The following is a 144,179-nucleotide window of genomic DNA, read 5'->3' as shown; positions in this document are numbered from 1 at the left end:
GGGAACAAAGAAAGTGATTCGTATGTTTCAGAGCTCAGCTGAGATGAAAGGGTACATCATAAAAATTACAGAATGCCTTTTTATCCGGTGAAATAAATTTTTATTATCTATTCCTTCTGTGCCAGATTCTGTGCTACACAGCATCCACTGAGTATCTGATGTCAAGCTAATGAATGAGATAAATGTGCTCTCTTAACTCAGCAAGACTCACCAGCATCCTGGATTTCCCTGTTCTTTGACTTTCCGTCAGACTGGGAAATTGTAACTCTGGTTTTTGCCATTCTTTATCTTGGACTGTTAGTAGCAATTGACTCATTCCACTACCGATGCTTGCTTTCTAGCTTCAGTGCTATTCCAAGGTTATTATGATACCCTCGATTAATTTCTCACAGAGGTTCCAAATCTTTCCCACACTTTGATGCCTTAGGCCTCTATCATGTGGCATGTGAATTTGTTGTCTCCCTTCCTGAGATCAAGATCAAAAAGTTGGATGGAATTCCAGCTAGCATTCTCTCTTCTACGTTCAATTTTCTCTGGTTCATCATGGTCATTTTCTCTTGCCCTCTTGTCTTGAATTAGGAAATATGTTTTCTCCCTTCTGAGGCTACATCATTTTTTCATGATTGCTTCCTCTTTTAACTTGCTTTTTTACTCATTACTCATCAGATGTGAGTTTTCCTTCTGTTTTCTGACTCCTCTTCAACATACATATGTGCTTAAATCATAAGTATACTTGAGAGGGAAAAAAAGACATAGTCGGATTGCACCAATTAGAATTCCCACACTGTTTTTCCTTTCTTCGCTTCCTCTCCCCCTTTCTTATCTCCCATCCATTTCTCAACCTTCTGCAGTCTGGGATTTGCTATTAGACTAAAATGCTCTCTCCAGGGATACCAATAAACTGCTTATAAAATGCCTTGCCCTCTCAGAAGTTCTCATCCTTTTCAGCCTCTTTGCATCATTTGGGAATGTCAGAATGATCCTCTTTCGACTCCTCTCACATTATGTATGCTGATTCTTTTTGTCCTACTGTCACAGGGCCACTTACCTCCTATTGTCGGTTCCTCTCCTTTGCCTGGTTCTCTACCTTCCTCAAGTCTCACTCTGAACCTGGTCCATGCTTAGGGCTTCAGATACAGCTCTATCAGTAACTCCCAAATCTGTATCTCCATCTTACATCTCTCCCCCAGAGTTTTCTGTTCATGTTTCCAAACAACTAATGAATAGGCTCATGTGGAAAAAAAACAAAAGATCATCAAATTAGTGAGTCCAGAATTCATCAAAAATCATCATCCAAAATTCATTATCACCTTCTGCAAGACCTGTCACTGCATCCTCCCTGCTAGATGTACCTGTATCATTCTTTACCCTTTTCTCTTTCCCACATTCAAGAATTTAATGCATGTTAGCTTCATTGGTAGAACTTTCAATCAACAATGGCAGAATATCCACTCAAATTAGATTAAATAAGAAAGGATATTGGCCCATGGAACCAGACCATAGAAAGGAAGCTTCCACATAAATGGTGGCAGATTTCTCTCATCTCAGTTTTTTGGTTTTATTTGGCCTCATCTCATCCTTTTAGGCTACATGTGGTAGGGACCAGGTCCACTAGCCACTCAGAAAGCATGTCCCAATAACAGTAATGCAGAAAGACACTTAATATATTCCAGGTACAGTTCTAGGTACTTCAGAGCCCAAGAGGCAAGAAAAAGAAGAAAAAATTTTTCACTTCAAATTTAAATCCATAAATGAAATCTCAGTGGAGTCATCATGGGTCCTGTTCTCACTGCCAGAACAAACATGAGTCTAAAATCTTGAAGTAGATGGAGGACCTGGCCGGGCTATGTCATGTGCCCACCTGGGTGTTTCAAGTAAGAGGGTCCCAGTAATCAGAGCAGGTGAGAAAGTGTGCCAAGTTAGACTTCAGGGCAAGAAACTAAAATGCAGAAGCTCGGTGGTTCTAATTAAGATTCAGAGGTCCCTACCTTATCTTCTTCTTTCTCATAGAACTTTGGAAGGATTTCTAGCTGGAAAACTTTCATAAGGAATGCTGAAATTGTGCACCAAAGTCATAAAAATCTTAGTAACACACCAGTACAATGTCTGTTTTTATGCAATTTAACTTACCAGTGTCTCTGTTTCAGATAAATAGTTGCAAGTTATGGCATTATTTAATTGCACAAGTGAATTTGATGTTTGTCATCATTTTCTTGGTTTTGGGTTTTTGGTGGTTTTTTTTTGTTTGTTTGTTTGTTTGTTTTTTGGTACTGGGGAGTGAATCCACTGAGTCATATCCGCAGCCTTTTTTTGTATTTTATTTAGAGACAGGGTCTCACTGAGTTACTTACGGCTTCACTAAGTTGCTGAGGCTGACTTTGAACTCACAATCCTCCTGCCTCAGTCCCCCAAGAGACTGGGATTACAGGCCTGTGCCACCACGCCCAGCTTGTCATTTTTGGCTCTGGAATACTGTGCAGACGATCTGGCATTTGTCATGGGTAGTGTACTTGTTTTTCTTGTTTACATCTACAGTTCTTCTGATGGTTTATTGACTTTGCATTCATCGGAAGAAATTTCTAAACATAAGGAAGCCTAAATGCACACACACACACTTGCGCATGAATTCCATGGTGTGTGTAAATTAAGCCTCTTGCCACAACCTGTGGAGGAGATATTTCTCCCAGAGCTGAATGCTGCCAACCGCCAGGTGTGTGATGAGATGCTATTTTGGTCTCTAGTGGTTTCCGATGTGTGTGTTTGAGGGGGAGGGTTGCCCCAAGTCATTGTTGTGAGAATCATTATCCTACATCATGCTCCATTGAGCTGAAGAATGAATAAGAACCAATGTTCAAGAATGCAGTCTCCACTTTAAGCTATTTCATCTGTTTTCTTTTCCTCTCACACTTATGTGTGATCAAAAGATCTTCCAAAATGGAATGCAGTCTTGTACGAAATTGAATTAATCTCCTATTTGTATTTTTCTAGAGAATATTTATCCTGAGTATTATTAGGCTGTAAAGCTTTCTATTTGTTAAAAAAAAAAAAAAGGCGAGAAAGAGGAAAAGTCATTTGAGTAGAACATTAAAAAGAGAAGACCATACAGTGTCTCCTATGTTTGAAATTCTACACGCTGTCAATCAACTGAATTCTTCCTGTGAGGGACATGGGTCTTCTTTTGCCGGATATCTCCACCTCACTCTTCACTTTTAATCTGCCCAGTCCGTTGTGTACAAAGTCCAAAGCTTTCTAAAAAAATGTCCTGCCTGAGCCAGAATCAAAAGGAAATGGAATCCCAGCAGCCCAACTCCTTTTGATCATGTTTTCCACGCCACATTATGTTTTTACTGTTAGCACTGTTCACATGTCATCCACAAAGCCACCTGCTATCAAATACAAATGAAGGCACGGTCTTTGTGTGTTTGCATGCTTGTGTGCTTGCATGTGCCTGTGTATGTCTGTCTTGGAGCTGGGGTAGCAATTTGTGCATTGCCATGTAGGAGTCATTTATATGCCCGTACTTGTATGGTATTGCACTCAACAGGCAGGAATTACCCCCACCCCAGACTGCTAAATCCCAAATGGACATGACAGGAAGTGACGTGTCAGTCACCTCTTCATAGGAAGGGTCAAAATCATGCCAAAAAGGCACTCATGCTAAGAGACATCTGGCTTCACAGAGAGACCATTGGCCTGGGGGTCAGGGAACCCTTGTCTTTCTTAGCTGTGAAAATTGGGGTACATGGGCTGTGGTTGTGGCCCACTGGTAGAGCTCTTCTTGCCTGGCACATTTAAGGCACTGGGTTCAATCCTCAGCACCAATAAAAATAAATAAATAAAATAACAGTAAAAAAAAAAAAAAAGAAAATTGGGGCACATCACATAACTGGTGAGAGCTGCAATTTTCTCATCTGAAAAATGTTTAGACTAAGTCAGGAGGTCTCCACCTTGAATACTTATTTCAACTTACTTGATTTTTTAAAAAATGGGAATTCAAGAGCCTTACCCCAGACCAGTAAAATTAAATCCAAGGTTTGAATGGGTAGAGCTCAGACATGGGTATTTTTTTTTAACTCACAGGTGAGCCTAGATATGGCCAGGGTGGAAAACCACCAGACTAGGTACGGCCAATATCTCTACAGCACTAACAATGTGGGATTTGCCCTTGAGCTGACAGGTGCCCATTGGCTCAGTCATACCTCCTCTGCTGTCCACGTTGCCCAATCATACTCTAATGGAACATCCCTGTGTCTAAGTCATTAGCAGGATAGCTCCAACAGAATGGGCTGCAACAATCAATATAATTAGTTGAACTACCCAAACAAATGGATGAGGAGTTTGAGGACCGGAAGCCAAGATGCTATTGTTAAAAGAACCATCATGACTCCTAAGCAAACTGCAGAATGGCAGCAAGACCAGCTCTTTTCTGTCTCAGAACTCTGCACAGCTAGCTCATTTGCCTGCTTCCACTCAGCTAAGATTCCTCTTCTGCAGCTCAATTCTGTGCTGCAGAGATAAACTAATTTAATCAATAGCAAGAGCTGCATTTTGATCTTGCAATCATGTCACATAATTTCCTTTTCCAGGGCAGCGCCACACTCTGCCACACATCCTCTCATCTCTCAGAGCTTTATTTCTCCTCCTTCTTTTCAGCCTACCCATCCCCACGAGTCGTTCCGCTGCCCACAGATCTGCCCCCCCACTCTGTGCTCCGACCCCCCTCCACAGGGTCTTCTTTTGTGATTTTCCTTTCTCCCCCTCCCCTTTTGTACACTCTCCCCTTCTTCCCACCTCTGCATTTCCCAGACAATATTGTGCGGACACTGATGATTGTGAGGAAGTGAAAATATGAGACACGGGCTTGAATAATAAATCGGGAGAGTCAGACTGAAGCCAGCAGAACTGAGAACAGTATTTCAAAAATGTAGCCAAATCATTGAGCAAGAGGCAATATCAAGTTACTGCAACCCATGGAAGTCCTAGACACACTGTTAATTATGAGAATACCACTCTGACTAAGGAAGAATGCATGGTCTCCTGGAGGTGAGCTGAGGTTTCATCCCCTCCTGTGAGCTGAAGCTGGGGGCTTGCCCACTCCCATTGCACTGACTGGCTGGATGACTTGCTAGCTCATTCCAGGAATAACATTGCCGAACTTGGGGAAAAGGGGCAGGTTTCAGCTGGAGGGGAATGGTTGTGGGGCTGGAACTGGAAACTCCACATAGCAACCAGGTCAGGAAGCAGGGAGGAAAGAGCAATCCAGATCCTGAGATTGTCAGAGGAGAAATAAACCAAGAGGTCTGAAAGCCAAAGACAGTGGCCCTGATGCTCTTAGAAGTCGCTAGAAGTCAATCTAGGTATGAGATCTCAGCTCAGATAGGTTAGGTTAGATAGGTATGATCATAGACTGTCCGGTCTGATCTGAAGCCTCTGACGGACCTCCATTTATAAGCAAGATTTGGTGAATGGGTCTGTGTAGGCCTTAGTCTTATCTGGGGACTTGCCGGAGCTGTTTTGTGAGTGAGGAGACTTCAGGACAATCTTAGCCAGTACTCTCACTGCCCCTTTTCACCCCCCAAATGCCCCAAATGCCTTTGTAAATTATAAATCCAGCTCTACCCTATCTTGCCAAAAACCAGTCTGTAGCTCTCCATCATCTACAGAATAGAGGCTAAATCCTTCTGTGACTTGGCCCACACTTAACGCCACATCCAACTTCATCTCTCTGCATCTGCAACTTTACGTGACCAGCCAACAGTGCTGAATGCTTTGGCCTCTGTGCACACCTGCTGCTCCTCACCTTCATACCTTTCTCAGGTTGTGTCCTTGGCCAGAAATTTCTTCCCTACCTGTCTCACCTGGTATAATGAGCTCCCATTTAACCTCTAAGATTGAGGAGTTCTCTTTTCTAGAAATTGCTCCAGAGCCTTCCAGTTGTCCTAACTCTCCTCTCCTCTTGCTCCCACCCTGCCTGGGAAGGACTTCCCTGGGAACCTGGAATAGACATGATGCGTGCAGGGACCACATCTCATTCACGTGCTAATGATCCCAGCATACAGTGCCTGGATTGTATAGTACACAAGACACATGTTTGTCTGGAGAATCCTAGCTGGAAAAGAATAGTGACATATGATGACAGTATTCCAGTTTCACAGGCATAGAAATAACCACAGTCCTTGTATTGCATGAAGTCCAGCAATCTGAGCTATAATTCCCTTCCATGTCCCCAATGATAGAGAGCTCCCTAGCACATCCCCCATCTTAAGGAGCTACCACTGTGACCTCATGATGTCAGCTGCTCCCAGTTCCCCAGGCTCTTCTCATCTTGGTTGGGTCTTGGCAGGCAATGGGGACACGCCCTGATGACTCTTAGGTTGCCAGTGGTGAACTAAATCTTTCAAGCCAAAACTTACTTCATTTTCCCCGAATGAAGGCAATGTCTGAGTCAGAGAGGAAACAGGTAGAACAGGTATGAATCTCCATCTGCAAATTTAGATCTGCAAAAGAAATAAATGTACCTTGATGTTTTTGTAAAGTTTTTTGTAATTTCTATTTCGGTCTTATTTGTTTTTAGAGTCACTGTTCCTTTCTGTCCCTTTTCCAGGCATCTGAGCCCCAGGAGGTTTATGAGGTGAGGGTTTATCGAGGTGAGGGTGCACAACTTGTTTTCATCCTCCATGTCATCTGTCATTCACTCTGTCCCCACTGGGAAGGCCAGTCTTCCCATCACTGTCCTCCCAGGTGGCTGCCATGGGGGCCTGGTTCCCATCTTCTGTCTGCCATTCTTGAGGGATTTTTTTAATCAACTTTTTTTGCTGCTGTGACTAAAAGACCTGGGAAGAATAATTTTAGAGGAGGAAAAGTTTCTTTGGGGGCTCATGGTTTCAGAAGGCTCAGTCCATAGACAGCTGGCTCCATTCCTTGGAGCTGGAGGTGAGGCAGAACATCATGATGGAAGAGTGTGGTGGAGGGAAGCAGCTCACATGATGATCAGGAAGCAGTTCAGCTCACCAAATATATACCCCAAAGGCATGCCCCCCATACTCACATCTTTTAGCCACACCCTACCTGCTCTCTGTTATCAGTTAATCCCTATCAGGTGATTAATTCACTGATTGACTTAAGGCTCTCATAACCCAATCATTTCTCCTCTAAACTTTCTTGCATTGTCTTACATGTGAGTTTTTGGGGTACATCTCACATCCAAACCGTAATAGGGGTCAAGAAACCAAGCTGGTGCCATTATAGGACCTGGGCAATTCTGTAGGCTGACTATGGCCACATCTGCCAAGCCACACTAGACAATCATTGCCAGTTCCCAAGAACCTTAAAGACATAGGACGTATGTTCACTCAATTCTCAGATCCTATGAACTTATGTGTATGGGGGTTTTGTTGTTGTTGTTTGTTTTTGGTTGGTTGATTAGTTGGTCTTTGTCTCCGTCATCCCTAACATTTGCCACAGGAACAGGGGCTCATGAGCCTTTTCCTCAGGGAACCGCCAGAACCCGCGCTCTCACAGAGCCCCCATGGAATCCGCTCTCCTCTAGTGTACGGCATCCTATGGTAGCCTGTGTATGTGGAGAAGGGCAGAGTGTCTTCCTACACCCGCCTAATATTCTACCTCTCCGTTTTCTCTGTCCTGTTTCCATATCCTCAGAGCCTATCGTTTGAAAATCAAAATCAAAAAATTCAAAAGAAGACATTTCTCTTTCTTCTGATCTTTGTGGCCACATCCCTTCCTTGTGTCAACAATCAAAAACTACAGTCCATTATTGACTGGAGAGAAGGGGCAACATGTAGAAAGACATTCAAAGGGGGAAATAGTTAAGGACATAAGCAAACACTGGCATAGCTTTTATAATGAATCAAGTAACACTCTAAGATTCTAAGGATATTAACTCATTAAATCACAGCAGCCTAATGAGGCAGATACCATTATTATCCCCATTTTACTGATAAGGAAACTGAGGTTAAGCAGTGACTAAGTGGAGGAGCTGGAACTTTAGTGCAGGCAATCTGGCTCCAAAGTCTGTACCCTCAGGCACTAAAATGACAGCTTCTCACAAACCGATATCCTGCCCCACATGTTCTTATTGTAGATTCTTCTTTGACGATGTGTAGGAGAAGAAATGTTTAAAATATTATGATGGAATCTTTCTTTTTCTACTCAAAGTGCTTATGCTGGGAATTAATCTTAATCAGTCATCTATCAGTCATCTGTGTGCCTGTCCAAATAGAAAGAAAGAAAGAAAGAAAGAAAGAAAGAAAGAAAGAAAGAAAAAAAGAAAGAAAGAAAGAAGTCCTTACAAATGGAATTCTCCACCATCACCAATGCCACTGCCTTAGTCTGCCTGCAGGTGTTTCATTAAACCCTTCAGCAGTGGGGAAAGAGCTACTGGGCCTGACCTCTGAAAATATCTACTAATTTCATATACCTCACTTTGCATGCCCTTGATGACACTGCGAATTCTAAGAACTATCATCCCTCTTGAAGGAAAAGGTGCCCAAGAACACTTGTGGGCTTCTAATTTCTCTAGAACAAACATTTTCCAACACTTTTTGTATCTCAGAACTTTTGCAATCTGTGAAGTACCTCTCCAAGAAAAATAATTGCATAGATCCAAATGCACATACCATTTGTCATAAAATGCTAAGCAAATTGCTAAGTTCTGTACATGCAAATTCTTCCCAGAAGGGAAGTCACTTGACTCATTTCTGTGTTTTTAATACCTAGCAAAGATTAAACTAATTGAGTTAGATGCATTGTGTTCCCACTCCAGCCCCTAGCCTATCAATAATGTCTCTCTGTGGTACCATAAGAGAAAGAAACTCTTCCCCTATTCTTCATCCATCCTGGATTCTCTGCAAATTCCTGGTGCTAATAAAGGACTGTTCTTTGTGCATTGTATGCCTGTACATTTACTTCTGAGGCCCAAGCACTGACTGTTTACAGGCGCTGATAAGAAGAGACCACTTTGGTTTCTGCACAATTTGGGGTTTGCACATAAAGCTCTGTTTGTCCCATGGGAGCCAGGTCAGAAGGCACTGAGGTTCTTGTCCTCTTTATAAGCCCTTGGAGGACTCCTTCCTACCCCATTACTGCAGGATAGGCAATCCTCTGACTTTCCCCTCTCAGAAGGGACTTTAACACCTCAAATTTTAGAACACCTTCTCAAAGAAAACAAGACTCCCTGAACCCTGGAAGTGCATTTAACTCAACTTTTTCCTTCTCTAGTCAGAATGTTTGGGTTAAGACCGAACATTATTCTCCCGTTGAAGGAAACACAGAGATGGTTCAGGATAAACTTAGGCAACTCAGGGACCTCTGTAAGAAATCATTGTATCAGCAAGTGCAAACATGTACATGGTTATCACTTGTGGTTAGTTGAGTTCATGCCATTTTTAAGAATAAATGGGGAAAACAAGGCAGAGGCCATTAAAAAGATGTTGGGAAATAATAAGAATGGCTTCTCCATTATTTTTCCTTTTTCCTTACTTCTGGTGTTGGGGTGGCACGGTTTATCCTTTTTGTTCATTCCTATCAACATTCTCTATTTCTTTGGTGATTGCTTTCTTGGGATCTATTCCTGTCATTAAGGTTTAGGATCTTAACTATATTCATAAATTTTTATATGTACCATGGAAAAGAGCATCTTTGTTTCTTACAGTGGTCTCTGATCCTTTATGATTACACATCCATCAGTAACTTCTCCCCAAGCCCACTGCAGTGCTAGGGATCAAACCCAGGGCCTTGTATATGCTAGGCAAGTGCTCTATCTCTGAGCCACATTACCAGACTCAGTAATTGTTCTTGATATATGTATCTTGATTATGTAAATTGTAAAACTGTATTATAAAATACCACAAAAATAAGTTATAAAAGGATTAAATGAAACCATTATAAATAGAGCTCCAAATTTTTATCCTTTCTCCTAATAGCCTATAAATGCCCTCTAAGGGTTTAAACATCATGCTTTGGAAAACAGAGCTCTGTACCATCAAGCAGGTAAGCAGCAGAGGACAACCTTCAAAAAGTATAAAACTGGCTGTCACTGCCTCAGCTATGCTGTGTAACACTCCCTATCACCTTCCATTCCTAGAGGTGAATTCATCAGAAATGACCAGAAAACCCAACCAACTATTCCTTTACTCGTAACTCTGTAAACATATATAATTCTTTCCTCTAAAATTCTACAAACTCTACAAAGTTTGTTATCAGATACTGATTTTATGGTCAGCTTTGAAGAGAATATTTAAATACACACATGTTATATTTATTTTGTTGGTAAATGAATGCTTTTGTTTATAGACTTTAGAGGAAAGGAATAATCTAGGGAGTTTATAGAGTTTCAGAAGTGTGCAGGCTTTCCCACTGTGCTGTGTGGTAATTGCTCCCATATCGTGATTTCAGCATATGTCTCTGGGAGGCAAGAATTGAAGTGGCTATGGGAAATAGTTAAAAACTGGAGCTCTGCTCTTGAAAATTTTATGAGCTGCTGTTTCTTGACATGATTCTGAGGAGATAGCCTAATCTGTTCTTCCACTGAAAACAACAAAAACAGATGCTGGTTTTGTTTATTTAACTTCTAAAAAATAAACCTCTTTCTAAATGAAGTTGTCAACAAAAAGAGAGAGGAAAAATTATTGGAGAGTAAAAGTTAATTAAAGGGAGGAATACATGTAGGTAACAAAGCTCCAAATTTGGCTTTTGTTGTGGGAATATGTTAAACCATGATTACTTCGAAGTTCTGTTTTCAACAAATGTGTGAAGTGTGGGAGACATGAGACAAGTCCTTGAACACAACTGAGGAGGACAGTTTGAAAGGAAAAACTAAAAGGAATCTGGGAAAATCAGACAAAGCTAAGAACCCACAGACTATCATAAAGCACTTTTTCTCAACATTTGGAGATAGGATGAAAAGAGAAATATCTCTGCTGAGAATTCTTAACCATAATCCAGTTTTCATGGGAACTTTCAACCCAAATTCACACTACAGACCTAGAATTGATTTTAAAATATCCACTGGCTGGAAGTCCCCTCCTGGTACCAAGTATAAGTAAATGCAACTTCCTTCTGATAGAACTTTTCAAACAAGACCTCAAAAATTATTAAAGAAAAAAACCCCAAGGAACATGTATTCCTGGTCAATAGTCATAATAAACATATAAATGTAAGGTGATATGAATGACAGATTATAAAAATCAACAAAGAAGATTCAAAATGAATCCAAAATAACATTTAAAGTACATAGTAATTGCAATCAACCCCAATACTCATGTTACATAGCAAATACAGCTTGACTAATTTAAAGAAATAAAAACTAGTCTTGCAGAAATTACCGAGAATTCAACACAGTGAACATAATGTAGAACAAAATTTAAAGGCATTAAGAAACTTTTAGTTAAGTTAGTTTAGTTAAGAATCTGTTAAGCTTGGCATGGTGGCACACCCATATAATCCCAGCAGCTTGGGAAGCTCAGGCAGGAGAGGAGAGTTCAAAGCCAGCCTCAGTAAAAGCAAGGCACTAAGCAACTCAGTGAAACCCTGTCTCTAAATAAAATACAAAATAGGGCTGGGGATGGGGCTCAGTGGCCAAGTACCACTGAGTTAAATCCTTAGCAACCCCCCCCCCCCAAAAGAACCTTTCAGAATCACAGAATCACAGTGTTGCAGAAGAAAATAGTAGAATGAGGAAGAGGCAATACTCAAATTGGAATGGCTAAGGATTTTCTGTTGCTGTGAAAGATTCCAATTTTAATACTTAAAGATGAACACATTCAAAGAAGATTAAAATTTTAGGAATCTACAACTATGCACAGCACAATCATATTGCAGGATGACAGTAATGAGAAATTTACAAGCAGAAAATAAAAAGTATCATCTACAAAGGAGTGACTATTGGCAGCAGACTTCTTAATTACTATAATGGAAGTCAGATGGTAGTGGAATGAGATTTTTCAATATGTCGAGAGGAAAAAAAATCTCAAAAACTAGAATTTAATACCCACAAATTTGTTATTTAAATATGAGGATTAAATGAAGAAATTTGAAGACAAATAAAAACTAGTAATGATTCCAAAAACAGACCTCCCTATAAGGATTTCTAATAAGTATTCACTCCAGAAAGAAACAAACCCCAGACATAAGGTTTGAGATTAAAGAAGGAAAAGAAATTTTGAGAAAAGAAATCAGTAAAATTGTGGGTATACATAAATGAATTTTAGTGTACAAAAGAGTATTATCTTTCTGAGTCAAAAAAGATAGAACTAAATACATGATGTCATAGAAAGAAGAAATTACAATTAAAGTGTTATAAGGTAGATTGTTTGGGACAATGGTAAGTATATTGATTAGTTTTAGATTTTAAGTTTGCATTCATATCAAAAATTGACAAGATGTTGGGTATGGTAGCACATATCTATAATCCCAGCTATATGGGAGGTCAAACAAGAGGATCACAAGTTTGAGGCCAACCTGGGTGGCTTAGCAAGACCCTGTTTTGAAACAAAAAGGTCTCTGGGATGTAGTTCAGTGGTAAATTCAATCCCCAGTACCACCAAAAAATAAAACCAAAAACATGCCAAGCTAACCATTATAAAAGGAACATAAGACACATATCTGACAATTCTACTAGGAATTTATAATAGAAACAAACTAGAAACATTATAAATGACTACTAACAGGGAATTGGTTAAAATAATTGTGGTATGACACTAAGATATTATTTTAAAATGTGATTTATATTATTTTTAAAAATGTGATTTCTTTGAAACAGATTGAGAAATACAGAATATCATGTGCACTATCTTTTTTTTTTAAAGGACCAAAATAGAGACTGTATGCATACACACATTCCTACATTTTGACAGGATATTACTGAAAGATTCACTGGATGCTGACAACCGTAATTGCCTCCAGGTTAACTTTTGAATTTACTAGTGCATATGTTACAAAAGGATGGAATTTTCCCTTTAAAAACTTATCAGACAGACAGCAATAAAAACAGGAGACAATATACAGAAACAAATACCCAGAGACATGCATATATGCAAACACACATGGATAAAAATACATAAAGGAACTTATGGCAAAATTTGTTATCCTTAGTGTACCTTTATGGGGGAAAATGGCTAAAAGAAGCCCTCAGACTGCCTTCTCTCCTATATGATGACAAAGCTCTCTAATCCTCGAATTTTCTATAATATCTACTTTGAGCATTACCCTGTCTCTCCTCTGTACCCCCTCTGATTGCACATTTCTTAAAGTCCTGACTCAAGTCTATGATTTCCTTTCTAAATCTCACAGAACACATAGTAGGGAGCTTTGTTTATAGAAGATGCTTAATAAGTAATGAATACGTGTGAGTTAGGATGTGCTCTACTTTCTGAGTTTGAGATTTTAATTTACTGATGTATCTGAATCTTATTGAGTTTTTTATAATGTATGAAATCCAACTGCACAACATATGAATTTTGGATTGCTTCAATATTTGAAAATTCTTTTTTGTTTTGTTTTGTTTTGGTTTTTGGTGGAGGGAGGTACTGGGGATTGAACCCAGGGTACCTAACCACTGAGCTTTATCCCCAGCCCTTTTTGTTTTTTATTTTGAGACAAGTTCTGGCTACATTACTGAGCTTGCAATCCTCCTGCCTCAGCCTCTTGATTTCACTGGGTTTATAGGCATGTGTCACCATGCGCAGTTGAAAACCATAAATCTTCTAGATTGCTTGCTACATTTGGCACAATAAGAAAGCCTTACTTCAGGAATTTAGGAAAGCAAACATATACACATGCACATGTGCACACATGCATGCTACAAAATTGTCTCATAAGTATCATATTAGCATGTTTTAGTGTGTTCATCCTGTGTGACTTAAAAGTTGGCATATGCAACACATTCTGTGGTCATATTTGTGTATGTCATATTCTTAAACTTTGTCAGAAATGAAGTACTCAGGATGCAAGCCAGAACTGAGCAGTGCTTGAGTGGCAGGGTCTTGGGTGTGCAACTGAGAGTAGAGCCTTAATCCCAGATACCCTAGCCAACACTCATGAGAGTCTTCAGAAACCACTGAGTTGACAAATCAGTTGCAGCTGCAAGAACTGTGTCCTAGGCTCTGATGATGTAAGTGAATATCTTGTCCTGAAGTAATTGGGACAAAATTGCTTTCTTGTACATTTCATTTGTATCTTAAGCTGCAAGATGTCATCATTGAAGATAAGCATGTGTACACTGGAAGTTGACTCTAAGTTTTTTGTTTTCTTGCTACAGAAGCATTTCTTTAAATGAAAGCCTAGAAAGGAAACTAATGGGGGGGTGGGGTGACAGCCAAGAACCCCAATTTCCAACTCCTAGCCTGGTGTCCCTCAGTCAGCAGTGGTCTCAAACTTTAGTGGATATAAGAATCACTTGGAAGTCCATAAAAATGAAGTTGTTGGATCTAACCCCTGGAGAGTCTGATCAGAAAGGTTGAGTGGGGCTCTGGCAGTCTAAACTTTTTTTCTTCTTCTTTAGGTGCTGGGGATCAAACCCAGGGCCTTATATATGCTAGGTGAGTTCTCTACCATTGAGAGTTACATCCCAGGCCTTCACAGCCTAAATTTTTTTAAAAATTTTTACAGACTGCATTTTGATTCATTGTACACAAATGGGGTACAACTTTTCATTTCTATGGTTGTACACAATGTAGATTCACACCATTCATGTAATCATTTATATACATAGGGTAATACTGTCTGTTTCATTCTACTATCTTTCCGTCCCCCACCCCCTCCCACCCTATTTTCCTCTACATCATCCAATTTTGACAAATCCCCCAGGAGAGATGTGAGCTGGTGGCTAGAGGCTCACACTCTCATCCTCTGCAGAGCCCAGTGTGAAAATATAAAATTACCACGCAGGGGATCTCATATCAGGCTCACTCTTTGAGTTACTAATGAAATGATGGAGACCTGCAATTCTCAACTAACTTTAGTCCATTTTCCCATAAATTCTCTATACCTCCAAACCTGATGAGGCAACTTGATTTAATCAAATCAGTAGAAAAAATTCTGTGAACTTACTGAGAGCAGTGTCATACACAGTTGTGATCTCCATGACATGGGAGGCTTAGACAGGAGGATTGCAAGCTCAAGATCAGCCTGGGAAACTTAGCAAGACCCTGTCTCAAATTTTAAAAAATAAAAAATAAAAAGCCAGGGATGGATCTCAGTGGTAGAGCACCCTGGGTTTAATCCCCAGTACCAAAAAAAAAAAAAAAAAAAAAAAAAAAAAGAGAGAGAGAGAGAATTCTAAGAACTTGTTTGTCATGAAGCAGCACCAGGGATGGATAAAATTCTATCCACCACTCATCTCCCAAATTACCTCAATAGAAGAACCAAGTAGGATTGGTAGGGACACCAGCTGAACCCCTAAAAATAACTACATCATGCCCTAGGCCCAATCAGAGAATTCCTTCCTGACATTTGGCTTCAATGGATTTCCATGCATGCACAGCTGCTGGGGAAATGTAATGAAACAAAGAGCTTTATATTTTAGAAATAATGGTCATTAGTGACCCCACATGTGACTTGGCTACTTACTTGCCCAAGAACTTGAGAATTGACAGAACCTCTATGTCCAGAATGGGGGAGTTCTGCAGGGTAGCAGATGCATTGCTATCTTCATTTTGAGTGTGACAATGCATTCTTTTCCGTGCCCAGCCCATCTTTCAGGCTAGAAGTGGAGATGCTATATACTGGAACCAGCAGACATGGCTTTCTTTACCCAGATTATATCAGAGTTTTTTTTGATGGTATCAGAAAATTTCAAATGATTCCATTTGGGCAAGAAAGTCCTGGGGAGATGGTTCTGAGGTTCATTTTTTTTTTCCAGGAGATATCATGTTGATAGAGGTTGCAGGATTGTAGTTAAAAAAAAAAAAAAAAATCATTAAAACTATGCATTAGCCAATTGTCTTAGTCAGCTTTTTCACTGCTGTTACTAAATGACCCAACCAACACAACTGTAGAGGAGGAAAGGTTTATTTGAGTATTCACAGTTTTAGAGGTCTTAGCCCATAGAAGGCTAGTTTCATTCCTTGGGGCTCCAGGTGAGACAGAACGTCATGGTGGAACAGCATGGCAGAGGGAAGCAACTTGCATCATCAGGAAGCAGAGAGAGAGAGAGAGAGAGAGAGCAAGCCTCCACTCTCCAGATACAAAATATATACTCCAGAGCTACGCCCCAATTCCAATCTCCTCCAGTCACACCCTACCACTTCAATTAATCCCATCAGGGATTAATTCACTGATTGGGTTAAGACTCTCACAACTCAATCATTTCTCCTCTGAACCTTCCTGCATTATCTCACGTGAGCTTTGGGGGGACACCTCATATCCAAACCATAATTCCAATAAACCAACAACTCAACCATGGTATTTACATTTGGTCTTTCTCTAGAACCTGAAATTTCAGAATTCCTGAGACCCTAATAAAAAGACAGTATATAGCTTACTCTTTTCATAGGGATTGTGGAAATGTTTTAGTCTAAAATCCTCAAAGCCCTTCAACTTGGGAAATAATTGGATAGGAAAGACATGATCAGCAGGTATTAGTCTAAAGTTTAAATGAATATAGTAAGACTCTAGTACTAAAATGAGTATTAACCTTCTAAACAGTCACACTCTAATAGCCATGGAGCCACATGCCTGTAATCCCAGTGTTTTGGAAAGCTGAAACAGAAGGATCACAAGTTCAAGGTCAGCCTCAGCAACTTAGCAAGACCCTCACAAACTTAATGAGACCCTGTCCCAAAATAAAACATAAGAAAGGACTAGGGATGTAGCTCAGTAGTAAAGCACCCATGGGTTCAATCCCTAGTACAAAAAAAAAGAAAAAGAAAAAGAAAAAGAAAAGAGAAGAATAGTCATCCTCTGTCATCCTGTAAGTCTTATTTCAATGCAGTTGTCATTTTTAAATATATTTGTAGACTCCTATTTTGTGAATTACCTTTAAAGACAAGTTGGGAGCCACTCAAGAAAAACATTCTTGTTACAGTATATGTTAACCTTTTCTTAAGTTCTTAAGTTCACATATTTTTTGAGATATTAAGGGAAAAAATAAAACCCTCAGTCATTCTCTATCCCAAACCTATATCACTTGTCATATGTTCTAAGAAAACTAAAAGTTGAAATTTATTTGAATTGTTCAATGAAAACAAGACTTTTTTTTCATTTTTCAACTATGAATACATTTTCAAACTACACCACAGAATACATAACATCCCCAGAATTGTCACTTACCAAGAATCATAGCCTAACAATTTAGTCAAAGCTTGTTTTTAACCAAAAATAAAAATTTCTCAGCTTGATTATTCACTTTACTCAACAGCTTGCCTGTAAATGGAGCCTTTTTCAAAACTCAAATCCATGTTGAACAAGAATTTGCTATGATAAACTAAGAGATGGCACGGACTCTGGAAGGCAGTTCAGACAGCGCCTTAAAGATTTCCTATGTTCTTATATCAGAAAAGGACAATACCTATTTATGTGCTCAAAATCTAACAGACTGATTTTTAAAAAATCAATCTTAATAGCTCCTTTCATTAGTTATAGTTATTAAACATAGATGTTCTTAAAATACAGGTCACTGGAATGAGATCCCCCCCTGTGTGTTTAAAGAGTCACATCCCTAGTTTATTAACCATCTGAGATCTGGAGAGACAGGCAACAGGAGAAAGCATTGTATTTATAAAACAAATCCATAAGCAAGAGTGAAGTGCATTTATAGAACTTGTGTCTGCGTGTGTGTGTGTGTGTGTGTGTGTGTGTGTGTGTGTTTGTTTTCAGAGTCCAGGGAATGGAGTGAATCAGGAAAAGAATATATTCAAACTTACTTCAAAGACATTTTTAAAAGCTGACCACTTCTAAATAAACAAGAAGAATTTGAGTGATCAAAGAGAAGAGTTTGTTCACAACCTCTGCCATTAATGCATCTTAGATATTTGTTTTTGCTCCCTGGAAGTCTGAATCCTGTCAAAGTCATGGTGAAACAGTTAAGTTTGAACAGGCATGGGCTAATTGTGGGAAATACCATTTTACTGAAAAAACAAACAAACAAACAAAAAACCATCCTTGTGATAGTCACATGAGGAAGAGAAAGCTACATCTGTCCTATAATAAGAAAGCCTGATAATGATGACGACGACGATGCTAATGATACTCACGGTGAGGACAATGATGATGTTGATGGTGGTAGAATATTTAGGGGGACTGAGACTTCAGATTGTGTGGTCCTTTCTCTCAGGTGCCTCCCCCAAAATTGAAAATGTGATTTCCTGAAGTTTCAAATTCCCTCAGAAGCAAAACTAAATCACTTATGTTTTGAAAGATTGGAAGAAAATGAATCAAAGTAAGAGACCGTGTACCTTATTAGAAGTAGCCCTTGGACTCCATTGTGAACCTGAGTCCAGAGCCTTCGTTTCCAGACATGCCACCCCAGTCACATAAATTCACAGTGACATGCCATGGTTTACTTAAGCTTTGTCTTTCTTTGGTCCAAAAATACACATTTTGAAGTGTTGCTGTGAGTTCCTCTTGAAATACGGTTCTAATTAGCACCAGGACTAATACAAACCTTCCAGAAGTTGATCAGTATTTTTTAAGAGTGAGCAGCATAGTATTATAGGATAAAGGGAACTGGGTTCAAATTCCAGCTCTCCCATAGTCACATTGTTTGAAGTTAAGCAAGTTAACTTTCCTGAGGCTCAGTTTCCCCATCTGTGAAATAAGGGTTAGAATCAACATGCCATTTGGTAGTTAAGAGGTCCATCTGTCACTTGTTGGCAAACACAGGGGACCCAGGGAGTGCTCCTTTGGTGGCAATTACCTTATCTTTCCTCTTACTACGAGCACACAGCAACCACTTCCTTTGCCAATCTCTGAGCCAGGCATCCTGAGGGATGAAGCAGAAAACAAATAAGAGATAGGTTACAGTCCACCAAACACCTGGGCAGAGTCACATGGGCCTTCTAAGGGGTTAATTCTCTACCACCAAAGAAATTTAGTCGGCAGAGTGGCTGGGCATTCATTGTTTATGTCAAGTAACAGAGCGTCTGGAACGCCAATGATTAGCTTACTTCTACCCAGAGTTTCGAGACTCACTTCAGTATTTGTTTAGAGATCAAGACCTGTGATACCAAAAAAGGAAATGGAACACAGTTGTCACTTGTGCTAAATCTAGAGAGCTTGTCGGAGCTGCTAATGTCTGCCTCGTCTTTTGCGATGAACCATTGTCTATGCCTTTACTTGAAACTAAAATAAAATAAAGAAGAAAGAAACCTATGGAACCACACTGGCAGGAACCTGTTATTCAGATGGGATCAAACATTGAAGCACTGTATGAATGATTCAGAACTCCACAAGTGTATGGCAAGCTTCCACCTTCACATTTTATTACCTTTGTTGTTTTAGTGTGGGCTATGAGAACACAAGTCCTCCACCTGCATGCAGGATGTTTGAGAGAGAAGACTGTGTGTGTGTGTGCACAAATAAACATACACTGGGACCCACGTGAAGAGGACCAAGGGGAGGCATTATTCCCAAGGGTTGCCATTAGTTTAAAATGTTTGAAATAGTGTTCTATTTTTAATATGCTAGGGCTTTTTTTCCCCCTCCAAATTATGTACTGAACTTGTTTTGTTTTTTTGTTTTTTTTTTTTTTTTCAGTGCTGGAGATTGAACTCAGGGCCTTGTGCTTGCAAGGCAAGCACTCTGCCAACTGAGCTATCTCCCCAGCCCCTCTGAACTTGTTTCTGATGAACAATGTCATGGCTTTCTTGGTAGAAAATGCATAGAACAGTATTAAGGGGCTGAAAAAAAACTAAGTGCGACCTTTGCATCCCTGACATTCCCCAACTGTGACCTTCAACTAGAATTGCATGTCTTTGCACCCCCAAGACACAAATACATCAGCGTTCCCCAGTGGCCATAATGGATGTTCTCTGGGACAAGTTTGGGGCTTGCTTATTTTATATTTCTTGCTGCACTCCAGGTCCATATACATCTGTCATCATAAGCACAGTTGTCTCAGCCTCCAGAAGCAACACGGTCATCTCAACTCCCCATAGTACATCCACACATAGTACATAAGCCACCCAACATCAGGTTCTTAATAGAATTTTTTTGTTTGTATGCTAAGTGTTGCTTTTGGATTTGTACACTCAGAATTTCAGGCTCTGACCCAACCTCTGCACTCTAGGTTCCATAGGTGTCCCCAGGGTAGGGCCTTCCCAGTGCATCTCAGAGTCTAAGCCCAACTCAGTCTTCAAGGAAAGGGAAGAAGCTTTGCTTCCTGGTGCAAAACCCAACTCATTTCCTCTCCTAAAACAACTGATCGCTCTTCCTTCTCTTTCAGTGCCCTAGTCAGACCCCAGATTTAAGGCATGGCAATTACAGAAGCCACAAGAATGACCCAATATCTGGTTGCCACCATTACTGGCTCACACGGGCAGTGGCCGCAGTCTGGGTGGTGTGACTCCGCCAGTCATTTCTCCTCTCCTCATTTTCTTCCTTCCAGCCTGCAGGGAAGAGAAGTTCAGGGAAACACATCCTTCCTCCCTGTGCTAGGGTAGGCTCCCAATTTTTTGAAAGTAACTGTTTGGACAGTAAAGTACACATGCCTCCCACGAACAAAAATCATATTCTGAAAAGTTTTGGGGGAAAACATTTTTCTAGCTCATCAGACGTAGAGTGCGATTACTATTTCTAATCAACATTGTCAGGCACCTAATAACATCTCATCCTGAAGCTCTAGGATTCTTTTTTTGGGTTCCAAGTTTCCTATAAACAAGGGGCAGTTGTTTAACTTATAATTAACATACTCAAAGATCCTACCAAACAGTCCCTCCTACCACAAGGGGAGGCTCCACCAGAGAGATACTGTGTACCACCCCCAGGGATGGCAGTGTTTACACATCAAAGGAGAGCGCAGGGTCAACTGAGCATCCTATTTCATAAACGTTAAGAGTTTAAGTAAATTGTTCTTAAACTTTCCAGTTCAATCATACAATCCCATAATAATGTTCCTGTCTTGTCTTCAATCCACCTGCCATGGCAGCTGTGGAAATAGTTCTCATCCAAGACCACTTCAAGTCACTGTAAGGTTTGTGGTCATCCTGTGAATTAGGCAAGATAAAGGTGGAAGGATTTACAAAGCATCTGTGTCCTTTAGGAAGAGCATCTGTTAATGTACTAGTACCAGCAAACCCATTCCTCCTCCTACTCCCAAACTGCCTTCCCTTCCTTCACTGCAGAATTTTACACATTCCCTGTTTAGATAATGTGGTTGGTGCAACAAATAAACCCATAAAAACCAATCTGGCAGGTCACTTGCAACTGTAGACTGGTTTAATTGTTGTTTTCAGCAATCCCAGAGTGACAAAGGGGATTATAATTTAAATTGTGTGATGGCATTTGTATTAGACAAAAGCTAACACTGACTTTAGTACTTATTATTCTCCTCTGCAATATATATATATATATATATATATATATATGTATATTATTTTTTTAAGAGCCAAAGAGCAGTAGAAGAAAACAAACTCTACCCTTATGCAAATGTTAGTCTCCAAATAGATTATTTTTGCAAATTCTGGAACAATGAAGAGAGGTTTGGTTACACAGATCTAAGGAATCCTAGAATCTTAAGAGATGTGGCTGTAAATATCACAATCCAGTTTTCTTAGTCAGTGCTTTTAAAACTGGGGTGCCTTTGCCCTGCTTATGCAAGCAGTAACAGGAACTAGAAACTGTGAGATAAAGCCCCACAGACTGACACTGTTCTAGGCACTTGGGAAATATCTGTCGAATAGATGAATCCTCCTGATTTGTTAGTTATACTGAATGATAAGTAATTTAAAATGTTATTTTCCTGCTAAAATAAACCTGAACAAAGAATAAACCTTAATGTATGCAAATTTTAAAAACATCAGTTAGTGATTCAGGCTAAGGTTTTTTGACTATGACCCCCAATGCACAGGTAATAACAGTAAAAACTGTCTATTGGAATTACTTCAAAACAAAAAGCTTGATGGGGACAGTGGCACATGCCTGTAATCCCAGTGACTCAGGAGCCTGAGGAAGGAGGATCATGAGTTCAAAACCAGCCTCAGCAACTTAGTGAGGCCCTAGGCAACTCAGTAAGACCCTGTCTCTAAATAAACTACAAAAAAGGGATAGGGATGTAACTCAGTGGTAAAGTTCCCCTGGGTTTAATCCCTGGTACCAAAAGTCAAAAAACAAACAAAAAAGAAAGGAAATAATCCATAGAGTGAAGAGACAGCCTACAGAGTGGGAGAAATATTTATAAGCTATTCATTCAACAAAGAATTAACATCCTGAAAATATAAAAAACTCACCAATAAAATAATTAAAAGGATAATATCAATCCAATTGAAAAATGGGCAAATGACTTGAATACACATTTCTCAGAAGAAGACATATAAATGGCTAACAAGTATATTAAAAAATGCCCAATAGCAGTAAGCATCAGGGAAATGCAAATCAAAACCATAATGGGGTATCATCTTACTCTAGTGAGAATGGCCATAATCAAAAAGACAAAAATTATATATACCAGAAAGGATGTGAGCAAAGACAAACTCTCATATACCCTTTATGGGAATGTAAATTAGTGCAGCCATTATGAAAAGGAATATGGAAACTCCTCGATAAACTAGAACTATAACTGCCATATGGTCCAGCATCTCACTACTGGGAATATGTCCAAAGGAAATGAATCAGATATCAAACAAATATCTACACTCCCATGTTTGTTGAAGCACTATTATAAGCATGATGTAGAATCAACCTCGGTGGCATCAGTAGACGAATGGTTAAAAAAAATATGGTATATATACACACAATGGAATACTATTCAGCCATAAAAAGAACAAACTTCTGTCATTTGCAGCAACATGGATGGAACTGCAGGGTGTTGTGTTAAATGAAATATTTTGGGTACAAAAAAATAAAAACCACAAGTTCATGAGGAAACTGAAAATTTGATCTCTTAACAGTTACCAGAGTCTGGAAAGGGTGTGGGGGAGAGAGAATGGAGAGAGGATGGCTAATGGTACAGGGATACCGTTGGATAGGAGAAATAACTTCTTAACACAATAGGATAACTAAGGTTTACAACAATTAATTGCACATTTCAAAATAGCTAGAAGAGAGGGTTTTGAATGTTACCAACAAAAAGAAATGATAAATATCTGATGTGTTTGATATGCTAATTTCTATAATCTGTCATTACACATTCATACATGTATTAAAATGTCATACTGTGTACAATTTCTAAAAATATATGTTAAAAATCATTTAGGAGGGGCTGGGGTTGTGGCTTGGTGGTAGAGCACTTACCTAGCATGTATGGGGCACTGAGTTCAATTCTTAGCAGCCTATACAAATTAATGAATAAAATAAAGATCTGTCAAAAACTAAATATATATATATATATATATATATATGTAATTTTTAAAGAGAGATTGGGAGATTGCCAGGATGAAATGTAGAAAGCAACAGAACAATCTAACTGTAAGGGCTGGAACAACCTTATAGAGAGGGTGGAGGATGTGCTGACCTTCGTAACTTTGGAAACTAGTGGAGACTGTAAGACTAAAAGACTGTGAGTCTAAAGCTCTCTGTACACAAGCCTTGTGCTCTAGCTGATAAGGTAGTTTCCCTTGGGAGTGTAGGGTAACGATTCGGGTATTGCTGTACATACATACTAAAAATGAATAGTTAAATAAATGGGTGGCAGATGGTGGGGTTCAAACTTCTCAGTTGGAAAAGAGTTAACAGATAAGCAAAGAGAAGTTAGAAGGATCCGTGTATCAGTGGATTTAAATTGGAAACTATGTGAATTTATGTTTATTGTAATATAGATACAAAGGTGTCTGGAATACTTTGGGTACATGTAGAAATATTTATAGATCCATTTCCTTGGTTAGCTAAGAGGAGCTAGAATAAAGAATACCTCACACAGTTTCTAATCCTCTTCTCCAGTACGAGGAAACAGGAATTCTTTGAGAAATGACCTGGGGTCAGAAATACATACACAAGGGCCAGAAAGGAAGGACACGCTTTAAAAAGCCTTTGAAATCCCACAAAAATAGGTAGGTCAAAGGGATACAGTAGGCAACTGAAAGAGCTCCTAATGGCCAAAATTCGAACAATATGAGCAACAGAGTAAATAAAGTAGAATTGGATCATAACTTAAAGTGTAAAATAAGTATTCATAAGTCTATCCTAACATAAATGATGAAATGAATAAAGAAACGAGACAAATCTGTGCAGAAAAGTTCCAAATACTTGATGTACTCCTCCCTCAAGAGGTGACTATGCTTCCTCACTTGTTGAACTTGGGCCCAGTGATTTCCTTCCAATGAGCACAGTATAGAAAGGAGAGGAAGGAAACTTCACCGGAAAGCAAACTGAGAAGCACTCTCTCAGTCAGGCGACCAAGGTCAGCATCAAGTGGTCAGTTGCACTGACAGTAGGTCCTCTTGGTAAAGTTATACTTCAACTGAGGTCTCCCTCCTAGAACCTGCAACCCCCGTCTAATCTTGAGAAAGACAGAAGGTAAATCCCAACTGACATTCTTTTTTTTTTTTTTCCTATATTTTTATTGGTGCTTTTTAATTATACATAATAGTGGGATTCCATGTTATGTATTCATACATGAGGCACACACACAAAAGAATACTAGGTAAAAACTAAGGAAATCTGAATCAACTAGGGTCTTTAGTTAATAATAATGAGTCAACATTGATCCACTAATTATAACACCTAAATCATACTAATATACAATGCTAATAATAGAGGTAACCAGATACAGGGTGTATGGGAACTTCTGTACTATGGTCAATTTTTTTGTAAATCTAAAACCTCTCTAAAATAAAAAAAAAAAAATTATTTTAAAAAACTCTGGACATGGCAAAAAGGTCAAAATATATGAATCTTTAAATAAGTGTGTTGAATGCAGGCTGATTAAGAACCACCAAAGAAAGTCAGGGTGTGTTTGACTCTTCTATGCAGCTGGACTAAGGTATTCTAGTGGCGAGGTTTACAGTTTATGAAACACTATCTTCAACTTTGGACTTTACCTAAGACAACTCCAAGGAAACTTCAAGGATTTATGATCTTTTTGTTGTTTAAGGAGTGGAACAAAAAGAAAGACTTAGAGGCCTCTAATAATTAACCAACATGTTTACATTATCTAGACTAGAAAAAAAAAAAACACTTCATTTACAGAGAGTTAAATCAACCGCTTATCAGTAAGACTTAATAAAATATTTTGTTTTTATAACATGTAAAGACGATAAGCATAGTTGTTTTATTTTAGCAATATTTCCTTATTTGGTTTTACAATCCTGGGAAAGTTTATAGCTATTCAAATAATTCACTCAAACTCATTTCAGTAATTTCCCTCTTTTACTCTATACATAGCTAATATCCCAGGTAATTCTAGTGAATAAAAAACTTACCAGTTAATTTATATTTAATTTTTCAAGTCTTTTAAAATGTATTGCACTTATTTTTTTATTACATATGGCCCATAGTAACTATTAAATCCTTAAAAAAATCATATTTGGTTATAAAACTAATACTTTTCTCTTTTTTTTACTTGCTTTTTGTGGTGCTGGGGAAGGAACCCAGGGTCACCCATGCTAGCAAGCACTCTACCACTGAGCTACACCCCCAACCCCCTGCCCTGTTTTCTTTCTAAAATGCTTATTGAACATCTACCCTGGTCAGGGTTTTGGAAAATAACATATGGTTGATATGGAGGAGCTCAAGTCTAGTGAGAGAAGCAGATACAAAAGCAGATAATGAAACCTCCTTGCAACCACCAGGGTTAGGCTAGAAGTGCAGAAGATGCTCACGATGAAACACAGGACAGAAGGTTGCTTTAGCAAGGCAGGTTCCTTCCTCCCCTTAACCAAAACTTAACTATCACCTCCAGAAAATTCCCTCTTCTGTCCTGAGACGCATCTGAAACCTGATCACTTCAATCAATTGTCAAACGCATCAAATGTAATGGTCTCAGTCAAGCCTGCCTTTTATCATGTCTTCACATCTTTTTGTAAGGTGTTTGCAAAAAATCCTTCAAAGAACTGTGAAATTCTTTCTGTCCACTGGCCCTCGCCATATTAAATACATAAAACAGAAGGAGTTTAGGAAAGTGATCAGATTTAACTGCTTCATGTATTATTTATGCTAATATTTGAGTAGAAAGCCAGATTTTTTTTTTAAGGAATGAGAAAACTACTGAAATAATTTTTAAAATTTTTCTTCTTAGATAACATTTTGTCCTTTTTGAGGTGTGGATGATTAGGGTTGCCTGGTTTTTACATCAACCAAAGTGATAAATAACTATCAAACTATAATCTGATAGTGCTGAACTCAATGACTGTCTTGGAAAAAAAAGAATGTCCCCTTTGTAATACTGCAAGGGTCAAAGTGAAAGCCTGTCCAAAGGGTCTTAGTGTCACACTTTTGCTCCAAAATGTGCTGAATATCATGGACTCGTGTGACACTACTGTGTAAGGCAGTGCCTGTATCAGTACACAAAACCATATTATGTGGAGCAGATAAGAGCCATCAGCAAATATTAATGGTGACACGAACTCCAAGCCCATCAATCAGCTCAGTCTTTCGACCATGAAACTTGGCAGTGCACTTTCTAAGATTTTTATGCAAGGAGTCGGCTATTAAAATTCTTATTTATTATTTAATAAAGGAAAGACATTTAAATTTTTTCAACATCAGAGAAGAAAAATTATTTACATATAAATTCTAATAGCCCCGCTGTACTTTATGGCATAAATTGTATCCTGCAGAGAGCTTTCTAATGGTGACTCTTAATTGAAGATACTTAGGAAACCACCAGGGTGTCATCGCAACTCTCCGTTGTGGGAGCCAACAATTTCTGGAAGGAAAGAAGCTATCAAACGCAAGGAGCTTTGTATATGACCTGGCCTGAGTAAACCAGGGGTGTGAGTCTGGGTGCAGTTTTGATTTGTCAATAATAGTTTTGCTAAATAAGGAAGGTCCTCAAAGTCTTTCTTCGGTCTAAACAGCCTCCCTGGCAGATCAAGCTGCAGCTCCAGTGCAGACCAAGAGTGTTTGGGGGGCAGAGCTAACACGGACACCACCCCCGTGACAGACCCTTGCAGGCTTATGGAGGAAAAGGCTTATTCCTACCTAATAAGCCCCTGTTACAAGAGGAAGAAACAGGCAGGAATGAGGGCTTAGAGAGGTTCACAGATCCACAGAAGATATTTCCTCACCCACAGGTCTGGGCTTCCCTCTCCCCCTTCCCCGCATTATCTGCAGAATGGCTGTGGGCAACAGTCAGAGGCAGGAATTCCATCCAGGGAAAGTCCATCCAGAAGCAGTGGCCAAATGGCTGCCCCAGAGTCCTGAGTACCTGGCACCCTCCTGCCTGAAATCTTCCCACCCCTTCCTGCCTTTCTCCTTCACTTTGTTAGGAATAACCATTACTCATCTTTTAAGATTCTAATCAGACACCACCTTCACCAAGAAATAGTTCTTGTTCCGGGACAACTTAGATGTCCCTGGGTTTCCACCACACCTCGCAGCAGGTCCCACCCTCAGGGCAGGTGAGCACCCCCTGAATCCTCCTATGGTATCATTATGCTGTCTGCGCATGACTATCCCAGTCACCACTTGAACATTTGTCCAGGCAACTGCTTTAAAGAGAAGTGAGAAGGGTGATGTGGAAGGGGGTTGGGAAGTTCCTGGGGAGGAGGAAGACTTGCAGGACCAATCAACCTCCTCTGAAGTCACCAGCGTGGGCTTCAGCACAAGAGGGAAAACGCCAGGGTAAACGTGGTCACTCTCACGGGGGAGGAGAAAAAGAAGAGTGGGGTGAAGATAGAGCTGGAGGAGATACATCAAAGTAATCTCACAGGGAACACATTGACATGCCTGAAATGTGTGTGTGCGTACCTACATACACATTGAATATACGTCGCTTTGTCAACCAATGGGCCAGCACCCTGGGCACATTTCCCTTTGCCTCTTAGGGGAATTTTCTTGGCTTGCCATGAGTGGCATTAATTCAAATGAGATAATGCCTACAGAATTGCTTACCTTGTCACTCCAAAACCCAGAAATGTTCCAAGTTTTAAAATAATTGTTTCTGTCTTTCTCTCAAAGGTGATGAGGTCACACTACTCATTCCCAGTCTAATAAAAAATGAGATCCTTGAGAAGTTTGCTACTCATGATATTGACCCTTTCCATCAGTTTAGAAGATCTCTACTCCGAAAGACCAAAGGATGACTAATCTCTGTTCAAACACCAGAAACTGAGCCACCGAGACCTGGCAAGATTGTCAGATGTCTCTAAAGTTCTTTCAATAGAATACAAGGAGGCCAACTTCAAGATAAATAAGTAACAATGTGGTTTCTTATTATCCCGTCTAATTACTTGGGAAGTATTATTGTTACATTCTCCCCAGTCACAGGTCAAAGGTCAGCAAACTTTTCTAGAAAGGGCCAGATAGTAGAGACCGTCAACTCTGCAGGTCATACTGTTTCTGTCACAGCTCTGCCATGGGAGTATGAAAAAAATAAACTAGAAAATATGTAAACAAATGGGCATGGCTATGTTTCAATGAAACTTGAGAAGCATTTAGGTTTCTAACTCGTTGGAGTTTTTAATGCCTGTTCTGTTCAGTTTTGGTTTGTTTGTTTGTTTCTGTTATAATAATATACCTCTAGGGTGAAGAATTTTATTCTGGATCAGATCTGGATTTGAATGTTTGTTCTGCCCCTAATTAGCTATGCAACAATGTGTCATTTAAATTCCTAAACCTTGATTTCTTTATCAATAAAACAAGCCAACGATGGTACTGATTCATTGAGTTGCTGTGAGGGTTAAATAAAATAATAGATGTCAAGCATGATAACTGCATAATGGTGCTTATCACACTCATTTACATTATCCTCGAATATCCACAAAAATATCCTGTTCCTCGCCAAGGAAGCCAAGTGCTGCCTCACCAGCTCATGAACTCTGCATGATCTTGACCTTCACAGGTGGTCCCGGTTAGTATAAAGTGCAACTCCCTGAAAGTTCTGTGCACTGGCCCAACTAATGATCACTTTTAAGGACACTTTTAATTGCCCTTAAGTAAATTGGCATAGGAAAAGGACCTGGGATCTTTTTGCGTTTTTTAAAACCAATTTAATGTTGTCATTTAGTTGCTCGTGATCACAGTTTTGTGTTCTCCTCCCTCTTCTCCTGGGAACAAGGAATATTTTTCTTTGATCTTCAAATAATTAGCACAGTGCCTATCATATAGTAATAATTTAATAAATGTCTTTCAAAGGAATGTTGGTAACAGGATGGAATGGAGAAAAGCAACCAGTGCAAGAGAAAGTACCTGCCTGTGAGTCCTAGGGTGTTTCCTTGGGACCATGATTTCCTAACCTGTATTCAGACTCTTCCAGGAATAGGACTGTCTTCAAAGCAAAGATTCATTTTCTCTAGATTCTTTCTGGTGATGGACAAAAACAGACCTGGAACTCATTCTGTACACTCAGTTGGGCATGAAATATTTCTAGATTTTTACTGTAAACTCAACTAAAATTATGTCTCTTGTCCCCATTCTAAAAAGGCAACCCAGTTCATTCCAGTTTCCCTTTCTTGCTCCATTTGTCTAAGGTCTGGTGGGATCCAGTGTTCAACTAGTCCTCAGACATTACCTATCCAAGCTGCATCCCTGATAGACCCATTGTCCTGTCTACCCCTGGTCATCATGCATAAAGGGTGGAGTATGCCACCCCTCATGGCCATTGGGACAATTCTTCAAGGCAGTGCTCTTTCTGTTCTGTCCCTTCCAGAAGTGACAGAATTGACTCTCTGTGTTCTGCTTGTTTCCCATCCCTGGGCAGGAAGCCTGAATGTCCTAGGTGCTTTACAGAGAAGGTCAAGGATACATGGAAATGTGGTGGACACAAACACACAAAGAAAACTGGTTAATAGTTTGGAATTATTCTGCCACATACCTCATTCAAATGAAGATGAATTGAACAAGAGGAACGTATACCTGTGTGCAAATACCCTGCATGACTCCCAGGTACAGAATTGGTCTAATGGGGTAGAAGACATTGGGAGATAGCTTGGACTATATAAAACAAACAAAAGGAGACACTCAGAACTGTCCAAAAGTAAAAGTAGCTGTTTTGGTGGCTGCTGGGTTACTTGATGGAAAATATTTAGCTGAGGTCTCATGCTTGCTTAGGCAGATGCTAGGGAAAATATGTCTGGACAAAGGAGAATTAATTGTCTTTAATTTTTTTTCAAATGTGATTCTTTAGAAGGAAAGAGTGAGTGTGTGTGTGTGTGTGTGTGTGTGTGTGTTTGTGTGTGTGTGTTTACAGCGAGCAAAAAAGGAAGAAAGAGGATTTGCCATATGGTGGGGTCTTGGTAACTCTAGAATCTGCAGTGCAGGTCAGTAGGCTGGAGACCCAGGAAAGAGCTATAGTTCAAGGCCAAAAGTCACTACTGGCAGAACTCCCTCTTGCTCAGGGGAGATCAATCTTTGATTTAAGGTCTTCGACTTATTCCCGACCCACATTAGGGAGCATAATCTACTTTACTAGAAGTTCATCAATTTAAATGTTTATCTTATCCAAAAAACTTAAATAAACCTTCACAGAAACATCTGGAATAATGTTTGACACATATCTGGGCACCCCATGGTCCAGCCAAATTGACACATAAAATTAATCACCACACTGTGGTTCTCCACAGAAACTCATTCCAGATCCTTCTTGGTTTCCCACGTCCTGGCAATCATGTAACATCAAGTGAGTCTGATTTTGAAAACAACTTTTAAGATTCTAAGATAAAAGCTGTTGTATAATTACCCAGGTTTACTACTTCTTCCTCCTCCACTCCCTCCTCCCTTTCTCTCTTCTGCGTCTTTTCCTCCAACCCCTTGTTCTGGAAAGAGGAAGAGGTTGGAGAAAGAAAAGAAAGAAGTTTTAACAGCAGTACTTTTACAGTGTGATACCACAGCATGTTGCAACACCATGATGCCCCAGGCAATGCATCTAAAAGACAAATTTCCTTTTGGGGTCCACGTGCTATATAAGAAGTCAACACTTAACAGATCTAAACACTTTGATGTCTTTATAAGTATTTTTCTTCTTACTTAGTCAGGTAATTTTCAAAATGATACAGTTTGAACTATTAAAGTTTGGTTTCCAATTTTCATGGGAAAAGTTTAAAAATCATTTGCACCTGATTATTTACCTATTAGCTTTATTGCCATTGGGACTGCTGGATCCCAGGATGTGGCTGCTCTCTTCTGAGCCTCCTCAACTAGCAGTCCCTCTGCAGATTCTGAAGTGGACAAGAAGCAGTGCTCTCTTCTACATTTGGAAAGTCACAGGCCTAGAATGACAAGTGCGGAAGGAAGGGCACCTATTGGGACATCTATGTTCCATCTAAGTTGGAACACAAATTGCCCAGACCAGCCTACCTTGGCTATGGTCACACTTCAGAACAAATACTCCAGTGGAAAGTGCAAAAGACAGTTTAATTTCACACCAAACTAAAAATGATTGCTAATTCCTGCATAAGTAAGTTCTAAGTTGCACTTAAAAAAAAATTAACTTACCAAAACAAACAAACAAACTTTCAAATGAATTTTTATTCAAAATCACCAATCTCTAAAACATCCAAAATGTCCATCTACTGGTGAGTGAAGAAAGAAATTGTAATACATTCCTATGGTGGAATACTAGTTAGCAAAGAAAAAGAATAACTATGAATATATAAACCACAGCACTGTCCAAGCTTGCTCAGTAGAAATGTTAAGCTACATGGTACAACTGGATAGAACTCAGAAGTATTATGCTAACTTCCAGAAGCCAGACTCAAAATGTTATACACTATCTAATCCTACTTAAATGACTTTGGGGAAAAGGCAAAACTGTAGGGACTAAAATCAGATCAGCAACTGCCATGGTGTGGGGTGGCAGGAGGAGTCCACAACAAAGAACACATGGGAACTTTGGAAGTTGAAGGAAGCACACGTTTTCTATCTTGAATGTGACTTCATCAGTTTGCAGTTTTAGAAATGAAACACCTAACAAGCATGAATTTACTGTCTGTAAATCATAGAACCACAGCACCGAAAAAGAGTTTACCATACATAAATCAGGCCTCAAGGAACGTGACCTCTGAAAAATGACGTATGGTGATGTCATCCTGGAAAAGGGTTTCTGAGGAAAAAGGAAGGCAATTCCCCAGCCCGGCCTAGGGGAACTAGCCTCAACCAACCACAATATTCTGCCTCACCCCAACTCGTTCTCCCCCAAATAACAACCAGAGGAAGAGAAAAATGTGCCATTTACTGATGCCAGCCTTGCAGGTGTCCAAACCGAGTGGAATGGGGCTGGGTCGGCAATCCCTGGGGGCCTGGCGAGGAGGCGGTACAAGCCTTGCTCTCCCAGAATGCCAGGCAGCAATGGGGAGCCCGAACCTCTGGTGTGCAAGGGAGGTGGAAGTGCAATAGCAGAGTTCTCCACACCATTCTAGACTCTTCTGCTGAGAGAGCTTGGAATGTGCTGTGGTTTCCATATCCAACGCTTTCCCTACCTCTTGGAAGGTTAAAAACACACAAGTCGAGTTTAAATTTCTTTGTGCCTCCAGAGGATGCCCAGGTGGTCCCTGAGAAGAGGAGCTGTTCCAGTTCCTGCACTTCCTGCATGAGTGGACCAAATGGACTCTCACCTGGTGAGTCCCGCTCCCTGTTTCTCTTTCTGGACTGCATCTAATATAGATTGAACTGGTTTGTTCCCTTTAAGAGGGTGGAAATTTAATTAACTGTGGTGTTTAGAGGTGAGGCCTCTGGGAGCTGATTAGGATTATTAATAACCTGATAAGGTTATTAGAGTGGAGCTTCCATGATCAAATCCTGGTGGCTTTATAAGAAGAGAGAGACCCCCTCTACCTATCTCTTGTCATGGGCTGTCCTCGATTCCCTTTGGACTCTGCCAACAAGAAGGTCATCACCAGATGTGAGCCAAAATAGACATCTTTTCTTTATAATGAGTTCAGCTTGTGGTATTGTGCTATTAAAATAGAAAATGGGTAAATACAGCACAGTGGCCTGGTGTACCAGGAAAACTGAAAAGACAAGTTTTTTATTTGCCTTGAAGAACGGAAAAAATGGAGAGTTGCCAGAAGAAGTTAGCCAAGGACTTTCAGGCGCAGTGATGTTTGGGACACAGAACCCCAGATTGTTATCAGAAGCAGAATAATTGAACTCTAATTATCATAAGAAGGGGAGAGGTAGTGAAATAGGAGTCTTGACAGGGGTAGGAAGAGGGATTTGAAAGATAAGCAAATCTAGGTTTCCTACAGATTGAAATGAACATCTCAAATTACATCCAACAGTGACTTGAACTACAGAGCTATCTCCAGAGTATAATTTAAATCTCTTCTTTCCCAGTGCCAACTAGACCCCTAATTTGCTGATTTTAGACTTTATTTCTCTGCAAAATAGGGTTATTAGTAAACTCTTTGTATTTTCCCCACAGGAGAATGTGGTAAAGTCATTTTTGCAACCCTGATAAATTGCTGACTTGCACTGGGATTGCAATCTGTACTTGAGATCTGCAAAAAAAGCACATCATTTTTTCTAGACTAGTTGGTCACCTCAGACTTGCATTGTGTATAAAGCTGCCTTTTCCAACCAGTGTGTGTGTGTGTGTGTGTGTGTGTGTTTGTGTGTGTGTTCCCTTTCCACACTTGAGACCACTCATTGGACTCACCTGAATGAATCAGGAGCCAGTATTTGACAATTTTGCTAAGAGCTTCAGGAGAGGTGAAAAGGCTAGCAGAGCTCATTACAGAGAATAACCTTATCCAAGAAATCAATTGGACTCCATGAAACTGCTGCTGTTATTAGTAAGTCTGGTTTCCAAGGTATATTCTGTTTGTCTTGCCTTTCTCCTGACATTGGTCATCTTTTCATCACTATAATAAAATACCTGATATAACCTATAAAGACAAAAGGTTGATTTTGGTTCCAAGTTTTGGAGGTTCAAGTTCAAGATCAGTTGGTTACATTGTTTAGGTCCTGTAGGGAGGTAGGACACCATGGTAGGAATGTAGGGTGGAGTAAAACCAATTACTTGGTGGACAGGAAGCAAAAGAAAAAGGGTTCCACAATCTCCTTCATTGTATATCTATCATGACCTAAGACCATCCCCCTGGACTCCAACTGCAGCACCTCTTAGTAGTGTCACACTGGAGATCAAGCCTTTGATGCATGGGCCTTTGGGGGACATTTTTGCAAACCATAACACCTCTCCTCTGGTGCTTCTCTATAATTAGGCTCTTCAGAGATGCCTCTTGACCCCCCACCCGCAAACTTCAGAGTAGAGAAGTATAAGAATGAATCTATATCCTTTATCATAACTAAAACTTCCTTTCTTTATTCATGCTGGGTGCTTCCCATGTACTACTTAATTTACTGCTAAAAACAGTGCTACAAAGAAGGAAGTATTAGCACTTCCTTTTTCCAGATAAGAGCCTAGAAACCTAGAGAAGTTAATGAACTTGCTGGAGGGCATTCGGGTCCTTAGAGGGTGGAGATGGTAGTTGGCCAGTACGACACCAAAGCTGGAGTTCTTGCCCTCCAAGCAAAGACTATTTCATCTTTGTAAACTCATTTCTCCCAAAAGTAATGGGCATCTCTGTGCTGGGCATGGTGAAGCATGCCTCAGCAACTTGGGAGATAGAAGTAGGAAGATCCCAAGTTCAAGGCCAGCCTCAGCAACTTAGAAAGACCCTGTCTCAAAAAATGAAAAGAAGAGGGAATGTAGCTCAGTGTTAAAGTACCCCTTGGTTTAGTCCTCAGTACAAAAAAAGCAAAACAAACAAACAAAGAGTAATGAGCATCTCTAAACATTGCTTCCCATCTTTCAAAATATGAAGGAAATATAGTTAGGAGCCATAGGATCCTGTTAAAGGGGCTACGGCATCAGGTAGGTTTCGATTCAAATCTGGACTGGGTAATTTAATGATCATGTGAACGTAAATAAGTTGTTTGCTCTTCCCAATTCTATAAATGGTTAAGTTAGAATAAAAGTGCTTGTCTCATTGAATTATTTTAATAAATAATCCAATGTAATCAAATAGTGTGTGTGACATTATCTCAAAAAATGGTACATTTTCTTCAAAAAATAAGTCCCCCAACATCAAATAATTGGGTACTTTTTTTTTTTTTTTGTAGTACTGGGGATGGAACCCAGGGCCTTACGCATGCTAGGCATCTGCTGTGCCACTGAGCTACATCCCCAGCCTGGGAACTTATAAATTGACATAAAAGAAAAAGAAAGCTGGACATACATAAAGAAACCAGTGTTTTTCAGTCTTTGGAAGGTTGTAGAATGCCTAAAATAATCCTGGGGTCAGCATTCAATTGTGTACTGGATGTAAAGGAGGGAAGGAAATTAGTTTTGCTTTTTGCATGGCTCCTGTCTTTTCAAGAAAGATCTCCTAATATGAAGACATCAAGACCGATTTAGGATGAACCTTTTCCTTTCCCATATACACAACCCCCCCCAAAAAAATCCTGCCTTTGTATAAAATCTTGTTTCATTCATTAATTTGAAGCTACAATTCTGTTTATGATGCTATATCTCCTAAAAGACGTAAGTGGATTGGAAAACATCACAGATTTGAAAAACCTTGGAACACAATTGATTTCTGTGTACCATGGGGAGCAATCAATTTTTAGTTCTGCACAGTATAAGAATCTCTTCTATAAAATCTGGATTAATTATCTAAACACAATCTTTCTATCTTACTAATATTAGGAGCTCACTCACCATGTTACAAAGAGCTCCTTCAATTTTTAAAGTGGTAAACCTCCCTCACTGGTCCTAGCTTTCATAAAATGAAGTCCCACCTCCACATGACCTTCTAACATATGTAGACAAAAATGTGATCCTGCTACTCCCTCCCTGTCCTGGAATTCTTAGTCAATGCCTCCAGGCCTTGCAGAGTGATCCTGCATGATCTCCGTCCACCAGCATTATAGTTCACTAAATCCTCTTCCCTGGTGATAACAGCTTCCAGTCTGTTACTGTTTCTGACCAATAGTGTCTTGGCTATGTTAGACCTTCAACTCTGCCATTATCCCATCTATCAGTCCCACATCCAACATTGTGATGAGCCCAAGTTTTGTATGGAATTTTTTTGGTAACTGATCACTTTGTTCTTGGCTTACCACTGAACTTGTGATGATACAAATTGCACAAGGAAAAGTGGTGAGCCCCCGACTCTGCACAGTGGTGGCACAAGCCCAGTGTATATGGTATGTTGGACAGGGACAGAAGACCCAGATTCTATCAGCACCCTGAAGGTCAGTCATGCTGTTCATGGCATGAGGAGCCCTTGAGATTGACAAAACATAAAACCCAGAAAGTTAGTAGATTGATTTACACTGAACAATCATTGGTTGCTTTGGGGTTCAGAAATGACTCAGATTTGACACAAAAATTTCCTCTTCTTTCATACAAAAATGTCATGGAATTCTTAGTCAATGCCTGCAGGCATTGCAGATCGATACTATATGACCTTCATCCGCCATTATGAGAGTCCACTAAATCACCTTCCTCCTTCTTTTTATAGAAATAATTGGCCTCCACAGTTACTTCGGGTATCCTCTGGCACATAATAGAGATCCAGGGGGGAATAAACTTGATCTAACAAGACCAAGTTAGACCAAACATCTCTTTGACAAAGAATGGCAGGGAGCCCCAAAAGTCTCTAGAACACAACATATGGTTAAGTTCACCCCTACAGGTTAAGATCACATAAAATGAGGAAAATTGGGATTTCTGATCTTTGGGGTTTCTGTTGTTGAGACAAGAACAAGAGAGAAATCTGTAAAATGCTTAAAAGCAATAAAAAAAAGCATGCAAATAAGTCATTGATATAAATGGTACAGGATTTTAAAATGGATTCAATTAAGAGGGTAAGACATGGGGGTCAAGGCATATGACCTAAGATGAACTTTGAAAAATGAATAGCATTAAGTGGGGGAGGGGGAATGAGAAAAAAAAAGATCACTCTAGGTAAAACTGATTAAAATAGAAAATATGGAAGAAAACCCCATTGGTAGGGTCAATGATGACAGATTTAAGGAAGCATTGTCTGGGGTGAACTTATATGCTGAAGCTTAGGGAAGACCAACCAAGAGGGATTGGAAGAAAACCTGCAGAAGTGATAAAAGAATGTAAACTCTTTCCCTGGACCCCAAAGGGGAAGTAGAATTATCCTCTAAAAGTAGATAATGACAAAAGTTGGTGTGAGTAAGATAAAGTATTCCTTTACAAAGTAATTGGAAACATTATAGAACTTATTTTTTGGGGGAAGGCAGGTACCAGGGATTGAACCCAGGGGCACTTGACCACTGAGCCACATCCCCAGCCCTATTTTGTATTTTATTTAGAGACAGGGTCTCACTGAGTTGCTTAGCACCTCACTTTTGCTGAGGCTGGCTTTGAACTCACAATTATCCTGCCTCAGCCTCCGGAGTCCCTGGGATTATAGGCATACACCACAGTGCCTGACCATAGGACTTTCTTAGTCTTAAAAGATAGAAACTAATTTTGTTTCAAAAGGCATGAATATAAATTTGTAGTTTATACACATGCAATGAGTAACTAAGAGAAGCCAAGGGTGTGTCGGTCCCTTGACTGGTATTAGCATCTCAAAGAACAGCAACATCTTTTCTTAAATCATTCCTGGAGGTTACTATCCCATGATAAGACCCAGTGAAGCCAATCTCCAGTTGCATGTCTTAAAGGGATTCCATGGAACACAGATTGCATTTTGGAACAGGAACATTTTTTAACAGCCTGGTTCCCCACAAAGAATACCTGATCCTTTAAAAGTGTCCCGTTTTCTTTGAAGCAGTTTGTATTAGGGACCTCACTTTATCAATTACCTTGTAAATCCACTGTACTTTCTGTGCTGTACATTTCTAGATATTCCACTAGCACTTCAAAAGTATTAAATAACAGATTTTGAGGTAAGCTTAAGAATATCCTTCTGTTTTATGGTATGTTGGTTAAAATGAAGCTCCCTATTAATATGCTGTTAGGATAGATGATTTATTTTTGTATCACGTAGCCCATCTTGGTATCTCAATTTTAGTTACTTGCTTTCTCTTTCAGCACCACTGAGAGCTTAAAAGCTGTGTTTCACTATCACTCCTGTTTCTATTCCACCAAAAGAGAAGTTTCTACTTTTTAAATTATTTATTTTATAAAGTTAGGGGACTTTTACTGGAGAGAGAATATGTTTCTTACAACTTTTATGTTAAAAATATTTAAATTACATTAGACTTACAAAACTCAATTTTTATTCCTTTCTTCTAGTAGAGAAACAATGAAAACCCTAGGGTCCCTAATATTATATTTAACTGGCCATGCATTTAAATTCTCTACAAAAGTGCAAACAGGTAGCTTTGTGCATATGGCTGAGGCTGGCAGGGAAGTACATTGGCACAATGTCTTTGGTCTCTGTGGCTTAGGGATTAAGGAAATGCCAAAAAGGCTTTCAGGAAAAGCATATTTGTCTTTATACCTGGCATAGCCAAAATGTTTGGTACAAGGGATAAAATAGCCTTGAGATCCTAATTTCAGATGGGTGGTTTAATGAGCTGTGTGTCCTTAACACATAGTAAATTGTGCTGTATGTTGTCCCTGATTTTTTACTCATAGGTTCAAAATGGTATCAGGGAAGTAGCTGAAGGAATAGGGCTCAGTAAAAAGTGTCCAGCTTGGCTGCTTTGGGAGCTATGAGGATGTTGCAGCTAGTGGTTCTGAATGGTTTTGAACCCTCAGAGGGGTTCATGTCTCTGGGCTGCCCTGCCCTTGGCACAAATAATCGAGTGCTGGCTAAAATAGTCATTATGATAATATGATGGAGAAGCCCCATGTCTCTCTTAGTGAGTGCCCCTAAAGTGCAATGGAGACAGAACATGCAATTGGTGATGGTGCTGAAGTGGATTTTAATGTTCTAGAAATAACTAAATTGAGCATATTCCAAAGTTGAAAACTTATAGCAGAATTTAAGATTTTTTTTTTCTTTTTGCTTTATCTTTTCTCTTTCTTTCCTTTAAATCTTATTTCATCTTTTTTTTCCTTTCCTTTCTTTTTTCTTTTTTCAGTGTTGGGGAGACATGATGGGGATCCCAAATAAATTGTACTTTAGACTTATAAGGAAACTAGTAGATATTTTTTCAAACCCTTCCTTTCCATAGACCACTATGTGGTACAGTCAAGAGACCCGGAATAAACAGGCCTACATTTAAACTAAATTCCACCACAACTAGGTGTACACCCTGGGTGAATGCACAACCCTTTGGAACCCCAGTGTTCTCCTGAGCAGGGGTAGAATTCAGCTCCTGCTTCTCAGTGCAGGGCTCCTTGTATTTGCGGGAGTATCCTATTGGCATAGCATCTTCCTGTTTGCATACATAATCCTGCCCCCGGTGTTTCCCTGCAGACCACCTGACCTTCTCTCTGGCATTGTCTGTGTCCCTGTGATGCCAAAGGATAGCAACTCAAATCCCCAAAAGAACACTGAAGTTTAGTTCTTCCCAGTGCACACCAATTAATATTCTGATCCCCCAAGAGTATGAAATGAAATGACAGCAGACCAGGTACCCTTTTCTGCATCCCATCCTCCAAGTGACCTACATCTTTCAATCTTGATTCCAAAGTCCACAGGTAGGGATTCCCAGCTTCCTTGACTCCCTGGACGACAGAGTTCCCTAGCTCTATAGTCTTGTAAGGCACAGTTCCTTCACAGCATTTGTCCCAATTTGCCATCAGTAACTCGTGATCCCACTTGGCTGTGTCTTTACTGTCCCACTGTCCCTTATACTGTCCCACTGGAGGTTTATTCTGTTGGTTCATCACTCCATCAGTCTGGCTTCTCTTGGGGCCTAGCTCAGGGTGAGTCCTCAATCTAAGGGTGCTGCTGGTGAAGGATTGTCTTAAAGTTCTTTTGGGTATATTTACTGTGGAAACCAGAAGGAAAAATGAATTTCACCTTCTGATGAATGCTCAAAAACATCCAACCTTTGTCGAGAGCATAGTATATGCCAGATTCTGAGCTAGGCCCAGTACCTAACTTAGATTACTTATCGTCTAAAACAACTTCCTGAAGAAGGTATATGTCTCATTTCATAGGCAAGGAAATGGAAGCCAATGAAAGCTCCAAGAAGTTATATGTATATATGTATATAGTATGTATATATAATATATATTATATCCCTACTGAGACTGACAAGTTGCCAGATAAGGTCAACAATTAAATTTGGTTTTAAGCAGGAATTGGAAGGAATTAAGCAAGGTGCCATCCCACATTATCCCACTCAGCCTCTTTGAAAAATATATAATATATATATTATATCCCTACATATATATGTGTATATATTATTATATTATATCCCTACATATGTATGTGTGTGTATATATGTATATGTGTGTGTGTATATATATATATATATATGTGTGTGTGTATGTATATATATATAATGTATAAATTGATATTTACCAAAACTCTACTAACTGTGGGAAATATCAACAAATGAGATAGCCACCTGGGGTTAAGTTGATTGCCCATAGAAAGTTTTGGGTTTTTTTTTTTTTTCTCTTTGCTCTTCCACCTCCATCCCACCCAAACATAGCTCCTTGGAAAATAAGAACTGAGCCCTTCCTGCTCCTGTGAGATCCTGATGCCAATCTGCCAAAACACAGGTTTAGCTGTATTTCACCCTAAAAAGCAATGGGTCTCCTGATGACCTCTGGCAACACAATAGCATTGTAATGCCTGTTCTTTCGCTGGATGACAAACAAAGCAGCACTATGCTCTGATATGAAAGTCACATTTATTTTCCTGCTGGATACTAGCTCTGTGGGATCTTGCAAGCGAACGTTGCTGTCATCCCGACTCAGACTTAGTCAGCTGAGTTGGAAGAGATTTTGTGTTTGTTTTATTTTTTAAAAAGAATACACGTCTGTTTGAAAGAGAATTCCTTTTTTGATCAAAACACCAGCTCCAAGGCCTGGCCCTGAGTCCTCTCTCATGCATCTTGTGATGTTGACCTATGGGTGAGAATATAGATAATGGAAGATTTATTTAAAGGAGAGTCAGAGATAAAACTCCACAATTCCCTCATCTCGCAAATGCACATTTTCCTTGTGCTTTTATATTCTTTGGCTACATCTTTTTGGAAGCTGTTTTCTCATTCAAACAACCCCCACTGGGCAAGCCTGTCTGGCAGCGCTGCAGGTGTCCCTCAGTCACTGCTCACAAAGCCTACTTGTTAATCAGCCCATCACGTGTCTTCTGACCCCCTTCCTACCCAGCTTTCTCCACATCTCTCCCAGCCAACCACCACTACTACTTCTAAAAGGGAAAAAACTGAACAGCCAGTCAAAAGAGCTATTATCTTAAAGACTCCTTAACAAGGCCTGGACTTTCCAGTAAATTAGTCCACGCTTTGGCTCCCCTCCCCCTTTCCAGACACCCCCCCACCCCCATTTGTAGGTCACTGCAAAGCTTATTGACACTGCTATGTTCTGTGGCCACTGGACATTCTACCCAGTGTCCCTCTGGAAGCCTCTCAGACACCATTACTGTATGTCTTCCCCTTCAGAACCATTAGGAATGTAAATCCACAAGCATACCATCCTCTGACTAACCAGAGTGCAGCAACCATGATTTGTACAGATGCTATTGGAGAGTTTAAACAGGGAACCTGGAAGACAGATCTCTTTTCTTGAATCTTCTATGCTTAATTACTCAGTGGTCTGGCTATGTAAGTCCTTCCCCTTTGCTTTACTAAGAAGCAAAATGAGAATATTAATTCCATGTATTACGACTCAGGGAGAGATCATTTGCTAATGAGAGCCAGTGTTTGTAGAGACTCTGGAGTTGGCATAGCTAGGTTATAGATGACCTACATCAATTACGTACTGTGTACCTGAAAATGGAGGAAGATTGCCAGGATCTGTCGGTCCTGTGGGGGAGGTTTTATTTTTTCCCATGTTTCACCTTATCCCACTCCCACCCCACCCCATGCAGACATCAAGTGACATCTTTCTCCTGAATGAATTCATGCCCTCAGCAACACAAAAGAAGAGAGAACATTCAAGTCTTTTTTGTTTTGCTTTGTTTGGGTGCGTTGTGTGCCCTGGATAGAAATAGAAAATTTCTTTGGGGTTCCTTGTGCTTTATCAAAATGGAACTTCCTCAGTGCTGATTATTAGTAAAATGCTCGAAGAGTCCAAAGGATTGTCTTAAAATTCTTTTTGGGTATATTTACTGTGGAAACCAAAAGGAAAAATGGGAGGGAAAGAGAAAAGGCCATCCCACGGTAAGAATGAATAAGTAAAGGAAACACTGGCTTATTTAACAGAGTGATAAAACTTGCAACAACGTATGCAAATGGCATATTCTTTTTGGATAAATAGAAATCTTTATTTATTTATATATTTTTTTCCTGCCACTGAACAACACTCACGAAAATTTGATTGAAGGCCTGGGCTTCACTTTATGACCCAAAGATATGGCCCATGTCACAACATCTTCACAAACAGGTTTTGGCTAACAATAAGGAGGTGGCAAAGGCGACATTCCAAGGGACCCTTGGGTAGAAGCCTGGCAGAAGAACCCAGAGACCAGGACTCGCTGGAGTCTGCTAACCTAGTAAAACCTGAACTACAGCTGCCCAGGGTGACAACTTTCAGGGGTGGGACTGTAAAGCCACAGCAAAGCATGTGCCACTTTCTCATTCAGGGTTTTTCAAGCAGCAATAACCCCGAACTTTTTGTGATTTTACAGAAAAATACATTGATCTATTTCCTTCAGTTTAAAAACGGATGGCTTTTTAAATCAAGCTGATTGAGATTTCTCAGACCTGTTTCAACTAAAACCCAATTCACTTTAGAAACACAGGATCTCTCTCTCTCTCTCTCTCTCTCTCTCTCTCTCTCTCTTTCTCTCTCTCTCTTAAATTGAGATAAAATATATACAACATAAAATACACCATCTTAACCAATGGCATTTGGTATGTTCACACTGTTGCACGACCGTCACTATCATCTGTCTTTAAAACATTTCATCTTGCCAAACTACAGTTCTGTATCCATTAAACATGAATTCCCTGCTTACCCCTACTCCAGCCCCTGGCAACCAACATTTGACCTTTTTTTTTGGCAGAGGTGTGGGAGTAACTGGGGACTTAACTCAGGGTTGCTTTACCACTGAGCAACATCCCCAACATCCCCAGTCTCTTTTTATTTTTTATTTTGGGACAGGGTCTCACTAAGTTGCTTAGGACCTTGCTAAGTTGCTGAGGCTGGCTTTGAACTTGCGATCCTCCTGTTTCAACCTCCCAAATCGCTAGGATTACAGGAGTGTGCCACCATACCTGACTTCATTTCCTCTCTTTTTATAAACAACTTTCTTGAGGTATAATTTAAATACAGTAAAGTTCAACCGTTTAAGTGTACAATTCAACAATATTTTATAAATTTGTCAAGTTGTTCCACAGTGGTCACAAGGTGGGTTTAGAACATTTTCATTATCTCAGCAAGATCCTTCAGGCCTATTTACAGTTGACCCTGGTACCCTTACCTCTTTACCACCCCAGTCCTATGCAACCACTAATCTACTTTCTGTCTGCTTGGATTTGCTTTCTAGATATTTCATATAAATGGAATGATATCATAAATAGTCTTTTATGTCTGGCTCCTTTCATGTTGTAACAGTCTTTATAATGGAATAGTATTCAATTGCAGTAGGTATTTCACTTTATTTCTTCATTTATGAATTGATGGACATTTGAGTTGCTTCTACTCTACTATTACTAATGACACTATATGAGTATTTGTGTGCATATCTATGTGGGCATATTTTCATTTCTCTTGAATGGATACCTAGCTGTAGGATTGCTGAATTGTATGACGAAACTTATGTTTAACTTTAAAAAAAATTGTCAAATTATTTTCCAAAGTGGTTGTGTTATTTGGAGGTTCTCTTTAGGGCAAATGAACTGAATCTTCAAGTGGGTTATGTTTTCCTTTGTGACTCTTCCTACTGTGAAGGATTCTGCCTCTTCCTGACTTTGACCCAAGTTCAGATAGAAAGCCAAGCCCTGAGAGTCATGAATTAATTCCTCAAATAGTTCCCATTTTCATATCCTTAATTCATGACTGGATTCACATTTAATCTAAACAACTTTGAAGGCTCAAAAGAAGTCCTATGAGAATTTGGATGAGTCATGATCATTTAGGTCTCCAGAGTCTCCATTTTTAAGCAAAGGATTAGATCTAGGTGATCTCTAATGTCCTCTTCAGACATTGGCATCTCTAGAGGGGTCTGTGAACTCAGAATGATCCTGTATGGCTTTGATATGTCTCATTTCACACTGTCAGTATTGTGGCAGAGTTTTTCACCTGTGCACATGCCAGTCCAGTAAAGAACCAGCCCTTTCTCCTAACCACATACCCTAAAAGTGCAGAAAGGGAGCTGTAGGGGAAAAGAATGGCCATTCTCTTCAAATCTCCCAAATCTCCCAAAGAGAGAAGGAGGTGACATCTGACCTTCCCATTGCAAAGTAGTCCAGCATTACACCCAGAGTGGGTGGGCATCAATTTACCTGGCTCCCCTACATCACATTCTTATGAGTTGATATTTTGAAAAACGTTACCTGGTGATCAGGAGCAGTCGTGTCTATCACTCGTTGGAAAGCTTTCATATTGATAACTAGGGTTGGTTTCTGGGGGGCTACCTTAGCAAAGTACCCAAACTAGGTGACTTAAAACAATAGAAATTTATCATCTCATAGTTCTGAAGATTAGAAGTCTGAAATCAAGGTGTCAGCAAGGCCATGTTCTCTCTGATGCCTGTAGGGAGAGTCCTTCCTTGTGTCTCCCTACTTCTGGTGCTGGCTGGTGACCCTCCACATTCTGTGGCTTATATGGGCATCACACCAGTCATGTGACTGTCTACTCTTTGTGTCTCCATGCTGTCTTCTCTCTGCATGTGTCTGTCTCTGTTCAAGCTCCCCTTTTTAGAAGGTAATCATACTGGATGAGGATCCATTTTAATGACTTAATTTTTACTTGATTCAGTCTGTAAAGACCCTACTCCCAAATAAGATCACATTGAGTCCAGTCCATTAGGATTTCAATATGTCTTTTTAAGGGTAAGAGCACAATTCAATCCACAACAGTAAGACTTTGAAAAATGAAGTTTATAAAAACTTACTAAGGTATCTATCACTGAATGCACATCTAATGATAATTATATGCATAAAAGGAAAATGTGTTTTCTTTCTTCAGCGATGACATGAGCTTTATGGTACTTGACACAGAGAAAGATCATAAGGACCTTGAACCTTTGGCTCTCAGTCCCATGTGGTTTGAGACACAGACATCCCGTGGTTATTTTTAAATAATACCTTCCCATCTGGGCAGGAAAAGAAACCAAAAAAACCCATTCAGTGCTTGGAATATGATGCCATAAATTATTAGTAATGTTTTGTCTTGCTTAGGGCTGCCTCTGACTAAAATCAGGGAGGAAGAATAAGATAGTGGATAAGGTTAAAAAAAAAATCAGGACAAGAATTTGTGATGCCATGATCACAGAATGATTACTTAAATTTCCACCTCAGAGAAGGAAGACAGAGCTCCGGATTTACCATTGAAAGAGCTAGTTGTCACTTTGGGAGGAAAGATTTTAAATGGGACCCCGTATGCTTGCTAGATCAACCTTTAACAGGCTTGCTGGGATATAACCATCTAGCAGATCGGAAGGAACCTAAAAGGGTTCCCCACGAGAAGGTTTCAGAAGACCTTTTTCCTTTTTTCTTTATTTCCAATGTCTTCCATGGTAATTTTGAGAGTCCAAATACCACTGGGGCAGGCCTAGCTTTAAGCCTGAGCACGTGTTCATGATTCGCAGATGCACTAACCTCTCTCCCCGGCAGTTGCTCTCTCCCCTTATAAAATACTCCTTATCTCTACTTGCACCCCTATCATGCTCTCTTTAGCCATCCCATTTGTCCTTCCATCTGACTCCTTTCTTCCATGGGGTCCTTCGAAAACTCCCGCTGCTATAAACAAAGTAACTAAGAGCTTAGGCTTGTCTCACACACTCCTGACCTGATGCTATTAACCTAAGCTTGGAATTCCCTTGGTAACACTTCTTCCTGCAGGCTATCTGTCCTCTCCAAGAGACTTTTTTTGCAGATTTCTTTGGATTTTCAAAGGTCTGGAAGAAGAGGGGCCACCCTTCTTTTCTTCAAGGCCTTTTTTTTCGATCACTGTGTTTTGGTTTAGATCACAGTGTTTTGGTGAGATTTAAGTGGGAGAAACCATTAAATTATTGAGCACACAGGGCTTGACATGGAGTAAATGCTCCATTATGTAAACTAGTTAGTCTCCGAGTTTTCCTCTTTATATCTCTCCAAACCATCCATACACCATCCATCTTGCTATTTCCTTCACCATCTCCCTTATCAAAGCCCACTGCCTCCCATCTGGACCAAGGATAGAAACTCTAAGCCAGTCTCCTTATCTCCAATCTCTTCCCCCACTCCTAATTAATTTGGATAATGTTACCCTGCTGCTCAGAAATGTCAGTGCTTTCTTGTTGGCTTACCTTGAAACCAAGCACTTCCTATCCAGCACTACCTCAAATTTCCAGGTGTGTCTCCCATAACCATGCTTCTGCCAGATTGTAGTGGGAACTCTGAAAAAGTCTTCTACCTCTCTTATGTCCATTCCATTTGGATAACCTTTGTCAGTCTGGAAAGTCTCCATTATCCACAAATAGCAGTCTTGTTTTGCAAAGTCCCCTTCTTCCATAAAACTACTTAATGTTTCTGTTTTTTCCTGTTTTGAATCTGCTCTGCCGCAGCTCATCTTCCTTTCACAGAGCTTATATATATACCACATGCCATAATACCATATATATGTATATATATATATTTTTTTCTTACTCATTTTTCTTTTGTTTCCCTACAGAACCTCATCTAGTGCTTCAGAAGGAAAAGGCACTCAATAAATATCCATTGACTAGAATTAAACACCTTTCACACTTTAAGGTGAGAGATTCCTCTCTATTATTAGAGATCTATCCTCCAGCTGGGAAAATATCACCCATGGAAATTCTTTGGCCTAGTCTTTATGCTGTCTAATCCTTCTCAAACATCCCAGATTGCATTTTTGCAGAATAATTGAATAGTGTGCACTTTTCAATTCTACCTTTTTGCTTTTCCAATTCTAAACTACCTTATCTTGCTCACCCAAAAGCCCTACCTGTCCCAACTCCTTATCTTAATCTCCTAAAATTTAACTTCCGTCTTGCACAGAACGGTGCCTGTGGACTGAAATACTGAAGAGAATCACTCTTCTTAAAGGTCTGGTCTGTTTCAGGGAGTCCTAGCCCAGCAGTTAAAAGTGTAATGAAAATGGACTGATAAGTAGCAGAAGGCTGTGTCTTCACAAATTGCACTGCATTGTAGGGTGCATTTTGGAAGTTCAAGGAGAATTGTTCATGACATACATGAGTTTACTACAGCTTGACGGGGGAATACCATATACCTAATAGTCACGGGTTGAGCACTGCATAAGAGGATGGGGATTTTATGTGCAACTAAATGACTTTTTTAAAGTATCTTTTTTAAAAATATTTTTTAGATGTTGATGAACCTCTATTTTATTCATTTATTTATATGTGATGCTCAGAATCAAACGAACCCGGTGCCTCACACACGCGAGGCAAGTGCTCTACCACTGAGCCACAACCCCAGCCCTGAAGTATCTTTTGATTCTTTTCATTAGGCAAGATAAATCTATCTTTATGACCATGTTGCTGGCATAAAAAGATGCACATTACATGACAGCAACCACAGTATAATGCATTTATTTTGCGTGAGCACAGCAAACCACCTGAGAATAGTTTATTTTGCAGAAACACAGAATTAACCCTTCAATTGCTGTCCCATGCCATGGAACCAGTGGTCTTGTCACAAAAGGACTTTTGTTTCTCTTAATTATGTTCTTTAGTCTGTTCATATATTAAGGGTACATTAGGTAAAGAAAAATTAAAGTGTCTTTTATGTGTTTGGTATGACCTTTATTTATCCTGTAAGGTGGGTGTCCCCTTACAGAGGAAGAAGTGAAATATCTAAAGTGAATCCTAGAAACCATGAACTTCTCAAAAACCCTGGGAGATGCTCCAGTGTAACAGAATTACATACACCTCCCAAGTCACTTTGGTATTTCGTCAGCATAGACAACTTTGTACCTACCTGCTTATCAATACGTTCCCTTCTTGTATCTTGGGAAATGCATGAACTGGATGTTTCAGCTCGTGGGGATGCTGATGGAGCCTAACCAAAGTTTTCCTTACATATTTGTTCAAATGATTTCCCCTCACTTTGGGAAGAGAGATAGGTCAGGACTATCACAACTTGGGGAGGGTGATGTGGCAGAGTGGACTAACCTGTCAGTGGAACCAGACAGCCTTTGGTTCCAATTCCAATGCTACTACTTTTTGGCTGAGGGAAGCTGGCACATTATGTGGCCCTCTGAGCTTCATAAAAGGGGGCTGATGATTTTTTTTTTTTTTTTTTTAACCCCTCATGGGCTTGCTTGACACAGGGTAAGGTACAAAATGTTAATTCCACTCCCTCTACACCTTCCTCCAAATTCTATCCATACTCTTAGGAGAAATTGGTGACATTGGGGCAAGGAAGTATTCCCTATGTCCCCTTTCTCCTTTTTTCTTTTCTCACACAGAAGGCAAACATGTCACAAACATGTCTTCTCCCTCTGTTCCCTCCACCTACCTCCTCCCCACTCAGTCCTGCTGTGACTGCCTGCCACACAGGGAAGAGAATAAAGAAATTTAAGGACCCAGCTTCCTCCTGTCGTGTGGATGAAGGCTCATTCTGGAAAAAGACCCTAACTGGAATTCCAAACCCTTCCTCTATTTTTGTGGGGTCTTTTCCTGTCCCATTTCTCTCAGCCTAGAGCACTGGGAGGTGACTTTGACCTGGGCTTTCTGAGGAAACACCCAGGCCAAGGTGCGAGCCTGTCCTACATAGGTAGGAGGAGGAAGGGAGGGACTTATTGGGGCGTAAACTGCCCTACTCTGAGTTAAAAGACTTCCCTAAGGAATATCTCGAACTCACTCTATCTCGCTGAATAACTCACTGGAAATCGTGTAAACACAGGTGTAATATGGGCCTGCCGAGGATCTGGATGTCCCAGCGTGATGGAAGGCCAGCTCTGCTTTCCAACCCTTGCATTCCACATGCAGAACACTAAAGTTCAAAGAGGTTAAACAATTTGCCAGAGGCACCAAGCAGGATCCGGAATCTGCAGTCGGGATTCCCAGCTCGGTTCCTCCAGCGGCAGCAGCACCCTCCTCCCAGGGTATCAGGAACTGCCAGTGACTGTACCCACGCCGCTTTCATAGCCCGTCTCGGACCCGGATCTTGTTATTCCACACCCGGCCCCTCACTTCTCAGTTTCTTCCTCCTTCTCCCTCCCTGCCCAGGGTCTCGCCAGGCCAACTGGATGAATGGATGCAGGGCACCTATTCCCATAACTATACCTGTACAAGCTTGTGGCTAAGAAAGCCTTCAAACACCGAAGTCTGCTCGCCCCTGCAGAACTGAGCAGAGCACAGCTGAGGAGGGGGCGCCAAGAGGGGGCTAGCTGGGGGGCGGGGGTCAGCAGGCGCCAGGAATTGGGGCGGAGCTTCACTGTGGCAAGCGGGTGGGGAGGGAGAGGGGGCGGGGCGTGGAGTTTGGAGGGATAGGGGCTGGGGAGCTGTAGCTGCTGGGGCGGGCGCGCTGGGCTGGGGGGACGTGGAGAGGCGGTGGGGACTGCGGAGGTGCGGCGCGAGCCGCGGAGGGCGGCGTAACCGGAGGCGGAGGGGGCGGAGCCGCGCTCACAGCTGCCACCCGGCCGCCGGGCCCAGGCAGAGGCCACCCGCCCGCCGCCGGGCACGCACCGCGCGCAGACACTCTCCAAACAATGCTCCGGGGCGCCCGGTTGGGCGGCAGACGGCTCGGCCACCGACGGCGAGGCCAGTGGAGCGCAGCCCTGAGGTGAGTCCATGCTGCTTTTTCCAAATTCGTGCTCTTTTTGTCTGGCAAATATGGCCTGACAGGGTGGCGGTGGTGGTGGCGGATTGCAGGAGCGCTGCGGTCGCCAAGCGGGGGAGCCCCTGTCGGAGTCCCCCTAGGGTGACAGGCGGCGAATCCCGGCGGGTGGAGCGACCCAACCGCGTGCACCCGGGGTTGTGCTGGAGGTGGAGGCGGCGAGCTGGGAGCCTTGGAGAGCCGGAGTGGTTTTAGATTCATTCGAGTATCGCGCTCTTTAAACGGGGAAACTTTCCTTCGAGTTCCGGGAGCGGGTAACCGACTGCTCTGATGGTTTCACTGGTCTGGCTGCTGTTTGCGACCAGAGACTGAAGCTCATTCCACCGCGAGCATTGTCAAAGGAGCAAAGAGGGAGAGATCGCTCGGGCTGCTCGGAAGAGTTCCCTAGGACGGTTTAGGAGTTCAGGGTAGCCACCTCTTTTGCAGCAGCGGGTCTTGAGAAACAACGTGGTGATACCTTCATCCAAGCCTGGGCTGAGCTTCCCTAAATGCAGTGAGCAGGTTTTTAACCTGTGCTTCTGCTGCCCTCTCCCTAGCCGGACACACACACACACACACACACACACACACACACACACGGAAAATAGAACCTCTCTACTTTTATGTCCTGCGAATGGGAATGGAGCCGGCTGAGTACTCGCAGCAAGCAGCGTCGACTAGCTCACTGTGTGTATTTCTCCCAGGTAAAGCTCAGCCAGCACATGGTTTTACAGAGCTGATAGCAAAGCCCAAAGGTCTAGGGGCCAGGAGTTTTGCAATGCATTTAGCCCAGAGTCAGGTTTGAAAGGCTTTATTGATCACTGGTCTGAACTATTATCTCCTCTTCCTTTTCTGAAAAGGAAATGTGACAGGAAACCCTAGGGAATTCTGCAGTTTGCTATCTTGGGGTCCTGTGGAACTCAGGTGTCCTTATCGGTTTAGACTGTAGTGGGTGCAGAACCACATTCCTCCTGCTGAGATTCGATTACACAACATTGGAGAAAGAAAAAAGAAAAGAGAAAGTTTTGTGAATATTACGACTTACCTGCTGTGTGTGTTGGATGGGGGGGGTAGTTAAGATTGTCACTTTCTCCTTTCTGCCTGGTCAACCCTGGACAGCAGAGTATGTTGAAATCCACACATATTTCCTTTTTTCATATGTTGCATTAATTTAATTGTAATATACAGACCTTTTTTGTTAGGGTTTTCTGGAATTCCGTCACTTTAGGGTAATGCATAAGTAACTTTTGCTGTAAATATAAGGGGGATTTTGAGCCACAATATTTAATTTTGTAGACCTGACCACCCATTTTCTTCAGATTCTTTTAGAAATGAGATGGGAGTGTATCTGACAGCTTTGGTCTTGTAATTGTAGCCACAAATCTAGTGCAGAAGTTTGCAGAGACAAAGCTATTTTATCATGGCTTAGATCAGAAAGAATGCTGGAATCTTTTTCTAATCTTACACTGCCACCTCCCACTGAAATGGGGGAATTTGCATAATTCTGGGGGCGCTTCCCCTCAGAGGTAAGGAATGTGGGCTGAGAAGGTGCCATTCCCAGGCTGAGGAGCTGGCACTGGCGAGGCGCAGCAGCTCACTCGTGCATGGTGAGCGCCACTTGCAGCGCGCTTCACCATGTTATTACTTAAAACAAATAGGAGATAATTCCAGGCACAGAAGTGCAACATGCAAAGGGCCCTTTCTGACCAGACAGACATGGTGGTAAGTTCTGTTTGCTTTGACTGAGAAACCAGTTTTAACAGGATGTAGTTAGTCAATGATAGTGGCAAGTCCAAAGCTTCATTTGTTCCCTATTCAATGGCATCCCCTTTAAATACCACCTGACTCCATTCCCATACTGAAGATCCCAGGGGTGCTTTACCACTGAGCTACACTCCCAGCCCTTTTTATTTTTTTGAGACAGGGTCTTGCTAAATTGGTGAGTCTGGCCTTAGACTTGTGATCCTCCTGCCTCAGCCTCCGAAATAGCTGGGATTACAGGTGTACACCAGGATGCCTGGCCCCTTTAAATACCTTTGTGTCTCAGGGAAGTTGTGTGGTGAAAGTTGAAACTAACCTGCAGAGATTTTCAGAGTTGAGGCTGGGAGCGAAGATAACCCTCAGAAACTAGGGAGGGGGGTCTCAAGGAAACCTGCAGGATAGTAATCCAGAACCTAACTCTCAGGGCTATTACAGGCCAATGGCTATAAAGTGGGGGTGTGGAGTGGGGTGGGGCTTAGAGAGTGGTGCATCTGGCAGCAAGCAACCTCCCTATCACAAATTCGGGTTCCAGGTTGCCTGCTGAGGAGGAAATGAGATGTGGCCTGGCAAAACTGCTTCTTTATGAATCTGTGGTAGCCTCCAAGGAAGTGGTTAGATGCCAATCTCCTCAGATAGCCCAGCTTGACCAAGAGCTGGCAGGAAGCTGGGGAGCCCACACAGAGCTGGTTTCCAAGCTCTCTTCCTCCATCCCACAGAGGGGGGTGTGGGAGCCTCTGCCTGCAATAGATATGAGCCTGGCAGTGTCTTCTGTGTCTGGGAAAGTCTAGTTAGCCTTCACTCATCAGCTTCCTGGGAGGAACCCACTCCCAAGAGAAACCCTGGGCTTTGCCTCCTCTGCTTGTAGAAGCTGGTGACCTGCCCTGGAGAACTTGGCAGAGAATGAACCTCCTACTTGGGTGTAGTTAGAGAAGAAGAGCTAAAATAACAATCATTAAAGAAAAGGACTGGACTGGGGCTGTGGCTCAGTGGTAGAGCACTTACCTAGCATGTGTGAGGCACTGGGTTCGATTCTCAGCACCACATATAAGTAAATGAATAAAATAAAGGTCCATCAAAATCTAAAAAAATTTTTAAAAAGGACTAAAGACCCTAGCAGTGGTCACTGACAGTCTGTTCTTCAGGGTGTTCCTTTAGCTTAAAGATGCAGTTGGCTTCATTGTTAATTTCGGAGGAAAAAGTGTCCCATTTAGCTTCAGCACTCCTTGAGTTTAAGCACCTCTGTCTGAGAGTGTGGGAGACAAGAAAGAGGGCGCTTCCCACAAAAGGCTCTGGAATTTTCTTTGGAGCTCCTGGCACATTCCACCTGGTTAGTCCTGTTGATTGTTTAGAGAGCATCAACCTCAAGCAAATTCTCACGGGAGCAAAGTGGAGCGAAACCCTTAGGGTGAAACCCTCTCTGTGCAGTGAGAATCTGTTCACCTCCAGGATTCAAGGAAGAACAGGAATGAGGAACAGGGAGCAGCAAGTAGATAATGGCGAGCTCCTCAGTATTTGCTCAGTCTCGTGAACCACGAGGTGAGGTGAAGGACTGCCAGCAAAGTTGCCTTCTTTTGCCAGAACCACCAAACCCTGTGTCCTTCGATGAGTGTCAGTTTTTGTCCTTGCTGAAGTTTCCCCACCCGTAGAATGGGGATCACAGCTGCCGATGGGATGTTATTCCGATTAATTGGCCCATATCTGCAGCCCTTTGATCTCCTCAGGGGTGAATTTACAGGGGGCATGGTGCAAACCATGCGGACAGCTTTACTCTCGGAAGCAGTGACCTCTTTCAAGAAGCTGATCTCCACCCCTGGACTATGATAGGGAAAATAACTGTTTGATAATCTCTTCTCTCTCTTATATTCTGCCTAGTCACTTTTAGGCCAGGACTATGGCAACCATGCATTTCTTGCTCTCTTCTGTTTTCCTTCTTGGCTTGCAGCACCCAGCTTTGTTGGCCTCACTCAGCTTAAGGTTGAACAGAAGGAGGAGGAGGGGGCAGAATTTCCAGATGTCAGACCTCCTGATAAGGTGCCCCCAGAGGATGGACCAGCATCTCACCTCCTCTTCCTCATTCAACCATTCCCACTTCCACCTGTCAGGCATGCAGATTACAATGCCCATCTCAGCCCTGTTTTCTTGGTCAAAATTGTGAATTATCATCTGGAAGCCACCGTACTTGTACTACATTAAACTTCTTGCTCTGGGGCAGTATCTCAGGCTTTCTCCCCCGTGTCTCAAAGAATATACCGAGGAGATACAGGCTTCTCATCTCAAACTCTCTGACTCTCTTCAACTATCCCAAACCTTTAAATATTCAGGGTTTTAGGGAACTGAAATGTTTGTCTAGTTTTTGCAGCTTCTAATAAGGTCACACCACTAGAGAGTGTCCAACAGCATCGTGACAAGAGGGTGAGGGCCTCAGAATAAATGGAATACTAATCTTTACCTCTTGGCTCCTCCTAACCATCTTTATCCCCTATCCTCTTCCCCAATCTGATAATTAGAATCTAATTGCTAATACATCCATCTTCTAAGCAGGCCAATGTTCTACCTTTCCAGGAGGCTGCCCTGGGACCTACCTCTGCCTTCCACAAGACTACGCCAGATAGCTGGGCACAAGATGAACCAGCACACCATTGGCCCACGATGCTCCAGACCATCGGACTGAACCCCGAGAGCCCCAAAATGTCTGCGTGCAGTGACTTTGTGGAGCACATCTGGAAGCCCGGGTCCTGCAAGAACTGCTTCTGCCTGCGGAGTGACCACCAGCTGGCAGCTGGCTGTCCCCAGCCCAGAGCAGGCAACCTGCCCCCTCCACCTCGCCTGCCCCCCAGGCCTGAGAACTGCCGCCTTGAAGATGAAGGTGTGAATAGCTCACCCTACTCCAAGCCCACAATTGCTGTGAAACCCACCATGATGAGCTCCGAGACTTCCGATGTGTGGACAGAGGCCAACCTGAGTGCTGACGTCTCACAGGTGAGGCTGAGTAACCCCTGTGGTATTTTTACAGGGCCTGCTCCTTTTCTAACACTTGGTGACTGGCTGGCAGCCAGGGAGGACTGTTGGAGCAAGAATCCCGTAGGATAGCTGCCTTGTGGCTTGCCCGGAGATTGCTCTTCCCTGACTGCTGCTATTTGGTTATTGCCACTCTCCTTTGTATCTCCTTTAGGCTAATTAACTATTAATCCAGTCCCTCAGATTTCTTCCTATGATAGACTGTCTGAGACTTGTCTCAGGGCAGACAAAAATGAAAATCATCAAAACAAAAATGAAAATTTCAGCTGATAATTTAGCAAGGCCCTAAGCAACTTAGTGAGACCCTGTTTCAAAAGACAAAATTTAAAAAGGGCTGGGAATGTGGCTTAGTGGTAAAATGCCCCTGGGTTCAATCCCCGGTACGAAACGCACCCCCCCACACCAAAAAAAAAAAAAAAAAAACAACTTTCAACTGATAATTTTAAATGTATACACAAGTAACAATCATTACATAATGAATCCCATGGATCCAACATTCTTCAAGTAAACTTCAAAAACCATCAATTCATGACCAGTCTTGTTTCATCTCTGACCTCATGCACCAATGGCATATCATTTTAGTAATATGTTAAAGGATAAAGTTTTTATTTAAAAAATGCCATTAACACAATTAAAATAGTAGCACTAATTATTTATTATCATGTAATACTCAGGCCGGGCTCATAATTCCTTTTTTATTTTTAGTACCAGGAATGGAATCCAGGGGTGCTTAACTACTAAGCCACATTCCCAGCCCTTTTTCTGGTTTTTTTTTTTTTTTTTGAGACAGAGTTTTACTAAGTTGCTTAGGGCTCTGTAAGTTGCTGAGGCTGGATTTAAATTTGTGATCCTCCTGCCTCAGCCTCCTAAACTGCTGGGATTATATGCATACACTACCATCCCGGATGGTAATTTTGAAGCTTGGATTTAACCAGCTTTGATCTAGAATTATTGAAACAGTTGCATCCCTAAAGGTTAGACCTTCTGCTCATCTCACAGGTAACCCTTAGAAAGGTATAATAATTGAGATCACACGTAGACCAGGGCTGCTGGAATCTGCTGACTTGGGACACATCTTGGAGGCTGTATGTCTAAGACATTCTTAAGAACTGCTTGCTCTGTGTTGACCTCTTTGCATGTTCTAGTTTTTCTCAATGTGGTGAGTAGATCAGGAAGGGTGTGTGAGCTTTATGTGAAAACAAAGGTCAGTTTTAAATCAGAGGAGGCTTAATTGAAGAGAGGCATTTCCTGTGGTTGCTATGAGTTCCATGTCCCTTACAGGGCTGTTCCATTTTCCCTAAGCCGGTTACACCCATTTGCCAGGCATTCTCTATACCTTCAACCTTCACCTACATAAGCCAGGGACTCTCTTAAGTTCTGAATTCCTTGGGAAAGAAGCCAAATGCAGGCCCACTTTGAAGCTGTTTCTGAAAGGGGTGGTGGTAGGGACTTTAGAAGGGAAGGAAAAGGGAACGGTGACTTCAGGAATGGGAATGACCGGTCCACATCTCTGTTTCACAGCCCAACTGGTTGACTTAGGGAGCTCTGGTTGAGGTAACCACTGTTAACTGGGAGAAAGAGCAGCTCTTTGGCCTAGCCTGAAGCAGAGCCCAGCAAGGAGAGAAGCAGCCTGGACCCCTCCCTCACTCCCTGCCCTGCCCTACCCGGCCACCCACCCCAGGTGGTTAAAAATCATGACTTTTGTTTCTTCAGGAATGCCCCATCAAAAAGCCTTAGAACAGAATGCAAAAACTTAAAACCAAACCCTCTATTTTCCAAGCCTGTAAAAGACAGACCTGTTTCACCCGGCACTTGTGACAAAGGCAAAACGTCTTCTTTCAGGGTTTTGTTTTAGTTATTATTTTCTATCTCACAGACTTAAGTCAAAAACATTACAGACCCTGGGTGGGAAGCTGCGCTTAGTGTTTGGGAAGGCAGACATCTCAGTGGGAGCCCAGCAGTGCTCACAAGCATGGGGAGATCAGAAGGTGGGCGTGTGCCCCTGCTCCCACGTGCGCCCACTGCGCTATAGAAGACAGTTGACAATGTTGTGGCACTTGGTTCTCACTTTTTCTCTCTTCCTTTTTTCTCTGACAAGGTCTAATATCAGTCTTTTAACTTTGGACTGTGTAGGTACTCTGGAGACGAGCCCCGGGCAAGCTCTCCCTTCCCAAGCAGGAAAACGTGCCAGTAGTTTACCTGGGCAGCTTCCGTGGCATACAGAAGCCTGCTGCGGCCCCTGCCTGCGCCGATGGCGGCTCCCGCTGCCCCCCTGCCTATGCCATGGTGGGCCTGCACAACCTGGAGCCCCGGGGGGAAAGGAACATTGCCTTCCACCCTGTGAGTTTCCCAGATGAGAAGGCTGGGCGGGAAGAGAAACCCTCATTTCCCAACCAAGAGCTGCCCTCCGCTCAGGAGAGCTTCCGCCAGAAACTGGCGGCCTTTGCCGGGATGACTTCTGGCTGTCACAAGGGCCCCAGGCCCTGCCCCTCTCCACAGCCAATGCGGGAGCCCCTGCCCTCAGAGGATGACAGTGATCAAAGGTGCTCCCCTTCAGGGGACAGTGAAGGTGGAGAATACTGCTCCATTGTGGACTGTTGCCCCGGGAGCCCTGTTGCCAAGGACGCTGCGCACGCGGAGGGTTCCCGGGGCAGACCTGGCGGAGGGGACTGCTCGCCAACCTGCTGGGAGCAGGGAACTCGTGCTGGGTCTACCGAGGAGGAGAAGCAGGTTCGGAGCTTCCCCAGGGACTGCTGTAACCAGGGCCCCACAGCAAACCGGCCCCACCTGGGGCCCAAGAAGCTGTCCCTTGCCTCAGATGCTGCCAGTTCTTCGGATGGCCTGTCCTGCGGCAGCACCAGCAGTGGGGCCAGCAGCCCCTTTGCTGCCCACCTTGAGAGCGATTACTGCTCCCTGGTGAAGGAACCTGAATCTGGGAAGCAGCAGGACTCTGGCTGCCACATGATGACCTCTAGCAGGTGCCTAGGGCTGGCTGGAGAGCCCCAGGCCCCACCCCACCCCAGGGAGGCCGTACAGTCAGAACCCATCTATGCCGAGAGCACCAAGAGGAAGAAGCCAGTGCCAGTGCCTTCCAGGCCACAGGCCAAGGCAGAACAGACAGCAGCTACTCCAGGCCAAGGCCAGGGCCAGGTATGGACAGGTGACGCCTGGGCCCAGAAAACAGTGTCTGGCTGGGGTCAGGACAGGGAAGGCTCAGACATGACTCCCCAGGTATCAGCCACCATTACAGTCATGGCAGCCCACCCAGAAGAGGACCATCGGACCATCTACCTGAGTAGCCCTGACTCTGCAGTGGGGGTGCAGTGGCCACGTGGCCCTGTGAGCCAGGACTCAGAGGTTGGTGAAGAGCAGACTTCAAGTGCGCAGGGACTGAGCTCCAGTGAAAGCCACCCTCATGATGTGACTGAGAACACACCCAAAGGAAGGCCTGCCATTCCCCCCAAGCTGTCCAAGAGTAGTCCTGGCGCCTGCCCCGCATCACCATCTTCTTCCCCACTGACTGACCTCAGTGAGGGAAGCTCCAGTGGCAGTGGCATTGGATCCCAGCCTTCATCCAAAGGCCCCACTGACCCCACTTCCTCCTGCCGAACCAATGGTATTGTCAGTAACGACCCTGCCAGGTGTCCCCCACCTGCCACCTCTTCAGCCTTGGACCAGAGGAGGCCCAGATACCAGACTGGTGCCTGGAGTCGTCAGTGCCGGATAGAGGAAGAGGAAGAAGTAGAGCAGGAGTTGTTAAGTCAAAGCTGGAGAAGAGAGACAGAAAATGGCATCATGGACCATTCAAATTCCTCTACATGGCACCGTCTCCACACCACTGATGGCTCCTCTGTACAGAACAGCAAAGCCGGGACTGGGATGAGCAAATCAGCTTCTTTTGCCTTTGAGTTTCCCAAGGACAGAAGCAGGATGGAAGCATTCTCACCTCCTCCCCCACCTCCAAAGTCCAGGTGAGTAACCGGGTCCTTGTGGGAAAACAGCTTGGCTCTAAAGGAAAAGGACCTGCCTGCAGGACCAGGGTCTCTCCGGAAAGCTTGGCCTTTGCTGCCTAGCTGGAAGGACTTCAGGCCCAACCTCCAGTCCTCCCCTCCTGGCACAGTGTCTGCCCAGAGGCTGTGGTGCCTTTATGTAAATTTTGAAGAGGCCCAGTGCAGCCTTTAGAGAAAAGGAATTACTGTTTGTGCCTGTGCTCTGCTAACAATCCTGTAAGCAGTGCCTTGCAGGGCTTGGCTATTTGGAATGAATCTTTTAAGGAAGTACCAGGGGCTAGAGGGAATGCATGGTTGTGTGGGATCTTGGGTTCAGCACAACCACAAGAAAAGAAAAAAAAAAAAAGGAGGTGGGGGGAAGAACCCTGCCAAGCTGTCACTCTTATGGTGTCCATATTTTTATACCTGGTACTCTTTTTTTATTTTCTCTCTCTTTCTCTCTCTCTCCTCTCTCTCTCTGGTACTAAGAATTGAACCCAGGGTTGCTTTATCACTAAACTATATCCTCAGCTCTCTCTCTCTCTCTTTTTTTTTTTTTCTTTTCATTTTGAGACAGGTCCTTAAGAAATTGTCGAGGCTGGCCTCAAACTTGCGATCCTCCTGCCTTAGCCTCCCAAGATGCTGGGATTACAGGCATGCACCACCCGGCTTGGGTTTTTGTTCTCTTATAAGTGTCTTCTGCAGGGTTTTTAAAGGAACTAACTCTGAAACTTTTTACTTGTTAACATGCAAAAGAGAACTAAGAACGGCAAAACAGTCAAAGCCAAGTGTGTGCTTAATAAACTGTTACCCAGTGGTGATTAGGCGCTGGGGCTAAAATTAGAAAAGAGGAAGCTTTGCTCTTGGTTAGTAACTCTCAGATGTTTACTTTTTTATTTTATTTTTTCAATTCTGGGGATTGAACCCGGGGCTTTTGTACATGCTAGGTGAGCGTTCTTCCACTGAGCTACACCCTTAGTCCTCAGATGTAGGTTTTTAAAGGAAAAAAAGTGTAGTTTCATGTTAGCATGCTGAATCTCACAGCTTTTTCCACAGCCTCGCTGCTGTCCTGCCAGTTTAAAGTACCTTCAAAGTCTCCAGAAAAATAAATGCCTTTTTAAAGGTATTGAGCTGTGCATGGGATTTAAATTGGGGTGGGGGGGGACTTCCCTCAGTGAAAGCAAAACTGATTTTATCAGGGAAAAAAAGAAACCTGCTGTTTTTTTTTTTTTAAAAAAAAGGACAGACTTTCTCTAGTCATGTCATTGCCAGTGTTCTGTTTCAGTAGATGTGCCCTCGGTTGATGTCAGAAACAAGGGAATTGACCACAGAGAGAAGCAGCTGTGACACTTGACTTTGAACACCAAGGCTCTCAGGCTGTGATGTGATCTAACATGAGCTTGTTCTCATGACCATTTTTACTTTGTTCTGGTATTGCATGGGCCACCCACCATGCAGAATAGACATCTTTCAGATCTTCAGGTGCTTGCAGACTCTTTGGCTACAATTTTAACTCCCTGAATGAATGAACAATTCACCAGCCAAAATGAACTCCCATTTATGTAATTCTTCCTATGGGCCAGGTACAGATTCAAGAATGTTAGACATGATAACTCATTTCAGCCCTAAAGGGGAAGAATTACCATCCCCAGTCCATGGGTGACAAGACAGAGTATAGAGAGCTGAAGTAACCTGCCCAAAGTCACATCCATACCTCTAAGTTCAGCTCTAGATCTGTGCTTCTAAACATACAGAACACATCATCAGGCATGGAACTGAGTAGGGAATGTGGTTGTAAAGCATCGGCATTGTATCTGTGTGCCTCAGCCCTGGGTAAGTTGATGGAAAGTATCATTGTTAGTGTCAGAAGACCAAGTTTATACTCCATCTCTTTTTCGTTAAGTGACCTTGCCCAAGCTGTTTACTGTGATTTGAGTTTTCAGTTTCCTCTTTTCTAAAATGGGATGATGATAATACTTTCGTAACATCCTATTATTGAATGAGATGAACAACAGAATCCAGTGGGGGAGGTAAGTTATAATGTAGTCATAAGCCACCCTGAGCTGTTAAGTGTGGCAGCGACACCCATACCCTATAATAGAAACCAGCCTGGTCCAGTCCCGGAAATGCCACCTGAGCCTGGGGAAATAACTAAAACTTTCTCACTTGAGAATCATAGTACTTGGAGAAATCCCAGTAACCATAGCAACATGACTCAGGAAGGGTTTTAATTAGCATCTGGATTGAGATCAGAGTTTTTCAATCCAATATGTTTTGATAAAACCCTTGGAGTAAATGTAGCTCCAATCAGGTAGGAATCTCGGAGGTTTCAGCTCTTAAAGAACAAAACAAAAAGATAAAAAAATTCTCACTTTAGGAGAAAAATTTGGGAAATAAAATTAACTAAAGGGAACACAGATAAAAGAAAAGAGTGTCTTGTGTTATTTAAAATAAGTCAGACTAGTCTATTTGAGAAGCATTTTCATTTTTCAAGCTTTGCTGACATAATCATTTGAATCTGCATGTCTTCCCTGTGAGGAGATTAGAGGAAAGGCTTGGGACCATAAGCTGACTTTTAAATCTGGAACTTCTCTGGGGAGGGTGCCAGGAACCCCAAAGCCTTTGAGCCTAGCAGGTTGAGGTGTAGCAAATCAAGAGTGTTAGTGAGAATTCAGCCCATAGTTGATCCAGTACCAACACCAGTGTGCACCAGTAATTATGGCAGACTGATGTCTATTTTCCAAAATGGAAGTTTGGGAACATCTTCCCTCAACATGGGAGGTTAAGCTGCTTTCTTGCATGGACTCCTCTGTTAAATGGGTTCTATATCTAATAACTAGCTTCATCATGTGTGTTTTGTGTGCTCTGATTTCTAGAGAAAGGCATTACTTCATGCAGGGCTGTGTTACTTGCCACTTGCATGGTGTGGGGGGACAGACAGATCTATCTACTTTCTTGGGCCATCCTGGAGAACAGAGAATGAGTTTCTGGGTTGCCTATCACCCTGTTAAATACAAAACTGACTCCAACCTAGAGGGGAAAAATAGATGTCAAGAATGACTTGGCTTTCCTGTGGTCCTGTTTCGAATATTTGACAGTAGCTTATCTATCTTTGAGATCCTGTCTTCTGTAAGCTCCCATTTACATTTCTGTGAAACCTCTTGCTATAATGTCCTGCAGAACAAAGATTCTCCAGGCAAATTAAATTCTGAAGGGTCTTTCTCTGGACATGTTTAGGGTGTGCCCTCTTCCTGAGCAGGTAAGGAACAGTCTGATTCTTTCCTGACCCTCTGTTGCTAAGGCAACTTCCTACACCTGAAAACTTACATGTACTTAGAATGATGGATCACACCAATCTCTGGGTCATTCCACAGGTTATAAGGTGGGGATTGACAAAATACTGTTTGTTAAGAAATGAAATACTGCAGACAAGAGGCATGGCTATTAAACATCACCTTCAAGACTTAAGGCAATTTAATGAGCTGCAGTACCTAGAGAAACAATTAAGATTCAAAATAATTAGATTTCTTTCTGCCCTTTGTTTCTTCATAGATGCAAACCTCGTTTGAAATGACTTATGACTTGTGAATGACAAGTCAGTTAAAGGAGAGTCATCTAGCTAATGCACACAAGTGTTTTACAAAGAAACTGCAAATTAGGATGATAGGTGAATAAGAAATGAGACAGGTTTATGTAGTTTAGTCTAGTCCCAGGTAAGACTAATCAATAGTTTCCTCCAAGAAAGTGAGAGATGTTTTTGTTTTAATGTTATCACTCCAGACACTTTTAATTTAATTCACTGCGTGGTCAATTCTCCCTTTCCTCTCAAGGATACTGGGGAGCAGAAGCTGAATGTGTCCTTGGGCTTTTTCTCTTTTACAGCTGTTCCCATGTTGCCTCTTGGCACACAGTTAGGCACAGTGTCATAAATGGAGCTCTTTTCTGTTCATAGAAGTGGATGCTTTGCTAACCCAAGGAACCAAAATAACTTTGTTGTGTGGTCTCTCCTGTAACATGGTCACTCAGCATGAGCCCTGAGGATGGGGATAGAGTGAGTGAGGTGGGTTTTTGTCTCCAGACTCCATATCCAATCTGATTAAAGCTCTAAGTGCTTGATTCTGAACGCTTCTGTACTGTAGTGAGTTTCAGGGGGTGGTCCCAGTTTATTAGGAAATCCAATAGTTTCCATGCTTTCTTGGGCTTATCTGTGTGACATTTGAAAAATCAGAGTTTGTATTAGGAAGCTGTGTATTTAGAGAATCTTCTTTAACTATGTTTAGCTTTCTTGACCAAATTTAAATAAACAGGCTGGAATTGGTCAAGGGGAAATGAACTCCGGGCAAAGTAGGAGGAATTGCCCCCCTCCCCCTTACCCCTTGCCAGTTGCACACAGGGTTTGGCAAAGGAAACAATGCCCAAGTATCAACATGGCAAGTTCATATTCTATCCTAGGCCAGAGGCAAATTAAAAGTTAGCCTCTCCTATTAATTTGAGGACAGAACGTGGAAGCATGGGGGACAGCCCAGGTGTCATAAGCAGGAAGTATTGAAATTGATACCCATCTTCCGAACATGTAATTTTTGAGAAAAAGAAAGCACTGACTTAACAGTAATTTATATAAAATTTGTAAGACTTTCTAATTTTGAGCATACATCCTTGTCTAAGTTGAGGAATTATAGATTCTTTAATTCATCAGATATCTACTAATAGCCTGCTTTTTATTGGACTCTGTGCAAGGCGATTAAAAAGCCAATTATGGGGCTGGGGTTGTGGCTCAGTGGTAGAGCACTTGCCTAGCATGTGTGAGGCACTCGGTTTGATTCTCAGCACTGCATATAAATAAATGAATAAAAAATAAAAGGTCTATCAACATCTAAAAAACAAAAAAGTTAAAAGTAAAAAATAAATAAAAAGCCAGTTTCTGGGTTCTGTCTTAAGGATTCTGAGGGTTGAGTTTGGTATGAATTAAATCAGCAGATGTGCAGTACAACTGCCAAAGCTCACCCCTGCTTTGATTCCCTTTGATGAGTTCCGTTCTCATAGGATCTGGATTCTTTCTCTATAAAATAGGCCAGGTGCTCCTGGAAGATAAAGAGCTTGCTTAGCCGTTCTGGGAGGTCTAGAATGGTTCCTGGCATAGCATAGATACCCAAGATATATATTTTAAATAGGACAGTTGTAGGTAGAGACCATGCCCTGTTTATGTCATTTTCCAGAAAATCATCTGACTTCAGGCTTGGCACATGATAGGTTGCTCAAGACTTACTTCTTTGAGGAAAGAAGACAGTGGCTTCGAATCTGAAGGATCCATCCAAAACCAGGTCTCCTGCAATGGGTCCATGTTTTCTTTTCTTGAAGAAACGATAAACTTCTGGGTGTGCAGAGGCCATGGCTCATACAATCTTCTTGGACTTCTTCATAACATACCTTTGCATGGAAACTGACACCCGGTAGTTGTTTCATGCAAAATTGAATTTTAAAGGCCATCGTGCACTACAGATGAAATATTTCCTCACCTGATTTTTCACTGGATGTGAATTGTAATTCTATGGCTGTCCCTGCTCAATAAAACCTTGTCACCTTGAATTAAAGAAGTTGAGGTTAATAATTGTTCATGCTTCAAGGTGGGCAAACACCATGTGAACACAATGCATCCTTTCATAGATTAATTACTCTCCAATGATTATACATTTCACTTTTGCAACTGGGTTCTATTACTCTGCCCATTTTTTTTTTTTTTTTTTTTTTTTAAGTTAAGCAGGTGTGTAGAGCCAGCCCTCTCTTGCCACAAGAATGTTCTTTCAGGTAGTAATCATCTAAAGATTTTTTTTCCCCCTCCAACCAGTAAGTTACAAGGAATTCTAGGGTGTGGCTTTGCTTCTCTGAGAACAAATTTTTTCATAGTCTAGGAGGACGTTGAGCTATATGATTGAGCTTTCTCTGTCTATCATGCAGACAGAGGGACTTTGTTCCTAGAATGGCTGGCCTACTTTTTTGGGCACAAAAGTCACCAGTTGATGAGAAATTTTCTCTTCTAATGGCCCAAGGAATGTTTTGTTGTTGGACTGTTGTTTTGATTGACTTTGCATTTCTTCTAACAGGGTTGATAATCAACTATAAAGAATAGTCAGTACCCTTTTCTGCAGCTAATGCATTTCAGAGTTTGAAGATCTATAAAATAGGCCAGGTGCTCCTTGAAGATAAAGTCTTCATTCTCTTTATTGAAATTGGTCATTATTTCTTCTATTGACTTTTGGACAGATCCCTAAAAATTCTGGGTGTTACGAGTGTTCATGCTGTTCCCATAAAACTTTGGAAAATGCCTTGCGTTAATTATCTTGTGTCAGTATCCTGAATGGCTTCTTCGGTGTGCTTCTCTGCCAGGCAGACTAATAGAAACAATAATTCTTTGTTCGGTGATAAGGGGACCTTCCAGGTTTAAGACTATCTTTAAAAAAACAAAACAAAACAAAAACTCTTCCCTTTTACCCAGATATTTTGCTGGTGAATTAATTTTAGTATCTGTTACTATCAAATGATCCCCTTGACTCCCTGGTAATTGGATCTTACCCATTTCTTACCCATTTATATGTGTGCTATAAAAATTTTTCTGACATGTACTTGGAGATCACTAAGATAGGGAAGGAGAGTCTGGAATTTGAATCATTTAATATAATTCTTCTTAATATGTACTGATAAAAACTAAGATTTTATGACCATATATTCTTTTAGGGGGGTACCAGGAATTGAATTCAGGGGCCCTTGACCACTGAGCCATTTTATTTTGAGTCAGAGTATTTGTATTGTATGGTCACTTAACCTTTCCTCTTTGGCTTGTCCTTCTGATTGCCTGTGTCCAAGATTAAGGATGAATGCAGGAGGTGGTGGGTGCAGGGTATTTGTATTTTATTTAAAGACAGGGTCTCACTGAGTTGCTTTTGCTGAGGCTGGCTTTGAACTGGTGATCCTCCTGTCTCAGCCTCCCGAGCCGCTGGGATTACAGGTGTATGCCACTGTACCCGGTCACCATATATTCTTGAACCAGGAAGTCAATTGGGTTGCATTCTCTATGCCAATCCTGATAGTTGGAGTACTTACTGCTCTGGAGCTCCCTGAGGGAACCCACCCATAGCAAAGTGTGCCACAATTGATTGGTACTGTCTGCAGGGTTTGCAAAAGTAGGGCGTATAGTCACATGTGCCAGTTACTTGCTAACCCAATCTTAAAATCTAAAACTTACTATTTAAAATGCAGAACATCTGATAGTCAATAACCATTCTCCATGTTAACTTAAGAATTAAAGAATTCCCTTACTTTTATTATTATTATTATTTTTATTTAGCTTTCAATTTTTTACAGGCTGCATTTTGATTCTTTGTACACAAATGGGGTACATCATTTCGTTTCTATGGTTGTACATAATGTAGATTCATACCATTCGTGTAATCATACATGTACATAGGGTAATCATGTCTGTCTCATTCCACCTTTTTTTCATACCCCCCTCCCTCTCATTTCCTTCTACATATTCTAAAGTTCCCCCATTATTCTCTCATTTCCCACCCCCCACCCCCATTGTATATCATTCTTCACTTATCAGGGAAAACATTCGGCCTTTGGTTTTTTGAGCTTGGCTTATTTCACTTAGCATGATATTCTCCAATTCCATCCATTTATTTGCAAATGCCATAATATTATTCTTCTTTATGACTGAATAGTATCCCATTGTGTATATATACCAGAGTTTCTTTATGCATTCATCTGTTGAAGGGCATCTAGGTTGGTTCCACAATCTAGCTATTGTGAACTGAGCTGCTATAAACATTGATGTGGCTGTGTTACTGTAGTTTGCTGATTTTAGGTCCTTTGGGTATAAACCAAGGAGTGGGATAACTGGGTCAAAAGAATTCCCTTACTTTGAGGGTAGGCTTGTGGTCTGTCTAGCCCCTTGGTCCTAAGCTGAGTGTTTGTAGCAGAAGATGTCATTCTCTTTGAGTACAGCCTCACATTTCAGACAAGAGGGCCAAAATGCTTTGTTTCCTCTCGGTGAAATTATTATGACTACTCCATGAATTTTAACCTTTTGAGAACTCAGTTTTAAAATAAATAACAACTACCCTTAAATTTATTGCACATTGTTTAAGGTATTATTTTCCTTTGCAAACTTAAAATTTATTTTTTCAGTCCTTAATTGTTAAGCAATGTATGGTCACTTAACCTTTCCTTTTTGGCTTGTCCCTCTGATTTCTTTTGTCCAAGATGACAGGTGAGTGCAGGAGGTGGTGGGTACAGAAGGTATGTCAGAATCCTCTGGAAGGCTAGGTTAAGCATAGAAATTAAGTGTTATCAGTTGGGGAAATAGAACAAAACTATTGTTTTCATAATACATGGTACACAGAGTTTTCTAATGCTTCTTGACTGGTAATAAGATAGACCATCTTTTTTTTCTTTCTTTTTGCAATGCTGGGGATTGAACTCAGGGCCTTGTGCATTTATGTTAGGCAAGTGCTCTACCACTGAGCTACATCCCAGCCTCTAGAACATCTTTCTTGTGGAGATGTTCAGCTGGGGACAAGGCATGTTCCCAGGAGATAATAGAAGAAAACCAGGACGAATATTTGCTGATATGTCATATTTACTTGGTAACCCTCCTTCACATCTTGCAAAATGTCTTTTCTCTATTCATGTCATCTCCAAAACTTGAATTAGGGAAATTGTCAGTCTGTGAATGCTAAGCCCAGATCCTTGATCTCGCAGCTTATCCTCCTCAATGCCTCTCCATGTTTCCTATAAACCATAAAGAAAGATCTGAGAGCTTTGTATCCAGAGTAGGCCAGACCCTTGCAGGTCAGGGCCTGAGACTTTTTTTATCTTGACATTCATTGAATCAGTAAATATTGAGGACTGGGTATAGGTGAGCCCTTACCATACAGTGTTGGGGAAAGTACAGATGACTCATTACCTGTTCTTAGCACCCTGGTTTACCATATGGAAAAAACAAACACAAAACCACATTGAAACTCCACTTTATATCATATTTAAAGGTGGACTGCAAATAGAATAATGATCCAAATGTGTAAGATAAAACCAAAAATATAGTTTAAAAATGTGCATAGGAGTTTTAAGGGCCTTAAAAGTATAAATCATAACATGATTGATGGATTCAAACTCATCTAATTAAAGATTTCTGTGGATTGGAAGGTGCCCTAGGCAGATAATAGATGAGAGATTGAACAAAGTGTATAAAAACCTGAAAGGGGTTAATATAGACTATTTAAGGGGCTCTTAAATCAACTAGAGTAATCTAGAGAAAACCAAGAGCAAAGTGGGCGAGATAGACAGTTAACAAAAGGAGAAACCAAAATGTATGACAGAATAAGAGCTACTTAACCTCATCAATAATCAGAGATGTGACATTAAGGGATAGGAAGCGTTATGTCTACCAGATTGATGAAAATTACAGTCATATGATACCAATTTGGGCAAAGATCAAGGAAAATAGCTGTGCGTGCCCTGCTGGTGAGGGTGGAGGCAGGGCCAATCATTCTGCAGAATAATAGGACAGTAACCAGGAAAATGAAGTATGAGAATGAACCATTGAACCATGCCCCCATGGCCTTCATTCCTGAGTCTGTGCCTCAGAGAGAGGCAAATACAGAGGTCCGTAAGGAGGCAGTGACAGGAAAGATCACGACAACATTGTTTATAGTAGCAGGGAGTTAGAGCAAACCCAGGTATTCATCTCTAGAGAAACAGGTAAATAAATTGTCATGAGTGTGAAATGAACTGCTTAGCAGAAGTCAGAATCAGTGAACTGAAAGTATGCACAAAAACATGGATGGACCTTAAACTGGTATTGAGTGAAGCAAAGGAACAGAAGACGGAGGATCCTAGCACTTTGTAATTAATATGAATTAAACAAACACAGTAACGCTGTACCTCTTTTTTTTTTTTTTAATTTTTTTTCTTTCTGAGGATTAAACCCATTCTAAGGCAAGCTCTACCACTGAGCCACATCCCCACCCCAACTCTTTATCTCTTTAAAGGAAAGCTACTTTGTCAACTATATATATAATTTTTTTTAAAAAAGCTGTGGTAAATTGCATATAATATAAAATTTATCATCTTAACTATTTTTTCCAGTGCTGAGGATTGTACTCAAGGGCTCACAAATTCTAGGCAAGCACTCTACCCTTGAGCTATGTCTCAGTCTCTTTTATTTTTTATTTTGAGACAGGATCTCACTAATTTGCTGAGGCTGGCCTTGGACTTGTAATTCTCTTGCATTAGCCTTCAAATAGCAGGAATTACAAGTGTGTGCCACTATGACTGGATTTAATGATTTTAAGTGTATATCTTAGTAGTAGGTATAGCCATACTTTGATATCCACAGGGAATTGATTCCAGAACAAGCCAATGAGTCCAAAACCCATGGAACTCAAATCCCGTACTTAAGATGGCACATTATTTGTGTGTAACCTACCCACATGTTCTCAGATATTTTAAGCTCTAATACCTGATGTAATGTAAATGCTATGTAAATAGTTGTTATGCTGGATTGTTTAAGGAGTAAAGACAAGAAAAAATGTCTGCACAGACATTCAGTGCAAATGCCATTTCTATTTCCAAATGTTTTCTATCTGTGGTTGGTTGAATCTGCAGATTCAGAACCCATGGATAAGGAGGGCTGACTGTACATTCATGTTGTACAGCAAATCTCCAGAATTCTTTTCATCTTGCAAAACTAAAACTCTATACCATTGAATAGTAACTCCCTGTTTTCCTTCCCCTGGTTCTTGACAACCACCCATTTCCTGTCTGAATTTGATTATACTGGATACCTTATATAAGTGCATTTATATAGTATATGTTTTTTTGTAAATGGCTGTTTCATTATGCCTAATACCTTCATCTTTCATCTATGTTGTAGCATGTTTCAGAATTTCTTTCCTTTTTAAGGCTGAGTAATATTCCTTGGTAGATATATAAGATATTTTGCTTGCCCATTCATCTTCCCATGAGCATGTGAGTTATTTGCATTTTTTGACTGTTGTGAGTAATGCTGCTGTGAACATGGATATACAGATGTCTGTCCAAGACTTTGCTTTCTATACTTTTGAGTCTATATCTAGAAGTGAAATGGATGGATCATTTTGTAATTCTAGTTTTCATTTTTTGAGGACCACCACGCTCTTATCCCTAGCTGCTGCCCCATTTTGTATTCCCACCATGGTGCACAAGAGTTCCAGTTTCTCCACATTCTCGCTAACACTTAACTGTTTTCAGTTTTTTTGATAGTGGCCATCGTAATGGGTCTGAGGTAGTATCTCTTTGTGGTTTTGATTTGCATTTCCCTAAAGGTTAGTGATGTCAAGAATCTTTTCATTTGCTTATTGACCATTTCTTACAGAGATGTGTCTAAGTTCTTTGCCTGTTTTTTGATTCTTTATAATTTTATTGTCATTGTTGTTGAGTTGTAGAAGTTCTCTACATAGTCTGTATATTGGCCCCTTCTCAGATAATAGAATTTGTAAATATATATTCCCCTTCCATAGGTTGCCTAAATTTCCCTCTGACAATTATGTCCATGGATGCACAAAATATTTTAATTGTCATTCAGTCCTATTTATTTTTCCTTTTGTTATTTGTGCTTTTAGTACAATACCCTCGAAATCAGTGTCATGAAACTTTTCTTTGTTTTATTCTAACAAGTTTAGTTTTAGGTCTTCCATTTAGATCTTTGATCCATTTTGGGCTAATTTCTGTATGTGATATTAGGTAAGGGTCCAACTTCATTCTTTTGCATGTGGATATCCAGTTTTCCCAGCACTAAAAGACTGTCCTTTCCCTGCTGAATGGTCTTTGCACCTTTATTGAAAATGGTCTGACCACATATGAAAGGTTTATTTGCTGGACTTTCCTGTCTGTTCTCCTGGTCTATATGCCCGTCTTCATGCCAGTATCACATTGTGTAGTTACCAGCCCGTGACAAGTTTTCAAATCAGGCAGCGTAAGACATCTGTTCTTCTCCACCAAGATTGTTTTGACTATTTGTGATCCTTTGAGATTTCATATGAATCTTAGAATAAAATTTATTTCTGCAAAAAATGTCATTGGGATTTTGATATGGATTTCATTAAATCTATAAATCACTTTGGGTAATATCGGCATCTTAACAATATTTAAGTCTTCCAGTCTATGTGAATGGGATGCCTTTCCATTTATTTGCATCTTCTTTAACACTGTGTCTTTCAAAAAATAGAATAAATCCAAGATATAAACCAAATAGATAGTAAAAATAGTATGCAGACCTAGAAATGAGATATTTAGAGAAGTAAAGAATTAGATTGGAGACGGGATGAAGGGTAAAACTAAAATACAGAGCAACATGAAAATGTATCATTAAGTGAGGCTTACGGTTATCTCATCTCTGCACTTGACAGAAGCACAAACAGGAAAAGAGATTGTGACTCATGGAAAGATTAAAAGAGGACTTACTTGAGTATGGCAATTAAGAAGATGAATAAAGGTGATGAATGGTTGGAACAGCGACTTTAGGTTAAGTACAGCATTTCCTGGGAGCCCAGAGAACTAGGATAAATGAATTGTGGCCCCAGCTTTCAGGGCTGTGCACTCTTTTAGAAAAAACCCTGGGTTTGCGGTGCACAGGTGTGAGAGTGGCAGGTGTTTGGGGCTATCCAGAGTGCGGTGATTTCAGTAAATGCTGAAGACGGGGAAATGGAACTTTTGAGGTAAGACAGTGTTGAAGAAGTCACCTCCTAGGTACCCTCCTGGGTCTGATCCTTAATTAGGCAACCGGCTGGACCAGGGTGAAGAGTGGGGAAGTAGCTTCTTCCAGCAACTTTGTTCCAAGTAGCCTCCCAAGCTAGGAGAGGAGGAATGAATGGACTCAGATGCTGGACTTTCAAGTCCAGCAAAGTGAACTTGAGATATTAGCAATCAAGAGAAGTGGGGCCCAAGAATTCTGAAAGCAGGGCTGCCAGAACCCGTAGTCCAGCAACAAAGATCCCCATCAGGCACAGGGGATCCTCGTGGATGAATTCTTACAGGACTAGAACCACAGTGACTCCAGTTCATGAGAGCTCACTCCTGGTTTGGTTTATGCTGGAGGGTGAGTAGATGGGGTGAAGGGAGAAAGAATCCTAGAAGGCTGGAGATACTCAAGGAAAATTATTTTTTTTTCTTTTTGCAGAGGGAAAGCAGGTTAGTACAATTAAGGGACTGTTCCTTTTCTAGACTTCCCTGTAATGGAAGCAGGGTGATAGAGCTGAGCAACCTGATGAACTGAGGATTATGTTGACTTTTGAATCTGAGGCTACACTCTCAGTGATCCAGCTCATGAACACATGGATTCAAAATGAGGTCTGGTTCATGGACACATCAACTCTTTCTGTTTATTTTAAAATTCTGTGTGTCCTCAAAGCATTTTCTTGGTTATCTTTCTTCCTTCAGGCTCCCGAAAATGCCATGAAAAAAAGTAAAGGCATCGCTGGGAACAGTGGCACATGCCTGTAATCCCAGAGGCTCAGGAGGCTGAGGCAGGAGGATTGTGAGCTCAGGCCAGCCTCAGCAACTTAGTGAGGCCCTAAGCAACTTAGTGAGAGCCTATCTCAAAATAAGATATTTTAAAAAGGCTGATGATGTGGCTCAGTGATTAAGCACCCTTGGGTCCAATCTGTAGTACCAAAATAAAAAGTCGAGGCCTCAAGGTGATGTCTCTAGCCTATCTGATTCTGCTTCCATTCAGTTAGCAAAAAGAATCACTCATTTACTGGAGGTTACTGAAGTCATCTCTCTGTTTATCCATCCATCTATCCATTCATCCATCCATCCTTCTGTTTAGCTAGTACTTTCTATATACACAGTGCTGTTTTTAGCAGTTTATAAATATTAACTCACTGAATCTTCCTAACATCCCTAAGAGATAAACATTGTTGTAATCTTCATATTTTAAATGGGAAGCTTTAACAGAGAGGTTAAGCGCTTTCTTCCAAGACACACCCAATAAACAGGGAGCCCTAATGTTCATGCCCTTAACCACATCAGTGGCCTTCCTAGGAGACTGAAATCTGTTCAAGACGTTCTTCAGTTGCTTCCATAGCTCTTCTCTTGAAAGGCTCCTGCAGGCCCTGCCCACACTGTGCCCACCCGAAGCCAAGGCAGCTGGTGGGAGACATTCTTCTGTACTTTGCAGTTGTTCAGTCTTTAGCTTCCATTTGTTACGCTCTTTTCATCTCCTCCTCCCATCTGCCCCTCTCCTGTGAACAGGTGTAGACTTCCTCCTCGACTTTTCTAGGCCCTGGGTTGGAGAGATGCTGTTCTTAGGTGATTGTGTTGGAGATGAGAAGTGTGGCGGATTGGACAACAGGTCAGCCGCTGAGTTCTTCAGCCGTATTGTATTTTTTTATTTTTAGAGACATAGATTTGTTCAGGAAAGCAGATAGACATTCAAGGGAGAATGTGGACTCTCTCAGGGAGGAGACATGTTGCCGGGTAAATGTGCAGTTCTTTGCACATTCAGGGGAGAGTGCCGCCATCTCTGGAGGAAGGGACAGGCTTCAACACTCTTCCATCCATCTCTGTTTTCAGCCTCAGCTGAGACCTGCCGACCCTAGGAAGCCCCAGGCATTTGCCCTTCCCACCCCTGAAGCAATCAGTCCAATGTTCTTCTGGGAAAGTTCGCAACTATTCAGACTGGGACCATGAATGAAAGATTGGTTTTCTGAGATCTGAAGGGCCAGTCTTTGACAAGTATTTGTATCTCTCAATGTCAGAATGTATCTTTATATAGTCAGGACAAATGCCTGCAAATTTCTGTGAACCAATTTAAACATTTTGATTCCAGAGTAAAACCAACCAGTAACCTGCACATTGTGTTTATGTGTGAGCACACATGCGTTTTCTCTGGAAATATGGGGAAAAGCACGTTTGATTTCTCCTTTACTCTCACTCAGCAAACTGTTGTAAAGGGGAGTCAGGGGGTTCAAGGGAGCCTCTCCAGAGGCAGAGGAGACCACTACTCACACCTTCCTGGTTGGGGAACTTCCTCGCTCTTGACGCATCACTGAAAAGAATTTAAGGATGCTTCAGGTTTCTAATGGAAGAATTTCATTAGAAAGTGAAAGGTGAAGACAAGACAGGATTTCTCAGAGCTGAATTCAAATTCGGGCTATCTTGAGAGTTAGAAGCACTTTTGGGGGGGTCTCCTGCTCCAATTTTTTTTTTTTTTTTTTTTTTTTTTTTTTTGGTATTGGAAATTTAACTCTGGGCCTCACACTGGCAAGTGCTACACCATGAACTAACTGTATCCCCAGCCCTTTTTATTTTTTGAGACAGGGTCTCACTGAGTTTCCCAGGCTGACTTTAAACTTCGAATACTCCTGCCTCAGCCTCTGGAGTCTCTGGGGTTACAGTCCACCTGACTCAGGTTCTTGGTTTGAAGGACGCTGGAGGGTACACATGGGAGGGATGTGGGAAGAAGTCTGGTAAACTCAGTTCTTTGATCATGGGTCACAAGAGGTTTCTGGTTTTCTGGTCCTCTCCAGGTACTTTGGGTTGGCATTGCCTCCTCTGTCTAGATAATGTTTTGAACGTGCCTGTATTATAGGTTTCTTAAAATATATCTTTGTTTTATCTAACCTGAAAATATTAAATAGGCTAACAGTACATGTCCATTTTAAAGTGAGGCAGTTTTCATAGATGAGTGAATTTACAGTAACTCTAAGATTTGTAGATATCTCATAGATTTGGAAATGACAGACCTGTACAGGAAAACAGGTTTGGGGAGTAACTCTGATCATGGGGCTTTTAGATTGACAGGTCCACTCTACTTTTCCTCTCCTTTTATCTCCTTGTAGCTATCTTTATTCTTTCTATTTTGAAATAACATAGAAGACTTCTGTGATCAAATATATATGGGGTTTTCCCCACACACCAAGCAAGCAATTAATTCTGCAAAGTACACCAGCTAGGTATCCTCTAATTCAATTCTCTCATTATACCTGGAGACGGCATCAGATCTTACAGGTTGAGGGCTCAGCCCCAAACAGCGCTCTTCCCCTCGACTTCAGAGGCCAGTTACAAGGCCCAGGTTGTGCCGGCTTCTGACCGACTAGCTATAGATCTGGGTTCCCACAACGCCTTCCTTGGGCTTGGTTAATATGCTGGAGCAGATCACAGAATTTGGGGAGATGCTTAATTCATTTACAGGTTTATCATAAAGAATATTTCAAAGAATAGTGATGAATCCCAGCTGGAGAGAGGAATAGGAGAGGGCCCATGGGAAGAGGTGCGGAGCTTCCATGACTTTCTAGTGCACTGCCCTCCAGGAACCTCCAAGTGTTCCACTAACCAGAAACTCTGCAAACCCAGTCCTTTTGGGATTTTTTTAGAGGCTTCATTAATAGGTATTAAGTCCTTTATCCTTAGTGATAAAGTTAACTTTGAACTCCTCTCCTCTCCTTGGAGGTTGGGAATTGGGAGTGAACGTCCCAACCCTCTAATCTTGATTGGTCTTTCCTGTGACCAGCCCCCATGCGGAAGCTTCCCAGGAATTTCCAGTCCTGTCAACTTATTAGCACACAAAAAAAGACACATCGCTTTGGAGATCCCTAGGATTTCAGGAACTTTGTGCCAAGGAAACTGGGTAAAGACCAAATATATATTTCACATTGTTATATTTTCCCTGCCTTGTAATAAATAATTTGACTTTGATCCCATTTTTATTTCATTAATTTTTTTTTAATTCTATTTTTAAATGTTTCCATGGAATGCAAAGTTGAACCCCAGCTTGGGAGCCCCAGCAGAATTGGTGGGGCTTTCATTGTAAATGCAAATTAACAGGCCTGCCTCACAGGGAGCTGAGGGGTCACCTGACCACAGATGAAACCTGACTTTCTATATTTATACATGCAAATAAGTCAGTGGGGAAAACAGGGCCCCAGAGCAGTTTGACCCTATGAATCCTTTCAGGTGGCACTTGGGCATTTTGCAAAATAATTCTCTCAGCATCTTCATCAGAGGCATAAAGACAAAAATAATAAAAAACCTTTCCAATTTAGTTACTTACTTTTTTCACCCCATCTTCTGAAAGGCAATTTCTTTAAACAAGAAGATTTGTTCAACTTTCAGGTATTTTATGACTTGTATCTTGTAGAAACGAAAATGGTTCAGCCATCGTCAGTATTTCTGAAGGTTGTCAGTTGCTCAGTGTTCCTGCCATTTGCAAGTTTTGCCAGGCAAGTGTAATTCTTTCTTAAAAAAAAAAAAGTTATTCTTCCAGATGCCACTGGGGTATTGAAACAGAGGCAGATAAACTTAATCAAGAAGTATATAATAATTACTCCGTGTTCCAGCACGTTCTGACTGTGACACAGCGCCTCAAACTGTTTATAATTTTGGTGTGGTAATAAGCCTGTTTCACATGAGACACTTAGAATAATTTAACCAGGATTATAACCAAATGCTCAGTGAAGTGCTTCAGACTCTGTTCAGTGTGAGTTACAGAGGGGAGGGACCTGTCAGAGAATACTGAAATAGTTTGGGAGGAATTTATAGGTAAGCTAAATCGATGCTGGGTCTCAAGGATGGAAAGTTTGAAGGGGAGAGGGAAGAGAGAAGGAATATTGGGTGGTTTGGGGACAATCAAATGAACCTGATTAGAACAAAGACTTTGTGAGAAGTGGTAGTTTATTAACCAAAATGGTGCTTCTTCTTTCTTTTTTTCTTTTTAATAAACCAGAAATAGGTGTGTTTTTATAATGTATAGACAATAGGGGAAAATGCTTGACAATGAGACTGTCAAAAAAAAAAATCTGTCATATGGCAGTGCTAAGTTGATCCAATATGGTAGCCAAAGTAGTATATCTATACAGGCTCTTCAGGTAGGACTCCGCCATTGTGATGCGAGTCATATTTTAGAAGGATTTTCAAGTCAGGATGCTCTTCCCCAAGGCTGCAAATCTTTTCTGAAGATGTAGCTTGAACTCTCTTTGGAGGAGCTTGATAAATATTTCTGTATCAGTTGCAGACTGTTGAAGCCCAGGGATGGTGCCAGCTCTGCTAACACAGCCCTTGGCACAGAGCAGCAGGCAGTATTTAATGTTGAAAAACCCACGAATGGTATTCAGGATAAAGAGGAAGGAAGACGCATTGCGGTTAATGCAGGCATAAGAGATGTGAAAAACGCTGTTCTCACTCGCCAAGCAAACTGTGGCTAAAAAGTAGAAAATACATGAGGAGAAACAATGTATCTTAGAACGTGTTTCAATTTCTTCTAGTCTTGGAGCCAAAAAAGACAATTGGAGATTAAAAGCTGCAGGTCAGAGAGGCAGAGCCGTCCCTATTTTCCTGTGCTTTTGCAGGAAGTGCATTTTATAGAAAAGTCAGAGAGGAACTGAGGGGAAACAGAGAGCTCCCGAGCTGGGGAATTCATAGCAGCCTGCCAAACAACCGGGGGCTGCCTCTCAAGCTGGCCCTTCACCCACAAGGGCTGTTCCACGGGACCTTGAAGTCACTGGCCAGCCTGTCACCGGGTTTGGGAGGTCATGCTGATGAGGACAGCACATCGAGCTGGAGTCTATCATGGTAAGAAGTTCCCATTCTTTGAAGCATTAATTGTTTGAGTCTAAAATCAACTTTGTACTTCCTTTTAGTGATTTTAAACAATGTATAGAATTTTTTTAATTCATTTATACTTTCAGAGTGTTAATGTTATTCTTTAAAACTTTCCTGTAGGACTTCTCCACATCGTTCTTAAATGTAGTAGTGAATCTGGCCAATCCCAAGACTTGGTGGTGTGATGTTTGCTGGGATTTAAAGAGCTAGTCTCAAAGTGTATGCTGGTATTATTTGTGTTTTCAGATCTTTAGCTCCAGAGGCAGAAAGCTCTCTGCCAGGTATAGGTTAACCAAACCAAAGTCAGCGACAGAGTGAGAATGAAAATTTGCCTCAGTCACACTGTAAATTGTTCTGTGTCTTCTGAGACTTCTATCAACCACGTGAAGTTTGAGATATGATCTGTGCCGCACACTGGGGCATGGCCTCCATTAAGTATTGTGGACTTTCTGCAAGCTCTCATTCTGGAAGCTCTGCGGGTATTTTTAGATGAGGCTTGTTCCTATGAATGAGGAAGTCTGGCAGATGGCTCTTCCTGCTGGATTATTTTTTTCCAGCTTTCTACCAACGTTGTATGGAGACCACTCTCAAAAAGCTTTGCTCTCTAAGGACAATGGGGGGAAAAGCCATTCTGAAAGCCCCTGGGCTGCAGCTGCAGGGCTGAACATGGCAGGACACTGTGCCACTGACTCGTGCAGTTCACACAGCTCCAGTGACCAACAGGGGAGGCGGGAAAGGAAGTCTGAGCAAGAAGTCGTTTATCACAGGGCGTGAGCAGAGACATCTGTGGAGGCCATACTCTTGCCGTAGCTGATAAGAATGTTATTCCCCAGCTAAAAAGGAAAGACTGGAGCATGTGGTTTTTGTCCATTGAAGCCTTGATATCAGATTTCATTGCATGACATCAGATTTCATTTTATAGAGGGTTTGCACGGGTTTTATGAGGGACCAATCAAATTAACGTTGATGAGGGAAACGTGCCATTTTAAAAAGAAGTGTATTTTTACTATACATTGTTAAGTGCACTCATATTGTTAGTTGGCCTTACATCTGACGGAACACTCATTGAGAGCTCAGAAAAGTCACCTTTGGGATATTAAGGCTTTTCCAGGGATTCTTAAGTCTATTGTACACACAGGCTGAAGAATCAAAAACATCTTGATTGTAAGTCTCTGCTTTGATGGCAAGCTCTCCTTTCATTGTTAAATTTGATGTGGTTTTGCTCATTCCCTAATTAAAGTGGCAATCCTCAAAGAGTACAGATTTGTACAGGTTTCCAGGGTGGAAGGTTTTTGATGCAGTTCATGCGAGGGTCATTTCTCCTAAGATTTTGCTTTTGGAGCTCTGTTTGGCTTTTGTTTTGATTTTGTTTGCAGTGCTGGGGATTGAACCCAGGTCTCAAGCATGCTCAGCCCCTAAGCTACACTCCCAGCCCTTCCTAAGATTTTACTGTTAAGAAAAAGGGTCATCAAAGCATGTTCCCTCCCCATTCACACCTGGGCATTCTCAGCGCTCAGTTTCAGTTGCCTGGTGGGAACCTGAGCTTCAATGAGCTTTCCCAGTAGTGGTACAGCAGTCATTCCCCAGCGTTCTACTCCAGGCCAGGATACCAAGATTTACCAAACTCTGCAGGGGAAGGGTCCCTGCCTTCCCAACACATGCGCACACACACCCTACGGAGAATTCTCACCCTGTAATAGAGACTGCTTTTGTCTGTGTTCACAGGTGAGCATCTTCAGGGCTGTGACCTCTCCCTTGTGAAGACTAGATTCAGGACTAAACCCATAGTCGTAGTCAAGTTGAAGAATCTGAGAAGCATCTTTTCCCATCCACAAGGCCATCCTGAGGCAGAACTAATTGAGTGTGCCTGATAAAATTCCTCCAAGTTACTCTGTATCCATTGCCTTTCAGAAGCTCAGTAACTGATTAATCAGCATAGCCATCCCTGGACTCACTCAGACTCTTGTGATGTCATTCCTGCTAGAAATGGTCATTTTCAACTTATCAAATAGTTCAAGCATCCAGTGAAGTGCTAAGAATCATTTAGCTGACACTCAGATGTCTCAGAATTTTTCCAATACTAATATTTTGCCATTTGTTAGTGTGTGTGTGTGTTTGTGTGTGTGTGCATGCGTGTTTGTATGTGTGTGTGTGTGTGTGTGCATGCACAGGCATGCTGAGATTTGAATCCAGGACCTTTCACATGCTAAGCACACTCTTTACCACTAAGCTAACAGCCCCAGCCCTAGATTTTTTAAAAAACTAAAATATTGCTGATATAGTGAAAGATTCCTCCATATTCTCATTTTAATTTCCCATTGCTCCCCAGAGCAATTACTGACTTAAAGTTGATGAGCATATTTGACATTTTATTATGTGATCTACAAAAATATTTATTACTATGTGTTTTGAAAAGGAATATAAGTGGTATCACATTATACTTGAGTATACGTAAACTACTTTGGATTCTTAACATTTTAAGGTTTTTGTTTCATATTGGCATATAATCCAGTTTATTTATATTTGACTATTATATAATTTTATACTATGAGACTGTACCATCATTTGTCTCTTCTTTATTGACAGATTGTCTATGATTTTAACTTTGGTATTTGTAACACTGCACACATCCTTGTCCATGTACTGGGTAGTATGGTAGCCACAAGTTTAAAATGTGATCAGTCCAGTTTTCCATGTGCTGACAATGGAAAATGCATACCAGATTTTGAAGACTTAGAATGAAGAAAAGAATATAAAAATCTCATTAAAATTTTTATATTGATTATATGTTGAAATGATCATATTTTTGATATGTTGTGTTAAATAAAATACAGAACCAAAAGTTAATATCACCTATTTCTTTTACATTTTTTAATGTAACTAATAAAATTTTTTAATTACTTGAATGATTTGCATTATATTTCTACTGGAAAAGGCTATTCTAGAGCAGGAGTCAGTAGCCTATGAGTCACAAGCCAGCCATCTGTTTTTGTAAATAAAGTTTTATAGGAAAGCATACCAGTTCATTTAGATAATCTCTGCAGCTACTTTCCTGCTACACCAGCAGGGTCCAATAATCACAACAGAGTCCATATGGTCCATGAGCCTCGAATACTGCCCTCTGCCTGTTTAAGGGAAGGTGTTGATCCTCGTTCTAGAGTAATGATTTTTAAACTTCCATTTAAAAACCATGACTCACCAAGAAGTATATTTAATAAAATTAATACTAATTAATTATACTTATTTATAAATAAGTAACATTAACCAATTATAATTATGTTTGTTTATAGATATATTTATATTATATAAATTAAATTAATTAATATATTCACTATCAATATATTTTCCACAAGAAATATATTTAATATTATGATCCCACACAAACACACACCTGAAACAAAAGTTTCACAAATCCTTACTTTATATATTTTCATATTTTCCAGGATATATATACTTCAGAATGGAGTCACTGAGTAATAGGAATGTGCACATTTAACTTTAGGATTCATTAAAGTGTTAGCCTCTATGAGAATGTATGTGTGTGTGTGTGTGTGTGTGTGTGTGTGTATAAGAGCAGGCACGTGCATGTGTGCCAATCTATGGTCCCACAAGTGGTGCAAGAAAATTCCCATTTCTTGTATCCATAACAATATCTGGTATTGCCAGTCTGATCTGATGTGTGTAAAATTAAATTTGTTTTATTGATAATTTGGTTACTAGTAAGGTTGTTCATATATTCCTGTGTTGACTGGTCTTTCATGTTTCTTCTTTTGTGAGTTGCCTTTCCCTTTTTAAAATGGGTCATTTGTCTGTTTCTTACACTTATAGGCATTCTTTTTAATATTTTAGGTACCGATGCTTGATCAGTCATGTGGATTGCACATATGTGGGTTGGCCACTCCAAGCATTGTTATTTCACCTTTTTTATGGTGTTTTACATTTTTTCAGACTGAAGTTTTCAATTTTGATGTAGTGAGATTTCTTTTAACTTTTCTGTTATGGTTCTATTTTGTTGTTTCTTAGATCTTATTTGAGAGATCCTTTTCTACTCAAAGGTTGTAAAGATCGTCTCTCTTGTTTTTAACTAACAAATTTAAAATTTGGTATTTGTTTCATCAAAATTCACGTTTGTGTATGGCATGAGATGTGGCACTAATCTCTTTTTCATTACTGTCATAAGTAGCTGGTGTGAGATCCAGGAACTGACCTGTCCCTGTTCCCAGCAGTATGGTGCTGTTTCTCACGAGTTCCTACACACAGGGTCTGTTTCTTGGATCTCCCCCCTCAAAACATTATTAGTCCTAGATTGATCAGAACCAAATCTTATTGACATCACTTACACTGTGGGTAGGCCTTAGGACTCGATGGCTTTATAGTAAGTTTTAGCGACCTTTCAGGGATCACATAATCCTTGTAACAATTAGAGCAGATAATTGAAAAGTAGAAAAAGTTACTCAATTCATTTTGCAGTTCTGATTTAACCAGTACACCAACACTGGACAAAGACAGAACAAGAAAGAAAAATTATGGACTAGCTTCTATTTGAATGGAAATCTAAAAATCCTAGTAAAACTAAACCCTGCAATGGATAGCAAAATGTGCAACCATAGTTTTATTTAAGAAAAATTATTCATAGCATCACATGACTCCCTATTAATATGTATAATGCTTATATTTTTATTTGTCAGTTAAAGATGAATTCAATATAAATTTTAAAATCAAAGTTATTAATGTAAGTCATAATAGCAATAGAATAAAAGAGAAAAACAATATGATTTTTTCCATAGGTGTAGAAAAAATTTGATAAAATCTAATAACTACAAATGATTTTAAAGTATAAAACTGAGATAATTCAGAATAGAAACAAACTTCTGAAGCTGCTATCTACCAAAACCTACTGCAAACATATTATTTTAGTCAACTTTTGCATCCTTGTGATCAAAATACCCAACAAGAAAAACTTAGGGGAGAAAATGTTTATTTGGGGCTCATGGTTTTAGTGGTCTCAGTCCATAGATGGCCAACTTCCTTGCTGTGACCCCAGGGTGAGACAGAACATCATGGCAGACAGGCCTAATTAATGGTGGAAAGCTGTTCAGCTCATGGCCGCATCAGGAAACAGGAGGGAAGGGAAAGCGCCCCAGAGAAGACGCACTTTCAAGGCACATCTCCAGTGAACCACCTTCTCCAACCATGCCCCACCTGCGTACAGTTACCACCCAGCCGGTCCATTCAACCTCGGATGGAATGATTAGGTTTTAGCTCTCACAATCCAATCGCTTCACCTCTGAATAATCCTGCATAATCAATCCATAGCACATATGCTTAATATTGAAATATCCCTGGTACCACTCTGATGTTCCTTCTAAGCATCCATACCTGAGAATTCCCCTTTCTTTCAAGCTTAACTGTTTTTTGTTTGTTTTGATTTCGGTTTTTTGTTGTTTGTTTTGTACTAGGAGTTGAACCCAGAGACACTTACGAGCCACATCCACAGCCCTTTTTATTTTTTTATTCTGAGACAGGGTCTCACTAAGTAGCTTAGGACCTCACTAAGTTGCTGAGTCTGGCTTAGTGACCCTCCTGCCCCAGCCTCCCAAGCCAGTAGGATTACAGGTGTCTACCACTGCGCCCGGCCTTGGCTATTTTTTAAAAAAATTATTTATTTTGATTCGTTGTAAGCAAATGGGGTACAATTTGTTTCTCTGGTTGTGCATGAAGTAGAGTCATACCGTTTGTGTAATCATACATGTACATAGGGTAATGATATTTGTCTCGTTCTTTATTTTTTCTTCCCCGACCCCTCCCACCCCTCTTTTTCCTCCATACAATCCATTCTTCCTCCATTCTTGCCTCCCTCCCATCCCCCATTACGTATCATCATCCGCTTATTAGAGAGATCATTCGGCCTTTGGTTTTTTTGGAATTGGCTTATTTCACTTAGCATGATATTCTCCAACTTCATACATTTGCCTGGAAATGCCATAATTTTATTCTTCTTTATGGCTGAGTAATATTCCATTTTGTATATATACCACAGTTGCTTTATCCATTCATCAATTGAAGGGCACCTAGGTGGAGTTTCTCCCTCGGTGACTTGCTGAACCTGGAGACAGGACCTTACAGATGACTTGGAGAGGCAAAGTATCTGGATTCCTCTAGAGCCAGCTTCCATCCTAGACTTAGGAATTGTCATGATCAGCTTCATATCCTGGCTTCATCTGAGAGAGCCATTATTGATGAATCTGATAAAAATATTATAAGAAACTTTCTATGATTGTAGGTCACAAAAGGTTAAATGAAAATCATAACTGCCATCCCATTTCCCTAAGGGATATATCCAAGATTCCAACAGTGATACCGAACTATAAAGATTATGATCATGTAATATTTGACAGCTTTAAAAGTTTTTTTTAAGTTCTGAGGGTTGGGAATTAGAGGAAGGATATGTTTTCTGAAGAGCGCTTTTCACGGTAGCCAACAAACTTTCTCTAAATTTTTCTGTTAAGAACAAGGGATTTCAATGATTACGAAAACTAACCTAGAGCCTGGCAGTGTTGAACTCAAAGAACAACCAATGAATTTTTGCCAGTAAGATCATGCGTATTAAATAAGGCAGTTCTGATACCAAATCAATACTGTATTGTGTATTTTCTGTGTCAGATATTGAGATATAGATCTGCTATAGTCCAAACAGGAATGCCATCAGGAAATATCAGTTTAGATAAATGCATGTTACCTCCAATGGGTAAAGAGCTGGATTGATTGCAGGCTGTCTCATTTCCTGGTGAAAATGTCAAATCAGAAGTGAATATTCATGTTCTTGGAAAGTGGGGAGTAGAAATCAATAAGCCAAACATTCCACCCTAGTAATGGAACTGTTTTCTCTAAGGAGTTCTTTTCCTTAAAATTGATCTTCTTGTCTCTGGAATGTTGATCATGTCGTTTTAGAGATAAAACAGAAGATTTCACAAAAAGGCAAAGGGCAGATTCCATGGTTCTAGAATAGGGGTTATAGCTGGGTGTGGTGGCGCCCGCCTGTAATCCCGAGGCTTGGAAGGTTGAGACAGGAGGATCACAGGTTCAAAGCCAGCCTCAACAACTTAGTGAGGCCCTAATCAACTTTAAAAGACCCTGTTCCCAAATAAAAAAGAAAAAGAACTGGGGATGTGGCTCAGTGGCTAAGTGCCCCCGAGTTCAATCTCTGGTATAAAAAAAAAATTAGAAGTAGGAGTTATGGTATTTGTTTCTACTTAAGCATTTCATTGAAAGTCTGGTTAAAATTTAAATAAAGTTTTCCTTAATTCCAAGGAACAACCTATACCTTTTGATGCCATAAGAAGAGAGTACCAAGCAAATGCAGAAACCCCATATTGAGAGTCCTAGTTTGCAATTCACTTGTATCGGGTTGCAAAAACTACCCAGTCTCACATTTCTCTGTACCTTTGTTTGTATGATAATGTTTTGATTTTTCTTTGTAGAAATGTAACACATAATATAATAGATGACATAAATGTTTTGGTAGATGGGGTCAGAATGTGAAGCAGTTCCTCTCAAGTCAGGATTTCGGGGCTTGTCTTTGTAAACGCTTTCTAATCCCACTCAGGAAATCTGCCATCCATGTTCGTAAGATTTCAGAAGAATCCCTGTTCTCTCTTCCTGCAGTTTTTTTTTTTTTTTTTTTTTTTTTAAGGCATTGGATGACCTCTCATCCTGGTCTCTGAATGGAAACCAAGTGAGTGATTTTGGTTGTTTGTTCTTACCTTTTCCAGGCACCTTTTAAAAATGAACAAGAGCAGTTCTGATTTGGAAAAAGTGAGCCAGAGCTCTGCAGAGAGCCTCAGCCCATCCTTCAGGGGCGTCCCCATCAGCTTCACCACCGGCTCCACGGACAGCCTGGCCTCAGACTCAAGGACCTGCAGTGATGGAGGTAATTGACTGACCCTTTGATGGAGAGGTTCAAATTCTCCTGGATCTGCCAGGCCTGGGGTCTGAGTCGATGCTGGGATTTGAAAGGGTTAAGCTAGACTACTACCTTGACCTGCTGTCTCCTCCAAGGAGCAGTTAGTTCCCCAGTGAATACATGACAGCCACCTCATCCCTGTTACCCTCTCTAATTCAAAGTGCATTGGCATGGCAACAGGGCAGGAGGAGGTTGGAGTTGGGAGCGATCAGCAAGGCTGCTGATTCCTTGGGTCACCAGCCAACTCCATCTGTAGGTGTGTGTCCTCTCCTGAGGATTAGCTCTAAGGGGGTTGGGTTCACACCAACCACTGGTCTCATCCTCTGTGTTTCTCTCTGTGTCTCATTTGCATGCACACATGCACATGCTTACATGAATGTTTGCTGAATTAAAGCACGAGGCTTCATTAGGTCCATGCTACCTTTTTGGATTAGACTCTAAATTACAAGATATGAGTCCTGACGGGGCTGATTCTCTGTGCCTGTAGCCTGAATGGGTAGTGTTTAAAACTTCTCACCCTTTCAGCCTTCTTTGTGTGTGTCCTGATGTCCTCTCCTGTGTTTCTGTTGGACTGCATTAGCCTGTTAGTTTTAAACATATGCTAGTATGACTTTTTTTCTCATTCCTATTTCAGTACTTCTTCTCGGTAGGCAATTCTGGAGTACAGGGTCCCGTTGTAAACTTACTGTCAGCAGCATTTTTCTACCCCAAAGATGAGTACTGGCTAAGACAAAAAGCCTGTGTATTAAGTCAGACTATGGTGAGTTCTGATAGCTGTCACTTGAAAACAGGAAATATTTTATTCTTGATTTGGGGGAAGGTAGCAAAATGCAGATCTTTCCGGGCTCCTATCATCTTCCTTTTCCCATCCCATTGTGCAAACATTCAGTGAGGCAGATTACACCCTGAAAGGTTGGGCATCTGAACCGTGAACCCCTGTGCCAGTCAGCTCTGATCCACTCTTTCAAGGACAGTGACCAGTTCTGAGAGCGCCATCCACAGTGGGCCCCTCTTTGTGGTGGTGATAAGAATTGGAATTGACTGCTTTACCACTTTGCTTCTCAGAACCAGTAAGTCATGATATCTGTTTTCAGGACTCTTAAGAACTAGTTAGGAAAGATAAGATTAAATCACATGGCACATGGGTACGTCCAACAACATAGGAAACTGGGCTGCCTACAGCATGAAGTTTTCCAGAGCAGACCCACCTGATGAGCACCAGGGAGGGTTTGGGGAAGGGTTTTTGAGAAAAATGGGACTTCCACTCATGTCTGCAGTGTGCTTGGAATTGAGGAGGTGGAGTGGAGGAGCAGAGGGCTTTCCAGGTTACAGAAACGATACAGCCCCCAAAGCACAGGGTGACAGTGCAGATGGGGAAAGGAAGACCAGCTGATGTGCAGAGGTGAACATGGGAGAGAGGAACATGGGAGGCGAGGTTGGAGAGAAGCCAGGGCTGCATCGTACAAGGCTCTCAAAACCAGTTTGTGGGGGTAGAACTCAGCAGCAATGGAGACAGCCAATTAAGATAGTTTTTCTTATTTGTTTCTGAATAACATGAACTAAAGTGAATGTATCTTCTTGGTTCTTTCTTTATCACAAGTAAGTTATTCAGTGGGAAAGCACTTCAAAATTTGGATTCCTAAGTCAACAAAAGGTGTGCTTTAGCCAGCTTTTTTGCTGCTGTGACCAAGAGATCTGACCAGAGCAATTTTAAAGGAGGAAAAGTTTATTTGCGGGCTCATGGTTTCAGAGGTCTTAGGCCATAGAAGGAGGGCCCTGTCCCTTGGGGCTCAAGGTGAGACAGAACATCATGGCAGAAGAGTGTGGCAGAGGGAAGCAGCTCACATCATCAGGAAGCAGAGAGACTCCACTCTCCAGATACAAGATATATACTCAAAGCCACGCCCCAATTCCCACCTCCTCCAGCCACACCCTACCTACCACTTCAGTTACCCCTCAGTTAATCCCTATTAGGGGGTTATTTCACTGATTGGGTTAAAACTCTTACAACCCAGTCACTTCGCCTCTGAATCTTCTTGCATTGTCTCACGTGTGAACTTTTGGGGCCACCTCATATCCAAACCATAACAAGGTGTGTACCATGTCAACAGACGCTAAGCCTAGGAGCCACCCATTTCTCCCTGCTGCTCTTTCATAGAGCTCTGTACCAGAACCAGGGTTTGAAACAGGCAGGAGACCAAAGGTATTCTTTCTCTCTTCACTCAGCTTTGCACCATTAACCAAGGCAGCTCGCTTTAGATCTGTGTTAAACAATTAGTTTTCAGTCCCTTGAGTCATTTCTTACTTTTCCTTTGTAGCTGAAATATTTACCCATCTTATTACAACTTGACATCTAGTAGTGAAGCTGAGACCCATGGATCAGAGTAAAAGTAGAGTCAGTTCAGGTGAAGTTATTCAAAACTAAAATGTAGTGTCTACCCCTCTCTAATGTTATATATATAAAGTCAAAAGATACACACAGACATTTATTTGAAGTAAGAATTCACTAATGAGGACTGAATTTGTTGACTTTTTACATCCACGGTATAGTCTGGACCTCTTGGACTGAGGAAAGTCATTTTAGGCATATTGTATTGGCAGTTTGTGTAAACTTCTTGGAAAATTATCGGGGTTAGTATTTAAAGTGTGTGAACTGCTACTTAGGTTTTGTGGCTAAAAAAATAAAATGTAGGGGGCTGGGCAGATAGCTCAGTTGGTGAAGTGCTTGCCTTGCAAGCACAGGGCCCTGGGTTCGATCCCCAGCATCTCAAAAAAAAAAAAAAAAAAAAGTAAAATGTGTAAGAAAAACAACCAACACCTTTAACTTTGTTATATTTCTACAACAGGAGTTTACCCAAATTTTATGATAAGGAAATGGCACGTTTTAATCAATGTTTCTTCACCACTTTCTACTTGTATCAGACTTTGTAGCCTTCCCAGCACATGTTACCCCATTTGTCCATGAGGAAGTTTGGATGAACAGTGAGTTCGCTCTGTGGAAGGAAAAACGCATCTAAGCAGTTGTTCATCTGCTCAGTTTGGGAGGGACAGACTGCATATGAAAGCTGTCCAGAGGAAGGTTATCTGTGGTAGGCAGACATGAAAGGGAAGATGGACAGGTGAACATCAGAAACGGTGCTTTGGGTTCTCTCTCAGTTGCTGAGGCTGGCTTTGAACTTGTGATCCTCCTGCCTCAGCCTCCAGAGCCACTGGGATTATAGGCTTGCATCCCTGAGCCTGGCTTCAAATTGTTTCTTTTAAGTACACAAGCCTAATGTCACATTAAGGTAACTTCCCTGTTTAATTTAAAGATGACATTAAAATTTAGTTTGACATTTCAACATGTATTTGTGGATACCAGGAGATAAGATTAATTAGAGTTGTCTGTTTAAACTAAAATGATTGGTACTCGAGATAGAGAAGAAAGAGGTCTGATTATACAGTGAGCAGGCATAAACCCACATGAAGACAAATGCCAGGACAGTCCTGCTGTTCTTATTTTTAGAGAAAGCAAACCAGAGCTAGAGAAAGGTAATGATATATTGTGGCAGTAGTCAGCTCGTTCTTCTCAGTAATAATACCAGAGTTTTTAAATCCACACGTCACTTCAGTCATTCCATAGATATGGGTTGAACGCAGACTATGTGCTGGGTACAGTCTAGCATGCTGAAGATCCAACAGTGGAAAGAACTTTTCAGTCTCTTCTGTCTTGGGGCAAGTAGCTGGTGAGTCAGATGGCAGTAAATGCTGTAGAGGAGAATAAGCCAGGAAGGAGGCGGGCAGGGGAGGGAGTGCCTGTCAAGAGGAGAGACAGGAAGTCCACCAAGATCAGACCTCAGTCAGAATGAGTGACAGCCTGACCTTCATCAAGCGCTGGCTCCCCCTCTCAGACTCTCATCTGCACCTCAATAAGAAAAAATTGTATTTTTAGGAAGATGGTTCTAGAAAAGGCATCTAAAACTCTCTATTTAGACTCAGTATATTTTCTGACTAGTGAACAGGCTTATTAGAGCCCTTGATATTAAATTCACTGTTTCAGTCTAATATAGTACAATGGTGTTTAGCCCAACACAGAATGCATACCTTATCCAAGAAGGTAAACTGAGTCATGGATTCTCTTCTAAAGAGAAGGATGAAGATTATAATCCCAGAGGAAAGGATATATGTAAGATTTTTGGTGACCTGAGCTACAATGTCAGCAAAGTGTGACTTCATCTTAAGCTATTCTCATCTGAAACTATTCTCTTTAAACTGAGTTTTAAACTATATTACATCAATCAGGTTAATATGTGAATATGATAAAAATTCAAACAACACAGAAAAAGACAAAATGAAATGTCAGTCATGGGACCCCGTATCCCACCTCCTTCTACCACTTTGAACATTTTCTATATTTTCCTAGAAGTTTTTATCTGCATTTCAGATGATATAAAATTCAGTTCTTCTCATTTTTATACTGAATATACCTTGAAGTCTTTCAAAAAGGAGATCTATCTTTTTTTAAATCACTGTATATTTATTTTTTCATTGTATGAGTTGGTGAAACCCTTCTATTGCCAAAGCATGTTTAGATTTTCATTACAAGACTATAATAAGATCCTGCAATGTCTGTTGGAAGAATTTGGCAAACACATCTGTATGACAAACTCTTAAATAGAATTGATGCATCACAATGGACATGTATTTCAAATTGATATTACCAAATTAACCTCTAAAACCTCAGTGTGCCTCTCTGTCAACAGTATATGAAAAGTGCTTTGAATGAACTTTTAACTCTCTTGGAAGAAACTGATCAAGAGATTAAACAGGAAATTGAAAGGTCACAATTCAGAACCACAGTTGAACTATAGGCTGGGCCTAAGAGGCATGCAGGACCTGTTTTCCTTGCTTCTCTCCTTCTGCATGTAAATCACATTCTCCTCTTGATTATTGTTTCCTAGGATGATTAAGTGGTCTGGAGAGATTCCTCGCAAATGCCACATTTCCATCCAGTTGTAAAATGTTAATAACATGCTTCCAATTTCAGACCATGTTTATCTTCTTGAAAAAGCAAAGCATTCTTTTAAAAGGAATGCTGAGCCTGTTCTGATTGTAGTAGACCCAAACAAGAGGTTGCACAATTTTCCTCTGGAGGAAAAAGTTACAAGTGAAGCTTCAGCACCCCTTGCCCTAACCCTTCACGTCCCCTGAGGGGTAACCTGGGGAACTGGCAGAAACCTGCATGACTGCCACTTCACATGTGACAGTGGCAGGGTGCCTACACTGGGGGCTGTAGTTTCCTCACCTCTAGTGTGAGGGGACTGAGCCAGGCCACAGGACTTAAGCAAGTTTTTCTCCATCTGCCTTGCACTTAATGTGTGCTCAAGAAACACTGACTGGTGTGTGAACAAATCCACATAGCCATTTGCTGCTATACAATCTGGTATCCTCATTAAAAAAAAATTCATCCATACAATATTCTAATAATTCAATTTGTTTTATCTTAGTTGAAGTTGGAGAAGAGTCAAACCAAAAGCAAAGAGTTTGGGGAAACGTGGGGACTGTGTCTTTTGCTTCCATGTTTGCTCTGATCTAGCTGCCATGATGCAGCAGAACCCTGCACAGAGGCAACCCAGCACTCCTGCATATGGCTTGGAAGCTCAAAACAGAGTGGCCACTTCCTCTGTAAGCCCAGCCCTCATTTGGCTGTAGAAACAATGTAAGTGCCTATTAAAACCCAGCAAGAAGAAGGACTCTACCATAAGGTAAACCTCACAGTACCTACCACATTTGAACTTGTGCCCTGCATTTCTGCATAAGGGTTAAACTGTTCTTCCCAGCCACTGAAACCTTGATTAGTCTTCTTTGCCTTCTAAATATAAGTACACAAAAATGAGTACACCTTCCCTCAGTCCTGTAAAGATTCCACGCGGTGCACTGTAGGCGGTGGGTGGTTTCCCACTTGAAACGAGGTCTCTTCTCCAAAGCACATGCACTAAAGGTTTGCTGGGTGCTCTTCTCTCTAGTTGGGTACTTCCCATATACACAGAATTGGAATTGAAAGGGAGACTTAGAAACTGGGGTTTGGAACCCTTCGACCCAGTTAGTATGCAAAATTATCAAAAACTTCCAAATGAGGTGACCAGGACAATCATAATTACCAGGAACGTTTCTCATCCCCTTTACCTTTAATTGAAAGCCAGAATTTGCAGACAGCAACGCATAACCCGGGTATAGTTGAATTAGTTTTGTGTCCCTTTTGGCTACTGATCAAAGTTTGTGGTGTGTTTTTGTTGTTGTTGTTGTTTGTGTTTGTGTGTGGTGGTTTTTTTGGAGGGGGTGGGCGATGGTAGATTTTTTTTGAACCAGTAGTTTGCCTGTGAATTTCAGACTATTTCGGTATCAGGGCATGTTTACATTCTCTCTTTCTGGCTTTTCTAAATTCAGGTGTAGCAGCTGCTGCATATAGTAAGAATCCAGCAACTGTGTTGCCCATGGCCATGTTTATGAAGGAATAGTTCCCCAGTCAGAGTCAGGAACAATGCTCTCTGATCCCGGAGAAGACAGCCACTGCTGATCATGTGGTGGAGAAATCAGTTTCAACCAGAAGGGCCACATGTTAGCATGTTTCAAAGTAGCTCTAAAAATGTAAACACCTGAGAAGTTACAGAATCCTGAGGTGCCTGGTGGGGGGCTCTCAGTGAATTACAGTCTCCTGACCAGATGTGCTTCCAGAAGTTCAGAAGGCTGCGTCAGGCTGGATGGTGTATCTGTCACAGACCAGGGTTTCCTTCCTTCTTTCCCTCCTTCAATTCTTCCTTTCAGTACAGAAATTATGATATGTGTCCGTAATGCCCAGTTATTTATACATGTGAAGTCCATACTTCCCATGAGCCTCATGGCACTAATAAGTTTGTGGAACTCCTGACTTTCACTTGCACTGAGCAAGTATGTGATCAGGAGTGTTTTTTTACATGGTGCCATTCTCTGATGAGTAGCACATGCGTCATGGAGTTATTGTTGGGTGACACTCATAGAATATCTAAAAAATAAAGAAAAAGTAATGGTGTGAATTAACTGCGCAAAGTAAGGATGTTAATCCATGGAGCCATGCCTCCCTAGAGTTCCTTGCTAGATTGACCCAAGAAGCTCCTGAGTTCAGATCTGATCAGAGCCACTGGCCGGCACAGTTCCCACGGGAAAGCAAAAGAACTCTGCATAGGATAAGGGAGATAATAGGCCCTCCTCCAGCTGCCTGAACACACAGTTACTGCTCTGGGCCCTGCTGTTAGGTCTGTAGCAGAAGCTGTTGATTCTCTTTGGTGATATAGGAAATAAGAAACACTAAAGATTATTTAAAAAGATTCCTGCTATTCATACAGATTAAAAAGTTTTCCAGCAGCAAGCTGTGGGAACTAGAGATAAAGGAAGGAACTCTTGAAGCCATGATAACCATCTGCCTACAGGTATTTTTATTTTAGGCCAGCTTTTCAGACAAAATGCATGTTGGGAGAGACTGAAAATGAAGAGTGGCTATAATTATAGACTATTAGTGCTGCAAGGGGCCTTCGCAGTGATGCAACCTGGTCCTTTTTTTAATGAGGAATCAAAGCCAGGTAAGGCCACCAGTTAGGTTAGGGTTTATTTCACCCTTTGCCCTCAAATCAGGGTGGACACAGAAAGGGGCATGTTGGAGGCATCGGAAGAGCTGATGTTAAAGACAGAGCCGAACCTCTAAAGATGGGGAAAAAAGCAAAAGGCTTAAAGAAGGGACCAGACAAGAAACTGATATGTTAGAAACCCTCTTCTGAACCAAGAATCCTGACCAGGCAAGCTGCACTGTCACTGGAGGCTCTGATTAAAGCACCTGCCAGGTGTTGGGATCCCACTCCATTCCCAGCCCGCACTTCCGGATCCTGCCATGATGGTAATAACTTGACACCATCCCCAAGGTGCCCACAAGGCTTGGGAAATGGATGTACTTTTGCGCCCTCCCACCCTCTTGCCAGAGCTGGGAAATGGCACAGGGTGGGAGAGGATTTTTGTGCTTGGGTGTCTTCCTGGTCTCTTTAGCCTCTAGGAGAGCTAGTAAGTGATCATCCTCCTTTCTCAGCCTTTTCTGTAGAGGGAGGAGGAGAGGAAGTGAATCATCACATTAGACTTCATCTGTCCATGTTGCTGACCAAGCCCTTGGAGTAGAGTTTCCTGGGAAGCCTGGGATGGAGACCTTGAACTTCAGGGTCTCAGAACCCCCTGAGACCAGCTAGTGGCATCTCCACTCTTCCTCTGGCTGTTCCTTGAACACACTCTCTTCTGACTATTAAGAAGAAATTCCTAGGCATGTAAAGCTGCTGGTTCAGAGTATGCCTGTGCTGCTTGATTTATTATTAACCTGAGTCCTCCTGGAAGGGACATTAATCACTCATTCAGCCTTGCTGGCAGGAGCCCTGCCCACCCTTAGCAAAGCAGCGAGAAAGTGCCTGCTATGGTCTTGATAAGCCACTGGGAAGCCAGAGTGATTACCTACTGGGACTGGGAGTAGGAGAGGGAGGAGAGGAGGGGGAGCCAGGGAGGGTGATGGTGTGCAGTCTGCCTGACAGCCTTGCTTGAATGCTGGGGTTCTCAGTCTGAACCCACTGGCTCCCAGCTCCTGTGTTCAACAGGCTGCATGCACCAGCCCTGTTCTCCTGTGAACTTTGCATTCAGGGCTGTACTAGGCTGTCACACACTGATACCCCATCTGGGACCTGGGACAGGAATGTCAGCATTCCTTGCCCCGGGCTGGTGAACCCAAAGGACATGCACATTTGACATGCTCCCAGCGGACCCCCTCCCTCCATGAAGTGTCCCAGGGAAGGAGACCCCATCTTGATCTGAGGGGCTTCAGTGAGGCCCCCAATATCCCCATTTGGGTTAGAGAAAACAGAAAAAAGGCTCAGTGAAGCCCTAGAAAAGTCAGGAGCTTGCTTTCCCAGCATTTCACCCCATTTCAATCCTGTGATTTATGTTTTTTGTTGTTGTTTGTGTTTTGTTTGTTTTTCCTGGTCTCACTGCTAGGACTAGAGAGGTACAGAGAGGCACTAAATATCCTGCCCTTTAGGTGACCTGTCACAGTAGACTAAATATGAGGTATACATCATAAGTACTCATTCCTTTGAATCTAAGACACATGCTTTTTTTTTTTTTTCTCATTTTAAGATTCAGGATAATAGCATGCATTTTATAACATGAATAATGTTAACATTTCTTTTATTCCCCCTCAGAGCTGTTATTAAAATAGTGGAGACGTCTTATAGTCAGTTCTTTGAAGGAAATGAGTATTTTTGGTACTGGGAATTGAACCCAGTGAACCACACCCCCAGCCCTTTTTATTTTTTATTTTGAGACAGGTTCTCACTAAGTTATTGAGGCTGGCTTTGAACTTGTGATCCTCCTGCTTCAGCCTCCCAAGCTGCTGGGATTACAGGTGTGAGTCACTGTGCCCAGTGTACATATATTTTTAATTTAAATTCTTGTTCATTGTGAAGCCTACATTTCATACATTGATATAAAGAATGTGGTTCAGCAGTCCATTTCACTATCATTGTGATGGCTAGACAGGTTGTCTGAATGTCCCCCACACTCTGCAGAAACCTGTGGCCCTGATTGAAACTTTGGGGCACGCTGGGACCTTGGAAAGATTTGCTTCCCTTTGATCTGTTTCCTTATAAAATCTTCCCCTGACCAATAAGATGTCTGTAGACCAACTCTGTCCCCTAAAACAGCAAGATGTTTATGAAAACTCAAAGAACTACACAATAAAAAGGGATAACTTTTACTCCAGGTAAATTGTACCTTCAATACACCTGATATTAAAAGAAAAATGTACTCAAACCATAATGATCAAGTTTGTTATTGCTGTTGTAGCATCGTTTGCCAAATATTAGAAACAACCTAACTGTTAAAAAAGAGGGGGCTAATTAAATTATGATACTTTCATGTGATGATTATGGTGTGGCAGTTAAAAGAATTAGATACATCACCTGATAGGAAATCTCTCTCTGAAATGTGAAAGAAAGCAGTATTCTGAATAGTAGGCACCGTGTGCTCTCTTTTGTGCAAATGTGTGTACTCATGCATACACACACACACACACTTTTATTTGGATAGTTAGAAGGATGCATGAGAAACTGCAGACAGTGGTATCCTTTGGCAAGTGAGACTGAGTGCTAAGGGATGAATAAAAAGACTTATTGTCAATGTATGCATTTTGTTGACTGTGCATATATTGCCTATTCAAGAAATAGAAAGAAATAAAATAGATTGTTTTCTTCCCACCAAAGCAATTCAAAGGCCGGCAGGACCTGGCACTGAGTAGCATTGGCCTCTAGCCTGATGGTTCCTGCTTCTCTTTTTCAGGTCCATCCTATGAGCCGACCCACTCGCCCACCATCAGCGGGAAGAAGCTTTTTGCTCCTGTCCCATTCCCTTCGGGCTCCACCGAGGATGTGTCCCACAGTGGCCCTGCTCAACCCCCACCACTGCCCCAGAAAAAGTTAGTGAGCCGGGCAGCCTCTTCTCCTGATGGCTTCTTCTGGACTCAAGGCTCCCCCAAGACACGAACCGCAAGCCCTAAGCTGAACCTAAGCCACTCGGAAACCAATGTCTGTGTCCATGATGAGACTCACTTTAGCTATTCCCTGAGCCCTGGGAACCGCCATCACCACGTCTTCTCCTCTTCTGAGCCTCTGGAGAGAGCTTTCAAAGGCAATGGCCACTGGGTCCCAGTCCCAGGGCTGGCGGGCAGCAAAGGCAGCTGTGGGAGCCCCAGCCTCCAGTGCAAAGCAGCCGCCTCCACCTCGTCCTCCCAGCTCAGCGTGTGCAGCCAGGCCTCCTCCGGCAGCACCCAGCTGCAGCTCCACAGTCTCCTGAGCAGCATCAGCAGCAAGGAAGGCACCTACGCCAAGCTGGGGGGGCTCTACACGCAGTCCCTGGCCCGTCTCGTGGCCAAGTGTGAGGACCTCTTCATGGGTGGCCAGAAAAAGGAGCTCCACTTCAACGAGAACAACTGGTCCCTCTTCAAGCTGACTTGTAACAAGCCCTGTTGTGACTCGGGGGACGCTATTTATTACTGTGCCACCTGCTCCGAGGATCCCGGCAGCACCTATGCTGTGAAAGTAGGTACCACCCCCTCCTTCCGTTCTGTACCAGGACTACTACTGGTTCTGGCTTGAGCGAATCTTCCCACCTCTTTACACTTTAAGAGTGTGTGTTCCCAAGCTCCCTTTTAACACTCAATGACTTCACTCTCTGCCTGGCCCAGGACATGGTGCAATGAGATCTGTAGTATAAAATGCATTCTGTGCTTTCTGGAATGACCCTATATGATCTCACTGGAAAGGAAACAGTTAATCTTTTAATGCAACAGAGTCCATTCATTTATTCATACTTTTACTGAGCATATACTCTTTGCCAGGTATTTTACAAAGATCTGAGTAGGTAAGGGTGAATGTGAGATTCCTTAGAGTTAAAAATCTAGTGAAGAAAGTGGACAATTAAGATATTGTTCTTCAATTGTTAGAGCCTGAGGGAACTGAAATGGAGATTCAGCCATTTAGATCTAGGCATCATCCTGAACAAGTGATATAAGATTTATTGAGCATTCACTATACATATACTCTTGACTGGGTATATTAACTGTTACCTGTAGTTACGACAGTAATTCTGCAGGGTAGGTAGATTTTACAGATGGGCAATCTGAGGCTCAACATGATTAAGTAATTTGCCCATAACTAGTTAGTTGCTGAAATGGACTTGAGTCCTGATTTGTTTATCCAGTATTTATGTTTATGATCTTATCACTTAAGAAAACTCAAGTTCAAATAAGTTAAGTGATTAACCCCCAGATCTTTAATCTTTGATACTGAACCGTGGCTGTTGGTTCCACACCCCCATTGCTCTCTCAGGGTGCAGCAGCTCTGAGAAGCTAGTAGAATCTCACCCACACCCATTGGCACCACTGTGGTCTTTACCATGGGCTCCAGTCTTTCCTGGTAGGTTCCTGGTCCTACTATAAATGCAGGCTTTTGTAGGGAGTGAGGAGAGGGCCTGAACTCTTTTCTGACATCATCTCTCCCCCAAGACGTTTACTTTTTCTGACTAGAAAAATGCAGAGTGAAGTAACTTGAAATGGCCTTAGTGGTGTAGCTTGCTGATCAGCAAAGTTTTTAAAAATAGAATGATTAGCCAAGGAAATTGCAGGGAATTTTGAGATTTTTCTTTTAAGAAATTTGAGATTGCGAACCCTGATTGGTATGTTCAAGGGGCTATCTATAGTTACTGGCTGACTGCCATGAAAAAAACTAGATGGGAGCTACTAGGAAGATCCAGTTTATTGTACAGAAATCAAGGCTCTATAATCAAGTTTATGGCCAGGGTGGCAGGCACTGGAAGGGGGAGCGCACAGGTATTCTGAGTGAGATTCTGTGCTGTTGTTTCTCAAAGTTTGTTGTCTAAACCCAGCAGCTACCTTCCTGATAAGCTATACTTCCCTGTCACTCCCCCAACTGAAGTTAAAAGGAAATAAATCCAAGTTTCCCTTCCTATTATGACTGTGCTGCATCTAGTATGGAGACTCAGCTTAACGATGGTGTTGTGTCCCAAAAAATCCATTGTAAGCCGGGCATGGTGGTGCATGCCTGTAATCCCAGCAGCTCAGGAGGCTAAGGCAGGAGGATGGTGAGTTCAAAGCCAGCCTCAGCAAAAGTGAGATGCTAAGAAACTCAGTGAGACCCTGTCTCTAAATAAAATACAGAAAATGGGACTAGGGATGTGGCTCAGTGGTCGAGTGCCCCTGAGTTCAATCCCTGGCACCAAAAAAATCCATTGTAAACTGAAGTCAAAAGTGCAGCCTAGCAGCACAGCATCACCTGAGAGTCTAGGGTGCTTCCCCTTGTGATCACATGGCTGACTGGGAGTTCCAACTCAGTTCTACTGGCCCTGATCAAAATCCAAATTTTGATGTACCGTTCCTACTAAATGCATATCATTTTTGCATCATCATAAAGTCAAAAAATAAGTCAAGTCATTGTAAGTCAAGGACTTTTTGTAGAGAAAAAAGTGATTGGTCCCTCTAGGGAGCTCAGCATGATGAATTATTTGGGTTCCTTGAAAGCAGAGGGTCCGGAGAATGTTTTGGAAGTTCATCCTCGGCTGTGAATCTGAGAATGTGATCCCTATGTCATCTTTGACCTGGAACCTGTCCTGTGCTCACCAGCATCCATCACTCTCACCTTGTCTTCTTGCCCTGAACCCTGGGAACTCATTTAGTCTCAAGAGACAGTTGGTCCTCTATTTTGAGGAGGAAAAAGTCTGGTGAAAGAAATTTAATCCCTCTTGCCCTTGGAATAGAAAGTGATGGGACCACCTCAAGAGAAACCTGGCCATCTGGCGCAGGATACCTGGCTCTGCCACTGAGTCCAAGTTTTACAAGGGGAAGTGTTATTTTATATGCTTTGCCCGGTGCCACTTGAATTCTAGGGCCTTGTACGATAATGTAGAATTAGCCATATTCTCCAGTACACAGTGCAAAGAAATGCTCTTTCTGAGAGGATGTTAAAAACCAGCCTTGGTCCTTAGTTCATTAGAAGTCTAAGCCATTAGGAAACCAGAGATAAGCCTCAGTCTCCAAAGAAGAGAGTCCCAGGGGTTTCTTATTGGACTTTCCCAGAGACTTGGTAGCTCAAGGACCATCTCTATCACGTGAAAAAGGAAGTTTGGAGAACAGCATAAAATATTCAGAGTATAGTAACCTTGGAATGAGATTACCAGGAATGACAATATCAGTTTGCAAATGTGCCTCATCTGGTAATTGGGGGTCGGGGGTGTGAGCGTCAGTTCACACGTGCAGCTGTTCCACTTCATTAGTGCTCCAGTCTAGACACAATATAGTCATCTGGGAGCTTGAGAGAGGGGGAGCTGGGCTCCTTCCCAGCCAGCCTCTTGTGTGTTGCGGAGCTCATTTCTTCTGCGCATGTTAAGCAGGGAGCCCCACACTGACACAGCCTTGGTTGCGCAGCCTCCGTGAACAATAGCAGGCTTGCACCTGCTGTCCCCCAATGTTGGATCCCCCAGCCTGGGCTGAGGGACCTGCAGCAGTCAGGAGATAAAGCCAGCTCTTCTAGATGGACTCTGTGAACATGTGGCAGGAAGAAAATCTGTAGCTTATGGGTGTTTTCCAAGCCGTTTCATTTCTCAGCCTTCTAGAACTCCAACTCCAGTTCATAATTAGAGGCCTATATTAGGCCTCTGGGCCTTTTTATTTAACAGACGTGACTTAGCCCAGATTTTCAGCCATCAGTGAGACCCTGGCTCCAGAGTTTAAAATGAGACTTGGCTCAGCAAAAAAGTTGGAAATTTGAGCTAAATCAAAGGTCTATGTGAAATTTGTGAGCCAAAATCCTAGGCAGGACCCTGTGAAAGTTGAAATGGGTGGAGGAGGAGAGGATGGGGATGGAGAATAAGCTGTTCCCCTCTCTCCACCACACTCATGCGCCATCCAGCACTGTAGAATTATTTCAGGGGATGCCCCTCCCAGGGCTCCCAGGACTGGTTAATATGCGCCCTGCATAGCCCTCTCCAGTGCAGGATGTGAAGAAGCTGGGGGCCTTGCCAGAGGCCCTGCTCACTGATTTTGAAATGCATCCAGCCCAGTTGTCATTTACCCTGCTCCTTCATTTACATCTCTGTGCACAGTGTCAGTTGCTCAACTGAAGGCCTTGGCCCAGGTTGGCTGGGCCTAAGCCTTTCAAACCCTGGAGGAAAGGGGGCCTTGGAAACACCTCTCAGCCCCTGGTAGCTGCCTTCTCAGAGTTGCACAATACCTGCAAGCCAGCTCCAGATTGCAGGGCACCACCACGTGGCTTCAGCGAAATGGCAAGGGCAGTCACCATAGCAACCTTTCACATCAGGTGCTTACCGTGGGCCAGGCCTGGTGCTGAAAGCCATATACCTGTATTATTTCATTTAATCCTCACAATGGCCCTGTCATCATGGAACTGTCACTGCAGTTAAACCACGGAACTTTGAGATAAATACCACTGATCCTCATTATTTGTGGATTCCATATTTGTAAAACCCCCTACCCACTAAAAGTTATTTGTAATCCCACAAACAATACTCGTAAGAACTTTCCAGTCATTGGCAGATATGTGCAGGGCAGGGAAAAATAGGAGTCCTCCCATGTGCTTATTCCCAGCTGAGGTGGAATAGAGTCACTTTGCATTCCAGCACTACTGCTGGAAGCAGTTGTACTTTTTGCAGTGTATTTTAGTGCCCTTTAAAAAAAAAAAAAATTTTTTTTTGTACTGTGTTTGTGAGTTTGCTATTTTAAATGGCCCCCACATCTAGTACTAAATGCTATTAGTGCTTGCAAGCACTTGAAAGCTGTCATGGTCCTTACAGAGAAAATACATGTGCTGCAGAGGCTTCCTTCAGACCACAAATTCAATGTTAATGATCAATATCATATACTAAATAAGATGTCTCTAAATAGAAGCACGCATAAAACAGTTATGTAGTGATCAGTTGATGCAAATATTGTAACCTCTGGTTCGGTATTGATGTTTGTATCTACTTAATAGAACATAACTGCCTCAAACAACTTGCCAGTTCATGGAGCTGACATGTAAACCCAAGACATTTTCATTCCAAAACCCATGCTTTTGACAACTAGAATACTGCCCAGTTGTCTAATCTTAGGCAAATAGTTTTACCTCCTAAAACCTCAGTTCCTGCTCTGTTACAGCATCCACCACTTTGGGCGAATGGGATTTGAATGAGACACTGTGGGGAAAGTGCCTGGGGGTGATGCACTGGTCCAGGGCCTCACAAGTGCAGGGGTGCAGCTTGCATCTGCTGTGATGAGAAGTGACAGCGGTGCTCTTCCCACGTGTGCATGTGTGCATGGAGTGCTTGCACAATCACTGAGTATTTATGTCAGATGCTTAACATTGAAGACCCTCCCCCCCCATTTCCTTTAGCTTAATAGTGTTCTAGAAGACTATGGGTACAACTAGGTGGGCTAGCATAAGAAAGTGCCAGAAATAATGCCTTTTAAGCATATATTCCAGAATCATTTTTGTTAGTGTAATAGAAAGCAATACCTGGGGTAAATATACTTCCCTTTTATTTCTAATCTGCTTCCATAATAGAGAGATTACTAAATTAATGTGCTACCCTTTTCCTCTGCCCAATTAGCTTTGAAAAAAAAAAAAACTTTCCTCAGAGGCTCAACTCTTTTATGTGTGGTTTCATGCTGAAAGGTTTGTATAGCTGCAGGATAAATAAATCCCCGTAACAAGGCGCTTGCAGTAGAACCTCTGAAAACATCAGCCATAAGGATTGTGGTCTTCATAAGCACTGCTGTAATCATTTCTGTGCAGCAGCCCAAAGCAAGGGTTATTTGGAAATTGTTGACTGGCTGGTATTTTTTAGGTAGATGTGAGGTGCTTTTCTTCTCTGGATTACCCACTAAGCCTTGCTTTTAAAAAGCCTCGGTGAGATTGCACGGTCTCTGACTGAGAGAGACCACTGACCTTCTTCAGTCCCTGTCAGTGTGGTTACAGGGAAGTCGAGGCCTGAGAGAGGACTGTTAGGGCTGCCTCAAGATGCCAGTTGAGTGGCAGCTAGATGAAGATTAGTGTTGCTCAAGTGGCTGATGCTGCCGTTGGTACAAGCAGAAGAGATGGAAGAGGTGAGAAAGACACAGTTGTGCGGATCCCCCAGGCACTCTTGCCATAGGAACTTGAGATCATCCATCTTGTTTATTCCTACCTTCAGTTCAGAGGATGCCCTTGGGCACTGTGAGTTCCCTGTTCCCTGGAGAGCTTGCTGTTTTCTTTCAGCTGCTGTGATTCATCCTTGGAGGAAAAGCCGGCGGCTTCCACCTAGCAGCTCCACCTGATCCAGCCCTGCAGGTCAGGTCAGCTAGGAGGCATTGCATATTTACCTGGATCTAAAAACTAGGGCAACCTAAGAGAACTTGGTCAAGTCCCAGTGGTTTAATTCCTGCCTCTCACCTGCCCCTGAAATTCCCCACAAAGGAAGCATCCCCACACACAAACACGTTAGCTGTTGGGCAGCTTCCAGGGGAAGGAGAGAGGATTGTGGAGCGAGGCTGAGTCCTGTGCAAACCCTGTCTGGCTTTGGGAGAATTCATCTAACCCACAGGGCAGTGACCTCCTACCATCCCACAATGCCACACTGCTGACTGCTCTGCAGGGCCCCCCACTTCCACTGGGTCACATGACTGTTTTATGTTGAACTTCTAAGAAGTTGCCAAACTGTGTTCTAGAGTGGTTGCACCACTTACATTCTCACCAGTAATTATGAAATTCTCCTTTCGGGGAGGACTCAGGGGCAAAGTTTTAGGACTTGACTAAATTCTATTATGTTGCCCTAGTTTCTAGATCTAGGTAAATATGCAATGCCTTCTAGGTGGCATGACCTGCAGGGTCAGCTTTAGTGGACATTGCACACTTTCCTCCAAGGGTGGACCCATTCTCCACATCCTCAGGTGCTTATTAGTCTGATTGTTTTGTTTGAGACAGTCTCACTAAGTTGCTTAGGGTCTCACTAAGTTGTTAAGGCTGGCCTCAAACTTGTAATTCTCCTGCCTCAGCCTCCTGAGTCACTGGGATTACAGGCTTGGGCAACCATTTTCTTAACGCTGTCTTTCAAAGCACAAAAGTTTGAATTAGGAAGTCAAGTTTATGAATTATTTTCTTTTGTGGGCCATACTTTTGGTGTGGTATCTAAGAAATCAGTGTCCAACCCACGGTCTTAAAGATTCTCTTTCATGTATATTTAGTTCTTACCCTTAAGTGTACAAAATCCACTTTGAATTAATATTAGGTATGGTGTGAGGTAAGTGGTTAAGTTTAGCTTTTTGCATGTAGATACCCAAATGCATTAACATCTGTCGAACAGAAACCATGCCTCACACTCCTAACCTTGCTTCTCTTCCCCACAGATTTGCAAAACCCCTGAGCCCAAAACAGCCTCGTACTGCAGTCCCTCTGTGCCTGTGCACTTCAACATCCAGCAGGACTGTGGCCATTTTGTGGCCTCAGTGCCCTCCAGCATGCTCACCTCCCCAGATGCACCCAAGGATCCTCTGCCTGCCCCACCTTCACAGCCCCCTGCACAGGAGCAGGACTGTGTGGTGGTCATCACCCGAGAGGTGCCCCATCAGACGGCCTCTGACTTTGTGCGGGACTCTGCTGCCAGCCATCGGGCTGAGCCTGAGGTTTATGAGCGGCGTGTGTGCTTCCTGCTTCTGCAGCTCTGCAACGGGCTGGAGCATCTGAAGGAGCACAGGATCATCCATCGGGACCTGTGCCTGGAGAATCTGCTGCTGGTGCACTGCAGCCCCCAGGCCTCCCCAGGGCCCTCCCCTAACGTCCCCGCCCCTCCCACCACCACATCCCCTTGCCCCTCTGCACCCCCCACCAGTGTCACTCCTAGTCCCCCAGCTGCTCCCACCTGTCAGGGAGTGCCTGGTGAGAAGCAGTTGCCTAGGCTCATCATCAGCAACTTCCTGAAGGCCAAGCAGAAGCCAGGCAGCACTACTAACCAGCAGCAGAAAAAGAGCCAGGCCCGGCTGGCCCCTGAGATCGTGTCTGCCTCCCAGTACAGCAAGTTCGATGAGTTCCAGACCGGCATTCTCATCTACGAACTCCTCCACCAGCCCAACCCCTTTGAGGTGCGGACCCAGCTTCGGGAACAGGACTACCGAAGGGAAGACCTGCCCCCGCTTCCCACCCTGTCCCTCTACTCACCTGGCCTGCAGCAGCTGGCCCACCTGCTGCTCGAGGCTGACCCCATCAAGCGCATCCGCATAGGCGAGGCCAAGAGGGTGCTGCAGTGCTTGCTGTGGGGGCCCCGACGGGAGCTGGTGGAGCAACCAGGCACCTCTGAGGAGGTGCTGTGCAGCACCCTGCATAACTGGATTGACATGAAGAGGGCCCTGATGATGATGAAGTTCGCAGAGAAGGCTGTGGACCGCAGGCGAGGGGTGGAGCTAGAGGACTGGCTTTGCTGCCAGTACCTGGCGTCTGCTGAGCCTGGAGCCCTCTTGCAATCACTGAAGCTCCTGCAGCTTCTATGAGCAAAGCCCCCAGCCTGCACTTTGACTGCCCGCTTCTATGCCTTCCCCTGTACCCATGCCTTGCCTTGGAAACATCCATGTCTCCCTGGGAAATGGTACAAATGACTGTCATACTTGGATGTAAAATATATGTAAAAATAATATATAAATTTGAAAGACTAAGGACATCATGGCCCATTCTAGCCTCCCCTCCTCACCAAGACCCCCCGCCACCCCTCTTTCTCCCACAATAATGTACATTTCTAGCTCAGTGCAAGGAATGAAGTTCTGCCAGCAGACTGAAGCCTGGACTCTGGCCTCACTATCCCATTATGGAACCTCTTCACCCTCTTGTCAAGTTGTTATTTAAACCACAATAAAAAAAAAATTAAAAAGAAATTCTAGCATTGAAAAAAAAGCTTTAGGTTGTCACCAGCAAGGCTCTTTTATCCCCACAGGTCTGGATGCACTAAGATCTTTGGACGGCATTGAATCTAAACCTCTGCAATCATAGCCGGGCTCTCTTGAAATGCCCTGGGTCTTATACTTCTCACGAAATGGCAGCAGTGAACTGAGGCCTGGATGTGTTGATACCAATTAATCTTCCCACCTAGCAGCCTCCTAGAAAGAATCCACATGTGGCTGGAGTGATCCCAGCCCTTTGGAGTTCAACCAAACCACTGCTTCAAACACATTTCCAATTTGCTAAAAGGGGTCATCATTCAAAGATCCGGCTGAAAACACAGTTCACCCCAGATGGTTCAGATGAAAAGATCTTAACAGGGGACCACTTAGGAAGTCCTAGGCAAGGTTAAGGAACCATCAGAAAAGGATGATGGGGCAAAAGCAAGAACGGGAGCCTACCGAACGGGTACCACCTGCAGGAGGAGTTTGTACTGTGGCCCAGAGATGGGAGAGAGGGAAGAAGAACATGTTTCCTATCCCTCTTTCCCCTCTGTCATCTCCAGGCTCAGACCAATGAGACACCACACAGCAAGGAAGTCTGGATAGGCTGTATCCTGGGAAGGGAGAAGGTAGAGCTTGAATGGGGTTCCATGTGACAAACAGCCCATTGTTCCCACTGTGCCAGTGCAATTGTGGTACTCGGGAGTTTCAACACTCAGACCAGTATTTTCTTTGCTGTTGTAAGTTCCTTCTGGTCTCCTTAAATTATTTAATGTATGTCTTGAGCCAGACATGAAGGCTCACACCTGTAATTCCAACAATTTGGGAGACTGAGGCAAGAGGATGGCAATTTCTAGGCCAACCTGGGCAATTTAGCAAGACCCTGCCTCAAATAAATAAAAAGGGCTAAAGATGTAGCTCAGTGATAGAGTGCCCCTGGGTGAATTCCCAGTACTGTAAAAAATGAATAAATAAAATATTTCTTGGCACCTGCAACCTACCAAGGCCCATATTTTTTCCCATGCCTTTAAATATGCACCAAATCAAGCCCTGTAATTCTAGCTGCTCAGGAGGCTTAGGCAGGAGGATGGAGAGTTCAAAGCCAGCCTCAGAAACTGAGACCCTATCTCTAAATAAAAAATTTAAAAAGGGCTAGGGATGTGGCTCAGTGGTTAAGTGCCACTGGGTTCAATTCCTGTACCCCCCCCCAAAAAAATTAAAAAATAAAAGTCACCAAGTGAATTAGGAGACGGCAGATCTTTCCTCCCTCCTCAAAGTTAGATGCACACAAAAAAGTAAAAGCTAACTAATTTGGAAGGAAACAGCCCCAAGACCCTTGTACTTTTACCTAAAGGATAATCTTCCAACTAATGAACTAATTAATTTTGAAGAACGTGTTAATGACCTATGGACAATTTAAGACAAATGCAAAAGACCTTAATTGATGTCCTAGAAATCTGGAAATGTGATTAGCAATCAGGATGGGGAGGGAACTCTCCCAGGTCCCCTCCTACATATTAATATCACTTTTGCAAGCTCCACCTTCTGCATCTGGTTACACATAAACACATCTATATTTCCATGCATCAGTGATTAAGACCTCACCTGGGGCCACATTTGCAATTTTCATTGTTTCCTGAACGTTTGAGAAAAAGAGCTGGCTAAAGCTAGCTCCCAGCTATGTACAAGAGAAAAATGAGTGTGAACGTGGAAATCATAATCCTCTATAAGATCTGTTTCAGGAGGTGTTACACGTTGTCAGTTGTTTTTTCCTGGGAATATTCCAGGCAAAACCCTCCTCCCTCAATTTGCTGTCTTTTGTTTTCTTGTCCTTTCTTATTTCAAACAAACAATAGAGAGGGAGGAAGCAAACATGTCGCCAGGGTAAACCGGTGCCATTTGGAAACACATGTCTCAGGAGGCATATTTTTAATCCCTGAATTAATTGCACCTCTTTAATATGCCGCCCACTTCAGGAGGAAAATTAGGTTGCACAAATGGTTTTAAAAACCAAAATGAAATGAAATTTTAAGAGATGAAACTCTAGCAATAAATTCTGATTGAGAAGAATGAAAGCAATTAAACTTAACCTCTGAGCTGCTCGCCCACCAACCTAGAAAAAAAAAAAAAAAAAAAAAAACAAGGGTCACAGAATTCCTTTTTGTGTAATTTTAGGGAACTGCTCCTCAGGAGGAACAAACCTTTGCCCAGCACAATATTCTAAAGGAAATTTGTCGAGTCATTGAAGACATTGGAAAATCAATTAAAACAATTTTAAAAAGTAAAAAGAAAGCATTTTTCTAAAATCGGGCAATTTCTTGTATTCACCATTGGTAAAATCCAAGTGGGTAGGGTTCATTCTTTGTTTTATCTGGAGTCTTTGCCACCCATTCCTCCCTGAGGATTGGCTTTTGCCATGAATGGTAAGTCATGTTAGTTACAAAGGACAGATTTGGCAAACAGCTTCAGTCACAGTCAACTCAAGGGTTCAATATAACTGGTCTTTTGTCTACTCTGAATACATCTGGGATGCACAACTTTATCTCACAGAAAGCTCCAGCACTGAGTCCAGAAACAATAATTTTATGTAGGATTGAGAGTCAGAAGTAATCAGGAACCTTTGCAAGGGGACTGTCAAACAGTATCTGTCTATTTAATACTTTTGCTGGGGTTGGGAGTGTGGCTCCAGGGTAGAATGTGTGCCTAGCAGGCACAAGACCTTTGGTGGGTCCTTAGCACCCACCACCACCAGCAGCAACAACATAAACCAATGAATACAATGAACAAAAAATTTAAAAAAATTTTTTTTGCTCTCTGTGAGTTCATCTTCCCTTTTTCTTGGCTTTAAACCCAACTACTGGTATTTGAATCTCCGATTTTTCTTCTCTCCCGCTTTGAGTCAAGTCGCCCCCATATCCTTTCACATATGTAGCTTTTGTTAATGGGTCTTTCCCATTTTCATGCCAAGATATGGAATCTTCTTTCTTCTAAATTCTTTCTTGTAGGAGTTAAGAAGCCTCCCATCTAAATTGTTAATAGCCTTGCCAAAAGCAAGATAGGCACTTTAGGGAATATTTATTTATCATAACCATGGCTCAGCTCTGAAAAGTCTGGGCTCTGGGGAGATGTGTTACCACTTTATGTAACAGTTTTTTAAGAGCTTAGGGCTGGAGAAAACTTCTGTGATGCATACATGTACGCAAAACATCGGGAAGAAAGAAGACAGTTACTTGAATGACTTCTCTGAAATTTCCTCTTTAAGAACATAACCAATAAGTGAAAGAGACCCTTCCCACTCCTCTCTGCTGAATATCTAAGAATCTTTGAAGAGCTAAAGATAAGCTTACTAAATCTTACTAAAAGTAGTAGATTTGTAAAGTAAATTCACTTGCTATTTTTAATAAAGTATGATATGAATGGAATTGATTCATTAGAAACCAAAATTTTAACCCAGCTGATGTCATTGCTAAAAATAGAAAGAAAAAGAAAGAAAGAAAGAAAATGTTTGGAGCATGGGTCATGGAGTGAATGTTTTGACAAATTACTCTTTCTCTTTTCCAGTATTAATTAGCGTAGGTAAAGGGGCAACTTGTGTGTTAGAGATGTCCCAGGAGAGGACTTGCATCATGTAAAAGTGGTTAGGAGGTAGCCTGCTGGGTTTTAGGGATCCAGGAAAAGAGTCCACACTAACCCAAAAATGATATCATCCGTTCAGGGGAAACAGGGGTTGGAGTAGAACATCAATGACCAATTTGGAGCCTTACTAGATCCACGGTACTCCATCTTCCCTGATCTAGATCTTTCCTCCCAAGATTTAACTGCATCCACTTCCAACTTTACAGAGTGGAGTAGCAAAGTCAAGTTGACTCAGCCAACAGGCTGACTTAGACTATTCCAGTGGACATTGAAACATATATATTGATCATATATTCTAAATGCTGCATGCAAATCTTTTCAACTCTTTTACTAGGGGAAGTTATAGTTATTTCCTTAAAGAACACTGTGCTGGACACTGGATTGTCTAAACTGTCAGGACTTTATGCACTTTCATGGATTCTTTGACTCTGCTTTATTAGAGGTAATCAGGCATAGAGACAGGTTGAAGAAATTGAGTGGAGGGCTAAAGAGCAAAGAAAAGGCAGGAAATGAGAACATAAGATTTGGAGAGAAACACCTGCTGAGTCTAGATCCAGCCCTAATGACACCCCACATCCTAGAAAGATCATTCACATCTGCCTGTCCTTTACTGGGATGATACATACTCCTGTGTGTCTATTCTTTTCTCAAAGATCTCCAGGGATGAGGAAGCTATGCCCAGTTCCCTTTTCTAGATGGTAGAGTTCAATTTTAGTGTTGGTAGCAGATTCTTTAAAGGTCAGAAGATTTGAAGAGCTTTGCCCTTTATTTTTCCTGACTCTTCCCACCTCTATGATAATATAGACAAGTTTCAGTTTTCCAAAAAGAGTAGCAGTCTCTCCTCCCTACCTCTCAGATTGTTGGTCTTATTTATTTTGAGCATGGAAACCATAATTTGGCACTAAGTCAAAGTTATTTTAAAAGGTAAACTATTCCTCCCTCCTTTCTACCTCGCCTCCCATCACCTATAGTAGCCAAACTCACCAGTGTCAACCTTATCCGTGTGTGTGTGTGTGTGTGTGTGTGTGTGTGTGTGTGTGTTGCTAAGGATCAAATCCAGGGCCTCACTTGTGCCCTACCACTGAGCTTCACCTGCGGCCCCTGCTGTATCCTTCCTTCCATGTTTAGTTCACACAAATAAGCAGACACAAGATGCCCTCTGCATCCTTGGGATTCAACCAACCAGGAATTAAAAATATTTGGGGGAAAAAAAAATCATGTCTGTAACTGAACATATACAGACTTTTGTTTTTTCCATGTCATTATTTCCTAAACAATTCAGTGTAACAACTATTAACAGAGCATTTACATTGTATTAGGCATTATAAGTAATGGAAAGATGACTGAAGTATTCAGAGGGATGTGCTTAGGTTATGTGTAAGGCACTTGAGCATCTAAGGATTTTAGTGTTTGCAGGGGGTCCTGGACCAATCCCCCACAGATACTGAGGGATGACTGTGTATTTCCTCTTTCCTTCTTATACAGAAGGTAGCACATTAGACATGTAAGAGTTCTTTGCTTTTCTCAGTTAGCAGTACCCCAAGGGGAATGATATTAAGAGAGAGTGACTTGATCTCTTCCTTAAGTCAGAGAAGGACAAGGTTTCGTCATCCTTCCCAGGTATTAAAGTATCCTTTGCATGGCTGGGAGAGTCACCAGACTTAACTATTCTTTACTGGTATTGCATCTTGGCTTAGGTCTTAAGACAACCATTGTATTTCTATTGAGAGATAAGGACTGTTTTTCTTTCCATATGGAAATTTTGAGGTTTACCCCAAACCAAAGTTGGCATTAGCAGCAGGTCCCTAAGTTCAATGGTAAAATCCATCCTCAGGCCCTTACAAACGCCTGTCATGACTCTGCTAGGTCTTGCACTTAAAAACTCAACTCTTCTTTGAGAAACAGAATTGATCTTTCACAGCAAATGCAACCTCATGACTAAGGCCAGTTCTCAGAGGAAAATACTTCCTGATGATCTTCAGGATAGGGTTCAAGGAAGAATGGGGTCTTGTGACTATGTCCTGGCTTTTCAGTGGCTCCAATGTGGCCATCTCTTTCCATGACTTTCGAGACCAGTGATGTAAGCAACAAGGACGCCACTGATTGAAATCGTTTATGGAACTTGCAGTTAACTCTTAAACAAAAGAAGCCGAGTGCTGTTGGTCTTGGCTGAGTCTGGCATGAGTCATGTACTGTTTCCAGTACCTGATTGAACATGGATAGAATGAAGGAGCTAGCTGGGTGTTGGCCTGTGGAACGGTTCCCTGTGGAGACAAGAGCTGGGGAGGGAGGCAGAGTGGGATCTGTGCTCCCAGCAGAGAGCACACACAGGGCACAGGGCAGAGCTCCTTCTTGGCCAGTACAGACTGCGCCCTGCAGCTGGAGTTGGCAGCCTCCTCCTAGCTATGAATCACACATTTGATCCCAGCCCTCATCCTGCCGACAGGCCCAGCCTGGGCCAGCTGCTGGGCCCTAGCTTATCACCCGGCAGCCCCCTTTGTTTCAACTCTGAAAAGGCAACAGCCCATTGGAGACAGCATTGGAATTAAGAAAACCAAGGCATTGTTAAGCCGTGAGGGCAGCCATTTATGTTCTTTTGGTAGGATAACCATTTCTAAATAACACCCCGCTCACGAGTGCTCCTATAAAAGGGCTTTTCACCAGGGTGCAGGCCTAGGGAGCTGCTCTGCTGGGGGTTGGGGGTGGGTGGGAGATTATCACATTCCAGGGACAGGCCCTGTGAGGTCTGGAATTTCTCCTTTGTGGTCATTCTAAAGTTACCATGAAGGGAAAGAAAGGATAGAGGAGAGAGACATTTAATATTCCTGGAGTGATGTTGTTGAGAGCGTGCAGCAAGCCCTGAGAAAGAATGGCCGGCTTGGCTTTGTGTGGTGTCTCCGCGTCTGGAAACAGACACCACTCGGTTTGGTGAATAGAAACTGGCATGACATCCGGGTCGTTTGTCTAGTTTTCATTCACATACCCTTGTGGTCTGCGCACCAAGAAAGGAATTCATTAATACTGGGCAACCTATCATTCATAGACACCCTGGGTTGCTGAACAGAAGGTTTCGGTTTGGTGTCTGATGAAAATATTGAAAAACAATGGATGACATAATAATAGTCTCTTTGTTTATTGGCTGCTCTACTCCAAAAGACGTAAAGACCTGGCATTTGAAATATTATTTTACCTGCTTACAACATTTCTCTGACATATGGAGAAAACTATAACAGGTAATCTACAGTTTAACTCATTATATCCCAAGTTTTCAATTCTGCAAATCTTTTCAAAGAAATTGACGCAGTTGCATTAGGTTAGAAATAATAATCTAGAGCTTATTATTAAAGGAGCATATATTAATATTATACTTATATTCTTATTTTTAGATAATTATATTTCATATTATATAATTGCATGTTATGTACCATATTGAAGATTTGGAATTTTTTTGGTTTTCTCTTTCTTTTTTTTTTTTGCAGTACGGGGGATAGAACCCAAGGGCATTTCACCCCTGAGTTACATGCCCAGCCCTTTTTATTTATCTTGAGACAAGATCTCAATAAGTTGCCCAGAGTGTCCTTCAACTTGTGATCCCTCTGCCTCAATCTCCCAAGTTGTTGGAATTACAGACATGTGCTGCTGTGTCCAGCTTATATTTAAATTTCATACTGGTTCCCCTTCTGGGACAATGGGACAAAAATGGGTTAAGGGAAAATTAAGTTCTCGAATGGAGAATTGATGGTGAAGGGTAAATTCAAAACTAGTGTAGACTCTGCCTTCCATTCTCTACTAACGTGTATGTGACCAAATGTTCACCAAGTGATGGGCACCCACAGCATCTTGGTGATACTGCCTCTTATCAGTGATGAGTTCTGCTTCCGCAGATGTTGAAGCTTGAACATTAGAGAAGCACTTCGAGGCAAGCACATAGAGCAGGTTTGATTTAAAGGTGGTAACACAGACTTCTTCCCAGAGGGAGAAGGGGGCCATGGCTGGTATTCTCTAAGTGAGTGCCCTGCCCCATTTATAGACTAAATTTCCTTTGTTCTCCTGCTCCCCCCGCCCCTTATCTTTCTCCTTCCTGCCTACCTGACTAGTCCCAGGAGATGCCCTGTGGGACGGCCAGGGGGTGAACAGGTGGACTGGAAGGGCCAAGATGGAGCGCTAGGCAGGACGGGAGAGGCCCAGGGGACATTGATTAGTAGCTCTGGGTCTGCTCAGGAGTTGCTTCATTAACAACCTTTTGGGGAAGGGTGGTATTCACAGGCTCTGGAGGCGAACATTCCAATCTCCTGGGGTGCAGTTTCCAACTTCCTGGACTCAAATCGGCCTCCATTTTCTCCATCCTGTCCAATCACCTACTTATTCTAACTGCCTGTTTTTAATTCTGGCTTCATTGACAGTCCTTCAATGTAAGTCCTACCCTGCTCATGGAAGTTAGTGTCCCTTTCTCCTGTGTACTCACTTCTGGATCATTCTTGACTTGACTGGGAAACAGGTTTTGTTTTATTTATTTATTTTTTTAAGCTCATTCTTTCTCATTAGGTAGTCTGTAAGCCCCTCAAGAACAGTGATCATATCCTAAATTACTTTGTTTTCCCCTTCCCTGGCCCCTTGCATTATACAGTAGTTGCTTATGAAATGCTTTGGTGACATTAATGATGATGCATGTTTTACAGCTGATGACCCTGACAGCTGCTTAGAAAAATGGTACCCACCAATCACACGGCGCTTCACGATTGGCAAAGTGCTTTCCCATGCCTCACTACAGCTCTCTAAGGTCATATTGAAGGGTTATGGAAAATAATATTCCTAAAAGACAGCTCCGCAAGACAAATGGAGGGACAGTGTGGCTTGGGAAAAGGGAGGGAAAATAGGCCAAACATTAAACCTCTCCCAGCGCACCCTTTCTTAATAACAATGGGCCCTAAACTTAGACCTTCTCCCATCAAAAAATTAGCCCTAAATGGAGACACAGCAAATACTGAAACTCTGGGAAACAATGGATCCCAGAATAAGAACAGTGAATTTCAACCTTTTACAACCACCCTCCTAAGTTAAAGTTTTAACCTGTATAACTAGCCCCTGATGGTCAAAACTGCACGCACACGGCTTCCAATGATTACATCATTGTACCTTATGAAACCAAAATCCCCTCTGTAACTGGGGGCCATTTTCCCCATCTGGAAAATGGGTCCCAACAGCGTCCGAGTCCGCAACGGAATAAAGGCTCCTCTGAGTCTGTGGAGGTCTGCCTCCCGTCCTTTTGCACTTACACATATGCCATCCCTACATAAGAGCATGGCAGTGAGCCTCAGAGAGACTAACTAACCTGCCAGGGAGTTATGACTGATACGGGGTAAAATTCCGACTGGAACTGAGGGCTTTGGTATGGAAATCCAATGTTCTCTCCACACAAGCAAAGCTATCACCATTGTTTCTAAGGAATGGAGCGGGGCCCAGAGACCCACAAATCCTCTGTTCTTTACACTAGAGTTAGTAGTTACTTCTCTTACCCTGAGCAACTTCCACTGCAAGAGTGACTATGACACAATGCTCCATTGTTAACACCAAAATTTAAATTCAAAGGAGTTTTTTTTTTTTTTTTTATTTTTTAAGCATGTCTTGCAAATGCTATCTGCATCTCCGAAAGGGGTCTCCATGAGGTAAGTGGAGTAAACAGATACACACAACCTTCATTAAAACCACTTTCAAATCACACACGATGATGCTTGGCTGTACCCTAGAGGGAGAACATTCTTTCCTGGATCACTGACTCCAATCCAGCCAGGGCACTGCCAAGTTGCAGGTCCCCCCTGCCCTGAAACCTGGCAGGGCCTTGTCAGATGGGCTTGTGGGAGACATGCAAGGTGCCTGCCCAGCTCAGTCCCTGCCGTGCGCTGCACCAGGCTCCACTTCTGCCCTCTGGGCAGCAAATCTGTATGCAAACTGTTCTCAGGGTGCCTCTGGCCCTAGGTTTGGCAGTGTTGCACCCAACACCAACCAAGATAGATGGACAGACAGCACATGCAATTTCTTTGTTTTATAGAGATAAAACATCAAATTTCATTTTGCACCAAATGAAAGCTATCTGGAAAGGAAGGGAATAAGCATCTTTAAACTTCCCAAACTGCTCATTTTCCACTCTGGATTGTGAGATTTTTCTCCTAAAGTCTGAGTGTTGTCAAAATGCCAGCTTGGTGGACACCTCAGGTTTATGAGAAGGTTGTCCCAATACTCTCAGCAATTGGACCTCTTAAGAATAGCAGCCTTCTGTTGAAGGGTATGTCAGACAGATGCAAATCATTTAAATATTGTCTGTGATTCTAAAGGAATACTGTCCCAATTCCCTGGGCAAACATATCCATTTATGAAGAATGATGCTCTCTAGAGTTTCCTCAAATTTGGGTCCCTTTTAAAGGATGTGCTTCCATTTCTTGACAATGGTTCATGGGCACTTTCTTTCTGAGTTGCTTCCCTCTGTTTTGTTTTTATTGCAAGGACAGTTTTCCAAAACAATTTCTCTGGTTTTCCAGGATAAAGGAACCTCATGAACCCACTCCAGGGTTCCTAATGGTTGCAGTTGTTGGACTTCAGATCCCTGCCTGATTTCTCTCCCATTTCTGGTCTGAAAGATCTATCAAAGTGAACGAAAACCTTGCAGATGATTTCATTAGGCCTAATAAAGGCATGTCAGGGCTGTGCCAGGAAGAATCTAGTTTCAGAAACAACTTTCCTTTTCAAATGCCAGAGCTTCATGACTCTTCTGCCCAGAGTCATGAAGATTGCATTGCAGGAAGTACAAACATGATAGCACAGCATTTTGGCGGGCAAGTGTCTTCCTTCTCCTCCCAACTTCCAAACAAATAACTCTCTGGGGGAGTGATGTTCACATCAAAAGCTACTTGTCACTCAGTGGGTCTCCCAGATGGGGAAGTGTTTGTTTTGGCTGAGAATGACAATTTTCTCTGCATCCGGAGCAGCAACAAAGCAGCAGAGGAGCCAGGGACTGCCTGCAAGGGACTCTTTGCCTACAGGGGGGCAGATTAGCAGTTGCTTGCCTTCCCTGGCTCCCCTCATTCAGAAAGGTCAGAGGAAGTGAAGACAATGTAGCAGGACTTCTTAGGGCCCTGGACAATAACTGGAGATCTGTATAAGTGGTAAGTGTACAGAGGTTATTAGTTATGGTAGATAGACCATATTGAGACCTCTTCTTAGGTTTCTAGTTAAGTTAGTCAGTTGACACTCGGTTGTTGGCAATCTGAGATCTTGAGGAACAGTATGGAAGTGGTAAAAATATGCAAATTTTACTACTCCTCAAGATATTTGCTTGCATTCAAAAATTAATGAAATAAGTGACAAAGGTGGAATCCTGGGGTAAGAAGTCATGTTCTTCCTTTGCCAAACACTGAGGTGAAATGGGATCATTGTTGTCCTGAGCTCTAAGTAATGTCCTCAGTCACTGCATATTTGATTGACAGAAATGGGTAGTATTGTTCAGCTACTAAAAAAGACGGTAATCTCAGAAAATTTGCCAAGTGCCTTTTACAGCCAGGTAAGATTCTTACTCTCAGTTGTGTACCACCTGCCCAGCATCCTTTAAATATATATATATATATATATATATATATATATATATATATTTATTTTAGTTATCCATGACAGTAAAATGTATTTTGACATATTACACATACATGGAGTATAATTTCCCATTTTTGTGGTTTTACATGATGTGGAGTTACAGGGGTCGTGTGTTCATATAAAAACATAAGAAAGTTATGTCCAACTCATTCTACTGTCTTTCCTCTCCCCATTTCCCGTTCCTTCCCCTTCCAGTATCCTTCCTACATAACAGAGTAGCCTGTTTGTCCATTCATCTGTTGATCATACATTTGGGTTTGGCTAAAATGAATAAAACTCTTGTGAACATTTGTGCACGGGTTGTGGACGTATGTTTTCATCTTTCTTGAATAGATACTAAGAACCAGAATTGCTGGGGCACGCCTTATATTTTCCAAGAATTTTCATGTCGTGATTCATAGAAAGCAAGTCCTTTTATCCCCATTTAAAAGATGAGATTGAGGTCCAAGAGGTGACTCACCTGTGGAAGGTATAGAGGTAAAGTCCTGCCTTTGCTCTCTAGTTCATTAGATTGATAGACTGTACAACTAGAAAACACTGAAGTAGGTGAATTGATTTTTCCAATTAAGAGCACTTAAAAGACTCATTTAATGAACTAAAAAAGTGATCTTGTATTTATAGTAGTCCATTTCCAAGTTTCAAGTAGTAATGGGGAGCTTCGTAGAGTTTTTCTAACTTTCAGATTGAACTCAAGTGAGATAATGAAGCACTGTCAATTTCTAGTCGATGTTTTAATGAAACCAGGAGGAAAGACATTTTGAAAAGATAATCACTCAAAAACCAAGTCCAATACAAGATGTCCTCATTCCCAGCCTTCCCGGTACAATTATGCTAATTAAAAACCATGGTTTCCTCTGCTTTCTGTCAGGCAGTATGAATTTATGTCTCCATAAGCTGCTTTTCTTTCAATGACAGATTTCTGCATTGACAGCTTTCTGCATTCTTTTATGATTTAATTCTCAAGTTTCTGTAGCACCTTTCCACTTAAGTGCTCAAGTTGCTGGTCCTGAAATCTTTAGGGCGTTATTTTATTTTAAGTATTTTTTAGTTGTAGATGGATATGATGTCTTTATTTAGCATTTTTATGAAGTGCTGAGACTCGAACCCAGGGCCTCACACATGTGAGGCAAGCACTCTACCACTGAGCTACAGCCCAGTCCTAGGGTATTATCATAAACCTTTCTTAGCATCTCCATGTTAACTGAAAGATAAGTAGAAATGGTCCTCAGTTTAACTAAAGAAAAAGGAAAACAAAGAAATTGAACTATATGTATGGAAATAGGATCTAAGACACAAAGAATACGGGAGAAAAAAGTTAATTTTGCCTTATATGGTGGGAAAGGTGAAGAACTGGGAAAGGTCATAGAGAAAGTGATAGTGGAGGTGAATTTTGAAGCATAATTAAATCTATACTCTAGACAAGAATGAAAAGGATATTTTATTTACAGCTGTTTTAAGGAAAGATATGTGTATATAATGAGGTATATATATATTATATATATATAATGGATAAGTGCATATACTTATATAAGGATAATTAGAAGCCTACAATCTAGACAAGAATGGAAAGAATATTTTATTTTTGACAGCTGTTTGGATGTTATATATATATAACATTTATATATATATATATATATATATATATAAAATGAATTGTATGTATTTAAATATAAATAAACTTAATAAGTAAAAAACTTTGTAAGTTTTGGCATATATGCCAAAACACATCCATAAAACCATTGCTGCAATCAAAATAATGAACATATTTTTCACTCAAAAACATTTCCTGTGGTTCTCTCTAATCCCTCTATCTATCCCCAGGTAGTCACTGATATGCTTTCCTTCACAATACTTTGTATTTTTCTGGAATTCAGTATAAATAAAATTACAGAATATAATCCCTTTTGTCTCTCATTCAGCATTAAACATTTTGAGATTGACATGTTTTATGTATATCAGTAGCTTATTCATTTTTATTGTTGAGTGTTATGCCATTATACTACAGTCAGTGATATTCATCTTCTTTTTTTAAAAACCTGATACATAAAAACACAGAAACTATACTACTCATTGGAGTACCATGTGATGCTTGAGAGATGTACATATTGTGCAATGTTCAAACCAGGTTAAACATATATATATATATCCTTAAGTATTTAGCACTTCTTTATGGTGAAAATATTTGAAATCCTTTCATCTAGCTTTTTGAAATAAACAGTACATATATTTTAAAAATACATGAATTAAACCCAGGAGTGATTAACCACTGAGCTACAACCCCAATTCTTTTTTTTTTTTTTTTTTTTAATTTTGAGACAGGGTCTTACCAAGTTGCTTAAGGCCTTGCTAAGTGGCTTTGAAACTTTAGTCCTCCTGCCTCAGCCTTCTGAGCTGCTGGAATTGTAGGCATGTGCCACCATTCCCAGTACATAATTTTTATCCATAGTAATCTTAATAATCATCTTTTGATGGATCTTTGAGTTGCTTCCAGCTTAAGGTTACTATAAAGAAAACTGCTGAGAACACTTACCTACAAGCCTTTAGACAGAGATGTATGCGTTCTTTTTCTCTTGGGTATATACATAAGAGTGGAATGGCTGGCTCTGAGAGTAGCTTAACTTTTTAGAACTTTCCAAATAGAATTCCGAAGTGGTTGCACTATTATACCAACTCACCTATAGCATATGAGAGAATTTACTACTTCTGGTCTTGGTATTGCCATTCTTATTAATTTGACACATCTGTGCATGTTTTATAGATGGGAGAATGAACATCTGGTGACTCCATTGGGAGAGAATCATAGAAGTAATGAGTCTTTTATCTCATTTCATATCACAAATTGATATTTATAAAATTCTGCCCTCATTTACTTTCCTAACAAGGGTTTCATCTCATGGGCCTGCCTTCACGTTTAAAATCCTCTTCATTTCCCTCAGAATTCCCATACTGCAAGGTGCCAGGTATCATCTTTCAAGTGGGACAGTGTGTGTGGAGAAGGGTCTTTTCCTTGATGTTGTCTTTGGCCTCCACTGTGGTCCCCAGCTCTTCCATGAATCTCTCCACAGGTGTAGACTCCCCTGCACAGGGTGCAGGAGGGGATGGTGAGGAAGAAAGGAAACGCAGACTGTTCTGAGGATAAGGGATTAAGAACATCCAAGTCTCAATTCCAGATCATTAGCTAGTTTTTTCCCCAACTATAGAATTTACTTGGAGTTCCTTAAAGTCTGATTAAAGTTACAGCTTTTATTTTTCTGTCTCTTAAACATGACTTACTTGTGATCAATTAGGAATATGCTTTTTTTTGTTTTTAATCATCATCCATCTACATTTTTTGGAAAAATTCAGTCCAGGGGTTACATTAGAAGATAATTTCTAATGTCTTTTCCAGTCTTTCATTTCTCCTAAGACTATTTCCCATATGAAAAAAATGACTACTTCTGTGTATGTAGCAGTTAAGTTTGTACTATTTACAGATATTAAGGAACTTTATTGTGAATGCAATCCTATCATCTTACCTTAATACTTGGCTTGGGAATTCTGGAATTTACTTTTTCTGTAAAGTCTTAACACACCATGATTCCCTCATTTGTGCCTGGCAGTATGTTGAGGTTTGCCTCCTTAGACAACAGCTCACCCCACCCTGTAAACGAACTAAACATAATGGTTCTGTTAAACATTAGCCAGACCCAACTGAGGACCATGCACAAAAGACAAGGACTTCCCAGCTTGCTGTGCCAGCACGGACTCTCAGCAGGGTTGTCTGATGCCACCCCTGTTTTTGCTGTCCCAAGAGGCATCTGGACCAACCTTTCCTGTGCTCGTAGGTGTTCTGAGGGTCTAGTGTTGGGACACACAGGGAGGTATGCAATCAACTGTTCACAACAGGATGAAGCCATTCTTTCAATTTATGATTAAAGTCATTTAAACATATGATTAAGGTCCTCTAATAGTAATCGAGGTCACTAATAAAGAGTCTCTAGCTTGTTTTTTTTTTTTTTTTTTTTTTTTTTTTTTTTAAGCACCATTCTTCTGACGTATCTTTTGAGTGTTGTTTCCCTGAGAGGTTAAGGCCATCTCAAAATGGTCAAATGGCTTACTTTGGCAGAGATTTTCCTACATTTTAACATTAGTTTGTCCCTGACAATAAGGCCTCTTACTCTAGACCCTGGTTCTTTCTTCTCTCACATTATCTTTTTCTTTCTCTTTTTAGCTTTCTCTTGATTTCTGCCTTCAATAGAGGGGAACCGTTTCTGCTTATTAAAGCACTACCCAGAGAATTGCCCTATGGAGGGTAATTTCCTAGACCAGTCTTCAGACCGTCCCAGCTGGCCAGCTCTCAGGAGAAGCTGTGCACATCCTTTCTGAGCCTGCCCACCTTGTGAGGCAGAGCTTCAGTCCTTATGTCCTAGCCCAGCAGCTAACAGCCAGAGAGGAATTCTCCCCCATACTTGGTTCTCCCCAGTCCTGCTCTAGCATAACTAAACTCCTGGGATTTTTTTTTGTCCATCATGCCAGCACAGATTAAGTATTTATGCTCCTTCTGAATTATTTTGGAAGATGGTTGGAGATACCATTAACTCTATACCAAATAAGAGACAAACTGGGGGACATCTAAGTCACCCACTGCATCATGGGGCTCCACAATAATCAGAGGCCAAGCCAAGGTCCAAAACGTCAGCATCCTATTCAAAGTGTTGTCCCAATTACCAAGCCTCATTATTTCTCTTGAACCAATTCAGTCTCTTCCCTTGCCCCTCAGAATGCTCTGTTTTCATATCCATACTTTCAGCACACACTCTGAATACAGAGGAGAGATACACCCCACCAACCCCTTCCCCAAGGCCACCTCTTTCCTGTGTTCTTCTTTGCCTTACTGAAGAGGAGAGTTCCTTAGCAGCCTATTTTCACCACTCAGGTACCTGTGACCTAGGAAATGTCCTATTATTCTACAGAGTGTACCAGCCGTGGAACAGAATCCCCCAAGCCCTGCTCCTGTGCACTCCCCTTCCTGGTACCTGAATCCCTCTGACTCGGTTTGTCTCACTCCTCTGCAGAAGCCTCACTTCCTTGTGGAAGTTCTAGGGTCTCTGAGAAGGTATTATTTGTCCCCGGGAAAGCTGTCTACTCTTTGTGTGGAAGAGAAGGTGGCAAGCTAGCATTGGTCACGAATGGGTGCCTTCAGTGCCCTTGCAGGCTAGGGTGGTGGCAACTGCTGAGGTCAGCCTGATGGAATGCTTCTAGGTAACACTATCTTCCTATAGAGGTCAAGATCCCTGAGTCAGAGGATAAAGAGGCACCCTGGGTAGATGTGAGCAAATCTCCGCACCAGGGACAAAGAAAAGGAGGAAGTCTGTTGACCCCAACAGAGAACAGATTAGTCACTCTGCTCTGTGCTAGGGCCTAGGGCAGACTTTCAACACAGTGAGTCTGGCACATTCTTTTTTACCAAATTCAAACTTTCTGTTGCTCCATAAATGTCGCTCTTTCCAGAAAGGCTCCTTGGGAGTGAGTGCAGGAAGGTCCTGGCTGTCACCAGCAACCCATAAGGGAGGGGGTCGGGTGGGCAAGCTATGGCAGTATCTTGCCTGGCACAGGGTAGGGGATCCAAACATAATGCATTCACTGAGATGAGAAACAGAAGTCTGCGTTTGCACTACTTCCCAGAGGTCTGTCCCTCAAACCCTTGCTGAATCACATTTTCTCAACACAATAGATTGAACTCAAAAGAATTTGCTGCCTCAGAAATGGCACAGATGGGCTCAGCACTTCCAAAGATGAGACTCTGGCCGCTGAGAGAAGATTATAATGGGTTGTGATGGTGGGATGTGGTTTATGGTTCTCCTCAAACACACAGTCCCTCTCTCAAAATTACAGACTCCCTCCCCTAGATCTGGGTTTCACAAAACTGGAGTCAGTCAAGCTCAGACTGAAAATTAGGGGAAAAAATTGTGTCTGCACTGAACACCTACACTCTTTTCTTGTCATCTTTCCCCATATGATACACTAGAACAGCCATTACATAGAATTTACAGTATTGGGTACTATAAATCATCTAGAGATGATTGAACGTGTGCAAGAGGGTGTGCATAGGCAAATATTCCATGATTTTATATAAAGGACTTGGACATCTGTGGATGTGGGTACCTGTGGGCACAGGTGTTTGTATGGGGTGTGCTCCTGGAATCAATCCCTGGAGGATTCCAAGGGTGTCACAAGCCATCTTATACCTAGCCAGGGTAGGGCTGGTGGGGTCTAAACCTGGAGCTGGGCAGATGGGTTGTTGGAGCATGGGCTTAGTGTCCTGGGTTCTGAAGGACCCTGAAAGTCACAGCTGTGATTGGGCTGAGCATGAAGAACACTGCTCAGTGATGGGGAAAATTCCCCTGGCAGGAGGGAGCTTGGCTAATTTTGCTGGTCTTTGATGCTCACAGTGTACACTTGACAGGTTTGAACCTTGCACCATTCTTAGCATCTCATTCTTCTGGGATAAGCCAACTGTAGAGTCAGGAAGTACCAAATGCAAAGTGGTGAACTTGACCTTAGCCATGGTCAAGTCATAGGGGCTAGATGTAGAAGTCTCAGCTGGACCAGACTGGTAGACAGGGGTTCTCAGGGTAAGGTTCAGTCAGGAGCCTCATCCACTGAAGAAAAGATAATGAATTTTTAACAGCTGCCTTATCCCACTCTTAATTCTTACAGCATGGTAATCTCATGCTCTGCTTGCCTTAGAGGGAGTCTAGTTCCTCATTGTTTTCACATCAACAATCTCCCCTCTTCTTGTCTTCCATTTATTCTCCCTCTTCTTTCATTCACTTACGAGTGATTACAACATGCAAAGCCCTTCGCTGCACATAGGAGTGCCATGAGGATCTGTGTTCAGTGCTGATGATGAGAGGGAAGCATGGTGGGGACAAAGACAAGGCCCTGACAACCAGACAAGGAACAGAAGAGGCTTCTCTGAGGACAGCAGACTGGAGCTTCAAACTGGGTCTTGAAGGTGGAGTATGGTTTTCCCAAAGAGGGAAAGGAATCCCGGATTGGAGAAGCGTGTTACTCTTAGAGAGCAAGAGCGGCTGAGCATGCCTGAGTCCGCTGCAGACTCCACAGGTGGGACATCTTCATCTGAAAACCTGAGGTTCAAAATGCTCCAAAATCTGAAACTTTTTGAGAACCAACATGATGCCACAAAGGGAAAATTCCATGTCTCCCCTTAGAAGACAGGTCAGTACAGGAATATTGAAACTATTGTATGAAATTACCCTCAGGCGATGTGTATATAAAACATCAATGAATACACTTAAATTTTATATGTACATAAAATATAGGTGAATTTTGTTTGGACCTGGGTCCCACCCCCATGATATCACATTATGGATATGCAAATATTCCAAAATTTGGAAAAAAAAAATCTGAATTCCAAATACTTCTGGTCCCAAGCATTTTGGATAAGGGCACAGCCTGTATTTACAGGATAAGTTAGGCCTGGGGCTGGATTTCTGTCTCCTGACTTTCCACCAGGTCCTGAAGGCTTGTGTGGTACCTGAATTTGGAGGGAGCTTAGAGCACTAAAGACTCCTCCCAGCTGTCCTCCTCTCCTCTTCCAGGCTAATTTACGGCTACAACCCTCTCACCTGCATCTTGACTCCTTTCCCACTTGTTCTTGATTTGACTCTGAAGCACCACCACCTTCCCTGTTCCTCAGGTAAAAGAGGAAAAATGAATGAGCCTAACACTAATCAAGCAGAGAAACCAACGGCATCAGGAATCCTGACAGAAGGGCTACACAAAAGCAGGAAGGATGTTTAAAAAAAAATCCTTGCACAGGAAGTGGGGAGACCAAAATAAAAATGAAAAAGAGAAAATAAGCAACTGAGGTCACCTGTGGAAGCTACTAGGCTATCTAATGAGATACAGGATATGAGAATGAATTAGAAAATGCTAGGAAAAATAATAATAATAGCTAAACTTAAATCGCAGTCACTACATAAACATTTTCCCAAGCATGAAGCATTTATTAACTAGAACCCTTGGGAAGACCTATGAGTTGGATTTTTCTATTATCCCCACTCTCCAGATGGGAAGACTGAGGCCCAGAGAAGGAAAGAAACTATGACTACATGCAACCGGTGAGAATTAGCCATCTGCAGGTATTATCACACACGTTTACAAGGACTAAGTTTAGGTAAGGAATTTCGAAGTATTCTCTCCTACTCTTCCCAGATCATTTACCTTTGGTTCTCAGCAGAGTGGGAAGAGGTTGCATTTGCATTTTCTTGAAGTGTCTTGACACCTTAAAACTCATCTAAAGTCCTACTCTGGGACACAGACATGGCCAGGCAATAATAACACATTATTTCCAGGAACATAAAAGTATCTTCTAGGAAGGAAAACCATACACATGCTTAAAACTGGTGCTAAGGGAAAAAGAGCAGGCAGGCGGACTCACTTCTTCCAAAACCAAAGACTCAGTGACCCAGGAAAAAGATGGACGTATCTGCCTCTCAAATCAGCTCCCTGGTCCAGCTCCACGGACTCAGCTTTGAATCTTATGCTGAAAGGAGTGTAAGTAGAATGAAAAATAAGTAACAGTGAAAATAGCTGATTCTCAAAACATATAGCTTCTGAGCCAGTTTCATGAAGCCTGGCACTAAAGGCAGCCAAGAATTCTCTCCCACTTTGATGAGAAATGCTATCCGGCTCAGCACCAGGTCCCCCAACCCTGAGGGTTCAGTAGCTCGGTATCTACTGCATAGGCTCCTGGTGCCTGGGATGAAAACAGGCAATGGGAGGTAGTTATGGTGGGCAGAGTGGAGAGGGTGGCAGAGGCAGCACAGCATGGCCACAGTCACGGCAGCATGGAACCAGATAGAAGCTGCCACATTATCTGGAAGTGAGGATGAGGCCTGGTTATTTCTGAAGCATCTAGTGATGTGATATCTAAACAGAAAAAAAAAAAAAAAAAAAAAAAGAAAAGAAAAAAGGAGAAATAATGTTATTCACAAATAAGCATAAGAACAAATTCCAAATATATAAGAGCAATAAATACCATAAGTGTAACCTTCAGTTTTAAATAACTTAAGTACCCTTATAGAGCAATATTTCAGTTGCTTTAATTTTGACTTAGATTTTAGGTAAAATCTGTGTTTTAACAGAAAAGTATGTTCATATATAAGTATTTTCCCAAGAAGAAAGAACATATTTTAGGTTATCACAGTAACAGGCCCAAAATTAGTGGTTTAAAAAACCAGTGTTTCATAAGAGTTCATGTTCACTTTCATTTTCCTCAGGTTTTGCTAATTACTGATGAATCTTTTCTATGTCCTGTTTTTCTGCACAATGTTTGTGTTTCTATGAATAAAAATCTAACGTTCAAGAATACAAAAGAAGTTTCATGCCATTGAGGTCAAAATGTGCTACGCAACTCATTTTTTGAGGCATGGCCTTATCTTTTCATCTGAATGACATTTTGGCTTACTGAAAGGGCAATATCCTGGCAAATAATAAGATAAAAATATTTAATCTCTTTAGTCTTTCCATATCCCTAGATCATTTTATTTTAGAGAGCTTGTGTGTAGACAGTGAACTCAAGCCCTTGTAGTAATTACCCTGGTTATACCTATTGCAACAAATATTATTCAACTTTAACAAATAAGAATTTTATACTGTCTGGTTTGTTCTTAATTCTTCCCTAAGGGCCTATTTGGTTTAGCATCAAATACAAGATTAACAGATTCTAAACTTTAGCTGAACAGCCACTCAAGGGATTTAGACATGATCTCTTTACACAATAAAAAGAGTTAGCATACATCTGACATCTCCTGCACAGAGAACACATATTTATCCATATAATGGATCTATTTTTCCTGATGTTCATTGTTTATTTCAAAGCTAAATGAAAAAAATATTATCATATCCTCAAAAAAATGCTCAGTAGTGTAAAACTTTGAGCAAGTTAAGTATCACTTTACACTGAATAAAGCAAAAGAAGCAAATGAAGACTATAGCAACTGTATAATCACATAAAATATATGTGCATAGTTACATAGGTGTTATAGTGTATATATTTGCATTTATCTTAAATTTGCATAACAAAATTGAAATGGGTAAACATAAAAGGAATTCTTAGCAGGCTAAGTGATTTGTCAAAACTAGTTATAGGCTCCTAAGGAATTCAAACTTTGGTCTCCTAACACCAATTTTAATGCCCCCTTGCTTCACCCCATTCTGTAACCCAAATTGCAATGGAAGCTTACAGGGCAGAGGAGAAAAATAAAAAGTGAAAAAAAGAAGGGTAATATATTTTGGTCCCATCAGTTGACTAATGATTACATATTTTTACATAAGTAGTGAATCCAAAGTATGTGTTTTCTCAAGTATTTAGACTTAATAAAATAATTTTAACAGTTTTAAAGAGATGACAAGGGTACAAAAACAGGGAAGGAGAGATAGATGACAGTAAAGACAAAGGGACCCTCCTTCTTTTTCTTACAGCTTTTTTCAAATAGCTCCATAATTCCCAAATGTAACATTCTGAAGTTAAAAACTGGAGGAGACTTGAAATAGTCCAAGGAATGGAAAAATGTACCAGGGCAAGTTCAGGAAGGCAGAGGAAAGTCAAACTTCAGCAAGCAACTTGCTCAGACCTGGCTCAGCTAGACATGTTTTCATGTCACTCACAGCAGAATCTCTTCTATAAATTAGTCTCCCAATTTATTTGCATGTAAGAGAAATGTGATTTTTAATATTGAACTACTGTTTCTGAAGAGTAAATGTAAAATCTGTATAGATTTAAATGATTTGAATGACTCATCCAATGGTGACGTGATAGTTAAATTTCTACAATTAATTATTTCCATTTCCTCAACGCCTGTGTGCATATGGAATCGCTGGGTGGAGGAGCGGACAGGGGTTATGTGCCACCCCTTCATTTACTGAGGAGGGATGGATATGCATATCACATATGGTGTGCAAATGCATAGCTTAGGCAAATTTTTATTTTTAAATATGAGGGTGTAAGTAAATATTCAGAAACTATTTAGACTTTGACTCTTCAAAGTCCTAAGTTTCCTACTAAATGGAATTCAAGTATAGTCCTATTGCAATTTCATTTCCTTTCAAATTTGTTACCTCTTGCCCTAGTAAAAAATGCTAGTGGTATGGCAACAGCAACCAAATAAAAGATCACATGCTCTTGGAGAAAGAGGATTACTCATAAGTCTGTATTCATCCTGTCAATTATCCTCTCCTGATGAATAGTATGGGACCGGAAACAAGGAAGTGATAAAATATCTTAATAACCCCATCTCCTTAGAGAAGGTGGAGCAGTTGAGTGATTGCATCCCAGGCCCTGTGCACATACATACCAAGGAGGCTGCAGGGATTGGGTCCATTCATCCAGGAGTCTGCTATAGACAGTTTCTGCCCCATTAAAAGGTGTGTGTCCAACAGGGCTTAACATTCAGGTCCCAGAAGTAAAAGGATAAAGAATTTCAAATGAATGTCTCATCCCAAATTAAAACATCAGTTAAGAGGGTGGAGAGGAGGATAATCATGTAAGGGAGAGTATATGAAAATACATCTTTTGTACATTTTTAGAAATGACACGATCTAATCAATATAACATAAGCCTATTTTTTTTTTTTTTTTTTTATCTTTTACTTTTATTTGGGTGCTGGGGATTGAATCCAGAGCCTGGGTACATGATAAGCATTCATCCTACCACAGAGCTTGTTTTGGTTTGGATACAAGGAGTCCCCCAAAATCTGTTGTAGGAATTCTGAATGTTCAGAGGTCAAATGATTGAACTGTGGGAACTGGAACCTAATTTCATCTTAGTTTGAATGACTGGGTGGTAACTGTAGGCAGGTGGGGGGATGGCTGGAGGAGGTGGGTCACTGAGGATGAGCTCTGGAAGGGTACATGTTTCCCGTGGTCCCTTCTGCCTCTCTCTCTCTCTCTCTGCTGCTTCCTTGCTGCTGTGAGGGGAACATTTTCTCTCTTCTGAGTCCTTTGCCCTTGATGGGCTGCCTCATCTGGGGCCCAAAGTAATGGAGCTGGCCATCTATGAACTGAGACTTCTGAAACGGTGAACCAAAATAAACTTTGCTTCCTCTGCTTTTCTTGTCAGGTGTTTTGGTCACAATGACACAAAAGTTACACTCTCAGCCCACCATGAATCTATTTTTCATATTTCTAAGGATGTCAATAGGCAGTAATAGCTTAGTTTTAGCATAAAAGACTCAGAATTGCAGGTATCCTAATGGCCTTCCCATCTAACTCTCACTCAGTAAAGGAATTTCCTCTACATTTTCCTTCAGAGTCTTGTAGATCTAGTTATTCCTGAGATGTCGCCAGTATTGTGAGCAAAACATGACCTAACCAGACTTGTCATTCCACTTTCAAATACTTCTGTTACAAAGTTCTAATGTGACAGAATAGGCCTGGGTATTGGATACTTCTAGAAGTTTGCATCTCTCTCAGTCATTATCTACATGCAACTTTCCTCGACCAAAAGGAGGAAGTCAAAAGGGGAGACAAAAAGAACAAACACCACACAGAATTTCCTACCTAGTCCTTTGGCCTGGTTGGAACTCCCATGGAAATACAGATTAAAGAGCAGAAAAAAAGGAAGCACAAGTAAGCTTCCAGGGCACCCAGTGACCAGCTGTGGCCAACAGAGAGACTATTTTGCAGTTTTCCACAGAGTCCAACTCTGTGGTAACCCCACTGAGGATGGGAAGATTTAGGAACACCAAGCAAGGACATCTTTGTACAGACATTGGGCCTTATTTGGAACCCTATCGACTATAGCAAAATAGTGGCTGGCACAAGTGCCTTTGTAGGCAGCAGACATGGAAAAGGGAGAGACAGAGTAGGAAATGAAGAATGTAGCAGATGTCTTGGGGATACTGATGTGGCCAGGCTGGTTTGGCAACACATGTGCATATTTGGAAATTCTCAAAAATATTTTGGTCGGGAGGAAGGGGGACAGGAGGACTTTCTGCAAGGAAATGCCTGTGTGGAGCAGTGTGGGCAGAATAGGTTCCCTGGGTTGCTGGAGATAGAGGATACCCAGGTTGGCAAGGCATAGCAACATTTGGGCTAGATTTATGTGGAACCGCAGTTGCTGTCTTTGCAACAGAGGCTAATTCAATTATTTCTCATTCTCAAGATTATAAGGATCAAATGTGTAACCAACTCTCTGAGCAGTTTTCCCCCTCAAGTCACAAATTGCTTTTGTCAATAGAAATAATTTGACTTCTATTTTTTTCCTAGAATAAGGCATGCTATAATCTAAAGCCACACAAGCAGTCAGCGGTACTGCAATAGAGTTAAAAGTTGTCACTTAAAGGAAGAGTGACCATATAATCTATCATTCAGACCTGGACACTTTTGAGTGAAAAGGGGTATTGTTACTTATGATGCTAGGTGCTAGAACAAGAGATAATAACTGGGTCTGCTCCAGTAAAGTGGGAAATACAGTTACCCCACCAAAAGGTGATTTGTGATTGGTAAGACAGGATCCCTGAAATCAAGTGGCAATATTTGTATTTATCCAGCAGTGTGGAAGGCAGCTTGAACACAGTTGGACTACCTTGAAGCCACCTTCTGCCTCCTGATGATAACCCTCCCCACCAAGAGTAACGAAGACAGAAAAAAGTGCAGACTATTCCAGAAACCTGGAAGACAATGATGTAGACATTTTAAAAATAGGGCTTCTTGAAGTGAGTGGATTCAATGATCCTATCATGAACAAACATCCCCAAAGTCTTCTACCTTCATCTCTCTCCCCCAAATCTCCACTGCAGTGGTCCCTACACTCTCCCTCCCTCTTCTTAGTCCCCTCACAGCTATTCTTCACGGTCTCTCTCATCATTCTCCCCTCAAATCTGTCCTCTTCCCATCTGCCACTCCTCCCTGCCATTTAACAAGGGTAAAGGGGAGACAGGGAGATTGTGAATACGCACTCATTAATTTCTTGTGTGCGCTTGACACATCTTTTAGAATCTCATACAATAAAAATTAAAAGCTAAGTTGGCGAACTTGATGACCCCAGCGTAAGACACATTGGGGACTAGAATTCAGATGGAGGCTGGAGAAGCAAGGAAACTGACAATTATCAAGTACAGACCTCTAAGCACTTCCTGTGAAAATGGAACCCTTCCTGTTTTGGTGTGTCTGAGGCATGAAGATAATAGATGCCATATTCCTACTGTAATGTACAAAGCTGCTCCCCCTGAACTTTCCAGTGCAGCCATTTTCCCTGCCTCGCAACCACTTGTCAATCTGTGAACATCCTAGCTAGCTAATGGTTCATCAGTCAGCTTGCAAGTGTCCTTCTCCCATATTGGTCCCCTGTTAGCCCGGCAGAATTCAACTGCTTTACTGTAGCTACCCGCCATCTTTCCTCATCTTTCTCTCTTTCTTCTACTCACTTTTTCTATCCTCCTCGCTTGCACCCTTTCTCGTTCCCTTTCTTTTCCTCTCATTTTCTCTCTTACCCTGCAGGGAGACACTGTTTGCTTAATAAACTCCCTTATGTGATTTCCCATGTCCGGCGTGGTCTCCATGGGATCCCTTACACCTACCCTATGGAAATTTTAAAGTTCATTAGAAAGTCACTTTTCCAAGCATAAAAAGGTATAGGAGTTTGAAGGGGATTGTAGAGGTCATTTGGCAATTGCTGTTCATGTATTATGAATTCCACCCATTCCTGTTTCTTACCTCAAGAGGAGAGGAGGGCTTCAGAGGACCATTCAGAAAACCCATGTTCCAGAATCTAGATGGGTGCAGCAGACTTGGATTTGACTCAGACCTGACTAATCTGAGATCCCCAACTAGCTGACTGGCATTCTCGATGACAGAGTAAAGTGGATTGTCAGATGAAAGATCAACTTGAGTGCCTAGAGATTTTATGAGTGTTCCTTGTGAACCTGAAGACACCAGCTCATGATGAAGAGAAGGAATGAACACACATATTAGAACTTGTCCCAGTGGCCTCTTGAAAAAAAACCAGGCCTCAGCTCTTCTGTTCTTGCCCAAAGGCCAAGGGAGTGTCAGCAACACTGGTCTAAGCAAGTTTCGAGTGGGGGCTGCCCAAGACCAGATGGCTCAGTGGCTGGTAAGTGCTAGTATGTGAGCTGGCTGCCTATTTTCATAAAATGCAGGTTACTGGAACAGTCACACCCATTCACTGACAATATTTTTGGTGTCATAAGGCAGAGCTGAGTAACTGCAGCACAGACTATGTGTCCCTCAAAACCTTGAATATTTACTCTAGAAAACGTCTGCTGGCCCCTGAGATAAGTTCTGAGAAAGCCCTCAAAAGTATTGCTGTAAAGAGTTGGACTTCAACAGGTTTCACATTCAGAGCATGAAACCATTTGAAAACATTACCATGCAAGTAAAGACTTCTCACTTTTTTTGCATCAACCAGTTAGGGCCAGAAACTGGGAAGAGAGAACAAGAGGTCAATGACCTGCCCTTCTTTCCCATTTCATGGGGTCAGCCCTCAGCAGGCTCCATCCTGGGTGTATAAATGGAATAACAATGTGGAAGTTTAAGTCAAATTTTATATTGTGCTTATTCCTTAAACCTTGACACTATCAAAATTAAAAGTTTATCATTAAAAGGAACTGCACTTTTCATTCGGAAGCCAGGAAAGAAATTCCATGCCTGGGTATATATACATGAATGGTGGGAGATGAAATATAGACTTACCTTTAAGATGATATCCCAAGAGTCCTGCACATTAAACATGTGTGCTGTTTTCACATATATCTTCATTTAGGAAAGCTGGTTTCCAGAGAGGATTCTGCCGTTAATCATAGCATACAGGACAGTGCTTATCCTTTCTGGAACTTGGTTTCTCTCTTCTGCAAATTAAGGGTTGAACCAGCAAATACATGATTCCCATCAGCACCAATATGCTCCAGGTGTCTTTCAAGATGGGTTGTGCCTGTTATGACTATTGCAAAGCTGCACACCACAAGTGCTGTAGCCTGTGTGTAGTTGCATATAAATATTGGAGAAATGATTCACAGTACATGCACCCACCCACCCTCACCTCCAAGACAGACATTGAGAGTTTTCCAACTGGCCAATCTTTTTGCACAGGGTAAAAGCAGCTGAGGCAGACAGGCCTTTGGTGTGAAGTTTTACAAGTCTGGGTAGGAGGTAGGCTGTGCTTTCTGTTTGCTTTAACTGTGGTGTCAGAGACTACACTTCGCTTTAGTATCTTTTCATCTTCTCTGTTGTCTCTGAATTTTCCTAGTAGCTTCTTAAATAGGGTCTACAGCTTGCAATTCCTTCTTCTGTATTCCCCTATGCTACAGAAGCTTTATTGATGTGGTGGTAAGGCAGAAGAAGGAGAAGAGGCATTTATAGTCCTCTAGTTAGGTCTCAATTTTTTTCCAGAGCCTCAGTTGGGTATTTCCTTTGCCCCCATTGATTAGGTTTTGATAAAATCCTAGTAGTTTAGGCTCTGGTAAAATAGTTTCCCTTGAGATCAGGCCTTTGTAAAGTGAACAAAATGTTCTGAGCATATTTCAAAATGCTTATTGTGTACCCATTTCTGTCCTGGAAACTTTAGGGAATTTTCCTCTGGTTTTCACAGTGAGAACCTGGTAGGTCTCTTGTAGGTAAAACTCTTATAAATCAGAGGATGGATCCCCTAAGACTAGGACTCTATGAATTTTTAACTCTTGATCTTATCCACTGAGCCTCCAGCAATTTCTCAATTACTAGTTAAAGTGTTATTAATTTTGGCTTCAGCCATAGATTTTGTCTCTTGGACTTCTGTTCTCAGTAAATTGTGATTCTTCGAATCTGTCTTTTCTCTCCAGTTGTAGAGGTGGCCTTGTGACCTTAATTCTCTGACAGCTCTACGAAGAGTTGTTGATTTTCACTTTATTAATTTTTTTTTCTTGTTGAGAAGCCAAAAGTGACAGTTTTCAAGCTCTTTGCATATCTAACCAGAAACCAGAAGTCCTTTCATTTATATAGACTATATGAAACTGTTGAAAGTACACAATTACTATTTCACAATAATTGCAAAATGACAATTGCATATGTTCAAGCAAATGAAAAAGAAATTAATGAAGTGAAAGAAAATTGCCGAATTTGAGATTCAGAGTACGTTGTTCCAGGTGACTCTGGAATTATTTTAAAGATATTACAGTGTAAAATTCTGTTTGAAGAATTGAGTTATGTAAATCTCAAAGTAATTCTTTGACTTTGTGACACCCCAGTACTATTTCATAAGGAAAGATTTTTATTCCTGATCTTTTTAACAATACCCAACAGGCATTTTATTTTAAAAAATAATAATTACTTTCAGCATTTCATATGGTACACAGATTTTTCACATGTATTTTATCCAAAATGCATCTCTTGAATTCCACAACTTCTTAGGGCAGGGTGCCAGCATGTGTGTGGCCAGCCTGGGAACAGAGGATGCTGCCCTATGACAAATATTTGCGGACATGAATTTGCTAACCTAAATTCACGTACAAAAGAAATTTAATTTGATTTGAGGAACTTAATTTCTGAACAACATTCTTTCCTTAATTTCCTGTATTTGAATTTTAATGAGGAAGATATGTGATGTAATGACAGAATGCAAATTAATCTGTAGAACGATACTGAGTAAAACTCAACCATCAGTACATTTCTTCTAAATGAAGTTCTTCGAAGGCAAACATTATGACACGTGACTCAACAAAGTGGAGAAACCATAATAGCACCTTGAAATTGTAACAGAGCCAGACACACAGAAATATACCTTTAAAAGGTACATGGTACAATTACCTTGATAAAAAGATGACCTTGGTAATGTCACCTAAACGTCTCTGGTAGCTCTCCTTGGTTCCAAGCTAGCTTTTCTAGCTGTGCTTGCTCAGTAGGAATCAGGTCTGGTCACAAAAACAGCCAGACAAAAACAACTGGAATCAGAAAAATCAAAGTTGGCGATGGAGCAGCGAGGGCAAACGCTGAAGCAAAAAGACGCGCAAAAGATGACGAATGGAAAAAAGAACATCTGCGCATGCTCCTCCTATGTCTGCCTTGCCCCATGACATCACTGACTTTCTCATTAAAGAAACCCCTCCTTTGCCTCAGCCCCAGGAGAAGGTGCCCTTAGAGCATGAACTCCGGTTGGGACTGTAGCTCAGTGTAGAACACTTGCCTAGAATGGCTAACACTTTGGGTTAGATCCCTGGAGCTGCAAAAAAGAAGCAAAGAAAAAAAGCAGGAGCTTTGACCAAAGAATAAAGCTTTTGCTCTTCCTTCCTAAACCAAATTTCGTTCCATTGGCACCAGTGACTGCCGGGCAGGGGCATCTTCCAGGAACAATTGGTAATACTTTAAGACAGAAAGTAACTGTGAAAATTAGAATTTTGAGAGTAGGGAATAAAGGAGTAAATGCAACTCGATTGTTTTATTAAAGAAACTATTGGTATGATCCTGTAGTAGCCATTGAATGTGGGTGGAGTAGAAAAATGTTTCCCTGACCAAAGATGTAGCACACCTAGACCTAGGATTCTTTCCATGACTTAAGGTACACATCAAATGATCTTATACTGAATATAATTTTAGTTATTTAATACCTATCACAATTAATCATCAATGATCAATATTCCAATGTCCTATAAGACCTAGAGATGTCTATTTTTAGGTTACTGACATGGCCTTTCTTTTTCTTTTCATGCTTTAATTTCTGTATTTTGCAGTCTAGAAGTCCATTGAAGCAAGTGATTCTTATATATCTACTGGAAAATTTCCTCTAAATTCTTGCCACTGGATATAACAAATATCTAGTCAAAGCAAAAATCTTAGAATGTGTTTAGGGCATCAGGATAGGATAGAAGAGGAGATGCAGGGGTAAGGCAGTCCAGTTGAGGCAATGAGATTTCTTCTCTGGTGAGGTAAGCAAGAGGCTACTTCAGGCTCCCGACTTGCTGGGATTATATGTGTGCACCACCATGCCCAGCATCCTGGGAAGTCTTACAAAGATTTCCTTGAGAAAGCTAATAAATTTTGCATGTGCATGTACATGCAGAAAAACCAGTTCCTTTTTTGGCAATATGGCAGGCAAGATAATCAGATAAACCTCTTTATGTATTACTCACCTAAAAATGCATAGGTATATATTTACATAAGTATATGTGTATGAGTGTTTGGTTAGATAGATAGATATTCTATGATTTAGCTGGTGGACATTAAGGAAGTATCCAGAAATGACAAGAAATCTTGAATCTAAGGGACAACCATCAACACAAGAATTTTCCCTGATGGGCTGGTGTCCCACAACCTGAGATGTACCATGCCACACATGGGAATCAGGAGGCAGAGCCTAGAGTCTGAATATTGTGAGAGATCAGATATGAGAACCCTCTCATAATGCTGTACCTCCATGGGTGACAAGTTTAGTTTGAACTAGAAAGAACTTGCTACAGAGAGGAAGACAATGAACAGATCTGCTTGTATTGGTTTTGGTTGGGGTGGGACTAAGTGAAAATAGGAGAAAACTCTCCAGTGAAAATTTCTAACCTCTAGACCTTGCTAATATTCTGTCCAAGGTTAGAATGTCTACTGTCTGTGTGACCTGAAAAATCAAAGAGTTAAAGTAGTTCTGAGGGAATAGTGTCCTTGTGGTGGTTCCCATCCTCCCATCACTTGGAGGATGCTCACTCTTCAAGCCAGACCTCCCTCCCACCAATGAGGAAGAAGGACAAGGACTGTTAAAAGCCTGATAGATGTTGGAGTTGTTGAAGAATATGTAATAAGCATATTCAGCATATTTAGAAGGGGAGAAAAGGCAAATTGAAAGAATGACAATATAATAAGAGGTTGTGAAAAAAAAAAGGTGAAAAACTGGAAATTGGAAATTCAATAACTGGATACTTAGAAGATTCTGGGAAAACAAAACTGGTGAAATTATGCAGACATTAGCATAGATAAACATGGAAATGGAAAAGATGAGCCATCGAGAGAGATGGTCTGTAGAGTAAAACCAGCCAAATCCTTGGTGTCTTTTAAGGAATCCTGGCACATAAAACAGGATGGAGTCTGCGCACCTTAACTGACAGGCCTGTCATTTTTTTCAGAGATCATCCAATTCGCTATCATTTCTTTTTACAAAGGAAGAAGCCCATCTAGAGCCTAGAGTCTCAGTGACACACCCCTTGTAGGTCCTGGTTATTGTGATGCAAATAGCCCTGGATTCTGGAGTGGAGGGTAAAGGGACTCTTTCACTAATCATTATGTTCTGAAAATCCCCTGCCCAGATGTTTTTCCCATTAAAAGAGAAAATTTAGACTAGTGTTAAATAATATTTAAGGGTTCTCTGAGCTCCAAAAATCTGTAAGTCAGTGATTAAATAACAAAGTATTCACAGCTATGGTAATTTATTGGATTAGAATGAATCACCAAAGAAACACTTCAGGACAAGCGTTTTTAAGAAGGGAATAGTTTTAAAGTTGTAATCGCGTTAGGAAAAATTCAGAAGACAGGAGATTGAGCGTGGAACTGGGTGACAGATTTCTCTTGAGCTTGTGAATCTCTTAATTCTGATCTTAGATAGACCATAAAATGTTTCCTGTTCATCACATGCAACAGTCCTTCTTGACCTGTAATGCACACATGAATCACGCCAGGAGATGACAAGCAGGTTCTGATTCACTAGGGTAGATTCTCTTTTTCTTAGCAGCCAGGATACACACACCAGGATCAGAGTTCAGTAGACAGGCATGGAACATTCTTAGTGGTGAGTGGACCTCTGGTGGCCACAGTGGAAATGTACAATCATTTTTGTCACACACACACCCATTAAGTCTTTTCTTGAGATTGTTAAGACATTTCTCCCCCAAAGCCAGAAACTCTAATGGGCATGTTACCCACAAAGCCAGCATAGTTTATGAATCTGGATTCTAACCAGCACACTATTGGCAAAGCCAACATAATTTATTAATTTGGACTCATATGGAATTCAATGTCACTCCCGGCAGACCACACTGCTAGTGATAATCAAAGAAGAGACATGTTTAGTCTACTTAAATGCTGAGGCAAATGCATTTTTTTCCAAAAGAACATGGGAAACCAACCTAGTAGTGGCCTTTATATACAAATAATGAATGAGTTACAAATGATTTGTCTTTGTAAAAAAAAATTTTTTTTTTTTAATCCTTGGGCTTTTAATTTGATTCTCCTACCTCTGTCAAGGGCTGCCATAAATTGTATTTCTTATAAAGTGTTCTCTAATTCCGTCCCTTCTATGAATCAGACTGGCCTCCTCTTTAATTAGGAAAAATGAGGGCAGTTCTATAGTAATTTTAAATTTCTCAGTCTTTCAGCTCCTCTCTGTCTCTGCGTCTCAAATGGAAAACCAAAAGGGCCTTGCCATTTGACTGTTGTCAGTGGTTCAAATTAAAGGATAATCCATAACCTTTTGAAAGATATTCATTTCTGGAAACGCTACTTTTTTCTTTTTTTTCCAAGCTACAAATAATATTTTTTATTTTGAATGTCAATAAACATATTTCCTGGTTTTGACCATGGTACATAGATAAATACTACAGAAATTATCCCATGTTTTGGAGATAACAATATTATTATCACTCCAGGGTGGAAAGTAAACATCCTGCCCCAAGAATGTGCACATTTTCAGACTTGAAGTTCATCCAATTGAAACAAACTAGCAAATGAATATCAATATTCACTCGATATTGATATACACCTCCAACCTTAGCATGAGCCCTTATCACTAGACCTCAGTCCTGAGCAGATACTGGAAAATGGTGCATTGGCTCATGGAAATTTCCTTCAGTACAGTCATGCTCCAGTGTCCTTGCATAGGGACACTAAGATCCCAAAACAGGTCTGTTTTCTTTGCTGGCTTTCCACGTAGCATCGCCATATCTGTTTATGTTACAAAAGTTATACAGATCTTATATTGTAGGAAGTGCTACGTGCCTATTCAAACCTTTTATTTTTCAGTCTTATAAAAACATCTGGAGTTATTACTACTAATGACGTGAACTTGGCAGTCATCGAGAGAACATTATGTGTAGACAAGTTCCAATTCTGTTCAGGGGGTAGAGGTAGGGAAGTCTTTCTCCATAAAGGCTTAGTGAGAGATACAATCAGCAGTTAATTACAGATATTTCTATATCCTTAGAGTCTGTAAAGTCACATAAAATTTCAAATACATCTCTGACTCAGGGATTGCCATGCCGTTCATGTACATTACCAGACATCTCCTGGCAATGGCTCTGATAGCCATGAGTCTACTCACTTTAATAGTTTCATTACATTTTAAAACGTTTACCATACAGGTTAGGGGGCTGAAGTTAGCTGTGCCTAACACCAGTTCATAAGTTTTCATTATAACATATAAGAAAGGAACAAAACCTCAAAAGATACTTCCTAAAATGCAAAACATCAATTATTTTCTATTATAAAATTGAACTTACCCTTTTCTCGAGTCTAATTTTATTCCCCTTCATGTCTTTCATTCTATGGAACTCTTCTATCCAGTAAAGCAGAGAACACAAAGGTAATAATGGGAGCAAATGTTCAAGCTGCCACTGGAAGCAAATAGTTTCTAATGCCAGCCCTTTGCAACAGCTTCAAGGAAACAGTAAAGAATTCACATGGATTAAAGCAAATATGTATTTCACTACCAAAACAAGCAATCACACAAGAAACAGAACACCTATGTTCTCCCATATCTGTGCTCCCCACTGTGACAGAAATCATTTGAAAAATTCAAACATTTGTGGAATCTGTGAAGTCAGAGGTGGAGTAAATATCAAGGTAGAAATAAGGTCCTGCTGAGGGTAGACTTGGGGAGATTCCATCTCCCATGAAAGAGTGACTCACACCAGCTTGGGATCTCTTGTGCCTCAAATATTAAATATTTCGCTTTGTATTATTATATTTACTGACTTCTAAAAACCAGAAATATTTCAGATATAACCAAATGCCTTGCATGGGTATGACAATTTTCACATGCGATAGAGTCAATTTGATCAGATTGCATTCCTCCTACCTCTCCAGAGCCCTGAAGTTACAACAGTTTTCCCAGGGAATGAAGGTATGATTGTCAATTCTAAATCCTCTCTACCATAGCCTTGTTGAGTCAGACAAGGTTGGCAAAGGTATATACTCAGACTGTGGGTTGGGCGGGGCAGAGGAATGAGTGTCTGCTGCGGGGAGTTGTGGTGCAGAGTACACACAGGTCAATGCTGAAAGTCAGGTCCCTGAAGTAAGTCAAAGTCAGAGTAAAAATAAACATTCTAAACTGGGTCAGCAATCCTACGGGCCGAATAGTGGGAACTGAGGGAAGGAGCCAAATGGGTTAGAATAACAAAACAGAAAAGAACAGCTGAGTGAGAGACTCTCAGGAAGGATTCAAAGATGCAGTTCTTTGAGGTCACACTGACAGCATTTAGAAATAAAATAGTGCAGAACCAGCACCAATTCCACCAGGACCTCCTAGTTTTCTCCTCTAGAATTTTCCTAGAATGGCCTGGAATGGCCTGGGAGAAGGCCCGGAAGGGGTCTGGAGCTTGTGTTTTTTTGTTTGTTTGGTTTTTTTTTTTTGTTTTTTTTTTTTTTTTTGGTTCTTTTTAGTTTATATGACAGTAGAATCCACTTTGATATAATTATACCAGCTTGGAATGTACCTTATTCTAATTAGGACCCCCATCTCTAAAGTGGAAGGAGGTACCATTGTCACAGTGGATAAGTCACAGGAGCTCTTATTGGAATCCAGTGTCCCAGTCAGTCATTGGAGGGTGGTCTGGCTACAGCAGTGATCTGAGGAACATGATTTTGATGTGTTCAGAAGAATGAAGCTGGAAGTGCAAAACTAAAAGGTCAATGTCCTCTGAGGGCATGAAGGGCTTAAGAGGTCCTCTGGTTTCTAAAATGTCAGGTCTGCATGCATCTGAAGGAGACTTAATATCTTCCACTGAGATGTCCTTTTGCAGGACTGATAGCTACCAGTTGATGATTTATTTTGACCTTCAGCATAACACAGGACACAGGGTTGGCTGGAGGTCTTTCTAGTAGGAGTGGAGAGCAGACTATTCCCTACTCTGGGTTACTCCAGGATGTATAAAGCAGCAGTTTGGAGGCTGTGCCTAGACCCGATTTACTCAATTTTGTAAAGCTGTAGTTCTCTCTAAGTCATTTCATTTTGACTATAAGTGCCAAGAATGACTCTATACTTTGTTTGTACAAGTAAACAACTACCATCTACCCAGCACAGCCATAAAGGACAAATTGATAAATAACTTACCATACCAATAGAAAATAATTTATCCAATGATGTCAGAAATACATGGACAGCAGGGCACATCAAATCATATCAGAAACACCAGACACAGGAGCTTATCAATCTTATCAGATAAAACCCCTTATCTGAGACCCATAAAAGGAGTGCCCCAAGACTGGACACAGCAGTACATTGACACTTAGGTAAAGTCACTTGTTATGGGTCTTACTTGGGAAAATGACCACAGCTATGAAGTTCCAATTTTCTTTCCCAGGCTTCAGTTCAGTAGTTTCCTCCTGCCCTTGATTACCACAGCCCACTTCAAGCTGACAGAAACTGCTTACTGTCCCGAAACTCTAAGCTTGACTCCATAGATTGGTTCATTAAAACTCTTATCTCTCTGTATTGACTCTGCCATTTGTATCTGTTCACTGCTGTTTCTCTTGGCATGATCTGTTAAAACTCTGTGGCTTCCTCGTCCCTCTCTTAACCTTTCTGTTAACTTTTATATATTATGAGAAATATAATATGTGACTTGAGTGTTACAGATATTAGTGATTAAGACTTAAATGAAATAAAATAACTTATGATTGCCAAGGTGATGACAACACCTGAACCATGAATATTTGGTAAATTAAAGTCAATGAAGTTGATTGATGTAGCTTGAGAATTTATTGTTATTCAATAAATTTTGACCTTGTGGAAAGACATGAACATATCCAGTCTATGTTAGTGTCATAGCTCACTCATAACAGTGTTATAGCCTCCACCTACCAGTCAACTGCCATGCCACTATTATAGAATGGAATATTCTTAGGAAAAGTATACGGTGTTTTTATTCTAGCAAACCCCAGAGTTAAGGTGGATACATTAGTTGTTTTGGTCCCCATAGAACTGCAGAAGCTTCCTGCATTGCTCTTTTACCACACTAAGGTTGATTAATTATTTATGCAAGTCAAGCACACTAAGAAACATTTTATAAGCAATTCCCATGGACTCCTTCTCACACTCTATAGAAGCTCTTCCCAGCCTCCAGAATGCTTTTCTTCTACACAGCTCCAGTTCTATTCAGTTGCCCATCTTCCCAAGCTATCTGCCCCATAAGAAGTTCACCTCATCTTCTTCTCCAGGGTGATCCTGATCAGTCTGACGCTCTTCCCATTCCTCTGGACAGTTCTCGTTTCAGGAATGAGTCTATGACTAAACTTTGGCCAAAGAGACTTGAAGGGACATATGCCCAAGGGTTTCCTCATCTCTAAGAGAGTGGTATCAGAAGGAGCAGTTTTTCTTCTTTTTCTGTTCTACAGTCCATAAATCTCAAATCCACAAATGTCCAATGGCTAGTTGCCCAAGGTTGAAGCCTATATGAGGAATAGTATCAAGAGAAATGCAATCAGAGTCCTGATGTGATGTTCTAGAGCAGATCTCCGTCTGGAGATAAGCAGATCCTGTGCGGGATGGTGCTTTTAGAGGCCTAGGGCAACTAGAAAGGAGTGCATAGGGCTAAGTAGGAAGTACTCTATGTTTCATGTAGGATGAAAGACACTTATTCATCCTACATGAATAATCCTAAATGCCATTTTCTCAGTGAGATTTTCCTCCTACCTTCCAGACTTGGCCAATTTCTGCATTATATTCTCTCTAGCATCTAAACTTCCTGAGTATACTTGTGTTAGTCTGATTTCCATTGCTGTGACCAAAATATTTGGCAGAAACAAAGGGGGAAATATTGTTTTGGTTCATGGTTTCAAAGGTTTCAGTCCATGGTCAACTGACTCCATTGCTTTGGACCTGAGATGAGAACATCATAGGTAGAAGAGTATAATGGAGGAGAACTGCTCAGTTCACGACACCCAGAAAGCGGGAGGCAAAGGGAAGGATCTAAGTTAGAGTACCTGACGGAACACCCCCAGTGATCTAAATCCTCCAATCATGCTTCCCACCTTCTATAGTTTACATTACCCCCCAGTAGTCTATTCAAATCCATAAAATGGATTAATCCACTGATGAGGTTAGCGCTTTCATGATCCAATGATCCAATCATTTCTTTAAAACCCATCTCTGAACATTGCTGCATTGGGACCAAGCCTTCCACACGTAAGCCTTTGGGGGACACTTCATAACCAAACTATAACAGAACTCCAGCTATCATTAGGCAATTGGTTAATATCTATCTTCCCTGAAGAATATGAATTTTATTCTTCTACTGCTTCCTTTTTTCTAAATCCACCTTTACCATAGCTGTTTATTTGGTTTTCACATCTGATGACATGTGTGTACCTATCAAAACAAACCAGACATCTATGGGGAATGGGCCAGTCCTGAGTGCCGTGTCACACGCAGGAAGAGCAAGCCACCATGTCAGAGTATAGAAAGGAAATGGAAGGAGACCACAGATAAACCTCATCTGTTTCAACATTTCAACTGGAAATTCCATATGTAGAAAAGAGGGACAAACATTGTATTACCTCTTCATCAGCAAGACACACACACACACACACACACACACACGCACACACGTATGTAAATAAAAAAACAAGGGAGCTTGAGCTAATTCTGTCATTTTCATCAAGTTATGTAAGATTTTATGAACTAGTTTGAAAACTTAACTGTTACTTGCAATTTAGTTCTGTGCAAAAATATTTTGAGAGTTCCCCAAAATATATACTGCAGACGGACTTTTTGTAAAATACAATTACTGCTTTGTATTAAAGTGAATTTTGTTGGTGATTTTAATTCCTTCTAAAGCCCAGTATAATACCTGGAACCTCGTAGTTACTCAATAAAGAAAAAATGGTTCACTGACTATGAGTTATTTCTATGCAAAGAATGAGCATAAATGATTTTTTTTTTTTTTTTTTTTGCAAAGAATGCATGGTACTAAGATGTTGCTGTAAATGGAATTCTCTTCAACCGATGTTGACTCCAGAAGATAAAAGAAAATAGCTAAGGAACCTCAAACTCATTTGAAGTTAAGGGAAGCAGTAAGAGTACCTAAGGCCAGGGTAGGGCTTGCTGTTCTTCCTTTACCACTAATAAAGTACCTCTTCAAGACAATACTCACAGCACCATGCTAGCTGTTATGAGCTGCACGTAAGGAGATAGAATACATGGCTCTGTTGGAAAAACACCACAGTTGCACTGACCATTTAAAGTCAGAATATGGGCCGGGTGTGGTAGTGCACACCTGTTATCCCAGTGACTCAGGAGGCTGAAGCTAGAGGATTGCAAGTTCAACACCAGCCTCAACAACTTAGCAAGGCTCTAACAAACTTAGCAAGATCCTCTCTCAAAATAAAAAATAAAAAGGGTTGGGAATATTGCTCAGTGGTTAAGTACCCCTGGGTTCAATTCCTGGTACCAAAAAATATTTAAAAAAAAAAAAGAATGTTGTCATGTTATTTTCCATTACTCACAGGACAATCTTGAGTCTGCATGTTTTATAGTTCATGGTCTTTTCTC

The 144,179-nt window shown here is 41.5% G+C and overlaps 1 protein-coding gene across 1 annotated transcript; it reads left to right on the top strand.

Annotated features, from left to right (window-relative positions):
* Nucleotides 1-50,032: 50,032 nt before the first annotated feature.
* Prag1 (PEAK1 related, kinase-activating pseudokinase 1) lies at nt 50,033-105,157 on the top strand. Its single transcript, XM_047551383.1, has 6 exons — nt 50,033-50,253; nt 54,610-55,026; nt 57,199-59,036; nt 85,463-85,620; nt 96,031-96,788; nt 103,643-105,157. Exons 2-6 carry the CDS (start codon nt 54,697-54,699, stop codon nt 104,777-104,779), a joined length of 4,221 nt encoding a protein of 1,406 aa, XP_047407339.1. The 5' UTR covers nt 50,033-50,253; nt 54,610-54,696; the 3' UTR covers nt 104,780-105,157.
* Nucleotides 105,158-144,179: the final 39,022 nt, after the last annotated feature.

This window comes from Sciurus carolinensis, chromosome 4 (assembly GCF_902686445.1).
Source record: "Sciurus carolinensis chromosome 4, mSciCar1.2, whole genome shotgun sequence".
Taxonomy (NCBI): Eukaryota; Metazoa; Chordata; class Mammalia; order Rodentia; family Sciuridae; genus Sciurus; species Sciurus carolinensis.
Note: the sequence above shows the minus strand (reverse complement) of the source record. Positions and strands in the feature narration are given on the sequence as shown.

Coding starts and splice junctions, on each gene's coding strand:
- Prag1 (XM_047551383.1), top strand. CDS start 54,697: ATGCTCCAGACCATCGGACTGAACCCCGAGAGCCCCAAAATGTCTGCG. Junction 55,027..57,198: donor TGAGTGCTGACGTCTCACAG/GTGAGGCTGAGT, acceptor TGGACTGTGTAG/GTACTCTGGAGACGAGCCCC. Junction 96,789..103,642: donor GCAGCACCTATGCTGTGAAA/GTAGGTACCACC, acceptor TCTTCCCCACAG/ATTTGCAAAACCCCTGAGCC.